The sequence below is a fragment of the Tamandua tetradactyla genome, chromosome 7, assembly GCF_023851605.1.
Source record: "Tamandua tetradactyla isolate mTamTet1 chromosome 7, mTamTet1.pri, whole genome shotgun sequence".
NCBI lineage: Eukaryota > Metazoa > Chordata > Mammalia > Pilosa > Myrmecophagidae > Tamandua > Tamandua tetradactyla.
In genome coordinates this window covers 136,563,180-136,707,358 of record NC_135333.1, presented here as the reverse complement: position 1 = coordinate 136,707,358, position 144,179 = coordinate 136,563,180, and the positions used below count along the sequence as shown (strand labels likewise).

Genomic DNA, 144,179 nt, shown 5'->3' with positions numbered 1-144,179 from the left:
GAATTCCAGCTCTGAATTGGGAGCCCCAAGCGTTCGTTTTCTTCTCTGTAAAATCAGGATAGTAATGTCTACTTCATAGGTTTGTGAAGAAGATGGAATGAAACCATGTTTGTGAAACGCCTAGGACATATATTATGTCTAGTCAATGCCAGGCTATCATAACATAACTAACTTTTCTGACAATTTTTTGAGGTCCTGTGAGGTTCTAAAGGGTGTTGGTAATATTAAAGAATGTTCAATATTAGGGTAATCATCACATTGAGAAATTGTAGAGATGGATGATAAATTAGAGGGCTTTCTAGTTCAATTACTTCATTTTATGTTTGTGGAAACTGAGACTCAAAGAGATTAAGGGAATTGTCTAAATCCACACAGCTAATTATTATCAGAGCGGGTATGAGAACCTAGCCTCTTAATTAATGATTCCTCTAATTTTTTTTAAAGTTGTAAATGAATGATCATACCACTTGAGCAATAAACAATGAAATACGAATATTTGTGAACAGAATTTAGGATTTTAATCAAATAATGCTATTATAAAGTTAGATATATATTTAATGATTACTGTGCTGCATGATGGTGAGGTGTAAATTGTAGGTAGCTCATATTAATAAACATCATTGTAATTATTTTGCACAGCCAAGCCAAGAGAGGGAAAATCGAATGAAGTAGAGCAGGAAACTGCTCTGAGAACCTCTATGAAAGCTCCTGACTCTTACTCAGTGGGCCTATGGGCCTATGTAAAACAAAATTGTGTTTCTCTGGCAAAACAGGGGTTGGGGCAGCTGAGAAGTGATTTTGGAGGGAGGAAGGACAAAAGTTGTTACCTCTCACATCCTCTCCTAAGAACAGAGGAGTCAGCCAGTATTCCTTTTCTCTTACCCTATCAGCTTCTTGCTTGGATCTAGAAGTTTCTGGGGGCAGAATCCAAATCTCAACAGACAATGCTGGAGGGAATACCCAGAGCAGATGGATGGAGTAGCATTGCTTTTAGCAAAACTGTCTGGACTCCATTATCACTGTGTTCTTATTCCCAACACTTTGTGGTCAGTGCAGTGATAAACTTGAGGTTATGGCCACCACAAACACCAGGTTATGGAGCAACCCCCACCCCAGCTGCTTGGAGATTCTTGGCAGGTTAACTAGCCTTGGCTGATTGTTCTTTGGAGAAAAATCTTATTTTTCGAATTCCTTTTTCTCTTTCTCCCAGCTGGACAGAGGCCTTCTTTTTTTATTTTTACTTCATCAGGACTGGTTCAACCAAGTGATTAAGAGAAATCCTCATTTCCTCAAGGACATTTTCTCCACGTGTTCACATGGCTGTTATCAGATTTTCTTCTGGAAGTTTCCCTGAAGCTTTATAATGTTCATTTATACTTGCTATCGATTATTTTAGTCAGATCACTTTTCCAATTCTTAAACTGAGGGAAAGGGATTTGATGAAGGTGGAGAGTGAGAAAAGAGAAGAATGAAGAGGCAAATGAGTTTGGGGGGATTTTAGGAGAGAGGAAGCCTTTATAAGGGATCCTGGAAGGAAACTTTGGTCAACCAGATAGCAGGGATGGAAGAGAAAATGTGCAAAGAGATGGGGGAGGCACACATACAGTGAAGGAGGTAAGATTTTAAAGGCAGACTTCATGCACTGTGAAAACTTTCTAGGACCTCCCCTCTTCTCATTTATGTCTTTCTGCCTCCCATGCCTGCTTATTTTAAATCTGATTAAGTTCTTGACACATCTCATTCCTGAAGGGCTGAAGTGGCAGGAGCTCTCTAAGAAGTGATGTGTATGAAGATCTTTCCAGAGATTGGCCCAGGACTACCTTTAGGCAGTGGGTGAGTACATTTCTTAAATGGTGTATGAGTATATTTAATGGTTCTATCTAGGTACAGTTTAACTGGAGCTCTGTCCTCTTATGACATTTTCCTAGTACCTTGTAACTTGGTTCTAATTGACATTTATGCCCATTGACAAGTCTACTTTCTTTATTTAGGTCACCCAGTCAGAGGGTGTGTGTCTGGGGGAGGCTGTGTAGGGAGTTGGAGGGCGTTGGTTGGCAGTCAACTGTGGCTTTGCATTACTCAGACCAACATGGTAGCTGTAGAATTCCCACAAGCATTGTTACTTTACCCGCTACCTTCTTGGTGCTTCTGTCATGCAGCCTGCCATTTTTATTGTTCTCGCTTTATTCCCCTTCTCCTGCCACCATCAGAAGTGTGGTCAGCACGAATGCTCTAGTTCCGCAGTACTGCTGTTGCTCAGAGGACCTTGGAATTAGAGGAAAGATTCGTCCTGGGATGGTGATAGCTCCTTCTCTCACCCAGTCTCAGATTTTGAGATAGACTACTAGGTTTAGGGATGGGGACTTCTGGTTTGAATTCTAGCTCTTTCTCTTAGTAACCCTGTGATCCTGGGCAAATAATTTAACATTTTAGGCTTGTTTCCTTTCTCCTAAGATGGGGACAATAATGCCTCTTTCATAGGGCTGTTATGAGAAACTGGGGGTCTTTTATGAAGGATTCCTGGCATATAGTAGGTGCTTAGTTGGTGGTGGCTGAGACATTATTTAGACATGGCCAACATGAGATGTATAGCCCAGAGTTCCTAAGGGTGGGCATGGAAATTACACATGTCTCATGACTCTGTTGTAGTTGTCGGTGATTTATAGATGGCTTCTAGGGTAATCTCTGTTCCCAGAGCTAAATTCAAGATCTTATTTTTAGACATTTTGGATTATGTGATTTCATGGAAGAGTTTTTTTCAACACTAATATTAGACCATTGAATCTTTTCTTAATAAATTCAGCGTGAGCCCAGAAATGGCTGGTCTTTTCAGAGCTGGGCTGGTGGCCATGGGAACCAAAGGCAGTGTGACTGTCTCCTGCTGGCCAGCCAGGAACTGGATATTATTGAAGGAGGGCTGTATTCTGAGTTTTGCATAGCCTTGTTGTCTGAACTCAAAGATAATGGTACCAGGCCTCTAGCCATGGTTACATGGTTACGTGTTACATAGCCCTGGAATTATTGATTTGAGACCCGTTTCTGACGTTGCCATAAATCCAAGGAAAGATGATGGACCCCAGTCCTCATCTGTTTTGGGGCATGTTAGGAAGGAATTCCCCAGAACAATAGCATCCTGAGGAGGGGCTTCTCATCTGGGTGTGCATTCCAGGATAGCATCATAGTATACTGATACCAATATTGATATCCAAACTAATATCAATAGCAATACTGTATTAATGCTAATACAAATGCTAACTACAATATTTTTAAATGCCAATGCTAATACTTTTATTTATGGCACGAACTACTATTTATTGAGATTCAGTATATGCCAGACTCTATGCAAAAACTTTGTAGGTAATAGCACATTTACTCCTCACAAGAATCGTTTAATGATAAAATACATGGTGCTTAATTGTGCCAGGAACTGTTCTAGGTATCTTACAGTTATTTACTTACTTCATTTTCATTACAATCCTAAGAGACAGGTAACATTATTATTCTCACAGATGGGATCAGATAGGTTAAGGAACCTGTCCAAGCTGACACAGTTAAATATGTGGCAGAGTAAAGATTTAAAAAGGTTTTTCTGACTCTTCATCTGGTGTCATGTGCATTTGAGAGTTCCAAGTGATGCCCTTTTGTATCTATAAGCTTTCTGTATGATTCTGTAACTACTAATGCAATTTCTGATAGTAAACTGTGTCGAGAGAATGTATCATTTTGGTTAAAAGACAATTTTACCCTCAAATTTTGCTCCACTTTAAAGTATCTTTTTAAATTCAGAAATGTTTTCTTTTGATTTTTCTTAATTTCAGTGAACTGACTTGAAGGTAGGCTTCAAACATGACTCCAAGATTAGTTTCTCATCCAGTGTTGTGAATAATACAGAGGCTGTCTTTTAAAAGCTTCTAGACTTTGAAAAAAATTCAGTGCGTATTCTTTGTGGTGACTTCCTCACCGTAATTTATTTGTGTATGTCTTTTTAATAGTGGACAAAGATACCAGAACCATTTCTTTAAATTGTTCTTGTCAAGCACCACTTTATTGTAGAAATTTCTTTCACAAATTGGATTTTAAGGAAAGCTTGGAGCTTAATGTTTATGGGGAATTTCCAGAAGAATTTGATTTTTATTCTTTTTCTTAGTTTCATATTCAATGTTAGTGTTCAGAAGGGCGTCCCAAATAAGGTCTTTGAGACTGAAGTCTTTCATCTGCAAGTTGGCCAAAACATAATCTATACAGAATAAATGCATAGCCAATTTTCCTGAATTTTCATCTGAAGAGATGACTCAAGGGGCTGGCAGAGAGTTCGTTTTTCCTTTAATCCATGCATTGGCCTGTAACTGCAATATGTCATTTGTCATTTGCAGCGGAGTTAACATTTTACAACTTAGACCTTTTTTGGATGACAGTGACTAGAATCTTACATTTCATACATTACAGCTTTCCCCAGGCTCCTGAGCTGTGAAAAGTGCTAAAATTCAGGACCAATCCTGTCAGGCATCTAATCATTTTACAAAACAGTCCATAACCTTGGCAGAGCTGTTGTGGAGTCTTTGATGGGAATGTAGGACTCACCAGGACTCTTTCATGGCTTAAAGCAGGACTTTCTAACCTGAAGTCCAGGGACTACCAAAGCATCTGTGCTTAGAATTCAGGGGCCCATGTACATGATGGGAAAAAAGTTACATCTTCATTTTCACTAATCCCTAGCTGAAATTTAGTACTTCCTTCCATTATGAATATAGGCTACAAACCACAATCATATTAACTGTATCTGTAATTTTGTCTCCGGTAGAAACCACAGGCATTTCTTTCATAGTAGAGTTGCTGCTGGTATCTCCAAATACCATTTATCCTCTTCTCTATTTTGAAAGTATGGTCATTATTGGACCGACTGCTATATATAAAGAAGCACATATAGAACTGTATCAAATTTCAAAAATATTTGACAGCTGTATTTAAATATAATTAGTTTGCAAGCCTATGTATATTATTTGATAGATTTTAAAACATTTTTCTGAAAGGGATCCACACCCGCTAAAGGGGTATGTGGCACAAAATAGGATAAGAACCTTTGGATAGTTGGGACAAAGGCAAAGGCATGTGGACCAAGGGAACAAGGGAACTCTGGTCAGGTGCTACTTCCAAGCCAAACTCTCTGTGCAGTGTCCTACAGAATCTTATGAAAGAGGAAGAGCGTTTAATTTGCCTTTCCAGCTTTTAGCAATGATGACTGACCCTCAATCTAACAGATTTAAGTCTGTTGAACATAAATAAAATGGGTCGGTCATTGCCAGGAATGTGAGCCAGTCCAAAGGGCTAATAGCCAACAGTACTTTTATCCACAATATATCAGGCATGAGCCAAGGTGGACTATGGAATTTCTATGGACTGTGCCAACCCATGTGATTTTTGTACAAGCTTTCCTATGTTGCTAAATGTTCTTGTACCAGTTTGAAGGGAATATGTAATATATAAAAGACACTGATGCAAGGCAGGTACTTATTCTTAAAGATGCACACAGAGACTCTAGCTTTGATTCTCCAAAATTTAGCATGAATCTAAGGGCACATCTCCATTCAGAGGTGGACTCTGTGACTTGGGACAGCTATTGTCTGAGATAAATATTTTACTCTGACTACTCATTGATGAAAGCATTTATTTGAAACAGCATTACCTTAAAATAGAAATAATTTGGGGAAATTATGCGTATCAGTTTGGATTAAGATCTGTTGCACGTAATTAGAAACCTAAAATCAAAGTATGATAAGAAGATAGTTATTTTCTCATATAAAAAAAAAGTCTAGAGGTAAGAAGTCCAAGTCTAGCATGGAAACTTGTTAAGTTTTCAGGGATTCAGGCTCCCTTTCTTTATCTGTTATTTCAACCTTAGCAAATGACATCTATCTCTAAATTGTCTCATGATCAATATGGCTAATTGAGTTCTAGCCATCACACCTGCATTCCAAATAACAAGAAGGAGGGAAGATAGATGGACAAAAGAGTTCTTGTCCTAACTGAGCCAGCTTTCTTTTAGCTGCTTTCTCAGTGAGTCCCATCCAACACTTCTGCTTTTACTTCATTGACCAGAATCTAATTGCATAAAGATTCCCATAAAGAATGGGAAATATGTTCTCTTTGTTAGATGTAGTGTTTTCTCCAATAAAATTGGGATTCTGTTTCTAAAAAAGAAAGGAAAATGGATGTTAGGTGTCAACCTACTGCCATATGACACTTATATATAGTGGCTTTTAATTAAGCATATGCATGCTTCAAAGAAGGATTCAAGAAAGAGTGCTATACTAGTAGACAGAAGTCCTGGGATGCTAGTCCTGCCTCTATCTTTTTTTTTTTAAGGAGTTTTATTGAGATATATTCACATACCATACAATCTATTCAAGCTGTACAATCAATGGCTTTTAGTATAATCATGGAGTTGTGCATTCATCACCACAATCAATTTTAGAACTTTTTCATTACTCAAAAAGAAAAACCTCACACCCCTTAGCAGTCACCTTTCAATTTGCCTCTATCTTTTATCTACCAAACTTAAGCAAATAACTTATTTCTCTGAAGTTTAGTTCTTTCATTTCAAAGAAAATGTGTCAATTAATTTCCTTTCTGCTTTCCAATTGTTGTGAACTTTAACTATGGTAATGTACATGAAAGCACTTTTAAAATGATAAAAAGCATTGCATAAACACAAGATATTTTGTGCCTTTGTGATGCATGAGAGCTGTAATCAGGGAGAAGAATGCTCAGCAGATCTCCCAGAAAACCAGTCACAACTAAAACCCTGGGCTAAGAAACAACCCCCACTTCTGTATTGGCATCAATTTCTGATAATATATTTTCTAAGTTTAGATGGAAATTAAGCTACTGTATCACCAGGCCAGTATATGATACCAGCTATATGTACCGTGACTGTGATATGGGTAAAGAAAGAAAATGTAGATGATAGTGTCATGTCTGATGACCAATGTCTTCATGGAAATCTTGGTCACTGTTGAGAGGACAGAATCAACTCCAGCTAAGGGAAGCAGAAAGGGACCTAGTGCAGGATTTAAAATGACTTATGGAATCACTGAGGGGGAGGAGCTGAAGACATAGCCCCTAGGCTGAGTTTCCTGGGACAACTCCCAAAGCCCCTGCAGAACTGCACTGCTGCTCTTGCCTTGATCGAGAAGCCATCTGTTAAATCACAAGTGTCATTTGAGCTCCTGACTCCATAGTCACTACCACAGTCTCATTCTCATACAGACTGGTTTACCCCAGCAAAATGATGTCTTCTGCCCAGTCTCTTGTTTCACTTAACTCCATTTATAAATCAAGACTCACATGATTGCATCCTGTTGGTGGAACCTCGATCAATCCAGAAGCCTTCAAAGGAGTATAAGAAATACAGCTTTTGTCTTTCCAGCCTCTGCTGGAAAGGGAAGCCCCTAGAAGCAGATTAGAACAGATATGGAATATCCTTAGTAAATGCTAGAGCGCATTTTAAATTGTACATACAAAATGGAAAGTGCTGAGGTACAAAAACACTGGCTATGTCTTAGAAATGAAATGATCTCAATGTGATATAATATAGTCAGAACAGAGGCTTCCTGGAATTTCATTCATCTCAAATAGGGATTAAAGGAAGAGGCAGAAAGCATAGGAAACATTCACATTCATATATCTGTAGCGTGTTATTCTTAAGTTAGATTCATTTGCCCCAGCATTAAACACAACTTAGACATATGAGGATGTTCCATCATGAATATCATTTCCTCATATATATCAATTCTTTAAATTTCCGTTTACTTCCATTGATTTAGAACCAGAATAACTCAGTCTAATGTCTCTACACATCATGACAAAACCACAATAATTAAAGTTCAATGTGTGCAGTAAAGATGATCTAATGACATTTTATTGACTGATAGGGTTCCCAATAATTATCTTTCTGCTTGAACAGCTTATCCAATAAAACATGAGGTATTCAAAAATAAGAATTGGTTGGAGAAATTGAAGAATGGCCACTATTCATAATGATTCTAAAAACAACTATGGAAAATAAAATGTATTCATCAGAGTGAGAAGGTATTTTTGTTGCTGCAGGTTAGCCCAGCTTCTGAGAAGGGCCAACTCCCAGATTTCCTCAGGCAATAGAACCAAGGCCTCTTACTGATTGGCATATTGGAGAAATTGGTGTTTTTGTGGTTGGTGTACTGGAAAAAGTAGGCAAATATGGCCAATAGGTGAAAGAATGAGTCTGATATCTCCAAAGAATGCTTCGGCAGGGTCTATCCAGAAGGAGTAGAGGAGGGAAGACTGGAAAGCAATGGGACAGAGAGAATATCCTTCTTTCTAAAGTATGTTTTGTTTTTCCCTAGGAAAATGGTTCTCAAACTTTTGGATCTCAGGTTCCTTTTAGATTCTTAAAAATTATTGAGGCCCTCCAAAGAGCTTTTGTTTATGAATGCCATATCTATCAATATTTACTATACTCTAAATTAAAACTCAGAAATTTAAAAACTGTTATTTATTTAAAATAATAATAAACCTATTACATATTAACATAAAGGTTGGTGCAAGCTGAACCCATATCGATAAACTTTGTCACTTTGTTACATTAAAATCCATTGGTCTAAGTTGGGCCATGGTGGCTCAGCAGACAGAGTTCTCGCCTGCCATGCCAGAGACCCGGGTTCAATTCCTGGTGCCTGCCCATGCAACAAATAAATAAATAAATAAATCCATTGGTCTATTTTATACTTTGAATGAATCTTTTATGATTTCTTGATTTTAAAAGATAATTTTAAAAAGTAATGAACATTATTCATTGGTCATTTGGAGAATATTAGTTGATTGAGGTATGCAAATATTCCAAAGGTTGACACATTATATTATACAACAAATATTACAAAACTGCATTTGCTAATGTCACTACTGAATTCATCAGAAATGTATTTAAGCATTGGGAAGCTGTCAAACTTAAGATGCTGAATACAAGTTCCCCCGAATTCTAACTTTCTAAATTTCTAATTTTCACTTGAATCTTAAATTCTGTTATTAGAACAAATGCTGTCAGGTGTTTTTCCTTAAAGTGACAGTCTTGCTTCATTCATTTTTTGAGAAAATGTCTGTGAAGTCTGAATCACCATAATTTTTGTCAGTTATTCTTTCAAGTAAAAATTATGTTGCCCAACAAGAAGTAGCTAGTTCAGCTTACAACTCAAACAAACTTACATAAGTGCTCTTTTTGGAGACACCCATTATACTTCAGTATACAGAAATGTTTTATGTGTACTTCAAATCTCATCACATAAAATATACCCAAGGGTTAAGATGTAAAAAAAAGTAATAATTTTTACTGCTTTATCAAGGATTTTTTTTTTATTTTTAACATGGGCAGGCACTGGGAATTGAACGTGGGTCCTCTGGCATGGCAAGCAAGCATTCTTGCCTGCTGAGCCACCGTGGCCTGCCCTCAAGGATGTTTTTAAGTGAAAGTGACATTGCCCCCACCCCCCTGTAAATGCATGGAGGTGAAGAACAAAATGACCACTAGTATAGTTAGTTCACTGCCTTTAACTATGCTAAGATGGTGTGCATGATCTGGGAATCGAACCCAGGTCTCTCTCACGGAAGGTGAGCATCCTACCACCGACCCACCCGTGCACCCTGATGTCAGTAGTTTTTTAAAAAAATATTTTTATTGACAAATCTTCACACAATACAGTTCATGCATAGTGTACAATAAATGGCTCACAATATCATCACATAGTTGTGTGTTCATCACCATGATCATTTTTAGAACATTGGCATCACTCCAGAAAAAAAAATAAAAAGAAAAAAGAAAAAAACTCATCCCATACCCCTTACCTCTCCCTTTCATTGACCACTAGTATTTCAAATTACCCAATTTATTTTACCCTTTGTCTCTCCTATTATTTATTTATTTTTATCCTTTTTTTTTTTTTTACTCATCTGTCCATACCCTGGATGAAAGGAGTATCAGACATAAGGTTTTCATAATCACACAGTCACATTGTAAAAATTATATCATTATACAATTGTCTTCAAGAATCAAGGCTACTGGAGCACAACTCAACAGTTTCAGGTACTTCACTCTAGCTACTCCAATATATCATAAACTAAAAAGGGTATCTATATATTGCATAAGAATAACCTATAGGATGACCTCTTAACTCTATTTGAAATCTCTTAGCCACTGAGACTTTATTTTCTCATTTTTCTCTTCTGCCTTTTTTTTTTTTTTTTTTTTTTACATGAACAGGCACTGGGAATCGAACCTGGGTCTTTGGTATTGCAGGCAAGAAATCTGCCTGCTGAGCCACTGTGGCTTACCCTGTCTTCTGCCTTTTGATGTCAGCAGTTTTGTCCACCATCACTTTTGCACCACCAGAACTAATATCAGCAGAGTGAAAAATCACAAATAATATCCTTATTTTGTATGAAAATAAATGTGATCTCATGGATCCTCTGAAATACTGTCGCAGTAGAAAATATTTGAATTGATGGTCCCTGGGGAGCTGGTCCCTTGGCAAGGATATTTGGGCTTGCAGCAAGGAAACCATGATCTTGTGCTAGCCCCAATATATGAAATATCGAAGCAATCTTAGATTACTACTTTTATATCATTTACATTAATCATCAATTGTTACCTGAGGAACAATGCTCCAATCAATACTCATTAGCATGAAGAAAACTTGATTTTGTTAGAGTTTTCCAGTTTCCCTTCTTGACCATCTTCTAATACTCTTTCTGGGCCATCTCAACTACGTCCATGGCTTTAGTGCCCGTTACTTTGTACACAGTCAATTCTTGGTCCTATACTTCCCACCAAGAGGGTCCTCTGTGCTCAAAGTTGGCATTTCCAACTATTTCTCTGGAACCTTCCACTGTATGTCTTATAGGCACCTCAGATTCAAACTGTCCCAAATTGAACACCTTTCTTCTTGAACCTGCTGCCTTTTTCTTGTTTCCACTGTAAGAAGCCCAATCCAGAATCCTGGAAGTCAATCCAAGGCTCTCCTTTTCTGTAACTTCAAAATGAATTGATCCTTAGGTCCTGTTGACTCTCTTTCCTAACTTGCTATCCTGCAATTCCATTGTGAGTCCCTGGATGAATGGTTTCCTCTAGTATCCTAATTGCTCTTCCTGCCTTAGATTTGCCTTACTTCAATCCATCCTTGCTTATAGATACTTGTAGTTCTTTTTCTTCAAGCCCAAAATGATTATACAACTCCTTGGCTGAAAGTCCTTTTATTGGCTCCCTGATGCCTTCAGACTCAAGAAAAAATTCCTCATCATGACATACAGGATCCACTTTTGTCTCTTTCCAGCCTTATTTTCCATTATGCCCTCTGTGTTCATGGCCACAATATTCTGTTTGCAATTCCTTCAAAGTGCCATACTCTTTCTCCCCTTGGTGCTTTTACTCACACAATTCTCTCTGCGTAGAAATCCTTTCCCTTTGTGTTTGCCTAGATGAATCACACTTATTCTTCAGTATTCACCTTAAATACTCAGTGGAAGCACATCCCAGCCCTTGAACCTGTGCCCTCCGATATATTTCCTACTCCTTGCACATATCTCTGTTGTAGCACTTATTATGCTGTATGGACATTATTGATTTAATTTGCTGTCTCTGCCAGGAGATTTAGTCTTTTCTCATAGAATCTGTCATGTAATGTTCATCTCTTTCCTCAGTGTCTAGCATGGTGTTGCACATATAAGAAATGTAAAAAAAAAAAATTACATATATATATATATATAGAACACATTGAATTGGGTAAAATAATTTTTTAAAAAAGATAAACATTATTTCATGTCTTTGCATTTTGGAGGTAGGGAAGCTGTTTATATGACTGCATCAACATAATTAAAGAATTATGATGGAATAATGATATATTTTTTTATTCAATATAATTTCACAGATCTTTTCCAGATTTGATTGGGTTTCAGTTGGTTTCACTCACCTACCTCCTTTATGGAATGTTTTCACTAACCTGCCTCCTTTATGAAATCAGCATGATGTAATCCATGTAGTGGAAAATATACAGCCCTTGAGTTGTGATGGGGTCTGCAAAAGACTCACTTGTCTTTGCTTAAATATTCCCCTTATTAGTGAGCATGGACCAAAGTACTCCTGTGCTGCAGTTTTCAGCTACCTGAGGCAGGTTGAGGTAGAGTGGGTCTTAGATGGGGCAAATTTACCATTAAACTGAATGCCAGGAATGGGAGAGAACCTAAAATGGTAAAGAGGGTCCTTTCCCTTCATGTATGTGGGAAAGCTTGTTGATAGCAGCCTTCTGGAGATTAAGGGACTCATGATTGCCAGCAAACTGGCTTTAGGATTATTTTCATCCTTTAGATTTTTCTCAATTATGTCTGCACTGTCAAGAGGCAGATTCAGGGGTTTCCACCTGGAAATGCGAGGAGAGCCACATTTAGAAAAGCTTCTTTGAGACTCACAAAATAAAGGGGATGTATGTCTGAAAGAATATCATTAGAAGGGTCTCATAATCTTACATTTTCTCCTATGAATTCTTAAAAATACGGAGAGATAATTTCATGAATGTGAAGAGTCTTTAATATTTCACAGCTCCAGTGGTTGGAATATATTAGCAAGTTAGATTTATCCATTGTAGATTCGTATTCGAAATTAAAGGCCATTCGTGAAGCAGAGGAGACTTTGGTTTTAACAATGTTTCTGAGTTATCACTGGGACTGCGCCTGTTGTGTTGACCATGGAGATCTTTTCATATTTCAGAAGGCTTCTTATCACAATCCCTTCTTTGGTCTATTTTCCTTCCTTCCTTTTTCCCTTTTCTGTTAATCTTGTTCTAGCTGGTCACTCCTTTCTTTATATTTGTGGCTGCAAGATGACTAACATGTTTTGCCCACATCTTTATTTAGTTGAATCCATGATCTTAGTCAAAGCTAGTTCCTTTCCACAGTAAATACTTAATTTTAGTCCAGACTTTTTGAAAGTAAAGTTTCTCTAAGTTGCAAGGATAATAAATTTAGTCTTTAATCATCTGGTTTATTATATATGTTCATTTCTTTTTAGGTCTAGGTGTGGTTAAACGCACATTAGTTTACACTTCTTATAGAGAATTTCTAATTGAGTCTTCATTCTATCAAATGTACTTCCTGTGGTTGGTATGATTGCTAAATAAAGAATAATTCCTCAGCTGCCATGTCTCAACATCATTTTTTTTTCAATCTACTAAATCTGTTCCCCCTATTATTTATTTATTTTAATCCATATGTTTTATTCATTTGTCCATACTGTAGATAAAAGGAGCCTCAGACACAAGGTCTTCACAATCACACAGTCACATTGTGAAAGCTATATCATTATACAATCATCTTTAAGAAATATGACTACTGGAACACAGCTCTACATTTTCAGGCAGTTCCTTCCAGCCTTTCCATCACACCTTAACTAAAAAGGTGATATCTATATAAGGCATAAGAATAACCTCTAGGATAACCTCTCAACTCTGTTTGAAATATCTCAGCCATTGACACTTTATTTTGTCTCATTTCTCTCTTCCCCGTTTTGGTAAAGAAGGTTTTTCTCAATCCCTTGATGCTGAGTCCCACCTCATTCTAGGATTTCTGCCCCATGTTGCCGGGAAGGTTTACACCCCTGGGAGTCATGTATCATGTAGAGAGGAGGATGGCAGTGAGTTTGCTTGTTGTTTTGGCTGAGACAGAGAGGCCACATCTGAGCGAAAAAAGAGGTTCTCTGGGGATGACTCTTGAGCCTAATTTTAACTAGGCTTAGCCTATCCTTTGCGGGGATAAGGTCCCAACATCATTTTTGTAATTTTATGAGACCCCTTATTTACTTTAATCTCTAAATATGGATTTTAATTCTCTACCACATTTCCTTTCCCATGCATATGTATCTCAATGTATATAGTCTCTGTATATTGTGTGGTTTAACGGTTAATAACTGTTAAAGTGATCACAGAGTGCCAAACAAGGTTGCAAGAGGGACATCACATAACTAGAGTCTTCCTGCATTGTATTATTGATTTACTGGTAATTTCATTAACTGTGTTACTTTCCAAAATATTCACAAACATTACTTCATCTTGCTAAACATCGAGACAGTCCTTTGGAAAGCAGTACAGATAATTTTGCAGAAGGATGCAGTCACTGCAAGGTATGTCTTAGCTAGAAGCTAAAACAAATGAAAGCTGATAGTGATGAATCGATAAAAAAGAAAAAGAAAGCATTTGCAAAATAAATCCTATGATACACTTAGGGAAGAGTGGTATAATGTTTCCTTCAGTTGTTATAATGGTGTGCTATTTGGTTGATCAGTTGGCTGGCCAGGCCCAAAGATTTTATATCCTGTTTCCAATTATAGGACTACGATTTAATGCATCATCAGTGTTGAGCAATGACATTTTGCATCATTTAACTAACTTCTTTGCACAGGTTACCCTCCTTTATCAACACTGTAAAAATGAAACTGATGGCAGTATTTATAGTCACTGCAAAGAGTAGCCTAATAAGCTGATGAGTCATGAACTCATTCTTTCCTGTTGCCCAGCATTTCTAGCAAAGCTGAAAGGTTGAAGGAAAATTAGCTGTACATTTTGTAAACAGACAAAGAAACAGTGATAGGTTAACTCTGACAATATTGAAACTAGGATAGGAAATTACTTGTTCACCATATTTTTAAATTAAGGAAACCACTACATCATAAGGAGCCTCAACTTTATCTAATAAGGTGTATTATGATATTCACCTGCTGGAAAATATACAGAAAATCATTTGGAACCCTAAAAATTTGTAAAAAATTTCCCCTCAGCAAATTGCCTTATGGACAGTTTATTTTAAGCCATGCTTGTATATTTCTTTAATAAACTAAGAAAAATTATCAGTTAGGTTTTTAAGTTAAATATTTCATGCCACTGCTACTATAGCATCAGATGAATGAATTGGTTCTGTGCTTTGCCATTGGTATGGCTAGCATGGCTAAAGGTCCCCCCTTTGTTTGAAAGGTTTAAATTGCTGGGTTGAACAGGATGGGAGAAATAATTGCATTCTTGATGAATTCTTTCTGATGGATGTTGCTTTCAAAGGAACTCAGATTTAAACTCCCTTTTTCTGAGATTTGAATGGTCAAAGAAGAATTGTAAAATCTAAATCTACCTTTTTCTTCTGCATGCTATAAGAAGGCACATTTTCAAATTTTTTAGCTAGTGAATAAAGTCCTATCATGGGGTGGGGGTGGGAGGGGCCCTCAGATTCACAAATGACATAACATTTTTATTTTTCATGTGTCAACTCCAAATGTGGTTCTACAGTGACAGGATGTATCTCACAACTTTAAATGTACATATTATTACAGGATAATATCACCATGAATTATATTGTAGAATAAATTCCACAATTATTTTGGGACTATTATGTTACATTGTGTGTGTATGGGGGAAAGCATTAAAAGCATTACTTTGCCAAGGGTTAATATTTGCATAATTTTTGTAACCCCATTCCCGCATTTCTTCATTTTTAAATAAACCCAGAGCCTGAAAAGATGGAAGTGGCTCTTTCTTGACTTCTGAGAGGCTTTGAGAATAAATACAAAAAAAAAAATGTGATAACCTAAATGATTTTTCCCTAGAAATAACTGCGTGTGTTTTTGGAGGAGTGAGGTAAGATTCAAGGAAAGAGAATTACCCAACAATTAGGGTGGAGCAGTTGGAACTAAAGAAAAAGAAATGACCCAAGATATCAAAGTGAATATAAACTAGCCATGATTTCGATTTCAAGAAGCTTTGTTCACCTTTTGGTTAGCCCAGCATTGGATAGGACATACCTACCTATTTTAAGCTTCTTAGTTTCTCTGGGATTGTCCTCTTTGAGCAAAGCCCAGTTGAAATTGTCTTTGGGCCCTAAACGGTGTTAATTTTCTCAAGCTGAACGCCAGGGAAACTACTTTCCTTCTGGTAAGCATCAAATTTGTAAATTGCAAATGGTAATACTTTTTCTCAGAAGTTCCTTCTATTCTTCTTTCAGTGTTTCTTTTTCTTTTCATGAAGCTGTTTCCTGTTTTGCTCTATGTCCACCCTAGTCATGGTTTCTTGCTGCGTTGGGTCCTGTGCCCTGCCCCATGCAAGCCAACTGCACCCTGGGCTTATATCCTTTCTCTCTCCCCATGGAACCTGTTTAAGTCAAATGTGGTGTCTTACCAGATTCGCTGAACTATTGTATGCTAAGTTCTCAAAGTGTGGTCTCTGGTAGTATTGGTAGTACCTGGGAAATCGTGAGAAAGGAAAATTCTGGGATTTTACCTTAGAAGAATTGGAAACTCTGGGCATGGGACCAGCAATCTGTGTTTCAATAGAGGAAAGCTCTCTAGGTTATTCTAATGCATGCTATGGCATTGTTCAATGATAATAAATGAACTGTATGTTTTATTAGGGGACAATAACTTCACCCAAAGAAATGCATTTTTTTTTTTTCCGCATGGGCAGGCACCAGGAGTCAAACCCCGTCTCTGGCATGGCACGTGAGAATTCTGCCGCTGAATCACCATCGCACCACCTGAAATGCATTTTTAATAGTAGAATTTCAGGTTAATAGCGACAAAAGGAAGTTATCCTCTAGTCTCTCAGACTGTACCTCTAAGCAACTCCACCTGTGCTTAAATAACAATGGATGATGTTTTGAGTCCAAATAAATAATTTGAAGTTGCAAATAAATCAGATGGCAGTCAATAAGAATGTATATAATTACAGAGAACTAGATTGGAGAAGGTTTGCTTTCAGTTTGTTAAAAATTAGATAGGGAAAAGATTGCAAGGAAATTTGCCATTTTATTGCAAACATGGGCAAGCTTTTTTCTTTTTCTCTCCTTTTGCATTTGACCTGGAGTGATTATGAGAATGGCTACAAAGCCTCTACAAATTAAAGGTCACCTTTCTACAAAGAAATTTTTATGCAGTAGCTTTAATGTTGACCTTAAATTGGTCTAGACTCCAGACTGTTAATAGCTTTCTTTGTGGTTTTATGTAAATGAATTGATTTTAACCCTCAATTTCTCTTTCAATTGTAGATATTTTCAGTTTTTGGGTAGAGTATGGGACTGGAGACTGTTAATGAAAACTATTGAGAAATGTTTTTATAATAACTTACTCTTTCTAAGATATGATTATCATTAGCAGTGTGTATATTATACTGATGTATTGAAAACATATTTTCCCTTTTGCGTTTTTACACAGATGCTTCTTATTAACGGAACTTAGACTGCCTAGGCAGCCCTGAGGAATTGCATGAATTATACCTTTCAAGTTTATCATTGCAGTCAAGAGTATTGGCATGATTTTCAGTTCCAGGTGTGTATTGTAATGGAATGCACATGACAATGCACAGCCTTGCCAATCAGAACAAAATGCAATGCCAATGTTTCGTGTCTAGCTGGCACACAGGAGGCTTATGAGTTGAATGATTGAATACTTTATAAAAAGCAAAATAAACAGGGAGGATTTAGTCCATTTTTAGTTAAGGATGAGTGACATTTGGTTCAGGCATGAACCTTATGTTCAGACATGTTAAGGGAGCAGAAATAAGGGTGACCCATGAGGATTTCACTTAGACTCTGCAGAGTCCAGTTGAAACTTACTTGATTGCATTTTTTTCCTGCTTCCAATAGGGTCTTCAAATTAAAAGGCAGCTTGAGGATGAGAAGAACACTGAGTTTCCCAGAAGCTAGCAAGGTGTTGACTCTGACTTTGTGACTGCCTCTAATGTCTCCCATGGGGTCCTAACCCAGCACCTTCACCAAGGGTTTAAAGCTGTGGAATGACTTAGAACAGCGGAACCAATCCAAGTTTCTGTCTGATCTATTTCATAGCACAATCATTCTTCCTCTTCTTTTTTAATCTAGCATTGCCCATCAAACTCTCTCAAAGCACTAAGTAAATTTCTATTAATCTTTCCAACATCTGATAAAAAAGACACAAAGACAAAAGTATTTTTCTTCATCACTGGTAGGTGGATAGATGTGCTAGAAGGGAATTTAATGCTCTCCTGCACTTCAAGTCCTCAGTTCTAACTAGGCTGTGATGCTATCTTGGGATAACATAGGCAGTGTGGGATGCGAGAAAAAGTGACTTTGATGGCAGAGAGATCTGGGTCTGCATCCCAGACCAACCATTTAATTAACGTTGTAGCAATGGACAAATTACTTAACATGGCAAGTTACTTAATCTTTCTTGACCTCAGTTTCTTCATCTGTGAAATGGACATGGTAATTGTAGCTTAATGTAAACATTACAAATGCTGTGCATAAAATCTCTGATCCCTGGCCAGCTTTTAACACTTAGTAACAGTTATAATAATTCATTTATCTTTCATTTTATGTATTATGTTAGGTGAAGAGGAAATGCCCACAAATTTTGCCCTGGGCCATTGGATATTTACTGCTTTCAGTAGAATTTCTCAACTATGCATAGATTGTAGTCCTGAATCCACTTTTGTAACTCCTATGACAAGGCATCCCAACGAAAACATAGTTCATATTTATCTAGGATGTATTTGTTAATCTGTGGTCAAGTGCTTAGCTAGATCCTTTTTTCTTTTCTGCATGTGCAGGCACTGGGAATTGAACCTGGGTCTCTGGCATGACAGGTCAGAACTCTGCCTGCTGAGTCACCATGGCCCACCCTTAGCTAGATCTTTTGGAGGATGCCTTTGAAAGTCCTGAAAGAAAGAATTCATGGGGTATTTACAATGGATTGCCTGATTTTATATAATTTTAGCCGAATTAAAAAAATCTCCTATAAGATTAAGGAACATTTAGAATTAAGCTCTGTTTTACACTTTATTGAAAAGAAAGTCAAAAGCCAACAGATGACTCCTGTTGGGAGTGGCACTTCCTGGTGTAACTCCATCCAGCCCAGGACCGAGGGCTCACTTCTCACAGTCTCCTCTGCTGAGACCAGCCCCGCTGACCTCTGCCGGGCTCCCTGGGGCCTGGTCACTGCTTGGCCCTTTCTTGCTCTCTTCTGGGCCATCCGCCCTGCCTTGTCCACTCCAGCTGCTTCCCATTCATTTCCTGGCTCCATAGCTGCAGAGGGTTTGGGAATTCCTCCTGAGCCAGGCAATGTTCAGCATTCTTAACAGCTGTCAGTTTTCCTGCCAAATGGGAGTCTTCCTCTTGCAGGACCCCCCACCTGTCTGAAGCTCTATGGCCTCTGGACTTCTCCATGGCAGCCAGAGCTCAGAGCATGCGTGACAAAATCTGAGCTGAAATGTTGCATTGAACTGTAGGGGAGCCCACCGACCACACCCCTCACTGGGAGCAACGGACCCCTGCCCATCTAAGGAGATTGCTATACATTCCTGTCCTGCCGTACTCCTGTATTCCCTAAGGAGAGCCCTAAGGAAGGTCAGCAGACTTTGGAACCAGCTAACCAGGATTAAATTATGGAAAACACAAGAGGTCCTGAGAGAAAGAGGAAAAAGAGAAATGAGACAAAATAAAGTCTCAGTGATTGAGAGATTTCAAACAGAGTGGAGAGGTTATCTTGGAGGTTAATCTTATGCATTATATAGATATCCCCGTCTTAGTTGATGGCGTATTGGAGTGGCTGGAGGGAAATACCTGAAGCTGCTGAGCTGTGTTCCTGTAGCCTTGATTTTTGAAGATGATTGTATAATGATATAACTTTTACAATGTGACTGTGAAAATCTTGTGTCTGATGCTCCTTTTACCCAGGGTATGGAGAGATGAGTAAAAAAATATAGATAGAAAATAAATAAATAACTGGGGAGACAAAGGGTAAAATAAATTGGGTAGACAGAAAAACTAGTGGTCAATGAGAGGGAGTGGTAAGGGATATGGTATGTATGAGTTTTTCTTTTCATATCTTTTTTTGGAGTGATGCAAATGTTCTAAAAAATGATTGTGGTAATGAATACACAACTATGTAATGATATTGTGAGCCACTGATTGCACACCATGTATGGAATGCATGTGTGTGAAAATTTATCAATAAAAATATTTAAAAAATAAAAAAGGTCCTGAGCAAGAGTTGCTCAGAGGGTTGACAAGAAAACAGAACAGTCTAAACATTCACCCCTGGGTGAATAAGTGGAACAGGCCACTGCCTGCTACAGATTTTACACCCCTTTGAGTGTCCTTCATTAGTTTCACACAGTGCCTGAAGTTCTAGTTCCCAGCCCAACTTCCTCTTTCCAGTAAAAGCTGGGTGTGGTGTGGCATTTTCCAGAGTGTTCTGGTGAACACCAGTCTCCTGAGATGCTCCTTGAGGAAAACTTTCCATGGTTGAATAACATTGTGCAAAGCTGCACACTGTAGCTCACGGAGGAGTTTCAGAGTACATTAATATATTCGAGGCTCTTAAGGCTCTGCTTTATCCAGAAGCTGCTGAAGTTACTGGAGCACAGAACACTTCTTTCAAGTAACACCTAATAACCCAACAGTGAAATTAATGTTCAGAGATCACGTTGTTCCTTGAACCCACCAATCACACACCACCTCAGAAATGTTGTCCTTCTGTTCCCTCTGCCGGGAACGCTCTTTCCATGGATATCCACATGACTCACTCCCTCACTTTATTCAGGTCTCTGCTCAGATGTCATCTCCTCAGAGATGTCTTCTCTGACCATCCAATCTAAAAGACAGTCCCCTTTTGCCTCCTTCCTGTCACTCTCTATTTATCCCCTTATGCTGCTTTATTATTAGTTTTTCATAGTACTTACAACTCTCTGACATTGTAATAATATTATTATGTAATACTTCATTTTTATTTATTTATTTATTTATTTTGGGGGCATGGTCCAGGAATCGAACCCCGGTCTCCCACATGGAAGGCGAGCAGTCTACCACTGAACCACTTCATTTGTTATTATTTTTATTTTTTTCAGTTTTTCTATTTCATTTATTTTTTATAAATCTATTGTACTGAACATGGAAGCTTCTTGAGGGTGCAGATATTGTTTTGTTCTCTGAGGTATCTTCAGCTCTGGAACTATGCCTGGCACAAAGTTGGCGTTCAAACAAACCAGTGAAAAATCGAACAAATCAATGAAAAGTGGAAAAGAACAAGGATTCTCAAGGCAAAGGATCTGTCATTAAGCTATGACTCTGCCTCTTTCTCTCTTGGGGTGACCATGGCAAATCCTTTCATCATTTGGACCCCGCGTTTCTTTCTGAAAAATGAGGAGAAATCAAACCTGCCCTGCCTATCTGATAGGAATACGAGGATAGCCCAATGAGAGCTCCACTGATTTCAACCTTTGGAAACTACCAGGAGCTAAACAAGTCTAGGTTGTTGTTATTAAAATAAAATGCCAAAATGAAGAAGGAGGTAACCCCTATGGCAGGCTTTAGATTAGCTGGGAGTATGAGGATTGGCCATTCTGATCCAAGGAAGGGACGCAATAGGAGAAACCTGGACAAAGCAAGGTGACCTGGAGAGGAAAGATGCTGTGATTTTGTCCTACAATCCCAGGGAACTGGAAGAAACACTTATGAGCAAGAAAGAAAGATACACAAAAAGGCTGGTGGAATTATCTGGCAGTTATTGATTTCAGAGTGTCTACCATGTTTCTGCAACTGCTTTTAAAAATATATATTTTTATTGAGAAATTGCTTCACACATTCTGTTCAACCATATTATACAATCAATGGCTCACAATCACCACATAGTTGTGCATCATTTTTAGAACATTTGCATCACTCCAGAAAAAGAAATGAAAATGAAAAAGAAAAAAAAAGAACTTATACATCCCATACCCCTTACCTCTCCCTCTCATTGACTTACAGAATTTCAATCTACCCAATTTTTACCCTTTGTCTCTTCCTATTATTAATTTATTTTTATCCTTATTATATTATTATTTTTTTACTCATCTTTCCACATCCTGTATAAAAGGAGCATCAGACACAAGGTTTCACAATCACACAGTCACATTGGAAAAGCTATATCATTATACAGTCATCTTCAAGAATCTAGGCTACTGGAACACAGCTCAACAGTTCAGGTACTTCTCTCCAGCCTCTCCAACACACCATAAACTAAAAAGGGATAGCTACATAATGCATAAGAATAACCTCCAGGATAGCCTCTCGATTCTGTTGGAAATCTCTTAGCCACTGAGGCTTTATTTTGTCTAATTTCTCTCTACCCCTTTTGGTCAAGAAGGCGTTCTCATTTTCATGATGCCGGCTCGTCCCCAGGAGTCAGGTCTCACATCTGCAACTGCTTTTTAAACAAACATCCCTTCACCTGTATGACAGTCCTAGGGGATACATACGATCCAGATCCACGTTTTATTTGTGAGTAATTTGAGATAAAGGGAGTATCAGTGAAGTGCCCCAGGCGCATGGGAAGTGAGAGCCCATATCTAAATGCAGGTCTCTCTGGGGCTGAGGTTGACAATGCCATCTCACTTCCCCTCAGCCAGGTCTGTCCTTCCTCTACTGGAGGTGGCACCTTAAGAGTAAGGGTCAGGTTGTCCAGGGAACATGACAGCCTTTTCCTTAGCTCTGTTTAAAAAAAGAAGAAGAAAGAAAGAAAGAAAAGAAAGAAAAATGAAAAGAGCTTGAACCATAAATCTTCAGTGGTGCCACACACACTGCTGATATGTAGAACCATTCCAGGGGGAGGGGGCAGGGAAGGAAGGAGGAAGGCACGGGAGTGGTTTTGACTATTATTTATCGAGGAAATCGTTGAGGCTGGGGTACAAAGAGATTGTGCTCTCCTTATTTACGTGTATTATTTTCTGTTGCCAGGGCTTATTTCTTCTTATAGCTTGTTCCTTTTAGTTTTTAATTATGTGTCAATGTTATGATTTGCATTAACTAAATATCTGCATGTTACCATCTCAGTCAGTGTAAAAATCATAAATGATTTCAGTAACAAATCTTGAAATTGAATCAGTTGAATGAGACCTAATATTCTTCTTTGTATTATCAATGTTTGCCTAATGAGGATTTAAATCAGTTTTGGAAAACTTAATTTGCTTGGCTATTAAATTCAATAAAGGCCTCCTACCAATACTGCGGTTAGTGTTAATGGGTGAAACTCACCCCCCACTGAAGACACTGGGAACTTTGCCCATAAAATAGAGGACCATGGTTGGAAAAGCTTGGCAATTTTAGAATACAGGATAGTTGAAATCTCTCAGATAAAATGTGCATAATATCATTTCTACTCCACGGAGCTGCTTTTCCTTGTATTGATTCAATCCCCAACAGGTGTATTTGGAAGTTCTCTGATTGTGTCTATTTTCTCAGTAAGACAATCAGATTCCAAACAGCTCAAAAAGAGGATGGGGAGAAGATGTTGGAAATTTGAACAGCAAGGATAAGATAAAAGAAAACCAGTCATTTAAAAGAGGAAAATGTGATGACTAGGGAAATCTTTAAGGATTCCCATTTATGTGATTTATTATGGCACTCCAAGTTTTTCAAAATTTCTCTCCTACCTCCCTCACCTCATCTACTCTCCACTCTCTGCCAGTCCCCGTGCACATTTCTATTTTAGCACATGATGGCTGGTGCAATAAAACAGAATCATAAAGGGTGGGAATACTGGCATTAGACTCTCAGAATTTGAATCCTGACATGACCACTTTTTTTCTTCTGGCCTTGGCACATTATTTAACTTCTCTCTGTCTGTATCAGTTTTCCCATCTGCAAAATGGGAAAAGTAACACCATGTACCTTTTGGGGTTGTCATGAAGATTACATAAGAGAATGTATGCAGAACATCTGACACATGATAAAAACTCAGTAAATACAGTCAGGGTTATTTTCACTGCTACCATTTTCTCCATCCTCAGTGATCATATAGTTTGTTTGAGGGAAGAACTATTTTATTCATCTTTGTGACCTTTATGAATCTTTGTACATGGTAGGAATGGAATCCATATTTTAATTTTAGTAATACTCCGTGCACTGCAGTTGACTCTCAGGTTCCTTGAAAATATGCTATTATAATCAGCATGTCCTTGCAGGTGTTGTCAGGTATCAGATTGAGCGTTTGAATGCGGTACCCCACTAAAAATAAATTCATGGTGTGTTTCTTGACAGCCTATCACACACAACCTAAATGGCACTTTATTTTTTTAATGGGCACTAGTTAAGTTGGTTCCCACTGCTTTGTGGTCTTCCCTGCTAGCTTGATTCTTTTTTGGAATCCATGGGAGTCCTGATGCACAAAGAGATTCACAGCTACGGAAAGCAAACGACGGAAGTTCTTAATAGTCTTGCTGAGAAAACAGTCATTCCTGTTTCTTCCGTGACACATTCTTGTCACCTGCTTTTCCATGAGATGGTCAATCAGAGGCAGAGAGAAAATCTCCAACGTTACCTTAGAAAGGCTTTGTAAATTAGACATTTGCTAAGGAGAACCACTTTGAAAAACACTACAATCATTCATTGTCTCTCTGGGACAAACAACTGTGGTACTAACTGCAGAAATCATTTAGGTCCTGCAAATCAAACTTCAGAAACAGCATTTCACTGCAGGGAGACAGCCAGAATTGACTTTCTTATTAAGGACTCAGAAGAAATTACCAAGCAGGAGTGGAGAAAGGGGGGTGGGGCAGGGCTTGATCATGAAAATACAGGCCTGGATGAATTAATTTCAAGGGTGTTTGTTTATAATAATTTGCATAAATGTTTGAATAATAATCACACCCCCAAATTATGTGCAAATTATACCCCTTTTAATTGCCTCAAACAGTTTACATGCCCGTTATCAACTGAGCCAAGGAACGTGTAATGGTGCGAATCTAAGCTCTCCATGAAATGTTTCTATAAAGTGACAGTCAGCTTTTCCTTTACTTGTATTTAGTTGTCAACTTAAAAGGAATCAGATTTCATTATGCCATATAAGTAAAATATCCCGAAGGCATTAGCTCCTGCTGTTTCCATACCTATCCTCTGTTGAGAAAATTTCTGTGGCTTTCAGATAAATTTCCTTTAGAAAAGCGAGTCTCAGTACCTAACTTAAGTGGATGGAGTAGTGGCTGTTTCTAATGAAAGTAAGGAATTCATGATGTCATCTCGTGTGTGGCAATCCCTCAATTTAGAGGGAAGGACTAGGAAAGCAAAACCCTATGGTTATACCGCGCCAGCTAGAAGAAATGTATCAAAAGCTCATTATGCAGGGTCACAGTTTGCAATAAAATACAATCCTTTAGAAAGTGAAAGGATCTGCTCTTTTATGGAACTTGGCCTTGGAACCCGTGATGACAAACCACACAGATCAATAGCCCCCCGCTTTGAGCAATATAGAAAACTACTCACTGGTTCCTCCTCTGTAAGCATCACTCCCTGTGGTTCTAACTTTCTTTTAAAAACTATTCTATTTTTGGTAAAAGTTAGGCTTCCCAAGCTCTAAAATATATGAAATCTCCTGTTGTCTGTTCTAACACTGGAAGCAGCTCTAATATAAAAATTGGTGCATCACGTGTAATAAGGTGGAGGAATGTAACTTTCTTAGCAGTATTCTTTTCAGGAAGGGAAAAGAATGGTAAGGAGAGTAGAAGAGAACCCCGGAGGGGCTTGGGTGTGGGCGGAATGTTTCTGAGACAAAGGGAGCAATTTGGCAGTAACTTCGCAGCACAAGTCAGGAGGGTTTAGAGGGCCGGAGCCAATGAGAGGCGGAAAGTTGCCTGCATGTCCTCCACGTGACTCTTCCTTTTCACCCACCCGCACAAATCTTCACTGAAATTACTAAGCGCACTAAATATTTGGTTCGAGTTCTTTTTTTTTTTTTTTTCTTTCCCGTTTAGTAGTCATTTGTGTGAGGACTGTGTTTTGTGTCTGGATCACATAGATCCAGAATAGATATATCTTGTGGGGACCTAAGAGTGTGGAGGCAGAGAAAAACCTCTTAGAATTCCTAAAATAAGCTTTCTAGAAATTTTAAGGAACTGTGGGGAGGCCTCTAATCCTCTCTCAGATCTAGGTGGGTTTACAGGAATATGTCAAGGGGCTAGAAAGCCCCTGATGCCATCTTGGTTCAACCAGCTACTTGATGTGTGGAATTATCTTGTAGCAGTGCTGTCATTAGTGGGAAACGCTGGTGGATAGTTTTTAAGCTGTTTCGTGGACAGGTACATGGAAATATGACCATAACCACCAGGCACCAATGCTAGTTGTTCTTGCAGTTCTTGAACTGGCCAGAATTCAAAATAAAGTTAATTTAAGAGGCTGGCTGATGGAAGAGTAGGCTTTCAACTATAAACTGGAAAACATTTTTTTTAGTAGAATAACAGAACTTTAAACGACCTAGCCTTATATTGCATAACACCCAACAGCACCAGTTTTTCAAAAATTTATTCAAAATATTTGAGAATGAGGGATAAGTTTGGAACCAAAATGGGATTTAATTCTTCATTAGCCAAGGTTGATAAGGGGCAAATGAAGGTGGGTCAGCATATTGAATTCTTAATGATGTCTATTCTAAGATCAAATTTAGGAAACCACAATGTAAACCAGTGGGCAAAAGAGGAAAAATATATTAGACCCTGGTCCACAGTGTTACTTAGGCTTTTGGGGTATAAAAATGATAATGGTCTATCACCTCAAGAAATGATTCAGTATGTATTGAATATTTCCCCCAACTAGAATGCTCTGACCCAAGGTTTCAGGTGTCCTGAGACACCTTCCCTGAAGAGCCTTTATCAAGTTTTCTCCTGCACTTCACCCTTTGAATTTTGTTCACAACACAAATTACTAATTGAGATGATCCTATTCATTTATTATTTTTGCTAGTTTATGGTCTGCCTGCCAACCATGGGAGTACAAGGAGCTTGCCTTGCTCACTCCTGCTTCTTTAGCTCTAGGACAATGCCTGGCACATAACTGGAGCTCAGTAAATGTTTGTTGACTCTTTGATGGATTTCATTCAGCATCTAATCTGCAGAGATTATCAAAATCCTCAAAGGCCACTGCAAGTATAATGTGGTTACTTTAATAAAGGAGACACAGACTGAGGGATTCTATGCCTGCTATTTTGATATAATTTCTTTTTATTAGTTCATCCTAATCTTGAATCATGTAAATGGTGATCACTTTGTACCCATTGTGTTTTGTAAGAAAAAGTTCGCAATTATAGTCTGTCTGTACTCAAAGTGAATCTACAGATTCAATTAAATGATGTAACAGGAGAGTCTAGTTTTTATTTGGAGGAACGTTTTGATGTTCAATTTTAATTTGGGTTAATGGCATTATTGGATTATATTTTTGGATCATTAGAAAGTTTGCTTTGCTTTTTTTTATTTAGAAAATTAAGAAAAATTCCATGGTGGAACTAGATAGTAATACCCACTTATGAGATTTAAGGTTATTATTTTCTTTAAAATTTATTTGTAAACAATTACAAATAGAGAATACATAAGAATATTTAAAATGAGGATAAATAAAAATGTTCTTTAGCTTCATATTATGGATAATTAAGATAAGAGATTTCAGAATTAATACAAATGTGTTCTTTTGGGAGAATGGAACTTTTTTTGGAAGAATGGAGCTTATTGCTTTGATTTTTGAGGGATGGTGCTATTTGTCTGTGATTTGTTGTCATAGAGACTCTGTTTTATAATGTAACTAGACTTGTTAGACAAATCTTTAACTTTTCTCTATGTATATAAAAGTTCCCCCACTCTCATATGATAAATTAGCAAAAGTACTTCTGCATTACTTAAATGTATTAAAATATATTATGCTGGGTAGGAATGTTTACCTGCGATGCCAGAGGACCCGGGTTCAATTCCTGGTGCCTGCCCATGTTAAAAAAAATAAAAATAAAAATAAAAAAATATATATATATATATTATGCTGAATACATAAAAGGGGGTTCCAGAAATTTTTCAAAATTCCCTTTCAGGAATTTGTGTGTGCATATTTATTACTGATGGAGCAAAGAGATAGTTTTGTTTTTGCTTCCAAAAAAGTACAGTAGGTATATTAGCTATATCTGCATCAAAATTATCCCTAAATTTAGTGATCTTAAAAAAATAATAGGGTGGTGCAACCGTGGCTCAGTGGCAGAATTCTTGCCTGCCATGCCAGAGAGCTGGGTTCAATTCCCAGAGTCTGCCCATGCCAATAAATAAATAAATAAATAAATATTTATTATCTTACTTTCTGTGAGAAATTAGGTTGGGGCTTAGCAGGGTAGTTCTGGCTGTGAGTCACCTGTGAAGTTTCATTAAAAATTTTGGCCAGAATTGCAGTCATCTGAAAGCTTCTTATGCGTGAGGGTCTGCTTCCAAGAGGATTCTCTCACACGGCTGGCAAATTGGTGCTGGTTTTTGGCAGGAGGCCTCAGCAACTTGTCATGCGTACCTCTCCATAGGGCTGCTCGAATTTTTTTTTTTGCAACATGATGGTTGAATTTTTCCAGAGCGAGTGATCCAGGTGAGCAATGTGAAATCATAATGTTTTTTATGACCTCATCTTGGAAACCATATATTATCACTTCCACCATGCTCTATTGATCGAACAAAGCAACCCTGATACAATGTGGGAAGGGACTACATGAAGGGATAGACCCCAGGAGGCAGGGACCATTGGGATCGTTTTGGAGACTGGCTTCACACAGTGAAAATATCGTGGTTATCTTAAAACTGACCACTGCTATCATTGGAATTGATCACCTATGTTCACTAAAACATGTTTTGTGAATTATGGGGAAGAGGAGTGGTGAACAAATGAAATGGCATTTAGCAAGAAGGCCTGATAAGTGTGTAAGTAACATTTTCTCCCATATGTTATGAAAAAAATACATATATACATATATATCACTTATTTTCTGGTTAAAGCAAATAATTTGGTAGATTGTCAAATCTGTTGCATGATATTATAAACATCCTCTGTGCTTTTGGTGGGGAATGAGATCAGATAATGGAAGAGGAAAGATAGAGAAAAGGGAAAGATTGGAAGAGAAAGTAATAGGGACCAGGGAAATGGAGAAGTAGTAGAAAAAGAGAAGTGGAAACGAAAAGGTGACAAAAGGGAAGAGAGAGGACAAATGGGAGAGAGATAATAGCAAAAGATGCAGAAGAGAAAAATGTGAAAATAAAAGGGAAAGGAAGTGTAGGACAAAAGAAACTGAACGAAAAAGGGAAGGAGGAAAAGGGAAAATCATGAGAAGAGAGGCGAGAAAGGTAAAAAGAAAAAAAAAGAAAGAGAGATGAGCTTTCTCGTTCCTTTCCTTTACCAGATTTTAGGTCCCCCATCACCCCAGAGGCTTGTGGCCTTTCTCCGTTTTCTCACTTTGTTTTCCTCACTTCTCTGGGAACTTCCCTTCAATGCCTAGTTCTCGGAACCCTGTTTTTCACATTGCTTCTCAGTCTGGGTTGGATAAGAATTTCTGAAAAGATGAAAGAAATGGCCATTTTGTTTACTATCCAACTTGTCCTTTCTGTGTATATGCTATCTTGATGGATAATATTTTTTAAAAAGTATTGAAAAATATGTAATTTCTCGGAAGGAAAAAAGACACAAGCAAATGATTTTCTGAGAGAATTTTGGTTCTGCAAAACACTATTACCATATTTGGGTTTGGTTCCTTTTGTATTTCTGCAGATCAGTACAATTCTTTTTGAGATTTTTAGTCAGGGTTCACTTCAGTTTAGGTTCCTGATTCAATTCATGTTTCTATTGTCAAAGCAAAATTCTGATTAAAAGAAGTACTCAGTTGGTGGTTTACTTGCCTGATATTTAATTTTTTTTTTTTACCTGAGAACATTACATAATTTTTGCTACAGTAATGTTTAATGTATAGATCTAAGGAAAATTGTGATAACCAATTTCCAAATATTTAAATATTAAATAAGTAAATTGGTGTCTGTTCTTTTTGTATGTTTTCAGTTTACTTTCTGTTGTATGATTTAACTCACAAAGGTACATTTAATCAAAACAACTCATACCATATGCAACCTTTTTTTATCAACCATCTCCTGATCCCCCTTCCCCAAACTTGTTTCTGTTTCAAAAAAATTTTAGATATTTTTTTCAAATAATTAATGCATTCATAAATTTCAAGATTCTTTCTGCTTGTAGTTCACTGGACTTCTGAATTTGTGTTTGGAATTCATCATCATTCGGGAAAATTCTTAGCAATTATCTCTTCAAATATTGTCCTGTTCTCACTTCTTTTTTCTTCTGAAACTCTGATTAGAGACTTGTTATTTTCTCAATCTATCCTCCATGCCTTTTGTCCTTTCTTTCATGTTTTACATCTGTGCCAGCTTGAAAGGATGTATGTACCCTAGAAAAGCCATGTTTTAATCCTAATCCCATTTTATAAAGGCAGCTGTTTCTTCTGAATGCTATTCAGTACTGTATGCGTGAGACTTCAATTAGATCATCTCTCTGGAGATGTGACTCAATCAAGAGTGGTTGTTAAACTGGATTAGGTGGAGATGTGTCTCCACCCATTCCAGGTAGGTATTGATTAGTTTACTGGAATCCTATAAAAGAGGAAACATTTTGGAGAAAGAAGGAGAGTCTGAGAGAGCAGAGAATGCCGCAGCATCATGAAGCAGAGAATCCACCAGCCAGTGACTTTTGCAGATGTAGGAAAACACCTCCTGGGGAGCTGGAGAGGAAGCTAGCAGATGACATGGTGTTCACCATGTGCCCTTCCAGCTGAGAGAGAAACCCTGACCGTGTTCGCCATGTGCCTTTCCACTTGAGAGAGAAACCCTGAACTTCATCGGCCTTCTTGAGTCGAGGAATCTTTCCCTAGATGTCTTAGATTGGACATTTCTATAGATTTGTTTTAATTGGGTCATTTCCATGGCCTTAAAACTATTCACTTGCAACTTTTAAAATTACCCTTTTTAAAAGCCATTCCATTTCTGGCGCATTGCGTTCTGGCAGCTAGCAAACCAGAACAACATCTCTTTGTCTTTCTGCTTCCTTCTGGACAATTCGTTCTGACCTAGCCCCCATTTCAATAATTTTTTCTTAAGCTGTGCCTAATGCTGTAAAACCCACCCATTTAATTATTATAGTTGTAAATTCTTGTGGTTTGATTTGGTTCTTTTGCAAATCTACCTGATAATTTTATATAGCTTATTATTTGGATGTTTTTTCAAGCTTGACTTTTAAAAATAGAGTAGTCATTAGTCATTTTGGAATCTGGGTCTGATAATTCTAGTATCAGAAGTTATGCAGTTCTTTGCAGAGGCCAAAAGCCTCTGCTTTCTGTTATTTCTGCTGGTTCTTGCTCAAGTACTTTGCTTCCTTGAAGATGGTGAACTGGTCATTTTCTCTGGAAGAGTGTTTATGAGCATTTTTCAAGGACTGGATGATAATGGGTTCTTCCACTGGTAATTTATGTTTGCTTCTGCTAGATGCTAGGGAACACCATTAGTTCTTGAATTTTTCTTGGATCACCCAGGTTGTGTCAATTTGGGCTGCATATTCCCACGAGGATTTGCTTGTCCTTATGATTTGTCAGGTGCCTTCCTGTCCTTTACTCCCCTTAGCACCTTTCCTTGCAGTTCCTTGAGGCAGGGACTTTGGGATCTAAGTATCCAAACACATTCCCCAAGAAGGCCCCGGACATTGTCTTCTGTTCCCCCACATCTCCTGAGATCACAGAAACCAAAATTGAGATTGGTCAGGTTTGGCCTTTAGTATCCTGCTCATTTCTGTGGGTTCCTATCTTCACTAAGATCTTGACCACTGAATCCTTCTTATCATTCCTTTGATGCTTTTAAGATATTAATATTTTATTTAGTATTTTTAACTAGAGGATTGTTTCACATATTCAACGGAAGTCTTGGTCCAAAATTCAACTGTTCTAAGTGCTTTTCAATTTTGAGCCACTCAGAAATCCCATCCCAACTCTATGAAGTAAGTACTATTGTGATTCTCATTTTGTAGGTGAGGAAACCAAAGCGCAGAGATGTTAAGTAACTTCTACAAAGATGTGCTTCTACTAAGTGGCAGAAATGGGATTTGAATCCTAATAGCTGGTTCTAGCATCTATTCTATTAACTACTGATCTACTTATAAAACAAGAGAGAAAAAATTATAGAGCAATCCACTTGAAAAATAGGTAAAAGATAAAAGGGTAGCTAGTCATTGAAGAAGAAATTTAGTGGCTTACAGAAGTATGAAAAGATGCAAAACTTCACAAAACTTCACTTGTCACAAAGGAAATACAAATTAAAACATGAAATGTCTCCTTTACTCTCCAGATTGGCAAAAAAAAAAAAATTAAAAAGATTCTAATAATAAGTGAGGATTTATGGATACTGGTGCTTTTATACTTTGTTGGTACGAAATAAATTGCTATGACATTTTACAGGGCTATTTGGATGCATTAATCAAAATTACAAGTTCATGTACTATTAGGTTAGTAATCTACTATATATTTTCAGAATATAGTTATCTGTACTCTCAGAAATATACATAGATGTAATATAGCTAAATAATTAAATGCAATTTAAACATTAGCAAATATATATATATATATCAGTATATATATATACTGATAGGAAAAATGTCCAAAGTAGAGCAATGGGCATAGTGTGATTACATTTGGGTTAAAAAATAGACATTTGGGTCAAGAACAAACCCCTCTGTGTACACTCTGGTGCCTGGTGCTTTTCTTAGAGTCTCTGTGGTGGCTTACTAGAGTGCCCCCATCATGTGTCGTATCTCCCATCTTCGTCCTTCCATGTGAGGGCTTCTTGTTGAGATTCTATTGGGTCTCCTGTACTTATGTTTCCTTTGGGCATAAGAGTCCTTTCTTAAACCCACATTAGTCTGTTTCATTGTCTAGCAGGGTCTTTGCTGTTGCCTGTACGTGCTTATCATTTGTCCTAGTTTCTATTGCTGATACAGGTTTGCTCATGTTTGTGAATTTTTATTTCATTGGTCATTTCAATGATATTATGGGAGAGGGGAAGCTGGAAACTCATGTTCGACCACAATATTACCTGTTGTAGTAGTAAGGTTCAGGTGTCAACTTGGCCACGGGTTAGTGCCCAGTTGTTCTGTTGCTGTGAATTTAAGTCATTAGCATGTGAATTTCATCTAAGGCTGAGTACATCTTCGATTGGCTAAGGGGAATGCCTTCCACAATGAGTGAGGCTTAAAAGGAGAGGTCAGAAGAGAGAGAAGTAACTCAGCCCAACTCAGCAGAGCTCAGCACTAGGCTGGCACAATTCAGTTCAGAGCTCAGAGCAGCTCAGATCCAGACATTTGGAGATACAGAAAGGAATTGCTGTGAGGAAAGCCATTTGACCCCAGAAGCCGGGGTGTAAGCCAGCAGACGTCACTGTGTGCCTTCCCATGTGACAGAGAAAGCCCAGGAACTATAAATTTGTAGGTAAATAACCCCCTTTTATAAAAGCCAGTCCATTTATGGTGTACTGCAGTCTGGTAGCATTAGCAAACTAAGACACTTGTAATAATTTTAATACCTTCCTTTTCTCCATATTTTCTAGAATTAGTTAAGGGTATTTTGGGAAGTTCTAATGCCAAATAATCAAACATTTGAAAGAGTACAGAATTGGGAATTTTTCCAGAACCAATTAAAAAACCAAGTTTTGATAACGAAATTGATAAAGTGTGGTAAAAATTCATGAAGATTTGTTTAAGAAACATGGTTTATTTCACATAGTTAGAATGGAGGAAGATCTTAATCATCTGTATGCTTAATACTGTGCAATTATTTTAATTGAGTGCAGATGTTTTACTGTACCTGAAGGCGGACAAAAAGGATCACACTGTGATAGCAGTGACTGAAATAGGCCTATTTCTTGCTGAGCATGTTATGTGCAGTGATATCATTCAATAAAGCCCATGGGAAGTAAAGAGGTTGAAATAGTCTCTGTGAAGACAAGAAGCTGTTTTTGCTCACTATTGGGTAGCCTGTTCATCGGTCTTGGCATTGGAGATAGTAAAAATAATAACAGGATGTGTGAATGGAGAGCCCCTGCATTAAAAAACGTAAATTCATATTTATATTTTTCCTTATAGTTTAAAATGTTCTTCCATGTATATCACCTCATGAGATCTTCACAACATTCCAGGTGAGGTGGGCATTGTATTATTATCCCTTTTGTGCAGATGAGGAAACTGCAAGTCAAAGTGGTTAAATGATTTAATTAAGGTCACATGTTTAGTTAGTAGACCGCCTCACGTATAAAAACTTTTACATCAGATTATTTTTTTGGCATGATGTATTCAATAAGTGTAGGGCAAATCAATGCACTGTGTTATTTTTGAATACTGCTAAGTTATTTTTTTTCACAAATGTGTATTAAGAAGTAAACTAATGTAGCTAGGACTTGACCTTTCATAATAATTTCAATATGAATCGATCAGCAGTTGGAAACACTGATAGTTCTCTGAAATTGGACATCAAGTCTGCCTTCCCTAAAAAGCTGGGAAACCTACTAAACTTTTTTCTTTTCCCCACCCTAAGAGAGACCAATAAAATAAAAAGGAAGAACAGGCGTATAGTCTAATTCTAAGTTTAGCATCTTCTCCTTCTCCTCTCCATTTTCCATTTGATTGATTTTCTTTGGGATGATCATTCACTGGGAATCTGTGAAGCTCAGTAAGTTAAGGAGCTTGTTAACAAGTACTTATTAGGCATCCACTATGTATAGAACACTTAACAAAACATCTGGGGTGATTGAAAAGAAGAAAAATATATGATTTCAGTTTATGGGAAACTTAGAATGTAAATGGGAAGAAATAAAGCTAATGAGAATGAACACAAAACAATAGAGAAGTACGAAATAATTTAGAACATATTAAATGCATCACTAATAGGAGAGTACAGCAGAAATGATCAAAGCGGAAGTGGGCCAATCTTAGAAAATTGTCTTCAGTTGGTGAATGTTGAACCAAAGTTTGCAATCCTTTTTAATCTAGAATTCACAGAGAGGAATGAGGCTGACCCGTGTGGGTGTTTGTGGGGTGTGTGGAATTATGGGAGCTAGAGGAAAAGTGGTGAGTACAAAGGGACAGGCAATACACGTAAACACACATCTTGAGTGACATGAATGTGGTATGAAGAAGCAAATCTGGAGAGAAAAATTTAAATACACAAATGCAACCTAACTTTTAAAAATGAATTGCCTTGGCCAAGATGGCAGCTTAGCGAGGTGTGGGATTTAGTTCTGTCCACCAGAGCAGCTAGTAAATAGCCAGGAACAGCGCAGAACAACTGCTGGGGCCACATCAGTGACCGGACACACAGCGTACCTCTGTCTGGACCAGCTGGACCAGCTGCGAGCCCCCCCAGAACCATGAGTCCCCCAAGCTGAGGTGCCGGCGCCCCTCCCCAACAGGCTGCTTCCCAGAGGGGAAAGGAAAGGGACTTGACCAGCAGCAAGAGCTGAACGCAGCAAAACTCCAATTGTGGAATTAATTAAATTCTGACTACTAAAAATAGGCCCCCAGCTCAGCTGAACCTGGAGTAAATGTAGAGGTCACTGGTTTTGCCCCGGCGCAGAGTGTGCAGGGCTGATGGAAAAAGCTAAAAAAAAAAAAAAAAAAAAGAAGAAGCAGAGGTGTTTTTTAGATTTGAAAAGGTCTGGGCCCTGAAGGAAAGGATGGGGCACATAGGACCTGGATGATGCACAGAACAATGTACCAACTTAAGCTCCTGATTGGCAAACCTGAGGAACCGGGTCTTGCTCTGAAAAGGAGTTTTCTCTTTTGTTCTGGTGGCTGTGTTTCTACAGCCTAATTGCTCTTTGGATACAATTCTGCCTATGTCTGGGGCAATGGAGCCCAAGAAGCCCTCTTGGGCTCCATTGCCCCAGATATAGGCAGAATTAAGCTTGTTTGAGTGTTTGTCTGGAGCCTGTGCCTTCCCCAGGAGAGGTGTGGGGCCCAGCTCAGGTGGAATCCCTCCCTCAAGGAGTTCAGACCCCAGGGTCTAGAAAGTGAAGCGATTAAAACCAGACTACCACCTCTCCTCTGTCTCCACCATACCCCCAGCAGGGAGATCTGCTGAAGTTAAAGGTACCACATTAACTTAGGCTAGTGGAACCTGCAGGCAGAAAAGCACCACATACTGGGCAGGATAGGAAAAATGGAGAGCCCAGAGGCTTCATAGAAAGCCTTTCAATCTGCTGCATCTCATCATCAGGGAAAACTGACAGAGGTGACTCTTTCCTCCTGAGGGGAGGCCAGTTTGGTCTGGGAAAATCTGGCTGGAGTCTATAATACCTAAGTAGACCCTCCTAAGGGGGGAAAAAGGCATATACAGGCAGGGCAAGAAACAAGCAGACAAGAACTGAACAATTCTGATCTGTTAAATAAAACCTAAGCTAGAAGTCCAGAATAAGCTGAACTGAATGTCAAAGAACAGACAGACAACAAAGTCATCCAGCAAGAAAATCCTAGGTTAAAAAAGTGAAAACCTCCAGAATAAACTAATTAAGGAAATTAAATGCCTAGACACCAGCAAAAAATGATGAATCATACCAGAAAAATTGAAGATATGGCCCAATCAAAGGAACAAACCAATAATTCAAAAGAGATACAGGAATTGAAACAATTAATTCAGAATGTTTGAACAGACATGGAAAACCTCATCAAAAATCAAATCAATTAATTGAGGGAGGATATAAAGAAGGCAAGGAATGAACAAAAGAAGAAATCAGAAGTCTGAAAAAACAAACAAAGAACCTATGGGAATGAAAGGCACAGTAGAGAGATGAAAAAAACCCCAAAACAATGGAAACCTACAATGCCAGACTTGAAGAGGCAGAAGAAGGGTTAGTGAGCTGGAGGATGGGACATCTGAAATTTGATGAGCAAAAGAAAATATAGGGAAAAGAATGGAAAAATATGAGCAGGGACTCAGGGAACTGAATGACAACATGAAGCGATGAATATACATGTTGTGGGTATCCCAGAAGGAGAAGAGAAGGGAAAAGGAGGAGAAAAATTACTGGAGGAAATTATCACTGAAAATTTCCCAACTCTTATAAAAACTTAAAATTACAGATCCAAGATGTACAGTGTAACCCAAACAGAATAGATCCAAATAGAGATTCTCCAAGACACTTACTAATCAGAATGTCAGAAGTCAAAGAGAAAGAGAGAATATTGAAAGCAGCAAGAGAAAAGCAATCTATCACATACAAGGGAAGCCCAATAAGACTATGCATAGATTTCTCAGTAGAAACCATGGAGGTGAGAAGACAGTGGGATGATATATTTAAATTACTAAGAAAACTGAGAAAAACTGCCATCCAAGAATTCTATATCCAGCAAAATTGTCCTTCAAAAATGAGGGGGAAATTAAAACAATTTCAGACAAAAATTCACTGAGATTATTTGTGACCATGAGATTGGCTCTGCAAGAAATACTAAAGGGAGCACTAGACACAGACATGAAAAGATAAGAGAGAGAGGTGTAGAGAAGAGTGTAGAAATAAAGACTATCAGTAAAGGTAAAAGAAGGAAAATTAGATATGACATATAAAATACAAAAGGCAAAATGGTAGAAGAAAGTACTGCCGTTACAGTGATAACATTAAATGTTAATGAATTAAACTCCCCAATCAAATGATATGGTCTGGCAGAATGGATTAAAAAACAGGACCCATCTATATGCTATCTATAGGAAATGCATCCTAGACCCAAGGATAAATATAGGTTGAAAGTGAAAGGTTGGGAAAAGACACTTCATGCAAACAAATTCAGAAAAAGAGCTAGCTATACTAATATCTAGCAAATTAGACTTCAAATGTAAAACAGTTAAAAGAGACAAAGGAGAACACTATGTATTAATAAAAGGAACAATTCAACAGGAAGACATAACAATCATAAATATTTATGCACTGAGCCAGGGTGCTCCAAAATACATGAGGCAAACATTGAAAAGTCTGAAAAGAAAAATAGACACATCTACCATAATAGATGGAGACTTCAATTCCCCACTCTCATCAATGGACAGAACATCTAGACAGAGGATCAATAAAGGAACAGAATTTGAATAATACAATAAATGAGCTAGACTTAACAGACATTTATAGAACATTACACCCAAAACAGCAGGATATGTCTTTTTCTCAAGTGCTCGTGGATCATTCTCAAGGATAGACCATATGCTGGGTCACAAAGCAAGTCTCAATAAATTTAAAAAGATTGAAATCATACAAAACACTTTCTCAGATCATAAAGGAATGAAGTTGGAAATCAATAATAGGCAGAGCGCCAGAAAATTCACAAATATATGGAGGCTCAACAACACACTCTTAAACAACCAGTGGGTCAAGGAAGAAATTACAAGAGAAATCAGTAAATATCTTGAGGCAAATGAAAGTGAAAACACAACATATCAAAATTTATGGGATGCAGCAAAGGCAGTGCTAAGAGGGAAATTTATTGCCCTAATGCCTATATCAAAAAAAAAGAAAGAGCCAAAATGGAAGAATTAACTGTCTGCTTGGAAGAATTAGAGAAAGAACAGCAAAACAACCCCAAAGCAAGCAAAAGGAAAGAAATAATGAAGATTAGGGCAGAAATAAAGGAAATTGAGAACATGAAAACAGTCGAGAAAATGAACAAAATGAGAAGTTGGTTCTATGAGGAAATCAATAAGATAGATAGACCCTTAGCAAGCTTGACAAAAAGAAGAAGAGAGAGGATGCAAATAAATAAAATTAGAAATGGAAGAGGAGACATAACCACCGATCCCACAGAAATAAAGGAAGTAATGAGAGGATACTATGAACAACTTCGTGCTAATGAACTAGACAATGTAGATGAAATGGACAACTTCCTAGATAGGCATGAACAACCAACATTGACTTGAGAGGAAATAGTTGACCTCAAAAAACAAATCACAAGTAAAGAAATTGAATCAGTCATCAAGAAGCTCCCCAAAAAGAAAAGCCCAGGACCAGATGGCTTCACATGTGAATTTGACCAAACATTCAAGAAAGAATTAGTGCCAATGCTGCTCAAACTCTTCAAAAAAATTGAAGAGGAGGGAAAGCTACCTAACTCATTCTACAAAGCCAACATCACCCTCATACCAAAGCGAGACAAAGATATTACAAAAAAAAGAAAACTACAGACCAATCTCTCTTATGAATATAGATGCAAAAATCCTCAACAAAATTCTTGCAAATGGAATCCAGCAGCATATTAAAAGAATTATGCACCATGACCAAGTAGAATTCATCCCAGGTATGCAAGGATTGTTCAACAGAAGAAAATCAATAATGTAATACACCATATCAACAAATCAAAGCAGAAGAACCACATGATTATCTCGATTGATGCAGAAAAGGCATTTGACAAAATTCAGCATCCTTTCTTGTTGAAAACACTTCAAAGGATAGGAATAGAAGGGAACTTCCTCAACATGATAAAGGGAATATATGAAAAACCCACAGCTAACATCATCTCAATGGGGAAAAACTGAAAACTTTCCCGCTAAGATCAGGAACAACACAAGGATGTCCACTATCACCATTGCTATTCAACATTGTATTGGAGGTTCTAGCCAGAGCAATGAGACAAGAAAATGAAATACAAGGCATCAAAGTTGGAAACAAACAAATAAAACTCTCACTGTTTGCAGATGATATGATACTGTATGTCAAACCCCCCCCAAAATCCATAACAAAACTACTAGAGCTAATATTGAGTACAGCAAAGTGGCAGGTTTCAAGAGCAACACTCAAAAATCTGTAGTGTTTCTATACACTAGTAATGAACAATCTGAGGGGGATATCAAGAACAAAATTCCACTTAAAATTGCAACCAAAAGAATAAAATATTTAGGAATAAACCTAACTAAAGAGACAAAATACCTCTACAGAGAAAATTGTAAGAAATTGTCAAAAGAAATCACAGAAGACCTAAATAAATGGAAGGGCATACTGTGTTCATGGATTGGAAGACTAAATATAGTTAAGATGTCAATTCTACCTAAATTGATTTACAGATTCAATACAATACCAATTAAAATCTCAAAAACTTACTTTTCAGAAATAGAAAAACAAATAACCAAATTTATCTGGAAGGGCAGGGTGCCCCGAATAGATAAAAATATTCTGAGAAAGAAAAATGAAGTCAGTGGTCTCATGCTACCTGACTTTAAGGCATATTACAAAATTACAGTGGTCAAAACAGCACGGTATTGGCATAAAGATTGATATACTCACCAAGGGACTCAAATAGATTGTTCAGATGCAGACCCTCTAATCTATGGACAATTGATCTTTGATAAGGCAGTCAAGCCAACTCACCTGGGACAGAACAGTCTCTTCAATAAATGGTGCCTAGAGAACTGGATATCCCATGCAAAAGAATGAAAGAGGATCCATATCTCACACGGTATACAAAAATTAACTCAAAATGGATCAAAGACCTAAACATTAGATTTAAGTCCATAAAAGTGTTAGAAGAAAATGTAGGGAAATATCTTATAAAGCTTATAATAGGAGGTGTTTGGGAGATAATTTTTGGAGATGATATATCAGATAAAGGTCTAGTATCCAGAATATATAAAGAGATTGTTCAACTCAACAACAAAAAGACAGACAACCCAATTACAAAATGGGCAAAGGACATCCACAGACACTTCTCAGAAGAGGAAATACAAATGGCCAAAAGGCACATGAAAAGATGCCCAACTCCCTGGCTATTAGGGAAATGCAAATCAAAACCACAATGAGATGTCATCTCACACCCACCAGAATGCCCATTATCAATAAAACAGAAAGAACAAGTGCTGGAGAAGATGTGGAGAAAGAGGCACACTTATCCAATATTGGTGGGAATGTCAAATGGTACAAGCACTGTGGAAGGCAGTTTGGTGGTTCCTCAGGAAGCTAAGTATAGAACTGCGATATGACTGGCAATACCATTGCTAGGTATCTACTCAGAGGACATGAGGGCAAGGACACAAATGGACATTTGCACACCAATGTTTATAGCAGCATTATTTACAATTGCCAAGAGATAGAAACAGCCCAAATGTCCATCAACAGATGAGTGGCTAAACAAGCTGTGGTATATACATACAATAGAATATTATACAGCTGTAAGACAGAAGAAAGTTATGAAGTATGTAAAAACATGGATGGACCTTGAAGACATTATGCTGAGTGAGATTAGCTAGAAACAAAATGACAAATACTGTATGGTCTCACTGATATGAACTAACATTAGTGAATGAACTTGGAGAATTTCACAAAGAAAAGAGACCATCAGGAGATAGAAATAGGGTAGATATTGGGGAATTGGAGCTGAAGGGTTACAGATTTGCGACAGGACCGATTGTAAAAATTCAGAAATGAATAGCACAATATTACCTAACTGTAATACAACAATGTCAGAACACTGAATGAAGCAGAATGTGAGAAAGATAGAGGGAGGAGGGCTGGGGGCACAAATAAAATCAGAAGGAAAGATATACGATAAAGACTGAGATGACATATTCTAGGAATGCCTAGAGTATATAATGACAGTTACTAAATGTACAAATTTAAAAATGTTTTACGTGAGGAAGAACAAGGGAATATCAATAAAACAGGGTAAAGCAAAAATGCTTGTCTGGAACAAAATTTATATTTTGACTAGTGCAGTTCCTAATATAACTTAGGTGGACAGCTTAACTGAACACCATAAGAACATGGAACCTTGCATAGGGCATGAGATTTTGTAGGTTTGTCCAGAGAGATGCCTCAATAAATCCCAGAAGTATTTGAACAGTGAATAAAAAAAGTATTTGCAAAGTCCCCTTGGGAAAATGGTGAGAAAAGGGGAAAATTCAACTTCCCCAAGTGGAGAATTCTTGATATTCTCATAAGCACTAAGGACAATCAAAGCAATAGGCTGAGCCCCCAATCTTGGGGTTTGTTCATATGAAACTTAACCCCACAAAGGATAGGCTAAGCCTACTTAAAATTAGTTGGTCTCTCTCAGCCAACACGACAAGCAAACTCACTGCCCTCCCCCTCTCTATGTGGGACATGACTCCCAGGGGTGTGGACCTTCCTGGCAACATGGGAGAGAAATCCTAGAATGGGCTGGGACTCAGCACCAAGGGATTGAGAAAACCTTCTCTACCAAAAGGGGGAAGAGAGACATGAGACAAAATAAAGTGTGTCAATGGCTGAGAGATTCTAAACAGAGTCAAGAGGTTATCCTGGAGGTTATTCTTATGCATTAAATAGATACCACCTTGCTAGTTAAGATGTAATGGAGAGGCTGGAGGGAATGCCTAAAAATGTAGAGCTGTGTTACAGTAATTATGTTTCTTGAAGATGATTGTATAATGATATAGCTTTTGCAATGTGACTGTGTGATTGTGAAAACCTGTGTCTGATGCTTCTTTTATCTATCTTATGGACAGAAGAGTAAAACATATGGATTAAAAATAAATAACTAATAGGGGGAACAAATGTTAAAATAAATTTAGTAGGTTGAAATGTTAGTGATCAATGAAAGGGAGGAGTAAGGGGTATGGTACGTATGGATTTTTTTCTGTTTTCCTTTTATTTCTTTTTCAAAATTGATGCAAATGTTCTAAGAAACAATCATGATGATGAATATACAACTATGTGATGAAAAAAATGTTCATATTGCATGTTGATTGGTTGTATTTAAAATTTTTTTAAAAATGAATTGCCTTGCATTTGAGAAGAATTGTGTATTTGTTCTGCGTGAAACAGTTTGAAGTTTACTTTGGTATTGATTATAATGGGTAGTATGAGCTTAACTAAATGCCAAGAAGTGGTAACAATATATAATTTTTATCTTATGTCTAGCAAATGAGTGCACATTATGAATGTCTCATTTCTCCATGATGACACATAATTGGAATGACATGGACATTTCTTTGACAATCAATGTTCATCATCCTCTATCTGTAAATCATATGTGACTTGGAATCAGTGGTCTTGATTCTAACACTTAATACTTCTACAACTTTGGGTAAGTTGCTTAAATGCACTCAAACACAATCTTAAAACAGGGTTCTGTGGGACTTCAATAAGATAATGTATGTGAAATTACCTGGTGTATGGTAAGTAACTCAATGTACTTTTCTTTCTTTATTATTTTCCCTAAAAAATGGTGGGTCTTAATGGAGAATGCTGTAAAGTCTGGTAGGAACACAATGAACAGGGAATGTATTTCAGTTCATCTCTGAAGTAAAGTGTTCAATTGCATCTGTCTTTTATATCCTTTTCATGGAAACATTCAGTGAGCTCTAGACCTCTGAACATCGCCTAGTTTTCTGGAAACAGTTCTAGATAGAAGTGGGGCCGCTTGGCAATCGCAAAGATCAACCTTTTACTGCACAGGGTAAACATTTACAGGACTGACTTCTTTTCCCCACAGAACTTTATTTAATGAAAAAAATTGGAAAATGAAGAATGTGAACAGCTTTGGTGCTCACTCTAGCCAGAGATGAATATTTTGGTGCTTTTCTTCCAGTCTTTTTTGTGTCACATACACCCAGATTGGGAACCACCATATATATCTTTTGTGTCCTGATTTTTTTCACTTAGTACTATACAGATATTCTTATGCCATTAAACATAAGAAGCTTTGAAAGCATGATTTTGAATGGCTATGTAGTATCCTGTTATATGTTCTACCAATGGTTTATTTAATTAGTCCCCTATTTTTCAGGCTGTTTAGAATATTTGCCATAATAAATATCACCATAATGATAATGAGAATATATGCATTATTGAGGTTTCTTTAAAGCAGATTTCTAGAAATGGAATTATTGCTTTGAAAAGTATAAACATCTTTAAAGCTCTAGGATCACACTGAAAAATTGTTCTATGGAAATGAAAGGGTATACCAGTTTTACTCTCCAGCTAGCAATGTATGAGCATCAGCATTTTCCAGTATCCTCAAAGCAAGCATTTCTATGAAGACTTCCTTCACTGGTGAGTGCCACACCCATCTATGTGGAATAATTTCTTGAATCCTTTGTTACCGGGCATTTAAAAACAGTCATTGCCATTGTACTTTAGGCTTTCTATTTCTCATTTGCCTTCATTATACTTTACGTGTTTCTTTTTAAAAGTCATTTTCTAAATAAAAAATAGGGGGAATAAATGCTAAAATAAATTGGGTAGAGGGAAATACTAGTGGTCAAAGAGAGGGAGAGATAGGGGGTATGGTATGTATTAGTTTCTTCTTTTTTCTTTTTCTGGAGTGATGCAAATGTTCTAAGAATTGATCACAGTGATGAATATATAACTATGTGATGATATTGTGAACCATTGATTTTACACAAGTATGGAATGTTCATATGTTAAGAATGTTCATTTTTGAATCAGCAAAACACAAAAAATCAACATTTTGTGTGTTGCTTGATTTTATCAGTAAAAAAATAAACAATGTCAATGCAAGGCAAAAATAAAAAGTTGTTTTCTAAAAAACAGCAAACAAAGTGTTCTAAAAAAACCAAAATTGAGACATAATTTCTTAGAAATTAAGACAAGTTGACAAACTCGGCCTAGTGGGAAGACTAGACGGACAGTTGCCTCGGAACTGTTTCATGAGTCATTGTTTTTAAAACCTTCAGAGCCAGGAAGAAGGGGCTGATTAGCTGGGATGGGTTATCATTCTCCACTTTCCCTTGTTTCTACAAATGGCACTGTTTTGTGCATATATTAAGTGGTCAAAAGTTAGTAAACAATGATCAAGCCAGGTGATGAGCTGCTTGCTCAGTTCACCCCTGAGCTGGCAGTGAATCTCCAGTAAGTAGAAGGAACAGCTCCTAGTCCCCCTTCAGCATTATTCCCTTTTTACGTTTAAATTTATCTGTGTATATGTCTGTCTCCCTCACAGCATAGCAGAGTTCCACGAAACAGGGACTGACTGTATTTCATTTGTGTTTTTTCAGTTAACACTGGAGGAAAAAACCACACAATATAATATAGGGGCACAATTATCTGATTGCTGGCTGAAAAAGGACTTTCTGACCAAAATAGCAGTGGAAGAAAATACAAAAGAAATTACTGAAAGATTTGAATATATAAAATTTAAAATGTCTCTGCATTATTAGCCGGTCCTCCAAAATCCCCAAGTTCGTAAACAAACTTAAATTATGAAACAAATGGGGAGAAGATATCTTTAAAAAATTGACAGCAAGAAATTAAATATCTTTAATATTTAAAGAACTATGGAAATGGATAAGAAAAATATCAAGCCCAATAGTTTTATTTTATTTTTTAATTAAAAAAATATAACAACAAACAAACTCAAACACCTTTTTTTTTTTTTTCACATGGGCAGGCACCAGGAAACGAACCCAGGTCCTCTGGCATGGCAGGTGAGCATTCTTGCCTGCTGAGCCACTGTGGCCCGCCCCAAACGCAAACATTCTTAACAAATGATCATTCCATTCTGCATATATAATCAGTAATTCACAATATCATCACATAGTTACATATTCATCATCATGATCATTACTTAGAACATTTGCATCAATTCAGAAAAAGAAATAAAAAGACAGCAGAAAAAAACTCATACATACCATACCCCTTACCCCTCCCTTTCACTGATTACTAGCATTTCAATCTACTAAATTTATTTTAACATTTGTTCCCCCAATTAGTTATTCATTTTTAATCCATATGTTTTACTCATCTGTCCATAAGATAGATAAAAGAAGCATCAGACACAGGTTTTCACAATCACACAGTCACATTGCAAAAGCTATATCATTATACAATCATCTTCAAGAAACATAGTTACTGTAACACAGCTCTACATTTTTAGGCATTCCCTCCAGCCTCTCCATTACATCTTAACTAGCAAGGTGGTATCTATTTAATGCATAAGAATAACCTCCAGGATAACCTCTTGACTCTGTTTAGAATCTCTCAGCCATTGACACACTTTATTTTGTCTCATGTCTCTCTTCCCCCTTTTGGTAGAGAAGGTTTTCTCAATCCCTTGGTGCTGAGTCCCAGCTCATTCTAGGATTTCTGTCCCATGTTGCCAGGAAGGTCCACACCCCTGGGAGTCATGTCCCACATGGACAGGGGAGGGTGGTGAGTTTGTTTGTTGTGTTGACTGGAGAGAGAGGCCACATCTGAGCAACAAAAGAGCTACTCTTGCGGGTGACACTTATGCCTAATTTTAAGTAGGCTTGACCTATTCTTTGTGGGGTCAAGCTTCATATGAACAAACCCCAAGATTGGGGACTAGGCCTATTGCCTTGGTTGTCCTTACTGCTTGTTGAAATATAATCAATTCTCCACTTGGGGAAGTTGAATTTTCCCCCTTTCTCATCATTCCTACACGGGGACTTTGCAAATACTTTTTTACTCACTGTTCAAATCACTCTGGAATTTATTGAGGCATCACTCCGGACAAACCTACAAAATCTTATACCCTACTCAAGGTTCCATGTACTTATGGTGTTCAGTTAAGCTGTCTACATAAGTTATATTAGGAACTGCACTAGTCAAAATATAAATTTTGTACCAAATAAACATTTTTGCTTTAGTCTCACACGTAAGTTAAACATTTTAAACATCAATTACCATCTATTTTCAACACCCTGCAGTGATGACATTCCCTTGTTCTTCCTCATACAAAAATATTTTAAAATTTGTACATTTAGTCACTATAATTATATACTCTAGGCATTCCTAGATTATACCATCTCAGTCTTTATCATGTATCTTTCTTTCTGATTTCATTTGTGGCCCCAGCCCTCCTCCCTCTATCATTCTCACATTCAGCTTCGTTCAGTGTACTAACATTATTGTACTACAGTTAGGTAGTGTTGTACTATCCATTTCTGAATTTTTACAATCGGTTCTGTTGCATGGTCTGTATCCCTTCAGCTCCAATTCCCCCAATATCTACCCTATTTCTATCTCCTGATGGTCTCTTTTCTTTGTGAAATTCTCCAAGTTCATTCACTAATGTTGGTTTATATCAGTGAGACCATACAGTATTTGTCCTTTAATTCCTGGCTAATCTCACTCAGCGTAATGTCCACAAGGTCCATCCATGTTTTTACATACTTCATAACTTTCTTCTGTCTTACAGCTGCATAATATTCCATTGTATGTATATACCACAGCTTGTTTAGCCACTCATCTGTTGATGGACATTTGGGCTGTTTCCATTTCTTGGCAATTGTAAATAATGCTGCTATAAACATTGGTGTGCAAATGTCCATTTGTGTCCTTGCCCTCATGTCCTCTGAGTAGATACCTAGCAATGGTATTGCCGGGTCATATCGCAGTTCTATACTTAGCTTCCTGAGGAACCACCAAACTGCCTTCCACAGTGGTTGTACCATTTGAAAATCCCACCAACAGTGGACATGTGCTTCTTTCTCCACATCTTCTCCAGCACTTGTTCTTTCTGTTTTGTTGATAATGGCCATTATCAATAATGGCCACAATGACATCTCATTGTGGTTTTGATTTGCGTTTTCCTAATAGCCAGGGAGTTGGGCATCTTTTCATGTGCCTTTTGGCCATTTGTATTTCCTCTTCTGAGAAGTGTCTGTTGATGTCCTTTGCCCATTTTGTAATTGGGTTGTCTGTCTTCTTGTTGTTGAGTTGAACAATCTCTTTATATATTCTGGATACTAGACCTTTACCTGATATATCGTCTCCAAAAATTATCTCCCTTTGTGTAGGCTGTCTTTTTACTTTCTTGACAAAGTTCTTTGATGAACTTGACAAGTGTTTAATTTTGAGGAGTTCCCATTTCCTTCTTTCTTTCTTCATTGCTTGTGCTTTGGGTATAAGATCTATGAAAACACCTCCTATTATAAACTTTATAAGATATTTCCCTACATTTTCTTCTAACAGTTTTATGGACTTAAATCTAATGTTTAGGTCTTTGATCCATTTTGGGTTAATTTTTGTATACTGTGTGAGATATGGATCCTCTTTCATTCTTTTGCATGTGGATATCCAGTTCTCTAGGCACCATTTATTGAAGAGACTGTTCTGTCCCAGGTGAGTTGGCTTGACTGCCTTATCAAAGATCAATTGTCCATAGATGAGAGGGTCTATATCTGAACACTCTATTCGATTCTTTTGGTCATTATACCTATCTTTGTGCCACTACCATGACATTTTGACCACTGTAGCTTCATAATATGCCTTAAAGTCAGGTAGCATGAGACCACTGACTTCATTTTTCTTTCTCAGGATGTTTTTACCTATTCGGGGAACCCTGCCCTTCCAGATAAATTTGGTCATTGGTTTTTCTATTTCTGAAAATTAAGTTTTTGAGATTTTAATTGGTATTGTATTGAATCTGTAAATCAATTTAGGTAGATTTGACACCTTAACTATATTTAATCTTCTATCCATGAACACAGTATGCCCTTCCATTTATTTATGTCTTCTGTGATTTCTTTTAGCAATTTCTTGTAGTTTCCTTTCTATAGTTCTTTTGTATCCTTAGTTAATGTATTCTTAAATATTTTATTCTTTTGGTTGCAATTGTAAATGAAAATTTTTCTTGATCTCCCCCCTCAGATTGTTCATTACTAGTGTATAGAAACACTACAGAATTTTGAGTGCTGATCTTGTAACTGCCACTTTGCTGCACTCATTTATTAGTTCTAGTATTTTAGCTGTGGATTTTTTGGTTTTTTTCACATATAGTATCATATCATCTGCAAATGGTGAGAGTTTGCTTCTTTGTTTCCAACTTTGATGCCTCGTATTTCTTTTTCTTGTCTCATTGCTCTGGCTAGAACTTCCAATACAATGTTGAATAGCAATGGTGATAGTGGACATCCTTGTGTTGTTCCTGATCTTAGCGGGAAGGTTTTCAGTTTTTCCCCATTGAGATGATGTTAGCTGTGGGTTTTTCATATATTCCCTTTTTCATGTTAAGGAAGTTCCCTTCTACTCCTGTCTTTTGAAGTGTTTTCAACAAGAAAAGATGTTGAAATTTGTCAAATGCCTTTTCTGCATTAATCGAGATGAGCATGTGGTTTTTCTGCTTTGATTTGTTGATATGGTGTATTACATTATTGATTTTCCTATGTTGAACCATCCTTGCATACCTGGGATGAATCTTGCTTGGTCATGGTGTATAATTCTTTTAATTATAAAAAATTCAATTTGCAAGAATTTTGTTGAGGATTTTTGCATCTGTAGTCATAAGAGAGATTGATCTGTATTTTTATTTTCTTGTAATATCTTTGTCTGGCTTTGGTCTGAGGGTGATGTTGGCTTCATAGGATGAGTTAGGTAGCCTTCCCTCCTCTTCAATTTTTTGGAAGAGTTTCAGCAGCATTCTCACTAATTCTTTCTTAAATGTTTGGTAGAATTCACATGTGTAGTTATCTGCTCCTGGACTTTTCTTTTTTGGGAACTTCTTATTGACTAATTCAATTTCTTTACTTGTGATTGGTTTGTTGAGATCATCTATTTCTTCTCGATTCAGTGTTGGTTGTTCATGCCTATCTAGGAAGTTGTCCATTTCATCTATATTGTCTAGTTTATTAACATGAAGTTGTTCATAGTATCCTCTCCTTACCTCCTTTATTTCTGTGGGGTCGGTGGTTATGTCTCCTCTTCCATTTCTAATTTTATTTATTTGCATCCTCGCTCATCTTCTTTTTGTCAGCTTCACTAAGGGTCCATCAATCTTATTGATTTTCTCATAGAACCAACTTCTGGTTTTGTTGATTTTCTCAACTGTTATCATGTGCTCAGTTTCATCTCTAGTCTTCATTATTTCTTTCCTTTTGGTTGCTTTGGGGTCATTTTGCTGTTCTTTCTCTAGTTCTTCCAAGTGAACAGTTAATTCTTACATTTTTGCTCTTTCTTCTTTTTTGGAATAGGCATTTAGGGCAATAAATTTCCCTCTTAGCACTGCCTTTGCTGCATCCCATAAATTTTGATATGTTGTGTTTTCACTTTCATTTGCCTCAAGATATTTACTGATTTCTCTTGTAATTTCTTCCTTGACCCACTGGTTGTTTAAGAGTGTGTTGTTGAGCCTCCATATATTTGTGAATTTTCTGGCGCTCTGCCTATTACTGATTTCCAACTTCATTCCTTTATGATCTGAGAAAGTGTTTTGTATGATTTCAATCTTTTTAAATTTATTGAGACTTGCTTTGTGACCCAGCATATGGTCTATCCTTGAGAATGATCCATGAGCACTTGAGAAAAAGGTGTATCCTGCTATTGTGGAGTACAGTGTTCTATAGATGTCTCTTAAGTCTAGCTCATTTATTGTATTATTCAAATTCTGTGTTACTTTATTGATCCTCTGTCTAGATATTCTGTCCATTGATGACAGTGGGGAATTGATGTCTCCAAGTATTATGGTAGATGTGTCTATTTCTGTTTTCAGTGTTTGCATCGTTTATTTTGGAGCACCCTGGCTTGGTGCATGATTATTTATGATTGTTATGTCTTCCTGTTGAATTGTTCCTTTTATTAATACATGGTGTCTGTTCTAGTTTGCTAGCTGCCAGAATGCAATACACCAGAAATGGAATGGCTTTTGACAAGGGGAATTTAATGAGTTGCTAGTTTACAGTTCTAAGGCTGAGAAAATGTCCCAATTAAAACAAGTCTATAGAAATGTCCAATCAAAGGCATCCAGGGAAAGATACCTTGGTTCAAAAGGCCGATGAAGTTCAGGGTTTCTCTCTGAAGTGAGAAGGCACATGGCGAACACAGTCAGGGCTTCTCTCTTGGCTGGAAGGGACATGGTGAGTACGGCATCATCTGCTAGCTTTCCTTCCTGTCTTCTGGTTTCATGAAGCTCCCCGGGAGGCATTTTCCTTCTTCATCTCCAGAGGTCACTGGCTGGTGGACTCTCTGCTTTGTGGTGCTGCAGCATTCTCTGCTCTCTCTGAGTCTCTCTTTCTCCAAAATGTTTCCTCTTTTATAGGACTCCAATAAACTAATAAAGACCCACCCAAATGGGTGGAGACATGTTGTCCCTTAATCCACTTTAACAACCACTCTTGACTAAATCACATCATCGAGGGAGATGATCTCATTACAGTTTCAAATACGCAGTATTGAATAGAGATTATTCTACCTTTATGAAATGGGATTTATATTAAAACATGGCTTTTCTTCAGGGGCATACTTCGTTTCAAACCGGCACAGTGTCCTTCTTTGTCTCTGTTAATTGTTTCACATTTGAAGTCCAATTTGTTGGCTATTAGTATAGCTACTACTGCTCTTTTCTGATTGTTGTTTGCTGAAATGTCTTTTCCCAACCATTCACTTTCAACCTGTGTTTATCTTTGGGTCTAAGATGCATCTCCTGTAGACAGCATATAGATGGGTCCTGTTTTTTAATCCATCCTACCAGTCTATGTCTTTTGATTGGGGAGTTTAATCCATTAACATTTAGTTTTATTACTGTAAGGTCAGTATTTTCTTCTACCATTTTTCCTTTTGTATTTTGTATGTCATTTCTAATTTTCTTCTTTTTACCTTTACCGATAGTCTTAATTTCTACACTCTTCTCTACACCTCTCTCTCCTGTCTTTCCCATCTGTCTCTAGTGCTCCCTTTAGTATTTCTTGCACAGCTAGTCTCTTAGTCACAAATTCTCTCAGTGATTTTTTTGTCTGAAAATGTTTTACTTTCCCACTCATTTCTGAAGGACAATTTTGCTGGATATAGAATTCTTGGTTGGCAGTTTTTCTCTTTTAGTATCCTAAATATATCATCCCACTGCCTTCTCACCTCCACAGTTTTTGCTGAGAAATCTAAGCATAGTCTTATTAGGCTCCCCTTTTATGTGATGGATTGTTTTTATCTTGCTGCTTTTAAGAGTCTCTCTTTCTCTTTGACATCTGACATTCTGATCAGTAAGTGTCTTGGAGTATTGCTATTTGGATCTATTCTGTTTGGGGTATGCTGCACTTCTTGGAACTGTAATTTTAAGTCTTTTATAAGAGTTGGGAAATTTTCACTGATAATTTCCTCTATTAGTTTTTCTCCTCCTTCTCCCTTCTTTCTCCTGCTGGGACACCCACAATGCATATATTTGTGCACTTCACATTGTCATTCAATTCCCTGAGTCCCTCCTCATATTTTTCCATTCTTTTCCCTATATTTTCTTTTGCTTGTCAGGTTTCAGATGTCCCATCCTCCAGTTCACTAATCCTATCATCTGCCTCTTAAAATCTGGCATTGTAGGTTTGTGTTTTTTTTTTTTTTCATCTCTCCTACTGTGCCTTTCCTTCCCAGAGGTTCTGTTTTTTTTTTTCAGACTTTAGATTTCTTCTTTTGTTCATTCCTTGCCTTCTTTATATCTTCCCTCAATTAATTGATTTGATTTTTAGTGAGGTTTTCCATGTCTGTTCAAACATTCAGAATTAATTGTTTCAACTCCTGTATCTCTTTTGAATTATTGGTTTGTTCCTTTGATTGGGCCATATCTTCAATTTTCCTAGTATGATTCATCATTTTTTGCTGGTGTCTAGGCATTTAATTTCCTTAATTAGTTTATTTTGGAGATTGTTTTCACTTTTTTTTACCTAGGATTTTCTTGCTGGATGACTTTGTTGTTTGTCTGTTCTTTGACATTCAGTTCAGCTTATTCTGGACTTCTAGCTTAGGTTTTATTTAACAGATCAGAATTTTTCAGTTCTGTTTTTCTTGTTTCTTGCCCTGCCTGTATGTGCCTTTTCTCCCCCTTAGGAGGGTCTACCTAACCAGATTTTCCCAGACCAAACTAGCCTCCCCTCAGGAGGAAAGAGTCACCTCTATCAGTTTTCCCTAAGGTGAGACCCAGCAGTTTGAAAGACTTCCCTATGAAGCCTCTGGATGCTGTGTTTTTTCTCTCTTGCCTGACATGTGGCACTTGTCTGCCTGTGGGTCCCACCAGCATAAGGTGTTGTGGTACCTTTAACTTCAGCAGACTCTCCCTATTGGGGGTATGGTTGAGGCAGAGGAGAGGTTGTAGTCTGGCCTTAATCACTTCAGTTTTCTAGATCCTGTGGTCTGAATTCTTTGAGGGAGGGATTCCACCTGAGCTGGGCCCCACCCCTCTCCTGCAGAAGGCACAGCCTCCAAACAAACTATCAAACAAGCTTAATTCTGCCCATGCCTGGGGCAGTTGGAGCCTGAGAAGCCCTGCAACTGTATCCAAAGAGCAGCCAAGCCATAGAAACACAGCCTCAAAAAATAAAAGAAAAGAAAAATCCTTTTTTGGAGCAAGATCCCCATTCCTCAGGTTTGCCAATCAAGAGCTTAAGTTGGTACGTTGCTCTCTGTATGTCCAGGTCTTGTGTGCCTCCTCCTTTCCTTCAGGGCCCAGACCGTTTCAAGTATTATGTGCTACCCAATTAAAAAAAAAACCTCTGTTTTTTTCTTCTTTTTCCATCAGCTTTGCCCCCTCTGCACAGGGGCAAAACCCAGCAACCTCCACTTTTACTCGAAGTTCAGCTGAGCTGGGGGCCTATTTTTAATAATCAGAGTTTGTTATTTAATTCCACAATTGGAACTTGGTTGTGCTCAGCCTCTGCTGTTGGTAAAGTCTCTTTCCTTTCCCCTCTGGGAAGCAGCCTGCAGGGAGGGTGCTGGTTCCATGGCTTGGGGAGCTCACAGTTCTGGTGGGGCATGCAGCCAGTCCAGCTTGTCCAGGCTGGGTACGCTGTGTGTCCGGTCATTAATGTGGCCCCAGCAGTTGTTCTGTACTGTTCCTGGCTATTTACTAGCTGCTCTGGAGGCTGAACTAAATCCCATACCTCACTAAACTGCCATCTTGCTGCTCAGCGCTATTTATTTTAACAAAATGCTGGAAAAATTAAGAAAGCCAAGAGTCAGGCAGGATTAAAATTTATTTGACATAGGCAGACAATAGATGATGTACAGATCCCTTAATGTGGTGTTAATGAACTTTAAAAAAGTAACATGGCAAATTATTCATGATATAATCTGAAGCAAAAAAGGATTTATAAAATAGACATCTATCCATGCATAATATTTGTATTCAAAAGATTCCAGAAAGAAATATTCTGATCTGTTGGCAAGAAATATCTTTGGGTGATGATGTTGTTGTTACAAGTAATTTATCCTTCATAAATCTATGAAGATTTTGAGCTTTATATCATGATAATGTATTGCTAATATAACTTGAAGTTTATATATATTTGAAATTTGTGTGTGTATATTTGAAAGAAACTTGGTTGTTAATGAAAAGAAAGGAATGGGTAACAGATGAATGGAGAAATGTGAGAAAGCTATATGCTGTGGGAAAGAGTTTGTGTAAAAAGAAAGATTAAAGGGACAGGTAGAGGCTCTTATTGGGGGCTGAGGTCCTGGGATACATATGTGAGGGGGCATCTCTTCCACTGGGATCTGAAGTGGGTAGTTGCAGACAAGTTTGTTGGTGTGGATAAGGATGTAGAGACATCCTTCCCTAATGAATGCTATTTTCTCTGAAGAAGTAGGAGGTGAGATTCTCTGCTGGGAGTATGTGGTGAAGCTTGAGAAAAGTATGAAGCTTTAAAATTGCCACTGAGCAGAAGGAAAGAGTTTACTTATTTTCCTTCCAAAGCCTGTTACTTGTTTTCACAATCAATGACTGGCATTTAGTGATCCAAGACAGGCATCTGGGCATTACCCTCTTTGCCCCCTACTGATCAATAAAGTTCTCATAGTTCAAACTCTTAATATCTCACAACTTAATCTGTTCTCCATCTTTGTCTTCTTCTTGCCCAAATCGCTGCAATACTTTCCTAATTGGTCTCTCTAGGCCCAACATTCCCTCCTATTCTCAATTCACCTATCAAACTGTTGCCAGAACAATCTTTCAAAAACCCAATCAGGATTTTGTCATGCCCCTTTTTAAAAATACTTCAAGGCCTCTAATTGCCTATAGGATAAAATCCAAACTCCTCTGCAGGATAGCCAATGCACTTCTAGATCTGGTTCTGGTACCTTTTCAACCTTGTTTTTCCTTATCATCTCTCTGTGTGTCCATCCACCCACCCACCCATCCATCCATCCATCCATCCATCCATCCATCCATCCATCCATCCATCCATTCATTCTTCCACTCACAAGTGCCTACAATACACTGGGAACTGTGAATGTTAGGTGCAGGGAAATAATAGAAATTGGTTCAGACAAGGTATCTATGTGAGAGCAACTTATAGTCTGGTGGGAGAAGTAGATAAATAAGTACATTAAACATTATGGGCATCAAAATATGAATACACAAATAAATGAATGTCATGTCTCTGGAGACAAGGGTTGGGCTTAAAGTTGGCGTCAGAAAAAAGTCTAATAGAGGATGCAACCAACCCTCATGCTGAATCTTGAAAATCTTGAAAAGTAAGTAGTTGGTTTATATTTATATTTGTTTTTCTTTTGAAAAAGATGGAGAAAGGTGTTTCAGGAAGAGGCATTAACATGATCAAAGGCACAGAAGTGTGGCACAACTAGGAGTATGTGTGGAACTGCAGGTCATTTGGTATGCTAATGGTACAGGTGCAGCACTGGAGAAGGAGGTAAAGGCTGGTTGGTGGAGTTTTAAGCTCACCCTGAAGACAAAAGAAGTAAGTAACAGGTTTTAGGTAGAGAAGTGATCTAAACTTGGAATTTGGAAAGATCTGGTTTGCTACAAACAGACAAGATACTGGAGGTGATGAGGTCATTTAGGAGGTTATTGCTCAGGTGAGAGAGGATGAGAACCTAAGGACCTGAACTAGAGAAAGAAAGTGGGATATGTTAGAGATACTAAGGAGGTATGCCCATCTATGGCAATGGTTCTTAAAGTATGGTTCGTGGACTCATGCGAGCCTGTGAATTGTTTGTTACTAATCTGCTATGAGATAAACACAGAAATTGTTTAGAAACTTTTGTAGCAATTTGAAGGAATAATTTTATATCTATTTGTGACAGTTCAAAACTGTTGGGTACCCCAAAAGAGCCATATTCTTTAATCCTTATTTAATATTGTAGGGTGTAATCTTTTTTATTAAGTTGTTGTCATGGATATGTGCCCCACCCAGTGGTGGATGGGGCCTTTTGCTTAGATGGTTTCCATGGAGACGTCTCCAACCATTCAAGGTGTGTCTTAATCCACTTGCTGAAGTCCTCTAAGAGGGAATCATTTTGGAAAAAGCTCAGAAGTGACATACATACAGACATTTGGAGATGTTTGGAGTGCCAAAGGAGATGCTTGGAATGCTGACATAGAGAGAGCAGATGCCTAGACCTGGACATTTGGATTTTCAGAGCCCAGCAGGCATTGTCATGTGCCTTCCCAAGAGATGTTAAACAAGCCAGAAGCTAGAAGGATCCACAGGGGCTGAGAGAGCTGTTTGAAACCAGAAGCTAAGAATAGATGCAGACACCAGCCACGTGCCTCCCATGTGATAGACATGGACTTTTCTTGAGTCAAGTTATCTTTCTCTGGATGCCTTAGTTTGGACATTTTCGTGACCTTAGAACTGTAAACTTGTAACTTAATAAATCCCCTTTATAAAAGTCATTCTATTTCTGGCATATTGCATTCCATCAGCATTAGCAAAGTAAAACACTATTGAATATAAGAATGAAAAAAATTGGGTTTGAATCTTGTAGGTTTCTGCTTTTAATTTCCTTTTCCTAGTAACTCATTTTTGTTGTATTTCATGCAAGTATTGGACCAAATGGATAAGAAATACAAACTGGTCCTTCGTGATAATTTGTTGAGAGGCACTCATCTACAGTTTTTTGGTGATTAAGTGAATATAGGTATGGTTGGAAGGAAGGAATCAAAGATGGTTCTCATTGTGTGTGGTAGTTAGATAAAGGAGAAGCAGACATTTATTTATTCTTTTAAAGATGGCAAATTCCACTCCTCTATTGTTTTGGCTATAGTTGACTTAAAAAGTACATTTGGAGAAACATGTCATCCTCTTTTATGCCTCTGGGCTTTTGCAGGCACCATTTTCTCTATTGGAAATGTTCCTTACCCATTCTTCTTTTGGCTCAGAATTAACATAAGGCAAAAAAAGAATAAGATAAAGGCGAATGCTTCTTAAAACATTTATGTAACAGCATTGTTCCATTCATTATTTCTGTCAGTTTGTTTTAATCATTGCAATAACTTTATGAAGAAGGTTCACATATTATAGATGAGAAAACCAATGATTGAAGAGATTAAGTAACTTGCTCAGTACCTCCCAGTAAATAAACTTGTACAGTTGGATTTCGAACTAAGAAATCTGACTCAAGAGTCTTAATTGCAATAGCATTTAAAAATCAAGACTCAGGTCAACAATCTCCTCTTCCAGGAAGACTTCCCTGTTGCTCTTACTTTTGGGTATCTCTCCTGCATTCCCACAAAGCATGTTTACATCTCTGTCATGGCACTTGCCATGCCCTGTTAGAAGTAGTTGTTCTACAGTTGTGAACTTGAGAGCAGAAAGGATTCTTCACATTGCAGATTCCTCAATCCAGAGGACAGTGTCTGGTGTTCACCAGGAGCTTGGGAAGCACTAGTTGAATCAATGGAGGCATGAAAAAATAGCACATTAAAAAATTTTTTTTTAATTTATTTTTTATTTATGATACATAACCACATACAAACACAAACATTCTTATCATATGATCATTCCATTCTTGTTATATAATCAATAACTCACACTATCATCAAATAGTTGTGTATTCATCATCATGATCATTTCTTAGAACATCTGCATCAATTCAGGAAAAGCAATAAAAAGAAAACAGAAAAAAATTCATACATACCATACCCCTTACCCCTCCCCTGCACTGATCACCAGCATTTTAATCTACTAAATTTATTTTAACATTTGTTCCCCCTATTATTTATTTAGAAAAAATAGCACATTTTGAAGGGATGTTAGATGGGACCAATATGGGCTAAACCTCAGGGGTAGACTGGGGTCAGATTGTAAAGATCTTCATATACTGGGCTTAGTTATAAAATCCTTCAAAATACTTCCACATCCATGGGCATTGTCGTTTTCAATGCTGTAACTTTGTACTGGGAGTTACTATTTGGTAGAGCGCTGGTAAAAGTTTAAAAGCTGCCTCCCAGTGTCCCCACCTTCCCCTCGCCCCGAAAAAGTCCCGATTTGTAGCATTTTTAATTTCAAGGTGTAAAAGCCGTCATCATGGCGATTTCAAGCTACCAGATGTGCTCTTACTGAGTAAAGAAGTGGAAGGATGTGCACAGCAGCATTTCATTATAAAGCATTCCCACCACACAGTTACACTGGAGAGAAATAACCACAAGGGCTCAGATGATAGTAAAATGTAATGAAACAATTAGGTAGTGATGAGTTTTGGATATTTATTACCTGTATTTTAAGTATGTCTCTCCTTATAGGTATATACAATTTAATTTTTAATAATGGCCTTTTTAAAAAGTAGTTGTCTCACAAAATTCCTCAACATTTCACCAGCTCTCATAAGACAGTATGAGCTGGCTCAAGCAAACCACCATTATTAACCCTTTTACCTATAGATTCATTCAAACCCAGCTCCTGGGATCAATTTTGTTCCTAAGCAAATGATTACAAGAAGTTCTAGGTCAGTAACTTCTGGAGGTGACATTAGCTCTCTTAATATCTGTTCCAATTTTTGTGATCTAGTTCCTTAATACTTGAGTTGCTGCCTTGTTTTTCAACAACTAATATTTCCTACAGATACCACCATCCCTACAGAGACTGTTTTTTTTATCCTGAATGCTAGCTTACTAGTTTTCAGTCAGGGTTGATTGAGTTGTACAAGTTCTGTCTGCATAGCAGGGCACCAGTCATATGTGGACTGCTTGCTTGGACCATCACAGGCCATTCTGCTGCTGATTGCTCACATGTCCCACTATGCTTGAATATGTGTCCTGTTGTTTGGACTTGCTTTGACCTGATAATTGACTCTTCCATTCTGCTTATCCTCTTAGTTTTGAATCTATTTTTAGACTTAAGCTTCTATATTATTTTTACTTCCACAACGGGCACCTGGCCTTATTCCATGATCTGATTGCTGGTTGCCTGGCTTCCTAGTTTTGGCTTAGCCAAACACCACTCAAATCCAAATGCTGATAAAGAACAACTTGAGGATATGTGCTGATTTAAACAAATATGACCATTTTGGTGTTATCAGTGTCTGCCGAATAGTTGCAAAGACTGTGGAGACCTTACTTTTAAACAATTTCTGGAGATTCAAGACCCTTGAGAGTTTTAAAGGCAACTTGGTTAAAATAATGGAGGACACAAATTAAATAAATGGCAGTCCCCCCTTAGCTGTCCGTTCAAGAGGGCTTAGAGAAGACTAAATGAACATGTGGGTCTTTATAGATTGTTTCTTTTTGCTGTAACTTCATAGGAAGGACATCTGGGATTAATCTAGGCTAAGCAGTATAAAATGGGTAGTCTATTTATTTGCTATCTGAACCTAACAAAATCAAGACTCTTCATTAAGAAAGTGGACTTGGCATTTCTCTTAATGTTCAATAGATGCTAAGACCAGTAACCCAATATTGATACAAAACTAATGCTAATAGATTTCAGCCTTGAGTATCCTTGAATGATCTAGGAATCAACTTGAGAAAAACCACAAGCATTAAAAAAAATTCTATTGGTTTCCTCAATAGGAGTGGAAAAACTGCAGTTGCTGGGTTAGAACTCTTGCTCTTGGTTGGAGGTAAAGAATTGCCTCTGGGCCTCAGGTTTTATTGATGCTTTGCTCTAGTTTCGAAGTGGCCAGAGTGATTCCCAATTCAGGAAAAGGCTTCTGTTCTTTTCACTGAGAAGTTTAGATCCTTATTAATGCAAAGATTATTTGATTTTACCATACTCCAGGAGAGTATTATATTCAATGATATAATAAAAATCTGCCCTGAAGCTGGAAGTTGTTTTCTGAGGAATATTCTGATTCCCACACTCTTTCCATAGTAAGAGAATTACCTTAAATCTTTTTCTGGACAAAGTAAGGTTAAAAATAAATACTCCAAGAAATAAATAAATAACTGAGTGAAGTTAGAGTACTCTCTGAGTCTTGATCTTCTCACCAAAGAAAATGTCAAGCATAGCTGGCTTCATGGGCTCTGCATGTAAAGGTGTCCCACACTTGGTTTAATGCTTTATTGTTGCCATCTTGAGATTTTAAATAGTTTTTGAATGAGAGGTCCTGCAATTTTTTTATAACAGAGAAGCTATGGGTTTACAGAAAGATCATGCAGAAAATATAGAGTTCCCATATATCCATTTCATTTTGCATTAGTGTGATATCTTTGTAACAATGGATAAGAGAATATTATTATAATTGTACTAATAATTATTGTTCATAGATAGCATTAAGGTTTGATATTTGTACAGTCCTAGTGGTGGTGGGAGTGGTGATTTTTTAAGATTTTTTTTCCAGCAATATATTACCTCCTCAAATTTCCCCTTTTAACCACATATATAATTCAATGACATTAATTACACTCACAATGGTGTGTTACATCATATATTATATTACATCATTATACAGTATACATTTTAAAAGTTTTCCATCACCCCAAACAGATTCTCTGCACCAATAAAGAATTAGCTCCCTATTCCCTAATCTCACCCTGGCTCCTGGTAAACTGTATTCTAGTTTCTGGCTCTATGAATTTACTTATTCTAACTATTTTCTATCAGTGAAATCATACAATATTTGTCCTCTTGTGTCTGGCTTATTTCATGCAACGTCATGTCTTTAAGGACTTTATGTTTTTATGGCCAAATAATATTCCATTCTCTATAAATAACACATTTTATTTATCCATTCATCTCTTGATTGACACTTGGGTTGCCTCCATCTTTTGGCAATTGTGAATAATGCTGCTATGAACATTGGTTTGCAAATATCTGAGTTCCTGCTTTCAATTCCTTTGGGTGTATATCTAGAAGTCCTGCGTTTTCATTCTCCACCGGGCCTCATAAATGATTCAGCTGGTTCTCATGCCAAGAGTGGTGGCAAAAGGGCTTCCATAAAAAAGATTTTCTCTGTAAGAATGCTGCAGAATAACACTAAAAATGTGCCTTGAAATAAAAGTTATAGTTTTTATTTGTTCAGCCGGACAAGAGTAAACTAAGAACAGTCACTGCAAGTGGTAACTTATAAACAACCAAGTGGGTAATAGTAATCATAATAATTAAAATTTATTTTGTGCTTACCATGTGCTAAGCACCAAGCGCTTTGCATGTATTAACACATTTAATCCTCATTATATCTCCATTTTATAGTTGATAGGAGACACAGAGAGAATAAAAAATTGTCAAAAGTCAACACTTGTGTGTGCATGTATGAATCAGAGCCTAGATTAAAAAAAGGCAGTGACTCCAAATGATTTTTTAAAATGTTTCTCCCTTCTAATAAATGGAACAATGACATTGGTTTGCTAAAAGATGCCTTGCAATATCTCTATTATAGTTATTACTTTTGGATTCAGGGAAATTGGTGAGCTAGGGCCTTTTGTATCTAGTCCTGTTGCACAGTCTGTATCCCTTCAGCTCCAATTGCCCATTATCTTACCCTGTTTCTAACTCCTGCTGGTCTCTGTTACCAATGACATATTCCAAGTTTATTCTCGAATGTCGGTTCACATCAGTGGGACCATGCAGTATTTGTCCTTTAGTTTTTGGCTAGACTCACTCAGCATAATGTTCTCTAGGTCCATCCATGTTATTACATGCTTCATAAGTTTATCCTGTCTTAAAGCTGCATAATATTCCATCATATGTATATACCACAGTTTGTTTAGCCACTCGTCTGTTGATGGACATTTTGGCTGTTTCCATCTCTTTGCAATTGTAAATAACGCTGCTATAAACATTGGTGTGCAAATGTCCATTTGTGTCTTTGCCCTTAAGTCCTTTGAGTAGATTCCCAGCAATGGTATTGCTGGGTCGTATTAGGTCTAAGACCATAAAACAGTTAGAGGAAAATGTAGGGAGATATCTTATGAAACTTACAATTGGAGGCAGTTTTATGGACCTTAAACCTAAAGCAAGAGCACTGAAGAAGGAAATAAATAAATGGGAGCTCCTCAAAATTAAACACTTTTGTGCATCAAAGAACTTCATCAAGAAAGTAGAAAGACAGCCTACACAATGGGAGACAATATTTGGAAATGACGTATCAGATAAAGGTCTAGTATCCAGAATTTATAAAGAGATTGTTCAACTCAACAACAAAAAGACAGCCAACCCAATTACAAAATGGGAAAAAGACTTGAACAGACACCTATCAGAAGAGGAAATACAAATGGCCAAAAGGCACATGAAGAGATGCTCAATGTCCCTGGCCATTAGAGAAATGCAAATCAAAACCACAATGAGATATCATCTCACACCCACCAGAATGGCCATTATCAACAAAACAGAAAATGACAAGTGCTGGAGAGGATGCGGAGAAAGAGGCACACTTATCCACTGTTGGTGGGAATGTCAAATGGAGCTAGGGCCTTTTAAAGGCCTTTTTAAAAGTCTGTGGGCACATGGAAGCTAGTTGTGAATTGCATCATAGAACAAATGCATTCTTTCCTATGTCAACCACTGACTATTTACTAACAGAGGAAAAGTATTAAACATATCACACTTTAGTGTCTCATGACTGGCATTCAATTTCAACTGAAAAGGTTTTTAACTACAGTCCTGAGCCTATACACTAGAGATGGCGATGCCCACCCTTGGAAATTCATGCTACACTTTTTCCTTTCATGGAAGTGGGAATTTGGTTCATATTTCTTGGAAATGTTACATGATCCTAGCTAGATATGTTACACAATCCTATAAAGCCATTTTCAAATTGATGTCTTCCTTTGCCTTCATTGTTTGAAATCTTTGCAGGCACCAGCGCATATTAATTGAAAAGATGGACACCAATATCCTATGGCTCATTTCTCTGGGCCTCCAATTTGCAGCCATAATAGGGACAATAAAAATAGTCACCTCCCATGGCTGCTGGGAGAGTAGGAAATACCTAGCACTTCCTAGAATACAGTAAACACTCAGAATATATGAGTAATTATCTGATTCATGAAAGTTGGTATAGAATAGTAAAGCAGGCAGATCTTGGAAAAGTAACTCCTCTGTGCCTCAGTTTCCTCATCAGAAAATTTAGTAAGACATCTCACAGGGTGTTTTAAAGGTTAAATAAGATAAAGTATAAGCAGCACTTAGCACAGGGCCTGGTATATAGTAAGATCTATTATAATTATTAAATGGTGATGACTATTATTCAGTTTGAATTTCCTGTGTGTAATGTAGGTAAAGGTAATTTAACAGCGAAATATTTGTGGCCCAATAGAAACCATTTTATTTTTAATCATGTTTTTATACTTTTTATTTTCTTTCGGTCATATTCTGTTAAGAGAATGAGATAAATATTAGTTTCTACTGTATATGATATTTTTCTATATTAATTATGCATTAAAAGTAAAGTTTGGATAGACAAGTTTGGTCTTTTTCCAATCGTCCTGTTATAAAAGGGCTATTTAAAAAATGCATAAGAGAAATAATGTTCATTCATTATTAAAACTTGGTAGCAGTGATTACATCAGCTCAGTCTGGCCATCGATCAGTCCTCAGGACTCTCACTTCAACAGAAATTCATGGTGCAGACAATAGCAAAGAGAAGGCAAAGAACAAACTTCTTCTTACATCCTCTAGATCTTGCTCCATCAATGATGCAGCCCTCCTTCTTCTTTATCTTCAGCTCTTTGTCTCCACTGTCCCTATTTCCATCTGCCTTCCAATATGTTCAGGTCTTTTCTCCCTTACGAACAAAAACCAAAACTCAAGCTACCTTTCCCTCATGCTTGCTGCTTCCTTGTGGAACTGTTTCATCTTTCCTTTTCTTTGACTTTTGCTAAAAAGTCACAAAGTCTTCACATCTTTAACACCTCCCACTCATTACCTCTTTGTACCCTGTCTTTCATCTTTATGACCTTCTGGAAACTGTTTTCTTGAAAACATTAAGAACCTCCTAATCATCAAGGCATCTGCCACTTTCTTAGTCTTCATTCTTCTTGACTTGTCTGAAACATGTGATAGTGTCTCTTAGCTTCTAGGACATTATTTATAGTTTTCTTAACCTTTTTGTCTTGATTTGCTCATAGAAAATGGCAGTGATGAATATTGTGAGGGTAAAACAAGGCATATCTTTAACATATTTAGCAATCAGTAAGGTCCACCTGACAATCTCATTTATCCACAAGACTGTAATTTTTACCCCATATGGATTACGCCTACATCTGTATTTTGTTTTGACTTTTCTCTAGCCATTACTTCTTCTTTTAAATAGTCTGCCGAACATCTATTTATACCTGGAAGAGTAAGATTGTGGATGGTTAGATGGGAAGAGCTCTTTGAGACCACTGTCAAGTCACAGTGAAGGAAATGCTGGTGTGGAAAATAAATTGATTTGGGTCAAGACTGCTGGGTCTGTAAAGATGGCTCTAAACAGAAACCCCAATGCAATTAGCTTAAATGTATAATATTCCATAACAAGATGTATAAGAGTAGGCATATCAAGGTTGGTTAATGTGGCAGATCAGTAGCGGCATCAAGGGTACACGTTCTATCTACTGACTCTGTCATCTTCAGCATATTAGTCTCTCCATAGGCCAGCTCCTCATGGTTACATGGCTGCAGCAGGCTCTGGTGTCTCATTCAGACCCAACAATTTCTAGTCAAAGAATAGTTCAGCTGTTCCTTTTAAAGAGTGAGCATACTCTACCCTGAAGCATAAAGCAGACTTTCCTTCATGTCTTATTTGGCCAGACTTGTGACATCCTCAGAAATGGGATACTGTGATTGACTTAGACCAATCAGAACTCATCCTGCCAGAATGATTCCAGACCCAGATGATGCTTATGACCCCACCAAGGTAGGTAGATGCAGAAATGAAATCTGACTTCTCTTAGAAAGGAGGGTGATGTAATAGATGTTGGGTGGGCTCCACCAGTGTCTGCCATGGTCCCATAGTGAGTTAGTGACAGCAGCAACTAGAACCCAGGTTTCTTGACCATTACCCAATCCTTTTTCAATAATTCTTATACACTCTTAATATCTGAATCAAACTCTATCATGTCCACCATCTATATATCACCTTTCTATCCACACTTGCCCCATATTATATTCTCCTGTGTACGGAACACTTTCTGATAAGTGTATGATGGTTAGGTTCTGGTGTCAGATTGGCCAAATGATTATGTCCAGTTTTCTGTTCAGGCAAGCACTGGCCTGGCCGTTGCTGCAAGGAATTTCATGGCTGATGGATTAAATCATCAGTCAGTTGATTGTATCTGTGGCTGATACATCTGTGATCAACGAAGGCACACCTCCCACAGTGAGATAATCTAATCAGTGAAAAGCTTTTAAGGAGGAAGAGAGACTCTTTTTCAGCCAGTGATCCTCTCCTGTGGAGTTCGTCCAGACCCTTCATCGGAGCTGCCAGCTTCACAGCCTGCCTTATGGATTTTTGACTCTTCTATTCCCACAGTTGCATGAGAAACCTTTATAGATCTCATATTTACAGATATCTTCTGTTGTTTTTGTTTTTTTAGAGAGCCCTGACTAAGACAAGTTTGTTGCTGTTTTCCCTACTAGTTAGCCATCTTTGACTCCTTTCTCTCCTTTGCTTTTAACAATTCACACTCCAAATATTATTTAACCTCTCCATAAATATCTATTATTTCGCCTTTTAATTTCCATTTTTACTCTCTTCTCTATTTCAGGCCTATATTATTTTTGAATTGGATTATTACAATAGTACTCTTCCTGACTCCAATCTCCTTCCAACTCTCATTTACTCTTCAAATCACTGGTATATTCATCTCTCTGAGACATTCTAAAACATTCCTCTCACTTCTGGTAAAATTTCTGTGGAGTGGTGCTCAGTGTGACTAAGCAGTAATTTTTTTTTCAAGAAGGATGAACTGCCATTTCAAAGCTGGCATAGTGTCCATTGCTAGTGTTGGAATTTATAAGCTTCCTTGGAGCAGATAGCATTTAAAAATTTTTTTTAGAGAAATTTTGAGTTTACAGAACAATCATTCATAAAATACAGGATTTCCATACACTTCCCTCCAACCAAGACTTTCGCTAGTGAGGAAAATTTGTTAGACTTGATGATAACACCTTATTTTATAATTCTATTTTTAACAATAATTATATTTGTTGCAATTGATGAAAGATTATTAAAGTAGTACTATTAACTATTGTCCATAATTTATGTAGGAATTTTCCCTCTTATTCCCAGCCTATTTTTTTCATGTAAGTCTTTTTTTTTCAGTCATCTACCCATATGCTGGATAAAAGGGGTGTCAGTCACAATTTTTTTACAATCACACCGTCACAAAGTGAAGGCTATATAGCTATACAATCATTATCAAAGGACAGGACTATTGGATTATAGCTCAACAATTCAGCTATTTCCTTCTGGCTATACTAATAATTAGAAACTAAAAAGAAATAACTATATAGCAGCAGTCAGTAGTCACAATCATTTGTTAAATCCTAACTTCTCAGTTACAGCTCTTCCCTCTCATTTGATCATTCTCTCAATCGTCACGGATATCTGGGCGATGACCATTCTAACTACTTCACACTTGACATTATGGGGTAGAGGAGTTTCTTGGAGAGACTAGTACCTCTGACTGTCAGAGCTCATTTGGTATAGAAGCCATCTGGAGGTCTTAAGTTTCTGGAAAAAAAACTTAGGTAAAACTTTTATAGACTCTTAGATAGAGTTCAGGATATTTTTTAGGGTTTTCAGGAATATTGTTGGTTGGGGCTTGGCATATTGTGGCAATTGGCAATATTTTGTTGAAGCTTGCACAAGAGTAACTTCGAGAATGACCCCTTGATTCTATTTGAAATCTCTTAGACACTACAACTTTACTTTGCTTCATTTCTCTTCATCCTTTTGGTCAAGAAGGCATTGTAAATCCTACGATGCCAGGGTCAGGCTCGTCTCTGGGAATCATGTCCCGTGTAGTACGGAGGGTAGTGAGTTTATTTGCAGAGTTTGATGTAGAGAGAGAGAGAGGCCACATCTGAGCAACAAAAGAGGTTCACTGGGGATGATTCTTAGGCAGAATTATACATACGCTTAGCTTCATAATTACAGAAATAAATTTCATAGGGTCAAGCCTCAAGATCAAGGGCTTGGCTTATTAAATTGAGAGTCCCTAATGCTTGAGAGAATATCAGGAATTCCCCAGGTGGGCAAGTTTAATAGTTCTACATTTTTTCCCCAGGCCCTCAAGGGACTTTGCAAATGCTTTTTAATTTTCTGCCCCAAATACTCTGGAATGTATTGGGATATTACAATAACCTCTATAGAATAACAAGATTTCATTCCTTATTGTAGGTTCCCTGTAATTAGGTTGTTTAAATAAACTGACAAGACAGGTTAAATCAGAGAGTGTGCTACACAAAATTTAAATTTTGGACAAATTAAAGATCTCTTTCTTTGGCCTCACATAGAAGTTGAAGTTTTAAAATACGAACAAAAGCATCCTTTACCCTGCATTCTGATTTACCTTACACCTAACTGGATCAGCTTCATTCATATCTCTAATTGAAGTATGATCTCTTTTTCAGCTTCTTGAGCAGCTGCTGTGTGAATTTCCACAGGCTGGTCTAACACTGAGGGAGCATTATTTCCACTTGCACTTGAATAACTCTTGCAGCCAAGTCAGTACCTCATGTTCTTGTGAAGACTCTTGTGAGTTTAAAGTCACAATTTTCTTGCAATAAGCAAAAAAAAAAAAAAAGATATAAAGGCATCCAGATTGGAAAGGAATATATAAAACTCTATTTATTCACAGACAACATGAACATTTATATAGAAGATACTATACAATCTACAAAAAATCTTCTAGAACTAATAAGTGACTTCAGCAATGATCTAAAAATAAATTGTATTTCCTTATACTAGCATTGGACAATCAAAAACTAAACTAAAAATGATGCCATTAATTAAAAAATGAAATATTTTGGGGATAAATTTGAGAAAGGGTGTGAAACACCTGGGCATGGAAAACTAAGAAATATTACTGAAGAAATTGAAGAACAGAAATAAATGGAGAGATATACCATGTTCACAGATTGGAAGACTCAGTATTGTTAAGATGTCAGTTGTTTCTAAATTAATATGTAGATTTAACAGAATCCCAATAAAAATCCTAGCAAGCTTCTTCTTTTATAGAAATTGACAATCTCATTCTGAAATTTATATGGATATGCAAAGGACCTAGAATAGCCCAAAGAATTTTGAAATACAACAACAAAATTGGGGGACTTACACTACCTCACTTCAAGGCTTATTATATAAAGATATAGATGGTGTGGTATTAGCATTCAGGTAAACAAATCAATCAATGCAACAGAACAATTCCAGAAACAGGTCTATATATATATATATGGTCAACTGATTTTTGACAAATATAGAGACAATTCCTTAAAGGAAGATTTTAACAAATGGTGCTGGAACAACAGGATATCCATAAACTAACAAAACAAAACAATAGTGAACTTCAATCTATACCTTGCACCGCATGCAAAAAAGCAACTCAAAATGGATCTTAGACCTAAATGTAAAACTAGAAAACTAGGAGGAAAAAAAGGAGAAAATCTTTGTGACCTTGAGTTAGGCAGAGATTCTTTAGATCAAAAAAATCAAAAAAATTAAAAAAAATAAATAAAAAGCACAATCCATAAAAAACTGGATAAATTAGACTTCGTCAAAGTTAAGAGCTTCAGCCCTTTGAAAAGCACTATTACACAAATGAAAAGACAAGCCACAGACTGGATGTTAATAATTGCAAATTATAAATCTGATAAAAGACATGTACCTAGAATATATAAAGAACTCTAACAACTCAACAACAACGATTTCTTTTAAAATGAGCAAAAGAGTTAAACCTTATGAAAGAAGCTATAGGAATGGCAAATAAGAACATGAAAAAATGTTCAATGTCATTAGTTATTGGGGAAGTGTAAATTAAAACCACAAAACGATATCACTTTACACATCTATTAGAAGCTCTAAAATGTAAGAAAACACTGACCAAACCAAGTGTTGTCAAGAATGTGGAGCAACTGCAACTCTTCATGCACTGCTGATGGGAATGCCAAGTTGTAAATCACTTTGGCAGTTGTTTAAAAAATATAACCTAAACCTATTATATGACCCAATATATGTACATACAAACACTTGTACGTGTATATTCACAGTAACTTTATTTGTACTAGTCTCAAACTGGAAACAATACAGATGTCCATAAAAAAGTGAATGGGTAAACAAATTATGGTACACGCATAAAATGGAGTTGCTCATTAATAAAAAGAAACTATTGGCACACCCAACAACATGGATGAGTTTCAAAACAATTATGATGAGTGAAAGAAACCAGACTAAAAAGAGTGCCTTTGTATGATTCCAACTACATAAAGTACTAGAAAATATAAATTAATTTATAGTGACAAAAATCAGGTCAGTGGTTCCTTGGGGAGGGAGCAGAGAGGAAGCAAATATAAAAGGGGTGTGAGGAAGCTTTAAAGGGTGATGGATACGCTCATTACTGTGACTGCAGTGATGGTTTCAGAGGTGCACACATATGTCAAAACATCAAATTGGATGTTTTAAACATTTGCTGTCAATTGTATGTCAATTATACCACAGTAACACTCTTAGGAAGAAAAAGATGAGATATTGTTTAATTTTGGACCCCAAATTGGTAAAATAGGAATATTGGTTATACTTAGTGATTCTGTATTTCTCCAACTAAATAACCTTCAAGACCTTGAGCGTGTCATTTACAGCTCTCTATGACCTGGTCTCAGTTTAACACCTTAGCTTTCTTGAGTTGCAGTTAAAGGGGTCTATTTCCTGAACAGGTGATATCTTTTCTCCTGCACTCCCTTAGCCTGGAATGACTTACTCACTATCTTCTGATCCCCTCACACAGAGGTGACTCCTCCCTCCCCCTCCCTCCCCCTCCCTCCCATAATGCTTTGTACTTTTCTTAAGGCACTCATCTCATGTGTCTTTAAGTTACAGCTTGTAAACACATTTCTTACCACCCCTACAAGACTGAAAGATTCTTGAAGGTAGTGACCCAGGTATTATTTATCCTTGTATCCTTAGTGGCATCTTAAAGAATGCCTTGTAAATAGTAATACTATATATACACAATAAATATCTGTTTAACTGAAGATTTCTACACTAGCTCAAGGATTGAACATTTTTTATTGTGTTTTAAAATATCTAAAACTTTCCCTAATTTGTGGCTCAATCTTAATTCATAGGACAGTGGAGAAATATTTCCTTTGTATGTAAGCCACTTGAGCTCTTAAATTGTAGTAAATACCTTTCATTTATGACGTCTAGAGACATTTCTTATTATCTATGTACCAGTAGCTACAGTCTGTAGCTGATGTGTAATTGTTAACAAATTTTATCATCTCATAAAGTGTACATTCATATTTGAGCAATAGTGATATTAAAATGCAATGATTCTATTGTAAGAAAAAAAGCGAACACCTATCTGTTTCTGGAACATTTCTTTGTATCTTGAAGAAGACCCATGAAGAAATAATGAAACGAAAGCTCTAAGAAATATGCCTGTGATAAAACCTAAAATAATTTTGTGGAGTTAAGGTGAACAAGGAACCAGGCTGAGAGGAGAGCTTTGTTTCAGTCTCAAATATCTGACAAAATTGGGAAATTGGATGAAAGGAGTTTAGGAAATTGTACTAGATGAAAATGTACTGATATAAAAGCATCTATTTCCCTCACACAGAGAGGGATATGTAATGGTCTCAAACCTAATGGAAGAGCTCATTTCCAGAGGTATTGTAGTTTTGAAATGGGTTTATTTGAGGATTCTGGGTCTAATTTCATATTATTAAACCCTGAAATTACAGAAGTCTTTCCAAAATAATACTTGAGCATCAGAATGGTTTCATGGTGTGCTGTGAGCTCATTGTGTACAAAGTCTGAAGGACTTGTTTGCAATACAATCCTCTCTTTCTATGACAACCAGCCCCCATCTTATGGTGTACTTTTCCCATGGACTCAATTTCTTCCTTTGCTCAGTGTAAGAGATCAGCCTGGGCTGGGAAATGGCAGCCACTGAAGGTTTCTAAAGCAGATAACGGGGCAATGGCTAAGAGCTTGGGGTTGGGAGCTGGATCTAGTTTTGAATCCTAATCCTGCTACTTTTTAAGTCTGTGGTCCCATCCAGTCATTGAACATCCTAAGCCTTGATTTCCTCATCTACTAAATGGGTACAATGAAAATTAATAGCTTAGCATGTCAACTGTCACAGAGAGAACACACCCAAAATGTACACATGTAGTATCGTTAACGAACAGGAACTATCTTAATTTTACATCAAGAAAATAGCCAGTCTCTTTTGGTTTTACTCACAAAATCTCTAACTGAGAATTTCTTATTCACATTGTCATTATAAAATATCCTCATTGTGCTAAGGATAATTTTTTTTAATTGATGGGTGTGGATGTGGATATTTTTCTTAGAAACATTTTCGGAGGATTTGCTGGTTGTGTATCTAGTGTTAAAAGGCCAGCCCAACCCTGCCCAAAAGATTCACTATATAAGTGCCTCCAAATAGATACACAGATGGTGTTATGGAGTCCCAGATATTGTCCACTCAATTCACTGTTGGCAGGAAGAGGATCTATTTTTAGGGTGAGGGAAAAAGACCATAACTTGTTAAAAATAGGACTTTCCTCCATCTCACTCTGCCACTTTCACCCCTCCTTCTTTCTATCTATTCCCATTTTTCCTGAAGTCCTCTTATCTACTCCGTTCATTTCCCCCTCCTCCTTTTCTGCTCTAAAAATGGTTCATTTTGTAAAAGGCAAAACACTTGACATAATCCCCAGAAAGTCAGCGTGGGGGGTTGGGATGGGTACGTGATGCATTTTAACACTTGCATTATTTTATTTGGCTTCCAGAATGAGGTTTCTTAATTATTCAAAAAGTCCTCTTATATTGGTGTTCACAAATGATTAAAAAGGTTAATAAATTTCAGTATCTGCTTGGTAATCCAAGGAGATAGAGCTCTGCAAACACAAAATTTTCTTTTTAGGTTGAATTTGACATTATGAAAAGCTACCCCTCTCTTCCCATATTCCTAATGTTTACCCAGGCTTTTAAAAACTGAATAGCAAGACAGTGGCAAGGGAGCTGGCATTCATCCTGAGTCTACTCTGCAACAGAAATCGCACACACATTATCTCATTTAATTTTCACAGCAGTCCCACAAGGAAAGCATCACAGTTCACATATTTCTTAGGTGACGACATGTGAGGGCCTCCCACGTGCCCCATCAGAGAAAAGCTCACTTTAGTACAGTTCCTCTAAGCATTGGTGATCTCTTGCAAGATTTAGCCATATTCTCCAGATGGCTGTCCCCTTGTGGGGGCATCAGGCTGCAGTCCTTTGATACCTCTGCCTCTTCGCTCACCAAGCAATCCCAATTATGGCAAGATGTAGCTCTCAATTCCAACTACCCTCTGGCCAGCCAACTCTTGGGACTGTGGCCAAGTATGGAATCCATTATTTTTTTCTGGGGGAGAGGCTGTAGAACTGCTGTCTTCTCTATCTCCCCAAATCCCTTTCCTCTGTTCTGTGTCTATAAGGGTAGGTCTGCAAGACCCTTTGCATTGGCTGGGATGGTGCCATTGGGTGGTAAGACCAGTTCTCTGAACTGGTACTTCTCAATAAACCCTGCAGAGCAGTGGCAGGGGTACTTGGCAACTTTGGTCCTCAGCTACAATTCTGGGTGAAGAAGAGCATCATTTTACACTGATTATACATCAAAATTAATCCTTGTAAAGCCTTATGAGGAAGGTACAGTTATGAACCCAATGTAGTATAGTGATTACAAACATGGGCATGGTTTTGAATCATGACCTTTATACTGTTGATGTGAATGTCAAGTAAGACCACTTATTATCTGTTTGACTTTCAACTCCCTTTGTCTCAGTTCCCTCTCTGTATAATAAGAACAGTAGAACCGATCTTATTCTGTTGTAAACATCACATGAGAACATTACATGGTAGTAAGTGTCCTGGTCATTATTGTTATCTCCATTTTCCAGAGGAGGAAACCAACACCCGGATGGGTTAGAGAACTTGTCCAAGGTTGCACAGCTACTAAGAAGCCTCAAAACCCTGACAGTGTCATTTTATCCTTGGCAGTGCTTCTTAACCTTTTTCATATCCTGGCACAAATGGAAAATATTACTCATATGGCATTGGGGAGAATGGGTGGGAAAGCCCAAGACTTGAGTTAACTTGCCTTGGGGGCTGTAGCTACCTGAGGCCTGTTCTGATAAACTGACAAACTGCTGTACTTGGGCAGAGGATAGGAGCTGGTTAGGCAGGCCAGGGGTGTCACGTCAATCTTTCTGGGGAAAATGATGTATGTCTTAGGTCCTAGGCTGAAGGATTAGTGAACTTCAATTGGTAAAATTTAGTAGGTAAAGGACAGCATAGTGAGAGAATGGGTAGGAGAGACTGCTTAGTTTCTCTTCTGGAAAAAGGAGATCAGAGTAAAATGTATTTCAGCGCACACTTGGGAAAATGAAATAAAGTAACATACATAGAAAGGGTTTTTAAAATGTGGTACTCATGTTAGTTGTTGCTATTCCTTAGGAAAATGGACAAAATATTTGGAATCATAAGTATGATCTAGGCATAGTGATTACAGAGATGGAACATTTCTACCAAACATTCACTTAGGGAAAGTTATAGCTTTAATAGGTCCTTATTCATTCGTTCATTCATTCATTTATTACCAAATCAAGATGGATATTAGCTTCCTCTGAGATTTGTTATGATGCTTAATCTATTTTTGTGCAATAACTGAAAAAATGAGGAATAAGAACAAGAATCTGATAATCCCAGCCAGGTATATCTCTGAAGTCCAGTTTGGCCTTGTTTAGGGGAATGATGTGCCATGCTGTCTTTATGTGATGGGCCCAGAGGATTCCTGGGTAAGGATTTGTCCTGAGGGGCAAGGCAACCAGGCACAACAAGCGGACCCTGAAACAGAGCTCCAGTCACTGGAGAGTACAGGAGTGGGCCTGTCACTCAAGTTGTTCTTGCTCAGAGCCTGATGTCTCAGTCCTTTGGAAAGGGGGGGATGGAAGATTGTGAGAGAAACTTGGAAGAGGTACTACACTGATAATGTCCATCCTTGGGGCTCAAGAACAACTGTCTTGATACTTCTTTCTAAGAGAGAGTAAGTCAAGAAGGGAAGAAAGGCTGTCTTAACTGCTGAACACAACACCACATAGCTTTGCACATCCTGAGGGCTCCAGGGCCAGCTGAGCAGGAGTTGGCAGTGCCTACTGGAAATAGCGGTGACAAAAGAACTGGATATAGAGGCCACCGAAGAAGGGAGATGAGTAGGTTTCACATGAATATTGATCAGATTTTTAGTCAACCTATGGAAGATGGTCATAGGAAGAGTGCTTGGAGGTAAAACATAGGGAAACATAGAACAAGGCAAAACTAGTTAAATCTAGGAACATTTCATCCAGTCCTCACTGCCATTTTGTTTCTTGGGTTTCTTGGGTTACTGACACTTGCTGATACTTCGAGATTCAGGAGAAGCTCTATAGACTAATTCATATAAAACTATTATCTATGTTAAGATTTTTTTTAAAGGGAATTCTTCAGTTAATATTTGTCTAACTTTGGCATTTTCTTTCCTAAGTTTGCAATAAAATTCAAGTCAAGTAACTTTCACAAATGCATCAATATTTTAAAGGCTACTAATCTCATACATGCAAAAAATGAAGGCTTACAATCTTTAATAATCTTTAATGTAACTCAATTCATTATTTATGAACTTTGAGAGACTCGTATTGTACAGAATCCTAAGTGCTACACAACGATGGCTTTGGGATAGTTAGAAACCATGTATGTGCTATGTAAAACCACCAATTGAATGGCTTTAGTAGATTAACTTGAAAGTCATCATGACTGGTATTTAATAACTTGGAACAGGCAAAAGGAGAGACTTTTCTCTGATGTTACATTCTTGTGGTCATTATTTTAATAAGATAGTCTTCTTGAAATTTTACTCAGATGCTGGAGTATACATCAATTATTGGAGAAGCTGACTTATCCTTTGTGAATGAACTCAAACGTCACCTCCTCTGGGAACTACTCTCCCACACTTTGAGCAAGATTAATTGGTAATACCTCTATTATGGCACCATTATCACATGGTATCTTAGCTATTTATGTGTTTATTATACCCAACAAACTATGAACTCCTCTGGGGAAGGGGTGCTTCTTGGCACAGGATGCACTTACTAAATGTTCGTGGAATTAAAGAGTATGTAGTATTGGTGAGTATTACTGTTAAAATATGGATCAGTTTGTATTCTTGTACAAACAATCCTAGAAACATTGTTCAAGGGGCTATTATCATCCTCTTGTAGAACTTAAAAAAAAAGAATTTGGGAAATTGCCATCTTAAAATTTCCTTCTAACTGGAGAGATTCAAGAAAGGACACTATTTTGAGGCAAATGACTAAATGAATGAAAGATTTTTTCTGTATCTAGTGTATGCTTGATTTGTAAACCCATATTTCAAACTTGAACCTAGGGGGCAAGGCGATGGGTTTGATATTTAGTGAGTGACTTCTTTGATTAGCTCTGAATTAGGAGGTTTCCATGACATTATCTCACTTTAGATACAACCACCTTGTTGGTTGGGTCCTATTAACTTGTACGTCAAATGGAGAAACTGAGTTTTAAAGGTTCAGTGGTGTGAACAAAGTCTTCATCTAGTAACTGGCTGAAACTGAATTTCAACCCAAGACTAAAAAAAGTTCTTAATCTGTGTGTATGTGTGGTGGAAGAAAGGAAAATTCAGCAGTTAAGGTAACTCTAATGTTTGAGACAGTATCAGGGGTTTCCCTGGTGGTAAAGCTTAATAGTTCCATATTTTTTATCCTGTCCCTCAAGGGACTTTGCCAGAACTTTTTAATCTGCTCAACATACTCTGGGATGTAGCCAGGTGTCATGGTCAGGTTCATGTGTCAAGTTGGCCAGGCAGTGGTACCTGTTTGTCTGGTTGGGCAAGTGCTGGCCTATCTTTCACTATGAGGACATTCATAGAATTAAATCATGATCAAGTTGGCTACACCCACAGCTGATTCCATTTGTTATCAGCCAAGGGGAGTGTCTTCTTTAATGAGTGATGCTTAATCTAGTCACTGGAAGCCTTTTAAGGAGGATTCAGAAGAGACAGGCTCTCTTCTTGCTTTGGCCAGCGAGCCTCTCCTGTGGAGTTCATCCAGACCCTCCATCGGAATTGTCAACTTCACCGCCTGCCCTGGACTTTATGTTCCCACAGTTATGTGAGACACTTTTATAAATTTTATATTTATGAATATTTCCTGTTGATTCTGTTTCTCTAGAAAGCCCTAACTAATAAACCAGGTATTATATTAAGCTATACAGAATTGCAGGCCCTCATTTCTATTCTGGGCTCCATGGGTTTGGGTTGTCTAAATTAGCTATCCAGATAGGTTGACATAGAATATGTGCTATAGAAAATTTAGGTTTTGGACAACCTAAACCTTTATTCCTTTATACCTAATACAGTAGGAAAGTTCTAAAATACCAAAAATGACTGGACTCACTTTTCTTATTGGTAGTATGGGGATCCAAATCACACCTATCTTACCGAATTCTTGCCAGGCTTACTTGAGAAAATATGTCCATTCATTTACTTAACAAATATTCATTGGCACCTACTATATTCCACTTATTACTAGTTGCTGGGGGTTTAGCAGCCAGTTCCTCACCCAAAGGATTCTATAGTTTAGTTGGAAATAGATCAGTTATCAGACAAGACCAGCCCCATTCTGATAAATGCTAAGATAAGGAACAAGTAGATGGGCACCAGACTTGGTCCAGTCAGGAGAGTCTTCTGAAGGGAAGGAAATCCAAATGGACACCTTAAAAGAAAAGGACCTTGTAAACAATGACATAGTAAACATTATATTATCATTTTAATAAAATAAGTATATATAATACTAATGGATATTTAAATTTAATTTATACATTTCCTGTTTTTATACTTTTTATTGTAGCAACAGATATACATATGAAATTTCCCATTTTTAACCACTTTCAAGTATACAATTCAGTTATATAAATTACTTTCACAATATGATATTATCCTAACTTTTTCATGACCCTAAACAGAAACTTTGCACCCATTAGAAAATAATTCCCTCTTCCTGCCCCCAGCCCCACCCTAACTCTGCCCCTGACAACCTATCATCTACTATGTCATTTTACTTTCTGATATAACCTTTGAATTTCATTCAGTTTTTAAGGACAGATATACTGTGATTTTTGGGGGGAGTGGGATGGGGTGGGGAGATCATTAATTATTTCTAAAACTTGTTCTACCATTTTCCTAGTGGAACATCAGTGTTTTTTTTCTTTATATGTCTTTAATCATTAGCTATGTAAATGTAATAAACAAAATAAATATAAATTGTGGAACTCCTTTTGGCTTTCATATGCAAAAGGATGAGTATGTGAACTGAGTGTGTGTGTGTTGTTTGTGTATTGTGAAAATAAATGTATACAATTTAGATTTGATCCTGAGTCATTCCCTGGGTGTAAATAAGACACTTTGAAAGACACACAAACTTTTTCAGATCACTAAGGTTTTCATTAGAATGCTGGACTATAAATAGCACCCCAGTGGTGTAATGGAAATGATGTTTCATTCCTTCTCCCTCAAAGGATTTAGCACAGGAGAGAACAACATTCATTTGCAAGTGCCTGGCTCATTGTGTACTGGTATTTGTTTAGAAGGTCAAATTTTGTGCTAACTTTTTGAGGTGAAAAAAAAAAAATCAGACAAGGACACCTTGGTGAATATTTTGTTTCTTAGGAAAATTATTTTACATAGATTTTACCTGGCGTACCACGTAAAAATCCTTAACACTGAATATCTAGCAGAGTTTAAATATTTATTTCACTTAAATTTTTTAAATGTCATCAAGTTAGGTACAAAATAAGAAATAGTTCATTTTGCAGATAATCTTGCCAGAGCTTGCCTGGTTTGGGCTCATATATAATGGCAGAGTTTATGTAGAAAAGGCTAATTGAGTAATTACCTGGTAAAGTCAAACAACAGAGCCAGCCACAGAAGATAATTAAGGCTAATGTCTTTGTTTTGTTGTATTTCAGAGCAAGATTATTTGTCTAAACAATACAGAAAATTACCTATACTATTTCCAATTTATTTTGTCTGAACTGTTTCTGTGAGAACCACTGACTAGAGCACGTTGGGATTAAGTGGATTTGTTAGGACAAATCCTAACAAAGTAAGATTGTGGCTAATCTTCCCAGGTTTTTACTAGACTAGAAGCTGCCTGAGGGCACAGACCATATCTTATTTATCTTTTAATCTCATCTATGTCTTAAACAAGGTAGTCATTCTCTGAAGAGTTATCAAATGTATTTAAATTCCTTTTGTTATGAAACTCATTTCTGGGCCTCCTAGGAATCAGTGTTTGAAAAATATATACCTCAATGCTCCTTTTTTTTTACATCTGGTTTAGTTTTCCATGCAGACCCATCTGTTTTATGGAAACATGGAATATATTTATGAAAGGAAAATGTATCATGACAAAGAAAGGAGCAAGAAAACTTGGGTAACATTTGGTAAATAGGGGTGGAACCAATGAAGATCTGTCTGACCTAATGTAATTCATATAGATGAAGAGTTTTGGAAAACTGTTTGCAAGGCTGTAGCAGATTATACAGTCTGTCTTTGTTTCTCTTTTTGACAATTTTATAATTAAGCAAATTGGAAAATTGAGTAAGGAGGTATTTCTGTGTGTGCGTGTGCATGTGTGCGTGAACAGGAGGCAAATGAAATGTCATGTTAATAAAATGAGTCTGCTTAGAATGATGGCAATGGCCATGTATTGGGTCTGTATGTCTGATCCTTTTTAAATATGCCAATGCATTTAATCCATAAATAACCCTATGAGGTAACCATTATTCTATGTTTTAAGGTTAATAAGCTGATATTCAGAGATATTTCATAGCTTGCCTAAGCTCACATGGTAAATGGCAGAGCTGGCAGGCAAACCCCAAAGTCCGTGACTAGTAAATTGGTATTCTTTCCCTTGTGTTGTACCGGAGGCGGGGGACACACCTACGCAGGGTGGCACGGAGCAGTGTCAAAACCTCTTTTTCTTTTGGGATGCCATTTGCCTCTAATTAATACATGTAGAACCTTTCTTTGAACCTTTAGGCCAGATTAAGGTTTTGTTTATGCAGAGCAATAAAACAGTCTAATCTCAGCTTCCACAACTGGCAAGAGTTCCCAGAAGTCAGTAACTGGGCAAGAGTGAATCACCTTGAATAAGAGAAAAAGAGTGAAGCAAGAGGACGTTTAATGCTTTGTCTTTTCTTAATGCAACTCATTAAGCAGTTTGAATTCTGGGTAGAAAGAAACAAATGAAAACATTATTTTGCTTTCCAAATCATGTTGAATAAATTTCCTAAAATTTTTACCTTCAGACAGTGATGAACAAGCACAGTGGCAGGCTGCAGGTGGAGGAGGGTGAGAAGGATTCTGCATTAGTAGTGATGTGAGAGCCAAGGTGGTATTTTGATTAGGGAGGAGAAAGATAGTGTAAAAGAAGCATTAGACAGTTTCTAGTCATTCTCCTTTCCTAGGCATACAGGATGATTATAAAGTTATAATGTCTTCTAAGTTTAATATCATGAATATAAAAATAATTGATCTGTTACCGGTGCCTGCCCATGCAACAACTATAACAAAAATTGATCTGACATTTCTGTTCATGTGCTGTCATACACTGGAGCAGATGATACAGTAGAAAGGGAAGTCTGGGTCCTCTGGAGATGGGTGTCACCAGCTCATCATCTGTGTTCCAGCCACCAGGATGTCTCTCAATTTCTTGAATGTGTCAGTCTCCTTCCCACTGGAGGATCTGTGCATTTCTTTTCTCTGTCTGCAATGTTCTGCCCTCTCCTCTTTGCCTAGCTAACTTTAACTCACCCTTTGGCATTTATCAATTTATACAACATGCCCTCAGAGCAGCCTGCCCTGAACTTGAGACTAGGTCACGCCCCCTGTTATGTGCTTTCCTGATATCTTGCATTACTCTTTTGCAACATTTATCCCAATATGGATTAAATAATTACTTTATTTTTGTTTTTATTATTTATTTATTTGCATGGGCAGGCATCAGGAATTGAATCTGGGTCTCTGGCATGGCAGACAAGAACTCTGTCTGCTGAGACACCACGGCCCACCCTAAATAATTAATTTTAAAAGTAGTTATATAATGCTGGATAATTCCAGTAGAATGGGAGCTTTGTTTGGTAGGGACTATGGCTCTCTCATTTGCTGATTAATTCCCAGGGCCTCACACAGTACCCTGTACATAATAGGTGCTTGATTAATAGTTATTGAAGGAATCAACAAATAAATGAGTGAGAGTTTTGGGGAAATTGGAGTGTGGTTTCTGATAGCCCCACGTCCCCTTATGGGCCCTCAGGGATCTGAAGGTCCTACACTGGGAATTACACTTCCTTTTCTGTTCCTGTTTAGCACTGTACATATTTGTGCAATGCAGGTGGTGCAGCTTGCTGGTCCCTGACACTATGAGTGCATTCTGAGAATACTGTCTGTAAATTGTCGCCTCTAAATTTCCACTGCCTGTGGGTCTGCAAAAGCCCTCTGTGAACAAAGGAGGGATGTAATGAATTTCTAAGGATTTCAGTGGGAAAATGTAATTATTTCTGAGTCGAATCTCCCCTTACCCCTAGGAGACCTTTCTTCTAGGCCTATTCCCAGTCTCCCACCATCCAATATCTCCTTCACCTTCAGATGAAAACTGGTCTCTTTGCTGCTTCACTGGAGTTTCACTGTTGAATAATTTCCTGTCCATTGTTGAGTAATTTCCATCCTCATGAGAGTCTACTGAAATTTCATTCCCAGTGTCATCAAGAGTAAATCTAAGCAAGTTGAACTCTAGAGAATGTACTTTAAATGCATAAGAACACAGCTAAGTAATAGCTAAGTAATAGCTGTGTTGATCAGAGGAGGAAATTAGTCATTATAAAACTCGTGCTGTAGGGCAACTCATTTTCAAGCAATATCATAAGGGGCTCGCCTAAATAGAATTAAACTTACAAGGATTTTTTAAAAAATGGAACCATTCATTCATCAGACTAAGAAAAACATTTTACTTAACTAAAAGCCAGAACTTTTTGATGTCCCAATTATATAGGAAACATGTTATGCACATGCTCATCAGAATTTAATGGACGGCTTTAGTTATGAAAAGTCCAGCCATGTTGAATTCCTGCTGAATGATCCCTAAAAGGAAACTTTTCTTGCTACCTACTCTGTAATCAGATGCTACTCTATCCACACAGTCCTTTCCAATGATTTCTGAAAAAGGAGAGGCCTTTAGTTTGGAAGTGCTATTTATTGCCTGGTGAAAGGGCAATTTGCAAATGAACTTGACCTTCTAGGAAGCAGAACTCTTTCATCCTCAGAAAAGAGTCATGATAATTCGACTTTACATATGTTTACTTTTTTGAGCTGCATGCCACAAAATTTGTTTACGACTATCTTTAGCATGAACAGGAAACTTATGATGAAACTTAAATTTCATCATAAGGGGATGATGAATAGATGATAACTCTATTCATCATGAGGGGAATAGAGCTAAAGTGTTATAAAATGCATGGGAAATATGTTCCAAATGATCCAGTGACTTTAAAAACATGAGACTGATGCAATGTTAGGTTATTATTTTTTTTTCAGTAGCAGGATGGGGCATTGCTGTGCCAACCACACTTTCTGGCCCAGCTGCTCATTATTTTTCAGATGGATAGTAGGGTGGGGTCATGGTTGCAATTTTCTCCTGTGGGAAGTGTTTGTTAAAAACTTACTAGTTTGTATTAAGGTCCAATGAGTAATGCTGACTCCTTAGCAGTATTCTAACCTAACCTTAACCTCAAAGCTAACTTTGGTTTTGATACAAGATAGTGAGTCATCTGAGGAGAGAGATAATGCTCAAGAGCATGTTCTCAAACATTCATATAACCCCTCAAGGAGGTTCTTAGCACTCTTCACCTCTCCCTTTTCCTCTAAGCCCACAACTAGGTGGTAAGGTATCTGTATCAGTTAGAATAGGCCAGGTTTTGTTTCTGTAACAAAAAAAGCCTAAAATCATGTGGTATTGATTTAGGAACTGCTTTGGGTGGAAGGAAACTGTTACTGGGAGCAGGAAGAATGCTTGTCTTTCCCTTTACCCTGGAGATGGACAACGTTCGAGGTGGGTGGCTGCTCCGCTAGCCTGGCTCCTGAAGCAAGAAGATAAACAACACAGTTCCAGATGATCTGCAATGGAAAAAAAAGCCAAAACCAAACAACTTTGTCCTTCTGAGTCATTAAGATGAAGCCACCTAACCTGATTTATCCTAATGCAGTATCTATAGATGAACAAACACATGCTCATAGAGATTAAATAGCTGGCTAGAGACTCTCATCAAGGGCCAGTGAAACCATGTATCGGTTTTATTTAGCCCATCAGGCTGATTTCTCATTTGTGCCTGCAAGAGCCACCAAAGACCATTGATCCTTCCACCAGCTGCTAAGAATTATCAGTCTAATGAGGTCATTCTAATCTGAAGGGTCTGTGGGCATGGACTCCGTCACTGTAGAGAGTAACATTAGAGAGCAACTGAATTTTTTTTTTGGTTTAGCATCGCAGTTAGGGTAACCAACCGTCCTGGTTTGCCTGGAACCGGGTATTTCCCAGGATATGGGACTTTCAGGGAAAACCAGGAAAGTCCTGGGTCAAGTGGGATGAGATGGGAACTCTGATTGCTGGGGTGATAGCTCCTAGCAACACTTAGGGATTGTGTAGTCTAGACTCCCACTCCACCTTGCAAGTCTTTCCATTGAAATGTTATAATATTTATCATATTGTGTTGTAGATGAGTCAGTGGTCAGTGTCTATCTGTCCACAAAACCCAGAACTCCTGAGACCCAAGACTCTTTCTTTTCCAGTTTGTATTCTCAGTGCTTATACAGTGTCTGCCACACATCAACAGAACCAATATATATATTGGTTATGTATATATAGAATGAATGAATGAACGCTTATGGTTTTCATTCCCAAAACAGGTCTGATATTTGAGGATCAGTTTTTCCTAGATATTACTTTAACTATATAAAAAGGTAGGAATCTTCCTTGATTGCAGCTTCAGGCTTGCATAAAGCTTTCCGTGTGACCCATAGTGTAACATTATATAAACCCAGCACTGCGTTTCAGTATCAACTGATTCCTTATTAGACTAACTGAATAATTGAGTCTCCTTGTTTGGCATTTGTTTAAAGACAGAGGTCATGGGATAAATGGTGGGTATTTGAGGCTGTGGAAACATATGTTATAAATTTGGTTTAGCTGTTTCTGGTAACCGAGATTATTGTGAGTTAAGTGCCAGGCTTCCCGAGTCTGCCCCTCATCCTTGGGAATGCACGACAGCATGCCCTCCAAAACCCAAGGCAGGAGGAGCACCTCCCTGAGCACGCACAGATGGGCTGCGCTCATGCCCAGTTAAGGTCAGCGCTCATGCCCAGTTAAGGTCAGCAGACAGTGGACCGAGAGACTTGCTGTGGTTCCGGAATCAGACCCGGGTCACATCCAGTTGAATATTTTTCATAACAGGCCAAAGGGGTGTGCCAAGAAACGGCTAGGAGCTTCTTGACCTCATCTAACAGAATACCTCCTCAGACCTCTTTTTTCCATTAATTCTCCACAGTGGATATCTAACATGTACTAAGCTTTCCTTAGCGATTGGGAGGTGATTTAAATTCTATGCAGGGGCCCTGTGACGTGGTGGTAAGATTGGTGAACTTGCATTAAGAGGACTTTAGAAAATCCCCATTCCCAACGTTCTCATCTGTAAAATGGGTTTAACAGTACCTGCTTCATTACCTCATGAAATAGCTTGTGAAGGGCAGAGGAGATTAAGAAAATAGTTTGAAGGTTAGAAAATACAGAATGAATGTAAGATAATTACATAAATAAGTTATTAACTATATTTTACACCTCACTTGCTTTACTTGATTCTTTCTGTCCTATAATCAGACTTATTTAAGCTTGCCTTCTGGTTTAGACTCCTTTTGTATATCTCAATATTTTCCTAATCTCAGGAAGGGAATAAATATTTGTTGTGTACCTTATATGTACTCTGTTCTCAACAGATCTGTGTTATAGGCACCATTCTTATAATTTTGCATACAAGTAATTAGTTTATAATGATTTGGCAGCTTGTCCAAAGTTAAGCAACCAGACTTTAGGTTTAAACTCAATTATGCCCGCCTCATAGCACATGCATTTTTCCACCACACCATAATGCCTTTTAAGTTTAAGTTCATTTTTTGTGTCTTGGATTTGTTGTACCAGTTCACCTTGGGCTTGATCACAAAATTATGATTTTCTAGATTTTTGTTGTTATCCTCTAATCTTTTGTTGCTCCAGATTGAAATGCCCTACTCTTTATTCTGCAGGTCCTCTCCATTTCTTAAATCTTTGTACCTGCCTTTATTTGGGCCTTTCTTGAGATATAATAGCCGAAGCTGCATGCAGTATTCCAGGTGCAGGCACTCCAGCACTGGATATCCGGGTTGGGTGTGTTTTTAGACGTATTGTCAATGCTCACCACGATGTCCAAGGAGTCACCAGCCGCTTTGGCCGAAGCAGGGCAATTCTAGAGGAACATACTTCAGCTATAGCCAACAACCATGGGGGAAGCTGCTACGGAGTTCAATATTTTGTGGTCTCTGAAATGCATTCATTTATTATTTATCAAGCATTTTTTTAAAAGTGCTGATTCTGTGCCAGTCTTTTCTTTTCTTTTTTATGTGCTGGGGATAGAGTAGAGAATAATTACCCCTAGTCCCTGATTTCATGGAGCATATGGAGTTGTGCAGAGAGACAGTTGATAAGTACAAAAAATGTCTAATATATCAGGCGGTAAGTGCCATGCAGAAAAACAAACCTGAGAAAGAGGAGTCAAGAAGACTTGCTTTTTAATATAGGATGGTCAAGACCTCTCTGATAAGGTGACAGTGAAACAAAAACATGAAGGAGGTAAAGGTTATCACAGGGAAGAACTTTTAAGATAAGGAGAACATCAAGTGCCAAGGTCATGGGGAAGCTCGTTGCCCTGTTTGAGGGATGTCAGTGCAGTTGACTCAAGGTGAGAGGTGAAAGAGACTGGGGGAGATGAGGTAAGAGATAGAATATCAAGGTCAAGGAGGGGAACATCCCGTATGGTTTTGTAAATTGTGATTGATGACCTTGGATTTTATTCTGTGTGAGATAGGAAGCCATTGAAGTACTAAGAACAGAGAATTGGCCTGATCGAACTTAAGATTTTCAGAACTCATGATAGCTGCTCTGTGGAGAAGAGACAGTAGAGGTGGTGAGGAAGGACCCAGGCAGGCCTGATAGACAGCTCTTGTCATCATCCATGTGATGGATGATGGCAGCTTGGGCCTGGGTGAAGGTGGAGGCCAGGGGAAAAGGTGGTTGGATTCTGGATATGGAGAGAAAGACAAGAGTCAATGATGACTCCAAGGCTTTAGGCTTGAGAAACTGGAGGATTTGGACAAATGGACTTACCTTTTAGTGAAATGAGGAATACTGTGGGCAGCATGTTTTGTACATGTGTGTGTGTGTGTGTGTGCGTGTGTATGTGTGGCAGTAAGTTCTATTTTGTGCATTTCAAGTTTGAGATACGTCCAAGTAAAGATATCAAATAGGCAGTTAGATGTGAGTTTAAAGTGTTCAGGGGAGAGATTGAGGCTGAAGTGATAAATGTAGGATCTTAAAAGCCTGGGGCTAAATGAGATCATCTAGATAGATAGGAAAAAAACTGTAAGAAAAGAGGTCACAGAACTGAACCTTGGAACACTCCAGCATTTAGAGTTCAGGGAGATAAATGGAACCGGTAAAGAAGAGCTGTCACTTAGTTGTTTGATGGGTGTGTAGCAGCAGCTTCTGTAATATGGGGGGCTATACATTGGAGGTTAGCTCCCAAAGAGGGGAACTACCAGGCATATTTATTCTTGTGCATGTGACCACTAAATTGGATCATTGTGCAAAAGCACCAAAATGACCCCTTTCTTATCATTAAAAATCCTACAGGTGTTTTGCCAGTCCCTGCAAGGTTGGGAAATTAGTTTGAATTAGTTTAGACTAGGGAAATTCACTTAACTGGGTAGAAAGCAATGGGATCCTATATTCCTGGTAAAATAAGCAAGTGATAAAAACAAGGTTCCAGAAACTCTTTAGATTGTGGATATGCAATGCACACGTATACACTCATAAGATCAGACTTATAATGCGTATTAACAAAACCATCTATAGATATGCACATAGATATGTATAAATATGAGCAACGAATGTCCATATAACAAATATACACTAAATATATAAATATACCTATAAATAAATTTTGGATTTGGGAACTTTTTTCCTCTCCGATTGTAATTGGTATTTCATTTTCTAGGTCATGCGATAGAAACCTTATTTAACCCATGATGCATCTCAGATGTGGATTTAATTTTTCAATTTTCAATTCTCAACATGTTAAGAGTTTTCTTCAATTGTAATTCTGGACATCTGCAACTACCTCATCTGATAGGCAACCAAAGCCATGTGTGCAAGGGTTGGGGGTGGTAAAATAGTATCAGATTTTTTTGTTTTTTACACATTCTGTTTTTATGCAGTGGACTCTTGCACAGCCCTCCCCCATTCCTAATTTGGCCAATTAGAGGTTGGTCTCTAGTTCCCAAGGGGAAGTGGAGTCAGAAAGCAAAAATACCAGCTCTTGGTTGAAGTGGAAAAGTCTTGACCTTTGCATAAGACAGAAATATTTAAAGCAACCACAGCAGAGAGAGAAGGTTTCTGAACGAGGTCAGAGGGGGCACCTTTGGAGAGGGAGCAGAAGGTTGAGACACTAGCGGGTGCTGAGAAGAAAACCTCCCTTGCACCCCAGCCTCATTATATCCAAAGATGTGAGTGGGGTAAAAATGTTGTGACATCTCCATATGTCATATATACCCAGGCTCTTACCTCTAAGTTCTGGAAGAAGTTCACTGTTTCCTCTAACTTGATTTCGGAAAAGGAGTTCTGGGTCATATTGTCAGCAATGGACCCACCAGGGACATTCACTTGGGTCCTGGTGCTGGGGAGGGAGTGAGGCCCTTGGTGAAAGAAACCCAGTGGTTTTGAGCCCTCCTTAGTGGAGCAATGTCTCGAGGATACCTGCTCTTCTCTCTCCCTTTCCATGTGACAGAGTATTAGCATTGCAGGAGCTGCCCCTGCTTGGGAGATGCTACTGCCCTAGGCATGCATAGTATTAAGGCCAGCTGGGCTGCTTTATGGATGTCTTCATCTTTTCCTACTTTGCTCTTGGGGAGCCTTCCTTGTACCCACAGATCTCAATTTAGTGCTTACTTCTTTGTGGCCCAATATTGTCCCCATTACAGCGTTTACTTTATCACACTATTTACTTGTCTGTCTCTCCTCTAGAGTAGAAGTCTCTTGAGGACACAGATCAAGTTACAATTGTTTTTATATTCTCCAATACATTGGATAGTGCCTCAGTCAGAGTAGGCAAAAAATATGTATTAATTGATAAAGGAAAAAACCTCACTCACTGTCTATGACATGAGCATCCTGTTATGTGTTGTGAGTAGCTGGAACAGGGAGAAGGCAGTGATTTGGCCTATGCAGCTTTCTTTTCAACAGATGTTAATAAGTGTGACCACCTGCAGTGTCCCCTCTTTGCTCAATGTCCTTTTCTTTAAATAACAGGTTGAGGCCTGTTTTCTCTAGAAAGCCTTTACTGATTATCTAGCTTCCAATTTGTTACTTTGCTTCTTCTTAAGACATTTTCTGTTATCATTGTGACAGCAGCTACAAGTACATGCTCCTAGATTTCAGAGTCAGCCACCTCTTGTTGCCACGTTGTGTTCTTAGAAATCACAAAATTGTGTCTTTCACAAGGTAGGAGATAGAGGAAAAAAGCTGCCTATACCCCTTCTTCTCCACTGCCTGCTCCCCAGTCTGAGGTAGCCCCAAGTAGGGGGAGCCTGAAGTTTTAACTTCAGGTGAATGAGACTGTTCTAGTGACTAAGGGACGTGGTACTACAAGTGATCTAGAGTTTATGGATCTTTTCATCCAGAGGGTAGGGAAAATAGAGTCCCCAGAATGGGATTCGAGCACTAGCAGAAAGAAAGAATAAAATTCTTACCCTCCCTGCTCCATACACACCAATCCATTTGGGGACCTCCTTGTGCACTGAACCACTTAACATGTGTTTATTGATGTGTTGCTCTCTTTTTTTTTTTTTTTTTTTTAAAGGAAAGACAGAGAGAAGGAAGGAAGGAAGGAAGAAAGGGAAACATCTTTAAACATTTTCTTGTTTTTATTGTATTCTGTTTCTCCGTTTTTGTTACATGGGCTGGGGCCGGGAATCGAACCGAGGTCCTCCGGCATAGCAGGCAAGCACTTTGCCCGCTGAGCCACCGCAGCCTGCCCTGATGTGTTGCTCTCTTTATACTGAGAGCTTCTTGGAAACAGAGACCATATATTACATTCATCTTTATAAACCTGATGAAGTAGTGCCTGCCACATTGTAAATATTTGTTGCATGGATAAATGAACAAATCAAAGAAAAAATGGGCCATGTAGAGTCACGGTCCCAACTCAGGCGTTGCCATTTCTTATTGTAAGTTCTTTGGCCAGTTACTTAACCATATAAACCTTAATTTACTTACCTTTAAAAATGGCAACAAGACAATACCTCATAGGATTTATTTGAGGATTAGATGATGAGATGTTGCATGCAACATGCCTCGCCCAGCAGCTGGTGCACAGCAAATGCTCAGTAAATGAGAATTTGAATGCCATAATTATTATTGCTGTTATTAAAAGTTTGAATTGTGTCAATTAGTATATGCCAATCCCTCTCCCACTCCAGTTGGGTCTGTTGTCCTTGATACCTGGGTCTCTTTGTTTCATTCTCCAAGAAGTGAAATTTTGGTTTTCTGTTTTCTCGGGTAGAGGAGGGTTCTGGCAGGAGAACAAGCTATTTTTATGTGCACACTCAACCAAACCTCCTGTTTTCATACCCCGTGCTTTTAGACCTTTTTCCTCCATCTTTCTGGGGTTCTACAACACAGTCTGCTTCTGAGCGTCTCCCAAAGCTGCTTCAGTGGTGACTCCCCTGCCTGCTTGCCAGTGTTTTGTTGCCAATCATTTGTTGTCTTGGCCTACTCTTTGTCCTTGTGTCTTTATGCCTTAAACAAAATCCTTTTCGCATCATTTGGACAGAGGGTGGGGGAAATTGGGAAAGTTGCATTTACCATGAGTGTTCAATCTGCCATGAAAATTTGAAGTATGTATAACTTTATAATAAGAAAAAATTATATCATATATAACATGTATTTTATCGTTATGATAGTAAAAAGAATTGACTTGGAAATATAAAATGTACTTTCACATATCTTTATACATATAAAATTAAAAATACAGAGCAAATATATGCCATTTTGCAAAATAAGCTATGTAGACAAAAAGTGCTTTAGTGTTTTGATAAAGTAGTGATCATCAGGGGTTGAGTTTGTCAGAGGAGGCTTCATGACAGAGGGGACAATTTTCCTGGGCTTTGAATTACAGGGAGAATTTGGATTTCTTTAAGATCAAAAGTGGTCTTTATTTAATTCATTTACTTATTAGCAATCGTGTAACTCATTACAGGATGTCATCTACTGTAATAGTTATTGCCTTGGGCTACTCAGCATGCTTTTTTCCTTATTATTCTCATTTGGTAAGGAACTGAGTCCTCACCAAGAAAGAAGGCAGCCAGCACAACAGAGGGAGGCAGAGCCTGGAGACAGGGAACTGATAACTGATGACAAGACTTGAGCTTGATTCAGCTAGATCTAAAGCCAGAACACCCCTGGACTGCCTAGTTACAAGAACCAATAAATTCCCTTCTATTGCCTAAGTGAATTTTAGTTGGGTTTCAGTCCCTGGCATCAGGAAGAGTCCTATCCAATATGACAGGGCAGTGAAACTATATTTAACTTTGGATGTTACAAAAGCTCCACAGTGGGCAGAGATAGACCTCAATTTATAGCCTAACTTGAAATTACAACTCGCAGGTTGTTTCTCATTATGTTTTTGGGTGGTAGATAATTCTTATCCTTTGGCATGCATACTGACGGCTATGTTTTCCCTTTGGAATTTTTATTTTTCTCATAACAGATGAATTATTTGTAAGCAAAAATTAAAGATAAAAATCAATTTCCATCAGCTTAAAAGATTGTGAGCATGTCCCTAGGCCTCTGAGACCTATAGAGTGCAGCTGGAAACCAGAGCCAACCCATTCCCCAGAACGCAGGGTTAAGGGAATTGATAGTTTTATGCTTGTAGATCAAAAGTCTTTGCTGTGGGCAAAGATAGCAAATCTTTAGGTAACCTGGCAGATCAGCTATTAGTAACAGGTAAGATTAATACTGTTATCATCATTCCTGTTTTCCAGATGAGGAAATGAAGGCACAAAGAGTTTACGATAACAAGCCTCCTATCACCTGGCTTAACAACGGTTAAGCCAAGCTAGGGACCAGGCAGCCTGATGCTAGAATGGCATGCTGTTAACCACGGTTCTACACTGCTCTAGGTTATTAGTCAATTTATGGAAGCACCCTTTTTGATATTCTATTGTTAAAAGTACCAGCAGAAGTGGGCAACAGAGAAATCTATCTGGATAATTAGGGAAAAAAATATTTCTGCCTGAAATACATTCCTCCATTTGCTTTAGTAATGGACAACTGGATTCTCTTGTAAGGTTTTAAATATTGTTACGGAAAAAAAAGAGGAGGGGCTCAATTACATAACATTTTCAAAGTTACCTACTGTTTGATATTGAGAGGGTTTCATTCATTTATCCAATTATTGAGACAGACTCTTTTCATCACTGATTTGCAATCTGGCCCCACCCTGTACCCCACCCTGAGCTCTTCTTTGATAATAATCTTGGTTAATCTGGTCTATATTCTGCCCTGGAGAACTGTTGGGTGAGGACCTGACATTTGAACTGCTGCAGCCCTCTTACCATTTGGGGCAGAGGCTAAGAGAATCATATCCCTGGCTCAGAGCTCTGTCTTTGCTGAACGATTAAACCTGCCCCAACGAAAATCTGTCTCCAGACTTCTTGTTTGTGAGAAAATTAAATCCTCCTTTTTAAAGCCCCCGTCAGTTATAAATGCTCTAACTTGCAACCAGAAGTATTCCCCAACAGATGCAATAATTTATTAATTCATTCATGCAAAAGTACAGTATGGCAGATATGAGGCCAAGGATATAATTGTGAAGAAGACATGGTCCCTGAAAGCAAGCAGATTATCCTCTAGCGGCGAAGGCTGACAAGGAAACATGTCAATCGGCAGAGTGGATCAGGGCTAGGGATCATTTATCCAGTTTAATCCATTAGGTCCTATGAGTATAGTGCCAATGTTTATGAGCTTTGCAAGGTCTAGAGTAATGTCTAAAGACTGGTAAAAATGAGGAAATGTTACATTTAATGTTACAGAGAGTATCATTGTTTGAACTGGTCAACTGTAACTCAATTCATGATGTGGCTATATATAAATTGTATTTCACATGGGATATAGGTGCTTTTCAGTATGCTTTATAATGAAATAGAAGGGGTCTTTCAAAGTCAGAATGTCTGAGGCGTACAAAGATTGTTGAATGTCACTCTCTTTGGAGAGATATTTGGGATTTTATTAGACATTAAAGGGCAGCTAATTCTCAGTTGGAGATTTAGAGGATGCTTCCTGGAAGAGGCCACAGTCAAGATGAAACTTGAAAGATAACGAGGAACTAACCAGGTAAATAAGAGGAAGGTGGGAGGAAGAGGTTCTAAGCAGAGGGAATAATATATTCCAATAATTAAAAACATATAGAGAATGTTGGCTGTGTGCCAGGCACAGGGCTGCTCTTTGGTATTTGAGGTAGTATTTGTGATAATCCTCTGAGAATGTTCTAGTATTATTCCAGTTTACAGATAAGGACGCTTTAGAGAGGTTTAGAGAGACTAAGTGAATTACCTTAAATCACCTTATAATAGACTGGTAGATTAAAACCAGTTTGACTGCACCTGTTATATACTAGACACTGGTCTAGGTCCTGGCAGTAATGAACAAAACAGACAATTCCTGCTCCCCTGGAACTAATGCTCTATCACAGCAATGAACCTGGGCAGGGAGACTTGGTGCATTTAGGGAATGTGAATCTTGGGGATTTGCCATCTATTGGGGGGAGGTGGGTTGGACTCTTGGAATGCCAAAGTTGGCTCCCCAAGTTCATTTTGAACTTTGGGGGCTTTTGTACCACACTACACAAACTCCAATCCTTTTTTTTCCTGCATGGGCAGGCACCAGGAATCGAACCCAGGTCTCTGGCATGGCAGGCAAGAACTCTGCCTGCTGAGCCACCATCGCACCGCCCCACAGTATACAAACTAATGAGAATTTATGTTTATTTAAAAATTTCTCTTACAAGAATTTCGTCTGTCATGAGAAAAATAGCAAGTTCCAAAGAGAAAAATTCACACATTGATGTACCCCATGTCCGAGAAAGCAAATCTGTTGCCAATCTATTTAAATTGGGTAGACAAGGGAGGCACCATTTAAAAACCTGGTTTTGTAAAAGTCACTGAAGGAGATGGAGACGATAGTAAATCAGAAATCTATCTTCCAGGAATTTTTAAAAATATGCTGGGTCTGTTTCAGAAGAAGAATTCAAAGAGACAAGAGCAGGAGTTAAGTATATTATAAAATGTTCTATAGATTTAATAACGTGGTTCTTTAAAATTTGTCACTCCTGCAAAGCAGGGAATAGAGTTTTATAATAGTGGATACACTTATTTTCAATTATTTTTGGTTCTTTAGGAATGTTGTCTAAATTATATTCTCTTTTCTAGCCAAGTTGCCAAAGTAATAATATATCAGATTAGTATATTTTATTTATATAATAATGATACCTTACAACTGCCAAGGTGATTGCACTTACATGCTACTTCATTAAATTGTCCCAACCCTGTGACATATAAATTATAATTGATATCACTAAGATATGAGGAAATTGTGGTTTAGGAATTTTGCATGATTCTCAAATTACAGACGCTACAGTTGGAAACTGAACTTCGGAATTCTGACTACAGATCTTGAGCTGACTTAAGAGAATGGGCTCTAGAGGATCTGGTGTTATACTCTATCCTTGCAAGTTATTTAGTCTTTTCAAGCCAGTTTCTACTTCTATAAAATGGAGATACTAATACCTATCTTACAGCTTTGTGATGATGATTAAATGAGATTATTACTGTTTATGAAGTGCTTCCTTGGTATATATACATGCTCAATGAATGGAAGTTAGCATTGTTGATAAAGAATAAAGGAGAAAATAATGACTCTATAATGCCTACTTATTTGGAAGGAAACAATACATTAAAACAACGTTTCTCAACCAGGGGCAATTTTGCCCTCCACGGGACATTTGGCAATGTCTGGAGACATTTCTGGTTGTCACAACTGGGGAGGTGCTATTGGTGTCTGGTGAGCAGAAGCTTGGGGTGCTGCTAAACATCCCATAATACACAGGACAGACCCCACAGCAAAGATTTCTCTGGTCCAATTGTCAATAAAGCTGAGGTTGAGAAATGCTGAATTAAAACAACAAAAATTAATCAAGTATACTTGTAATGAGCCATATAAATATCACTTCTCATTTTTTTAAACTCATTTTTTTGTGTGTGAAATATAACACATATACAAAAAAGCAATAAATTTCCAAGTACATTGTAACAAGTAGTTATAGGACAGATTTTAATGTTTGCTTTGGGTTACAGTTCCACGATTTTTTGTTTTTTCTTCTAGCTGCTCCAAGACACTGCAGACCAACAAAAATATCAATATCATGGTTCAGCAGTTGTACTCATTTGTTAACTCCTATCTTCTCTGTTATATGCCTCCTTCTATTCTCTTTTCTTTTTTGTGAAAAATAACATATATACAAAAGAGCAATGAATTTCAAACTACATCACAACAATTAGTTGTAGGACTGATTTCAGAGTTTGATATAGGTTACAATTCCACAATTTTAGGTTTTTATTTTTAGCTTCTCTAAGATCCTGGAGACTAAAAGAAATGTCAGTATAATGATTCAGCAATCATTCTCATTTGTTAAACCCTACCTTCTCTGTATAGCTCCACCATCACCTTTGATCTTTCTCCCAATCTTTAGGGGTATTTGGGCTATGCCTGTTCTAATTTTTTCATGTTGGAGGGTAAGCATCACTTCTCAAAGCACAGAAGAACTTAAAAATAGGAGACAATATATTATCTTTGCATGTGCAGAACACAAAAGTCAGTTTAAGGAAATGACACAGCTTATATTGGATATGTGAATAGAATGCGTATCTGGAATTTCTCACTATAAAGAAACTATCAGTTTAAGAAAAATTCTTTGTGGTTTAAGAAAAGTTCTTTGTGTTCTAGAGGGGACAGTTTTCAAAACCACCAACTTTTGTTTTCATTGTTTAAAAAATACATTTTCAAGTAATGAGACAGCTTAAATTCATCAGCAAATGGTCTTAGCTGACTTTTCATCATGCATTGAATATTTTTTCAACGGGGCTTTAGTAACACGAGTAAGACATGATTTAATGAAGAAAAATTCTAGAAATTTTTATCCAAGTGGGAAGTGAATATAACTTAGATTTATCAATATAAAGACTAAAATGCAGTATTCTCCTATTTAGAAATTAGGAATCCCAGCACCTTTCATGATGATCTTAGTCTCCTTAATTTGAGCATTTCGAAACTAATTATATTATGAAAATTGATTCTCAACATACCAAGTTGCTTAGATTGTATCGGTCATGATGAACTAATTTCTTTAGATTTATGATCTGAGTAATTCATTATCGTGCAACTCACCGAGCATTAGTGGTTTCTGCCAAGTAGTTCAGAAAAGCAACCTCTTGCCAACTCCTATTCATGTTTGAAGAAGAGTCTCCTGTATGTGTGTCAAAATCTGTCACCCCAGGGCCCAGAGATGCCAGGTTATATAACGTGACATGTAGAGAGCATTTATAAAGGGAGATTATGCTTTAATGGAATGTGTTAGAGAAAGATGCATTGTTGCAGTTAAAGTCAAAGCTTTACCACCATGGCTGATGACTGAACACTAATCGAGAAGAGACCTCAAAGGTGGTGCCCACAGGTCACCTTGGGGCAGGGGAAACTCTTCAACAGTCCTCTCAGGGCCAACTTGCCGCCGTGGTGGGCAGCAGGAGTGAGGTGTGGCATGAAAGGAGGGGAGTGGTGGTGGGGGCTGGGAGGAGGTGTCATGCATGCATGCGTCCATCCGTCCATCCAGTCAACATATATTTATAGACCTACTAATAGATGCCAGGCCCTGTGTTTGTGATGGAACAGTGAGAAAGGTAGAATAGAAAAAAAAGATAACAGCTTGTGAAGGAAACCCTGACTTCCCTCTGTTCTCAAAATACTTACAGGCTGTGGGGGGGAACTATTAAATAGATAATTAGACACAAAGTTTTTTACACTGGTTATCAGTACAACTACAAAAAAATATTGGATATTATAAGAAAGAATAACTGGAGGAACTAACCTAAGCTAGGGGGTCAGAGGAGGTAGCTGGTAGGTGTGGGCTTGCTCAGTGTAGGAAAAGAGAGGCAGGACACACTTGATAAGCAGTGCAATTCAGATATAAAATATTCCAAATTAAGCATGAGGTTCTAGGCCTTTAAACGACACAGACTCCTGTGACAGGTGGTGGTTATTTACTAATTATTAAGCTAATGGAACAAACCCAGAGTCATACAGGATATTAAAAAGTCCCAAATGACTTTCATTAGTTACTGAATAACTTCTGTGAAAGTTATAAGGAAGGATGAGGTTGGCGGGTGGGCAAAGAACCTGGAGCGATCTCCAGGTCTAGGAGAGAAGTTCTGAAGGAGTGAAGAGCGTGTAAGCGGGAAGCACAACGATGTGACTGGCTGTAGAGCGTGCAGGCCCCCGGGGAGAATGGGCGTTGAGGTCACAGGAAATGAAGAGGCAGCAGGAAGGGGAGCCCCGGGGTGGAGCTCCAGCCTAGGCCTCTAACCTGGACGGGAAGTGAAGGGCCTTGTCTGAGGAGCAGGAAGGGGATCATTTTTGTGTTGGTTGTAATGAAGAAAAAAAACATATCAGCTATATAAGCCTTGCTAAAGCTTTTGTCCCGTTTGGGGATTCAGGAAGCTTGGAGTTTCTCTAATAAAATAATCTGGCCTGCTGGGAGATATTGGTAAAGGAAAAGAATGGAGAGAAGTTTGGAGGATGGCATTCCTTGATGCCTCAGCTCCCTTCTGGGTGCCCTAAGGTGGCGGCCTTGAATCCAAATCAGAAGAGAAATAAGTGTCCCCTCCCCACCCCCTCACCCCGTGATGAAATGATCTATTATATGATTCTTGATAGAGATAAATCTTTGTATGATTTAATACCATCCTCAGAGTGGGAAATACTTAAGCTGTTTGTTGGAGATTATACTCATAATCCCCCTGTTTAGTACAAAGAAGGAAAATGATAAAAGAAGCCCCCCCAAACCCACCATGTGAGGGAGGGGAACATATGCGAAGTTCAAATGAAGACAGAATACTTGTGACTACAAATTGGTTTTTAACCAGCTGTAAACAAGTGGTATGAGGAAAGATGGTAAGAGGTACAAAAATAAACAGCACTAAGTTAAAGGGGATAATTTGAGAAGCCAAAATAAGAGATGGACGTTGCAAATGATCCAGCTAAGTTGAGAGACTTTAGAAGTTCCTGGGAACTTTTTTCTTTTTTCCTTTTCAGGAGACTGTGAGGTTTTAAGTCTTTTAGGATTTCACAAGATCCTAAACATATATGTCTTAAACATGCACAAACATGTTTATTATTTTTCCTATGGAGAGAGAGGAGAGATCAGGAAATACATTCTTGTCTGACATTTGGAGAATGGCTTTTAGTACACTTTATTTTGCCTTTAAAAGCTCTGGCAAACAGTTGGCAAATAGAAATTGGTCCACAGAAATAACATGGCTTCCTGGAAACTCAGGGGGAAGGAAATGGGTGGTTTCCTTAATTACCATAGTATTTGTTTTTGTGTGTTATAACTAAAGATAGAATTCTGGCTAATGTCCTCTGGAGGGAGGGTGAATTTGGAAATTAATGAATTCAGAAGCTGGCTATTTACAGATGTATTCAATATCCTGGCTATATCAGAAAGAGTGGACCGAGATTTGTTTTTTATTTGATGTAGAATCAGTTTTAAACCCAAGGGTATCTTGTTTACGTATGGAGGGCTAATGACTTTAACATAGGCAAGAAAGCTTATTTACCACAAAGATGTGATTGGGGGTGGCAAGAGGAGTGTCTACTTAGGGCCTTAATTCATTGATCTGCTAACTATTCTTTTCTACTGGGTGTTACAGTACTTTCACTAAGAGCAGCAAACACAAGAAGACTGCAAACAAGCTATTTCAATTCAGTAGTAGTAGCAGCAGCTTCCTGGCCACTTGAAGGAATTTTGGGGAACTTTTCTCTTATCCCCTTATATATATTTGCTCAATAAATTGATCTCTATGCTGAAATCATGGATTTCATACATACACAATTGAAGAACTGAATCTATAACTCTAAGCATATTTATTTATCACCTATGGATTTAGCCCAGGTCTGGGCTTAAAAGGCATTGAGTGAGACTAGAAATAAATGAGGTAAATAAGATAATAAGAAAAAATGCACTTATTTCTTTAGACTTCTTAAAGACACTGTCTAGTAATAGATGCACCCATGCTCACTGGGGTGGGAAACACCTGGAGAATGGCTAGAAGTTTCACTCATTTTGTTCCACTTTTCCGTAGGCTTGCATTTCTGGTGCATTCAAATGTCATGCCACTGAGGAATTTCAAAATCATCAGGAGATTCCGAGTCTGTAGGACAAAGGTAAACTCTTCTTACTTCAAAGGGCTCACCTCACATAACTTGCTGATTTGTCTCCTTCGCTGCATCCGGTTCAGGAATCGCTGACAGTTTCTTCCACGGGCGTGCTCAGTCCTGACACCAAGCTTGTGCTTATGCCGTGCCTCCTGCCTAGAAGGTTTTCTCTTCCCTGGGGTGGGGATGGCCAATATTTATTTAGTCTCTGTCATGCTTTAGGCCCTGTGCTGGGCAATTCACATGCATTGTTTAATAACATCCTCATTTTAGAACTGGGGGAAAGGACCCCTAACCAATGCTGGCGGGCTCACGACTAGTAAGTGGCACAAGGCCAGAGTATGAATCTAAGTCTTTTTTTTTTTTTGTCATTTCTGGACTTACTCTCATAGTGCCTTGAGTTATTCTTTAGCTATTTCATATGCTCAGGCTTTATTTCCCCACCCAGATTGTCAGTTGTTAGAAGACCAGGACCTTATGTGTATCTTTTAATCTGCACGGAACGGGCACTCAATAGTTGCAGCCTACTGTTGAAATGAAGAGTGAAATGTAAAACATTAAAGGATTTTATAAATATGCTAAGTATCATAAGAAAGAAACAAATCCCAAAAATGTAGGTTCTGAAAGCTATTCCATGAGCATCAAAAGATACTTTGTGGTTCTCGATCTGGGCTAGTACCACCCCAGGGGGGTCTGGCAATGCACGGGAGTCTTTTTAGGTTGCCAGGATGACTGGAGGTTACTGGCACTTAGTGGGAGTGGAGTGAACAGGGATGTTAAGCATCCTGCAGAATGTGGGACGGTCCCACAAAATTGCCGGGCCCTAAATGCCAATGATGCAATTGGTATAGTAGCCTCGTGATGGAAAATGTGGTGGGCCCTGGAGCCAGAATGTCTGAGATCCAGCCTAGCTCTACCATTTACTAGCTATGTAACTCTGCCCTCTCTACTCTGGGCATTTCATTAGTGATCAATAGTGTTAGTTCCTTCTAGCTTCTGGAAAATTGTCCCCAGTAGGAAGTGATGGTCTTTGAGGAGTGAAAGAATGTGTTATACAGTGTAAGAACCAAGCGCATTTAAAAATAGTGCTTCTCAGACCTTAGTGTGTTTACACATCCCCTGGGACTCTTGTTTAACTGCAGATTCTGATCAGAGAGTCTGAGGTGGGCCTGAGTCTGCACTTCTCATAAGCTCATGGATGATGTCTATTCTATCTGAATCATCACCCTCTCTCAGTGCCCTTTTGATTGTGCTTTTGTCGACTTTACATAAGCAGCATCTCTGGAAGCATGAATGAGGCCTCGGACCATACTTTGAGAAGCAAAGCTCTAAAGTCTCTTGGAGGAGAGATCTACTTAATAAATTAAACAATCGAGTATCCATTGTATGTCAATTACATTCTTAAAGGATAAGGACGTGGGTAATGGAGGTTGGATGCAAGAAGTATAGAACGCAGTGTCTTCACTGAGGGAGTTTCCATCTGCTTTGCCACCTTTATCTTCACCAGAGAAAGATAGGGAGAGAGGTTGATAGATTTTCCATGGCTAGCTATATTTCCCAGGGGAAAAAGGCAGGGAAAATATTTCTTACATGTATTTCCTCATTAAGAAGAAAAGGTCATTTGGGGTCCCCAAATAATTTTAGAGTAGAATTTGTGACTATATAATGGAAAAACTTGGCTGCTGTTCTTGGATGCTGGGTGAAAGCCTTGTATATCTCAAAACTAGCATGAGTTGTGTGTTTCAGTGTTTGTGTGTGTGTGTGTGTGTGTGTGTGTGTGTTGTTGTATATGTGTATATGTGAGCTGGAAAGCATAGGAAGTCATTGCTAGGCAATTGCTTTCTTAACTGTTGCTGGAGAAGGGGGATCTAATATTTTCCTTGTGAAGATTAATGCTCTGAGTTAAAGGGCAGGGGTTCCTAAGGCAGCCTTGATTAGGAGCTTTGCATATTTTAAGCAGTAGAAGTCATTTGAATATAGTCTTTGAGGGAAAAGACTACTCATTATCCACTTAAATTACTTCCTGGCTGCAGCCTGGCAGTTGTACAGAAGCCAAGGCAATTGGTTCTGCATTTGGCCAGCCAATTTAGCAAGAAATTTTGCAAATTACGCAGCCCTTACAGATGGTGCTGTTGGGTTTGTTAGAATGTTTTAAACACTGGCATACTTGACCATGAACTGAATTTCCAGCCTATTAGAGCGGACTCCAGCCAATCCTAGGCTATCTCCACCGGCAGCCGGAGACCAGGAACAGACCTTTCCTGAAAGCGCATGATAAGTGACTTCCTTTCTAAACCATTCTTATGAAAAAAAAAATAATAATAATAACTTGGCCAAGGGGAGCCTCTGGAAATTTGAGGGTATCCCTGCTTATCTCTGAGTAGCTTGACTCACAATTTTAATTGGTTCTTGATCGCTTTGACTGGAGGCCAAGAAGGAGCCAGTACCTCTAGGAGAGGTGCAGAGTATTCTCTGCCAGTGTGAAGTGTAAATGCTGCAAGGATGGTGCCTGAATGTGTAGGGAGAGAACAGCTGGAGGGCTGTGGCTTTTTCCAGGAAGAGGTTTCTAAATTTGCCTCTTAGAGACTATCAGAAAGTTCAAGGTAATGTGTCATCTTCATGGGCTGAGTTTTTGCTCAGATCTTTGCAACAGGGACTGGTACTGACTTTTGCCATTAACTGCTTGCTTGTTTTATTTTTTTTCACTTTCTATTTGAATCATCACCTTTTATCCCTCTCTCTCTCAGTGCCCTTTTCGTTGTGCTTCTGTTGGCTTTACGTAAGCAGCATCTCTGGAAGCATGAATGAGGCAGATAAAATTCCCCAGGGTTACTGATCTGCCCTTCATCTATTTTTAGCACTGCCAAGAATTACCATAGCCCACAGCAGAGTTCTATCACTCTAAGCCAGTGAGCAAATTCTGAGCATTTTTTATTTGTTTGTTTGTTTGGTTTTTAAGCTTTCTTTGAGGCATTTGGTACAGGCTAAGCTTCAAGGCACATGAGTCAATCATCGATTATTCAAGACACATCATACTTAGGCTTCTCTTATCACCAGATTGTCACTGTCAACTAGACATTCAGCTCTGGCTCCTGATTTTGTGCTGGAAGCTGCACAAAGTCTACTGCGGCCTGAGTGTGTGGCCCTGGCAATGCAGAAATGGCAACAACGGTTTATCTAGTATCCACTAAAGGATTGCTGACAGCCAATTTGCCCTCCCTCAGCCAAGGGATCTTTCCTAAGAGGACAGCATGACCTGTTTGACTTTTGTTTCTATTCTATACCTAAAGGTGGGGACTTTCCATGAGCATGAGGACAAAGTGTCTGATTTACCTCCAAATCCCAGAGTTTAGCATTGAGCCTTAATGAGTTTTTCTTAATAGATAGATTAGAGGGAGGTACCCATTTATTTGTTCAATGTTTGATGGATGCATTCAACAAACGTTCGTTGATCAACACCTACATTTCAGCTTGTTGCCAGGTTGGAACGGGGCTTCCCCACCTGTTTGTAAGAATATGCACTTATTCACCATTTTGACTCTAAGAGGTCCCCTACACCTCCTCTATCCTTGGGTTCATGACCCTCTAAAGTTATCAATTCTGTTCTATTGAGCTTTGCTCATTTCCTTTGCCTCTGCAGTGTCAGCACTACTTCTGCTAGCCAAGTGGTCCCTCCCATTTCTCAACATGACTGGTTTCTGTTACTAGTTATTTTCATTCAGGGTCAATTTGGAGGTAAGGAGACAGTTGTCCTATGATGCTACCTTTGATGTCTTTGCAATGTATTCAACTTGGCTAAGCTGAACCACATCGTCTGGAATTCCTGTCTAGTATGCTTCTGATTCAGGTGGGGTATATGGGAGATTATCTTGCAAAATTTGGAGAATGGAAGGGAAACACACACACATGTCTTCTCCCAGTCATACAATCAAACACCTATCTAAGTGTTGTTGTAACAGGATTTTGCAGATGTAATTAAAGTCCCTAATAAGTTGACTTCACATTAATAAAAAGGGAGATTTTCCTGGGTGGGCCTGACTTAATCAGCCAGATGCCTTTTAAAAGACAGCCTTGATCCTTCCTGTGGACAGTGATTCTGAGCAGCAGAGCAGAAGGAAAGCTGTGGAATCTTTTTATGTCCTGGAACAACTTTCTCACTTTGTTGTTGCTGATAGGCTGATTCCTCTCACTGGTGGGAAAGAGCACCTGGGTCTTTAATTACTTTTCTTTCCTGCTGGATCTTCCTTCACTTCTGCTGACTCTTGTGCCAAGTCTGTGTACTCAGTTCCATAACAATCAGCCCTGACTTCTGTAGGATACCCTCATCACCAAGTTTGTCTTTGTGGAATCCCGACCTGCTTGTGATTTATCCTTCCTGGCTACCTGCCCTGTGGATGTCAGACTTACTTAGCCAGCTCCCAAAATTGATTAAGATAACTCCCTATAATAAATAAATGAATAGATAGATAGAAAGAAATACCTCCTTCAAATGGCTCTGCTTTTTCTGATTGAACCCTGACTGATTCATGAACTAAAGAAGCAATCATTTGTCTTACATGTCATGAAGTTAGACAGTTGAAATCTAGATGGCCACCAGCCTTCATTCATTTATTCATAACTGTTCTAGGCCTGGCAGTCTATCAGTAAACAAGGCAGAGATAGGCCATGTCCTTAGAGAGCAGATGCTGTAGGTGGGAAGATAGATTCAACAATGTTCACAAGGATAATAATGTTAGTAGAGAGTTGCCAGAAGGTATAAATGGGAGAACCTGCATAATCTGAGGTGCCAGGGAAAGGCTGTGAGGGTCCAGATGATGGAGAGCACATGACATCAAATGACAGGAATTTAGGGTGACCTGTGTAGAGTTGTTCACTGTATTGGAAGAGATGAGACTGGAGAGGTAAACCAAAGAGGGCCCTCCAAGCCAAGAGAAGGATGTCTGACTTCATTCTGATGGACAAATACACTTTTATTAAAAAAAATCATCATGAGTGCATGGGTGGTTCAGTGGTAGAATGCTCTCCTTTCATGCCGGAGACCCAGGTTCGATTCCTGGACCATGTATCAAAACAAACAAACAAACAAACAAACCATCGTGTTTAGAACTCCATGTTTCCTTTTATTTTATGATGGTTTCGTTCTGAGCCTTCCCACATCCCATGGTGTTAATGTGTTTGCTCCTGCTCTTATTTCTTTTCAGCTGTTTTCTAGAGTCCTCTTGTATAACCTGTGACACTCTTTGATTGTGCAGGCGTCACTTGGCTATTGTCAAGCTATTTTTAACTCATTCTCCTGCCTTATGCTTTGACTTCTCATGGCACACCTGTTGAGGGAAAAAGGGAACAAAACCTGAACGCTTCACATTAATTTACCTGACAATATCCTTGTCTCAATGTTTATTTTCTGTTCTATTAGGACTCACAGAAAGGGCTTCTGTTACCACCTGAAGTGCAAGGAGCTCAGCCTTCCTTACGATATTAACCCTTCTTGCCTGCTGAGCCTCCTAATGCTCTTAAGGATTTTCTTAGTTAAGTGATTGAGCCACATGCCATCCTTGGAAAGTGGGCCAGTAAATACATTAATTCCATGGGCTAGAGAGATAGGAAAAATGGAAGTGGAGAAGCTAGGAGCTAAGTAATAAATCCAACCACAAATCTGAGTTAAGTTGAACAATGTGAGCTTAAATTCAGTTTTTTGTCTTCCTCCGCCTCTCCCCTCCCCTCCCTTTCTCCCTTTCGCTCCTTTCCTTTCCCTTCCTCTCTCATCTTCCCCCTTATCCTCCCTTCCCTTCCCCTCCTCTCCCTTCCCCTGTCTGGGTCTTGCTGGGAAAACAGCTAGATATTGAGAACTGAGCCAAATTTTATTTCCAGAATGACTTGGTTTGGAAGTCAAGTTATACCAATAGCTCATTTCTTCATCTGTAAAATGGGAATAATAAAACCTTCCTGTCAAATGACATGTGCAAAGCAACTAGCTTATGGCACATGGGCGGAGCTCAGTAAATATTGGGCATTAAGCATTACAAAGTTGAACAAGGTGGCTCTTCTAGAGGGAGATTTAACATCATAGCAGTTTACCTTTTTCTTTCGTACACATTTTCACACAAAGAATGAGAAGTACCATTAGCCTTAAGAATAGTACCTGACCTTTCCAGGTTCAAGCCAGGGGTAATGGTAGATGGATCAGCTCCATGGGTAGTGACGATACTGTAACTCCTCTGGACTCATTTAAAATGAATTGGAGACTCGGTCCTGTAACGAGTTGTTGAAGAGTCCTTTGAGAATGATTGCTATTTTCTTTCTTTGCTTTCTATATATGTTATATTATACAATTAAAAAAGTTTTTTAAAAAATGAACTGGAGAGTGGCCTCCTGGCTGCACCTGCCTAACTCCGCCTCCTGCTCCCAAATGTAGGCTAGCTCAGTAATAACTTGACCCATTTAAGAAGCGTAGAGGGACAAGGGTTCCTAACTGATTCCAGAATGTGAGTCATCAGTTCTACATCTAACCCTCTGACGTTGCAGATGACAGGACAGAGGCCCTGAAAATGTGACTTGCCCATGGCCACGCAGCACTCATATCTCCTGAGAGCCAGGCCACCACTGGGGGTGCTGAGCTGGGGTGACTCATCTGGCCTCTAGGGCAATCAGGCCCTCTGGGTGGTGAAATGAGGCCTCCTGCATCCTTTCTCCAGGTCCGTGATCCTTCTTTCTAAGGACCCAGTATGTAAAAGTGAACAACACAGGCCTAGGGCCCTGGGCTTCAGTTCTCTCCCCACTGAGCGATGGGGACAGTGGTGATGTCTGATGGCTCCTCCACTCGAGCAAGGCCACTTTGGTCCTGCAGTCTGAACTTCATCACCCATCCTCAAATCTGCCACTCTCATTCTTGCCTTAGGGTTTGCATGTGCTGTTCCCCCTGCCTTAAATACCCTTCTCCACTCACATAATTCCAGTTCATGCTTCAGATCTGAAGCGAAACATCACTTTTTCTAGAAAGCTTTCTGACCTCCCATCTATTGGCTCAGCCTGTCGTATGACTTCTGAGCATCCTGCATGTCTTTGTACCTCTCATCACACTTGTTCTTACTTGTATTCCGTCTGAGTTCCTTGACACGAATGAGGGTGGGTATTGGTCTGTCCCATCTGCCATTATTTTCCAAGAACCTAGCACAGGGCTTGGCACATTCTTCTTCATTCAAAAAACCTTTTTAAAATTAATTGATACTATATCCTAATGAGGGGAAGATTGAAGTGTATGCCAGAAGTGTGAAATGGTGATGTACCCTTACTTGTGTAACAGGCGAGAGTGGCTGGCATGGGGTTGGGGGAGGCAGACAACTGCCTTCAATCCACAGAGTCCAACTAGGCACCAGCTGATGTTCCTTTGAAATGTGTCGACGAGCAGGGTGGAGGGACTGAGATTCACGGTGTCTGCGTTGTGTGTATGTGAGAATAAAGGATGAAACGGCAGCAGAGGGGAATAGGTTTGGCTGAGATACTTTCTGGGGTGATATTAAGGACTGTTAAAAATGGATCAGAGTATAGAGGAAGGTTGTGGAAATACACTCCTTAGAGGCTTCAGAAAACGGGCCAGAGAGCCATTTCAGCCAGTTATTTTGGGCCTACCACAGGCAGCAGGGTAGACCAGACTTCCTGTTAGGGCGCGATCGTTCTAGTCTCTGACCCATAATAAATAGATCTAGAGGTGCAGTTGTAGACAAATACATAAGCACATGCAAAAGCTTCTAGCCATTCTTGAGGGTGGAAATGTTGCTAGTTCATTTCCTAACATGCTTTCTGAATTTACCTTTTGCTTAGAAAATTCCCTCAGTCTTTAAACACAGCCAAACTCTTTCTAAAAGGGACTTATTCTATATTTCAAAGTGAGCGCTGATGGACATACAAATTTAACTCTTGTATTGGCATTCACCTTAAAAAAAAAAAGTGAGGAATGCAGGCAAGGCAAGAGGATTATAAAAAATAACCTGCTACTCTACACATTTTCCCAGCATACAAAGAAATCGATCTGGACCTCATCTAATTTAATTAACTTTTATGACCATAGCTCCTTTGAAATAACCACTGGAGCCAATTAGAGTCCATTAAAATTCACTCATTTTCCCAAAGCTGCATTGAAGCACCCTGGTCTTCTCCAAGGAAAACAAAAGAAAAAAAGAGTGAAAAGATCTGATCAGAAACAACAACGGAAGAGTAAGTTGCTGCAGCTGCTTTGTTACTTGGTCTCAACAGAAGCCGCTTACACGGTCATTTGCTCCAGTTTGTCACCCTGGAGCGTGGCCCTGCACACAGCAGTAGAAAATAACTCCAGGTCAGTCATGTAACTGCTTACCCAGAGTTTATCATAAACTGCAGCTATGAAAAGTAAAGATAATGCTATTTTGTACTTCCCAGCGTACACTCAATCCCCATGAGGGTAAGGGAAGAATTGCCTTCACCTCAGGCGAGAGATGCAGAGGAACTTACCCCACTTACTCATTTGCAGCCCGGTTATGTAATATTCTTTCCTTTTTCTTCCCCCGATGGCAAATGTAATGCATGTTTATTGTAAAAAAGAAAAAAAGGAATGATCCAGAATGGCTGAAAGATGTAGCTCACATCTAGGGAGAACTTGCAAGGCTCTCTTCCCCAATTTTGTTCTCTTACTAATTAAACTTTTAGAACACTTTATGTATGTCTGGGGGTGGGGTGGGTAGTTTTTTGGGTGTGTGTGTGTGTGTGGGTAGATTATATGAGGATGTGGAGTGGAGTTTTCACATTCCAGTTCCTTCCTTGTCTTCTAAACCTCTACCCCACACTACTCACCTCTTTTGTTTCAAACACTGTGCAATTATATAGCTGCTGGTGAATCCAGGCCTCTGAACTATTCATTATCAATGGTGAGATAAATGTGTGGTGAGTCCATCAATTGTCTGATGCACCCTCAAAGTGTCTTCAGATGTGCTCAGCAAAGCGTGCAATTTGATTTCTGGGGGTGTCTTGACTGCTAGTTCTACAAATATTTCATGTCCATGTGACTATCTTATAACAATATTTTCCACATCTTCGTACAGGTGAGCTCTGTCTAAAACAATTATATTTTGAAGAGTGAGTCACAGTGCCTAACATTATGTGATTATGTAATTGTGCAGGCCATTAATTGGGAAGTAGAGGTAAAGTTGCTGGAGGAGGGTTTTTTGTTTTGTTTTGCTAGAGAAGTTGTAGGTTTACATTAAGGTTCACTGTTGGTGTTGTACAATTCTGTTTTTTTTCTAAATTTTTTATTCTGGTAACACATTTAGAACAGAAAATTTCTACTTTCAACCACATTCAAATATACAATTTAGTGCAGTTCACAATGTTGTGCTATTATCACCACCATCTCTTACCAAAACTTTTCCATCAACCCAATAAGAATCTGTTGTAGTTTGCTAGCTGCTGGAATGCAACACACCAGAGACAGACTGGCTTTCAATAAAATGGGATTTATTTAGCTAACGTATAGTTCTTCAGAGGAAAGGCAGCTGACTTTCAACTGAGGTTATTTCTTATGTGGGAAGGTACAAGATGATCCCTGCTGGCCTTCTCTCCAGGCCTCTGGGATCCAAAAACTTTCCCTGGGGTAATTGCTTTTTGCATCTCCAAAGGCCTGGGCTGAGCTGCGAGTGCTGAGATGAGGTATGCTGAGCTGCTTGGGCTGTGGTACATTGAGCTCTCTCATTTAAGCACCAGCCAATTAAGTGAAACATCATTCATTATAGCAGGCACACCTCTTAGCTGACTGCAGATGTAATGAGCAACAGATGAGGTTCACATACCATTGGCTCATGTCCACAGCAACAGAACTAGGTATCTTCACCTGGCCAAGAAACCACAGAAACTATATATGATTTCAGCGTTAATTCCCCATTCCTTACTCCCAATCCATCCCCTTGTAACCTGTACTATAGATTCTGCCTCTACGAAATTTTAAATTCTAGTTATTTCATATCAGTGAGAGCATATAATATTTGTCCCTTTTTGTTTGGTTTATTTCACTTAAAATGATGTCTTCAAGTTTCATCCATGTTGTTGAATACATTAGAAGTTCACTCCTTTCTGCAGCCAAATAATATTCCATTCTATGCATATACCAGGTTATGTTTATCCATTCATTGATTGATGGACATTTGGGTTGCTTCCATCACTTTTGCCATTATGAATAGTGCTGCTGTGAACATTGGTGTGCAAATAGCTGTTTAGATCCCTGCTTTCAATTTTTTTGGTATTGTTCTAGTTTGCTAACTGCTGGAATGTGATATACCAAAAATGGATTGGTTTTTAAAAAGGGGACTTTATTAAGTTGCAAGTTTACAGCTCTAAGCCTGTGAAAATGTCCACATTAAAGCAAAGCTATAAAAATGTCCAAATTAAGGCATCAATAAGAGGTTACCTTCACTCAAGAAAGGCCGATGACGTTCTGGGTTTCTCTCTTAACTGAAAAGGCACATGGAAAACATGGCGACGTCTGCTAGCTTTCTCTCCAGGCTTCTTTTTTCAGAAGTTCCCCTAGGGGAGCGTATTCCTTTTTCATCTCCAAAGGTCTCTGGCTGCGTGGGCTCTCATGGTTCTCCTGGCTCTCTCCAAAATGTTTCCTCTTTTAAAGGATTCCAGTGAACTAATCAAGACCCACCTGGAATGGGTGGGGTCACATCTCCAACTAATCAAAGGTTAATACCCACATGGGTGTGTCACATCTCTGTGGAGATAATCTAATCAAGTTCAGCCTCCAACAGATGGAATAAGTCACAGATGCTGCAGTCAACTGACTGATGATTTACTGCACCAGCCTTCCAGTTTATCAACCAGCCAGGAAATATCCTGCAGCAATGGTCAGTCCAGCGCTTGCCTGACCAGACAATTGGGCATAAACATTTGGCCAAATTGACACCAGAGCCTAACCATCACATTATTATTATTATTTTGTAATTTAAGCTTTAATTTTTCTAACTTTATAGTTTGAAATAATTTCAGATTTTAAAAATTTGTTAATATGGTACACATAATTCCATATTTTAAAATCCATCCTGCCAATCTGTATCTTTTAATTGGGGAGTTTAGTCCATTAACATTCAAAGTTATTACTATAAAAGCAGTTCTTGAATCTACCACTTTATCTTTGGTTTTTATTTGTCAGATACATGTATCTTTTCTCTCTTTATTTTTTTTATCCTGTAAGTTACCTTCTTCAATTCTGTGCCCTCCTTCCCACCTCTTTCTCCTTTTTTGTCAGCGAACAGAACTCCCTTTAATATTTCTGGCAGGGTAGGTCTCTTGTTAACAAATTCTCTCAGCATTTGTCTGTCTGTGAAAAAAATTCTTTAATGTATTAACTTTTTAATTTTTAAAAAATATAACAATAAACACAAACATTCTTAACATATGATTATTCCATTCTACATATATAATCAGTAATTCACCATATCATCACATAGTTGTATATTCATCATCATGATCATTTCTTAGAACATTTGCACCCATTCAGAAAAAGAAATAAAAAGAAAACAGAAAAAAATTCATATATACCATACCCCTTACCCCTCCCTTTCATTGATCACTAGCATTTCAATCTACTAAATTTATTTTAACATATGTTCCCCCTATTATTTATTTTTATTCCATGTGTTTTACTCATCTGTTGATAAGGTAAATAAAAGGAACATCAGACACAAGGTTTTCACAATCACACAGTCACATTGCAAAAGCTATATCATTATACAATCATGTTCAAGAAACATGGCTACTGGAACACAGCCCTACATTTTCAGGCAGTTCCCTCCAGCCTCTCCATTACATCTTAACTAACAAGGTGATATCTATTTAATGTGTAAGAATAACCTCCAGGATAACCTCTCGACTCTGTTTGGCACCTCTCAGCCATTGATACTTTATTTTGTCTCATTTCGCTCTTCCCCCTTTTGGTCGAGAAGGTTTTCTCAATCCCTTGATGCTGAGTCCCAGCTTATTCTAGGACTTCTGTCCCACGTTGCCAGGAAGGTCCACACCCCTTGGAGTCATGTCCCATGTAGAGAGGGGGAGGGCAGTGAGTTTGCTTGTTGTGTTGGCTGGGAGACAGAGGCCACATCTGAGCAATAAAAGAGGTTTTCTTGGGCTTAACCTATCCTTTACAGGGTTAAGTTTCATATGAACAAACCCCAGGATTGGGGGCTCAGCCTATTGCTTTGGTTGTCCCCACTGCTTGTGAGAACATAAAGAATTCTCCACTTGGAGAAGTTGAATTTTCCCCCTTTCTCACCACTCCCTCAAGGGGACTTTGCAAATACTTTTTTATTCACTCTTCAAATGTCTGTGAAAATTTTAATCTGTCCCTCACTTTTGAAGGATGATTTTGCTCGATAAAGAATTCTTGGCTGTCAATTTTTCTCTTTCCCAATCTTAAATATGTCATTCCACTGCCATATTGCCTCCATGGTGAGTGTTGAGTAGTCTGAACTTAGTCTTATGTGGCTTCCCTTGTATATGGTGAATCACTTTTCTCTTGCTGCTTTACAGACTTTCTGCTTCTCTTCAGCATTTGATAGTCTGATTAGTATTGTCTTGGAGTGGGTCTATTTGGATTTATTCTATTTGGGTTTCATTGAGCTTCTTTGATTTGCATAGTTTTGTCTTTTATAAAGGTTGGGAAGTTTTTCCCAATTATCTCCTCAAATAATCTTTTTTTTTTTTTTTTTTACATGGGCAGGTACCGGGAATAGAACCTGGGTCCTCTGGCATTGCAGGCAAGCATTCGTGCCTGCTGAGCCACACGGCCCACCGCCCTCAAATAATCTTCCTAGCTCTTTTCTCTTCTTCTGGAATATGCGTGGGTCTTTTATTTGTGCACTTCGTATTGTCCATCATTTACCTGAGATCCTATTTAAATTTTTCTATCGTTTCCACTGTTTGCTGGTTTGTGCATTTAAATTCAGTTGTCCTGTCCTCCAGTTTGCTTATTCTTTCTTCTGTCTCTTCAAATCTGCTGTTGTTGTCTCTGGTATATCTACTGTATCTTTCATTTCTGTAAGACATGTTATTTTTTATTTATTCTTTCAAATTCTTCTTAGTTGAGACTACAGGTCTCTGTGTATGCTGACAGCAGCCAACCCTTGGGGTGGGGGTGGGTACTGTGCACCTTGGCTGAGAATCCGCTTCTGGACACAGTGGTCTGGTGGTCCCCAGGCTCTTGCATGGGAGGACTTGGGCTGTGGGGTTGAGAATTTCAGCTCTTCCTGTGTGGCTCACTCTCTTATGGGCTTCTCTGACCTTGAACTCCATGAGTGCTTTGGGCCTCTGTGGAGAAAGGATAGAGTTAGTGGGACACAGAGAGTTTCTTTCACTGGCCAATTGTTAGATTGGCTCTGCTCTGTACTCTACCCTCCTCCCAAGGGGAGGGCCTCCTAGTCTCAGCCCAAACCAGATGCTTATAGAGGCCTGCCTCAGGGATGAGAGGTGGGCACCATGCACTGGCAGCAAGGTCTCTGTGTAAGCAAACCAAGACCCCTGGTTTTCAGGTTTCCCATGGGAGCTCCGGGTTGCATAGCTGAGAGGGAAGATCTCAAGCTGATACGGGGTGGGAGTGTGGGAGCACATTGCTCCTTCTGCACCTGTTCTCAGCGGTGCATTGAAGCCTGCCCCAGTTACCGATTGGACTGAGTCAACTCACTCCATCCTCTCACTTGTAGTTTCTTTGCCTTTTCATACATACCCTCCCTTTACAATATAAAAGACTGTTTTAGTTTGTTAAGCTGCCAGAATGTAATATACCAGAAATAGAAGGGCTTTTAAAAAGGGAATTTAGTAAGGTACAAGTTTACATTTCTAAGGAAGGAAAAGTGTCCAGATTAAGGCACTAACAAGAGGTTATCTTCACCCAAGAAAGGCTAATGGCTTTTCTGAGCACCTCTGTCAGCTGGGTAGTCATGTGGCTGGCGTCTGCTGGTCCCTTGCTCCTGGCCTCATTGCTTTCAGCTTCTGCTCCTGTGGGGTTCCTCACTTTGCTTCTCTGGGACTGACTTTCATCTCTTGGCTTCCCTTGGTTCTCCTCAGGTTCTTGCTTACTTAACATCTCATGGGAAGGCACACAGCAATGTCTACTGGACTCCAAACATCTCCAAACATCTGTGTCTCTGTTCTCCAAGTGTTGGCATCTGTGTGAGCTCTCTGTACTCTCCAAATGTTTTCTCTTCTAAAGGACTCCAATAAACTAATAAAGAACCACTTGGAATAGATGGAGTCACACCTCCATCTAATCAAAAGGTCATAACCACAATTGGACATGCTACATCGCTGTGGAGATAATTTAATCAAAAGTTTCCCCCTACAATGTTGGATCCAGATTAAAAGAAATGGCTTCCCCCCCCCCCCCCCCAAGGTAGGATCAGGATAAAAACATGGCTTTTCCCAGGAACATAAAACTTCAAACCAGTACAAAATCCCTCTGTGGTCATTTGTACCCTGAACCTGCTGTCCCAGTCATTTTTCTGTCCTTTCCCTAACTGATCCATGTTCACGGGTCAACTCAGCCTATCCAATTCCACCATCTTCTTGGAAGTCCCTAGTACCATGCTATTTTGATTACTGTGGTTTTTAAAAGTTTTAAGATTGGTCAGTGTGAGTCCTCCATCTTTGTTCTTTTTCAAGATGGCTTTGACTATTCAGAACCCTTACCTATCCAAATAAATTTGAATTTTGGCTTTTCCATTTCTTCAAAGAAAGCTTTTGGGATTTTGATTGGGATTACATTGACTCTGTAAATTGCTTTGAGTAGAATTGACATCTTAACATTATTTAGTCTTCCAATCCATGAACATGAAATGTCTTTCCATTTATTTAGGTCAATTTTGATTTATTTGGGTCTTCTTTGATTTATTTTAGTAATGTTTTATCATTTTCTCCATACAAGTCTTTTACATCCTTGGTTAGATTTATTCCTAGATATGTGATTATTTTAATTGCTATTGTAAATGGAATTTTTCCCCTTGATTTCTTCTTCTGATTGTTCCGTACCAGTGGTGCTAGTTTGAAAGGATGTATGTCCCTTAGAAAAGCCATGTTTTAATCAAAATCCCATTTCATAAAGGTAGAATAATCCCTATTCAATACTGTATGTTTGAAACTGTAATCAAATCCTCTCCTTGGATGATGTGATTTAGTCAAGAGTGGTTGTTAAACTGGATTAGGTGATGACATGTCTCCACCCATTTGAGTGGGTCTTGAGAAGTTTCTGGAGTCCTATAAAAGAGGAAACATTTTGGAGATTCAGAGAGAACAGAGCAGAATGACATAGTCACAAGAAGCCAAAGTCCACCAGCCAGTGACCTTAGGAGATGAAGAAGGGAAATGCCTCCCGGGGAGCTTCATGAAACAGGAAGCCAGGAGAAGAAGCTAACAGATGACGCCGTGTTCACCATGTGCCCTCCCAGATGAGAAAGGAACCCTGACTGTGTTTACTATGTGACTTTCCAGATGAGAGCAAAACTCTGACTGTGTTTGCCATGTGCCTTCTCACTTGAGAGAGAAACCCTGAACTTCACTGGCTTTCTTGAACCAAAGTATCTTGCCCTGGATACCTTAGATTGGACACTTCTATAGACTTGTTTTAACTGGGACATTTTCTTGGCCTTGGAACTGTAAACTAGCATCTGATTAAATTCCCCTATTTAAAAGCCATTCCAATTCTGGTATATTGCATTCTGGCAGCTAGCAAACTAGAACACCAGTATATAAAAAAATCTCTGATTTTTGGATGTTGATCTTTGTACTCTTTCATTTCACTGAATTCATTCATTAAGTCTAGGAGCATTGTTGCAGATTTTTCAGGATTTTCTGTATATAGGTATAGGATCATGCCATCTACAAAGAAGGAAAGTTTTACTTCTTCCTTTCTAGTTTGGATGCCTTTTATCTTATTGTCTTGCCTACCTGCTCTGACTGGAACAACAGTCAATTGTTATTCACTGGTGAATAATGGTGGTGACAAATGGGCATCCTTGTTGTGTTCTTAGTCCTAGAGGGCAAGCTTTCAGTCTTTCAATAGTAAGTATGATGTTAGTTTTGGGTTTTTCATGTAAGCCCTTTATCGTGTTGAGGAAGTTTTCTTTTATACCTATTTTTCTAAATGTTTTTTATGAAGAAGTGGTGCTGGATTTTGTCAAATGCCTTTACTGCACCAACTGAGATAATCATGTGTTTTTCCCCTGTGGTGTATTAGATTAGTTGATTTTCTTTTGTTGCACCACTCTTGCATAACTGGGATAAAGCCTGCTCAGTCATGTTGCATAACTCTTTTAATGTGCTATTGAATTCGGTTTGCTAGTATTTTGCTGAGGATTTTTATGTCTATATTCATAGGGATACTGTAATTTTTTTTTCTTGTAGTGTCCTTACCTGGCTTTGGTATAAGGGTGATGTTGGACCCATGGAATGAGTTAGGGAATGTTCCCTCCTCTTTAATATGTTAGTGGCTTTTGAATAGGATTGGTATTAATTCTTCTTGGAATGTTTTGTAAAATTCGCTTGTGAAGCTATCTGATCCTGGGCTTTTTTCTTGTGAAGTTTTGGATTACTAATTCAATATCCTTACTGGTTATTGATTTGTGGAGTTTTATTACTTCTTGAGTCAGTGTTTGTAGTTTGTTTCTAGGAATTTTTCATTCCAACTAGGTTGTCTAATTTGTTGGTGTACAGTTGTTCATAGAATCCTCTTATAGTCTTTTTTTATGGTGTTGGTAGTAGTGCTTCTTTTTTCATTTCTGATTTTAGTTATTTGTGTCGTTTTTTTTTCATTGACAGAAGAAAGTTTTTTAATCAAGTAGATTTAAGAACTCAGATTTTATATTCCCTTCATTTGGTTTTTAAAAATAAAGTGCTTGGGTGGTTCAAAGGCAGATTTCTCACCTGCCATGCCTGAGACCCGGGTTCGATTCCTGGTGTCTGCCCTTGCAAATAAATAAATAAATAAATAAATAAAATAAAGCACTTAAATTATAACAGTGGTACACAATTATAAAATAATTAGAAAGCAAAACAATGATAATACATGTAGAAAACAGATATAGACACTTCTGTGATGATAAGGGAAAGAAGGGGAAAATGTAATTACAAAACAATTAAAACCAAATATTTTTTCACCAGTAGTTTTGTCTCTCTTTTTTTTTTTTTTTCAAGCCCTTTAACATAACTTGGTCCCAAAATTATTCCCTCTGTCATGTCCTAGTTCAGGGTTGAATCATTTTGTGCCTGAATAATTGTAATTTCAACAGCTAAGATCTATCATGTGCTTAGAATATGCAGGGCACTGTTTAAAGCATCATGCTAAAGTAAATATCAGCTTATTTAACTCATATCAATATTGTGAAGTTGATCATGTCAGTTGGGGCAATTGAATATCCTGTATCCATTATATTCTTTTTTGTTTGCTAACAGAGCTCTGATTTTTCTTTGGGAAGGCCAATATTTGCAACTATATATGTAACTTCTCAACCTCCATTACTGGTAAGATGGCTCTGTTATATAGTTCTGACCAGTGAAATGTAAGCAGAAGTCTGCTGGGGCTGTTGGAAAGCTTTTTTGATGGCCTGATAAAATGAGACAGACATGGCTAGAGTGTAAATTCTCAACCTAAATTACCTCTATCTGGCTGAGATAAAAATGTGATGGCAGGAGCTGTAGTAATCATCCTATAAACATGAGACAATGAGCCCCAGTGCTAAGAGAGGTTGAGTTGGAAGGTAGAAAGTACTTGGAATCCTGATGGCATTGTTGAACAGTTGAACCAACCCTCACAAATGCTTATCTCTCTACTTCTTCATGTGAGTAAAATAAATTCTGTTTTAAGTTAATGTTAGGTGAGCATTCTATTACTTGCAGTTGAAAGTATTCCTAATCCATTTTTTTTAGATAGAAAGCTGAACGACGAAGTAACTTACTAAAATTATATAACCAAAGTGGTGATATGAGGCTCTAAACTCATATAGTCTAACTCTAGAATCTAAAACCTACTCTCTTAGACATATTCTATATCACATCCCCATTATGTTAGGTTGCAGATGATTTTCTCAGGAAACTTGAGCTTGATCTTGAGCCTTGTTCCGACTTCTTCGCAGACATGCCACTGATAGTAGCTTCTTACTTTTTTGCTTAAAACCTTCAACATTTTTTCTTCCTTTAAAGCAGAATGTGACCTCAGATGTTTTTAGAGTCAAATAAGTAATGTAACTGATCAAAACAAGTAGATCCTAATACATCAGTTGTGGATGCATATAGTTATCTACTGCTGTGTAACAAATTATCCCCAGACTTAGAAGCTTAAAAAAACCGAGCATTTATTTCTTATGCAGTTTTTGAGGTTTGGCTTGGCTGTGTGTTTCTGGCTCAGATGTTTCACAAAGCTGCAGTCAAGATGTTGGGAGCTTCAGTCATCTAAGACTTGATTGGAGGTGGAGGATCCATTTTCGAGAAGACGAATACTCATACGGCTGTTGGCGGAAGCCTTCAGTTCTTCACCATGAGGACCTTTTCTCACAAAAATGCTAGCTGATTTCCTCCAGAACAATTTGTCCAAGAGTGACAGAGGTCACCATGTCTTTTGTGATCTAGACTTGGAAGTGGCACAACATCATTTCTGCCATATTCTATCAGTCACACAAACTAAACCCGATACAGTGTAGGAGAGACAGCACAAGGGTGTGGATACCAGAAAGCTGAGATCATTGGGGCCATCTTGGAGGCTGACTAACACTGGCAGTTATGTGACAAAGTAGTGGCATTTACTATTCAGCCACAGTCAGTTGTTGCTATAGTGGAACACAAGTCTGGTATTGTTGGATTTTCCCATTTCTCAAATGAAGTCAGATATACTGATTTCTAAGCGAATTCTTGAGATAGTAAATGTTGGCTAAAAGTTCAGAAAAATCCTTGCATAGGACTATACAAATGCAATCTGGTTATCGGCTGTGTGCTGTCAGTTTGTGACTTCTGGGCCATAGCATGGAAAGCCTATGTAGTTCTGATTCCTGTCTTAAGTAGCTTCCTGGAGTGGTGTTTACAATAGGATTGTGAAACAAGTCTAGGCTTAACCAGGATTATGCACCATGACAATTTGGAAATGTCTGCCATGGATGAGCGAGGGGGAGATAATGACACAAGTGCCTCAGATTGACACACATGACCATATCATGTATTGCCCAAACTGCAACACTTTTGAGAATATAAGGGGATTCTATAATGGTTACATGAATATAGTTGTCATAAATTGGGACTGACCCTGGCAAGCCAGGACGTATGGTCACCATTTATATAGTCCTACATAGAGTTACCACAGTGCTCCTGTCACTGTGCCTCTTTGGTCATTCGGACCACACCAGACCATCACTTCCCTCAGAGCATATGGCACACTTGAAATCCACTTGCCTGCATACCTGCTGTTCTCTTCCTCTTGTCATCCCTTCCTCACTTCCCTGTTTCCTTGTGGGACTTTGGCTTCTTCAGCAGAAGTACTATCTTTCTTTCTGTTGCCTTCACCTCCTCCCCTTCTTTCTAGGTAGATTAATTGTTCTTTCACTCGGGTTTTGTAGCACTTTGTGCATACCCTCAATGCAGTGTTTATCACAGAAATCCCCACACAGGGCCCTAATCTTGCTTATTTAGGAAGTTGGTACCTGTCTCATTGCCTGGCACAAAGTAGCTATTTGATACACCTGTACTGATGTTTTGTTTTGCATCTCCCCTCCCCTCCTTTTTTTCTCTAACACCTGCTGTGGGAGAGGATTATGAAAATGCCAAGAAGGAGGTAATGTGGGAACAGAGAAAACCCACAAACTGGATAATTGGTTCTTAAATAATTGACCATGAACTGAAATAGCTCTCCAGTAATTTTGACTTCTTCTCTTCCTCTCCACTTCCAAATGAACAGAAGCTGTTCTCATTCAGAATGAGCTTCTACCTTGAGGTTTGAATGAGTACTATCACCCAGACTGTGGAGACTGGGAGTGCTTGGCTTACGCACGTGCTTTCTAAATGCTTTATTCCCCCAGAAGTTCATAACTAGGTAGTGGAAATCAATTCCAGGCAGGCCCAGGAGACGTAGGAAGATTTATCCTCTCGTGTACTCATCTAACACTTACTAATACTCATGGGCAGTGTCTATAAATCTCAGGGGGAAAAATAGAAAATGATGGAAAGCAGTGCTATCTATAAACTCTCATGAATGAAATGAATTAAGAGATGTTAAAGGGATATAATCCTGTGAAGCTGAGGTGGGTTTCTGTTGGAGGTGGGTAGAGTTGATGGTAAGACACCATTAGAATCCAGCACATCACTGTTATGCATTCTAAGCTGAAAGTCTGAGATGGGATGGAGCAAAGGGCAATCAGGTGATGCCTTCCTTTGGTGGACTTTTCTTCAGTTTCCTTCTGCTTTAAAGACCCAGAAAATCTGGATCCAGCTCTGCCTCCGGTCCTTCTTCGCAGTGGGACTTGGACTAAGTCACAACCGTTCCCTGAGCCATCTTCCTCTTTAACATGGGCTAGCCACAACACCTATTTCACAAGGTTAAAGGAAATAAAGTATGCAAAAGGACTTTGTGGGCTGTGATGAACTAAACAAATGGTAGTTATGACTATTATTAGGCTGACGAGCATGCAGGAGTGATGGAGAGCGTGGGCGGAGGAACAGAATGGAGAACCATACTTAAGCCGCCCCCAGGCCTCCTCTGACTGAAACCCTGGTTTATCCCATGAGAGCAAGGTTAATAATAAATCCCAGTAAAGCCTGAAGTATTTAGAAATTGGTCTGGGACAAGGTTGGGATTGCCAGGGAGGGCTGGTCCTGACATCCCATGCTTTACACCTGTGGTTGGCAGTCAGGCTCTGGCTCTATTATTTGTGCTGGAAAGGGCGAGTCTAAATTGGAATCCTCTTTCCTCTGTTTGAGCTGCTTCTGCTGAGTCCCATAGCGTTGATTATAGTTCTTACACTCTGCAACTGGCTGTTTCAGTCCTGACTCACCTCCAGACTCATAAATATCCTGCAGAAAACACAGAAGTTTTATAAGGTGCCTTTCAACCTTGTGCCTTACCATGGCCTGTGTAACAGCTGGGGCATATGCTTTCTTTCCTGCCCTATTGTCCCTAACCCTATCCAGGAACACAAACCTTGATCAAATAAATACCGCAGGTCTTTCATAAGAGAGGCAGAAAAACAGAGAGTTACTCAGCAGTTGTGTGACTTCTTGGACGATTTTCTCATCTTCAAAAAGCGGGATAATGATAAGGAACCTGCAAGGGGCTGTGAATATAAGGAAAACTGTAGGAAAGAGCACGTGGTAAATGGTAGCTGTCCAATAAAGTTAATTGCTGCTATTTTATTACTACCATTACTATTATTAACGATAATAACATTAGAAGCACACAGAACAAAACAACATTTGAAATGAGTCCTGGAAAGATTAATTTATCTTTATTCAAGAGACTGTCTATCATACGTCAATATTTTTCATGAGTGATTTAGTTCCTGCCCTAGAAGGAAAAGCAGCGTGTCAGCACACATGAATCTAAATAACAATATAATAGATGGAGGACATTTCGGTAGATTGGAGAAATATCGAACAAGATAGTTAAGCTGGACAGTGTGTATCACTGTGATATGTTTCAGTTGAGCAGATGCTCTGGGCTTTACTCCATGGTACTTTGCAAATAGCTTTTCTTTACACTGTATCATGACTATGGAGCATGACAGTGAGAGTGCATCTGAAGCAACCAGCCCCTTATGTGACAGCTGGCTTTTAGACCAGGAGACTGCAAATCTAGGGCCAGGAACTCTTTATGGTTGGCCAAATGCATACTATCCCGAGTCACTCACCAGTGCTGGAAACCCCACTCCTGGGAGTTCAAGTTCTTAGTTAAAGGCCTTGATCCTTATTAAAATGGTAACATCCTTGCTGTCATCAATCACTGATACATTCGTATGAATGACTTTGGGTTCTGTTTGAATAAGTTTTTCTGGAGAAGAAGTCTCCTAGAGAAGCTGGGAGAAGAGCTGCTTCCCATCTCTTTTCAGGGAGGGAGAGAGGAATGCTTAGGGGCTGGGGCAGAGGAGGGACAACTGATCTAAGTCTGTTTGTCTAGAGAAGCTCACTAGGCCATCTTGTATGCTCAAGCAACTGTACCTTCTGTGCCCCTTCTCCTGCAAGTTGCCACTGATTATACTTATGGAGACAGAACATGGATTTTCTCCCTTATTCTTCTATTTGTTCTAGGAACCTTATTAGCAAGGAAAGAGGGCTTCAAAAGTGGTGGGAAACTGCATTTATAGCTTATTTGTAAGTCCTTGATGGCATAAATTGTCTCCAGGGCTTTAAAAATATTGAATAAAATTGTAAAAAGGTAATAAAAAGGGCGGGCAATGGTGGCTCAATGGCAGAGTTTTTACCTGCCATGCTGGAGACCCAGGTTTGATTCCCAGAGCCTGCCCATGCGAAAAAAAAAGGTAATAAAGAAATTTTTAGTAGCCTAAGGTGTATAATTTAAATCTTCTCATGGAAAAATTATTATGTAATGTTACAAAAATCATCCTTCTTCATGAAGATTTTTTTAATGAGGCAGGAACTAATAAAGACTGAATTAAGAAAAAGTCTATTGTTTGAATAATACATGAGGGTTTCATAGGCCATTACAAGTGGTTCAAAGTACTATAGAGATAAAACTATATGAAAACCAAAAGTAGATTTATATTGAATTTTATTAATCACAGCCTGTAATTATTTTGTGTATTTGCTTACTTGTTTATTATCAACTTCCCAATAAAATAGAAACACAATGAGGGCAAGGACCACTTCTCTGTTCTCTCTTACTCTATATCTCCCAGCATGGCAACTGGCTTACATCTGTAGAATGACAAATTTATAATCCAGACTCCTCTCCTGGCTCCAAATCACCCTTTTCCTAAATTTATTTTATTGTAGGTACTAAAATGAGGTGCCTGAAGACTGCCAAAAAAATAAACAAACAAAACAACCCAATTCTGATGTGTAACTTTATGAAATAGAATGTATTTTCCTGCTGGTCACAGGTTAGTAAGACTCTATATTTCAGCATCTGTCATTTAAAAATAAATTACTCAACATTATTAGATTACTTATAAATGACATCAATCAATTAAGCTGCAGGGCTGATTCTTGGAGGACTTTTTCTAGAGTCTAGATTGGCAAACTTTTTAACTCATCATATTCCCTAGAAAGGGTAAAGCAATATGGCTCTCACAAAGCTCCCTCTCTTTTGTCCCTATTGAAGATTTAATCCATGTGCGTGTTATTTGATATGCTCATTCTGACACAGCTGGGCAGAGGCAGCGGTAATAGTTTGAACAAGAAGAATGAGACTGGGGCGGGCCGCGGTGGCTCAGCGGGCAAGAGTGCTTGCCTGCCATGCCGGAGGACCTCGGTTCGATTCCCGGCCCCAGCCCATGTAAAAAAAACAAACAAACAAAACAAAATATAATAAAAACAAGAAAATGTTTCCCTTTCTTCCTCCCTTCCTTCCTTCCTTCTCTCTGTCTTTCCTTCCCTTCCTTCCTCTCTCTTTAAAAAAAAAAAAAAAAAAAAGAAGAATGAGACTGAAGCAACTCTGCCACTCCAGCATTAAAAGAGTTAAATGTGACAAGTCCCTCTGTTGGAGGGCAGTGGTTCAGACTCTTCTGCTGCAGCTAAACACTGGCTTTTATACAGAAGTCCCTGCAAGGCCTTTACATATTGAAATGAATCATTATCTCCTATATCACTTTTGCTGTTCATTTGTTTGACATCTTTCATCTGCTTTTGGAGGTATGAAGAACCACTGTTTTAGTCGATTGTATTTATTGTCGCACTTATTTGTACTTTGGGTTCTCTGCAAACCTATAAAAAATTTAGTTGTTTAAAGACATTGAAGGGTAATTAGCATCCTGCATTGCCAAGGCGTTTGGTTCCACAGATACCTTTTTAAGTTTAAGAAGACAAAAGATTTGCTTTCTATTCCATCTGTAGATTACAGTGACCAGTTTATTCCGGTTTGCCAAGGGCTTTCCTGATTTTAAAACTGAGAGTCTCACATTCCTTGAACCTCCTTATGAGAATCTCTTGAAACCAGAACATTCAATTGATTTTGAGTCCAACTTTATACTTTAAAGGATGATAAATCTCCACTGTGGCAGAGAAATAAAAGTCAATAGGCAGTAAAAGTTTACATGTTTTAAGGAATTGCCTTGTGCAGAGTTCTTTGAAGGCCTACCCTTTGGAACTGGTGCAGGATTTAAACATGTGTGTCTCACCGCTTTTTGTTTCCTGGAACGCAGGGTCAAGTTATTCCGAAGTTGTAGGAATTTCGCTAGGCTAAACAAATTACACATCTGTTCAGAATTGATTACAAAAGTCCTGATGACGGTGTCCCCATTGAAGGTAGCAGTGATGCCTGTTGATAAAATGATTACTGCTGCCAAACAGTTTTATATCAGAACCAACTTTCTCTTCCATACCAATGTGATTGATCTGTGCATTGGAAAATGCCCCCTTTCAATCCTTTTGCAGTGCTTGAGATGTGAATGCTGAGAGGGGAAAGTCAGAAGCCAGGTTTGCTGGAGATTGAGGATATTGTATCCACGGTTTGAGAACCCTACTCTGCTATATGATTACTTGAACAATAATAAAGGACACTCTGAATATGTCAGTCTGCATTTTCAATCCCCTTTATTATGACTGATATCCAACTGATTTCCAGAGAGTGGAGGCAGCATGGCAGAGCAGAGAGAGCAAGGATTTGGGGTCTGGATAGACTGGGTTTAAACCCTGACTGTGGCCAGTACTAGCTATAAAATGTGCACCAGTCTCTTGACTTCTTTAGGTCTCAATTTTGTCATCTACAAAATGGGATTAATAATTCTTCTCATGATTTCTCTGAAGATTAAAAAGGATGATATAAGCATAAATGCTTAGTAGGCACTGAGGTTATACAAAAAGGACAAACAAACCCCAAACCGTGATGATATGTTTATTATCTTTGGGCACCCAACTGTCAATGGTGATCTTAAAATGCTGCTCGTTTGGTAAATATTGGGTATGATGTAGAGAAAGCCCTTCAAAGTAGGAGTCAGTGAGTGTGGGATCTACCCTGGGTTCCTCTCTAACCACTCTTGGGCTTTGTTTTTCAGTGCTCTGAAGTGTGGGAATTGCATCCAGGACTCCTAGAATCCCTCTTCTAAAATTTCCTGAAACTGTGAAGTCTGCAACTGTGACTCTGAGGCATGTCTGCTGAAGAGCAGCTACTGTCCTGTTGTCAAGTTATATTACACAGAAGACACCACTCTGCATCTTTGGGCTCTGTTGAAGGAAGGGTGGTCCTTGCAGCTGAATCTACCAGCCAATACAACCTCATCCACTCTTTTCCCACTTCCCAGCCATAGCTGTTTGAACTACAGATGGTAACTGAACACATGGTGGGGCCACTGGGGTCTCTTGCTGGACCTGAAAATGTCTATAGAAATGTCTAGTTAATAGACAATGATGCTGTATCTGGATAGCACCATGCAGGTATTTGGAGGCTGAGGGCACCATGTTATGGAAGTCATGATGGGTCCTGTGAAAGCAGAGTAGAGATAGGCAGTCTGGGGGTGGGTTTGATGAGAGAGAGGGAGAGAGAAATGAAATATGAGAGAAGCAGAGAATGAGCGATAACGTGGTGATGAGCAAAGTAACTTTGGTTTTGTTTTCTGTTCCAGTGCCCCCCAAGTCCTGGCTGGAAAGTTGAGTTCCACAGTTGAGTTCTATGAAATTTCCCTATATTCTCTTTTTACCTAAGCAAATGTTTGAGGATTTTCTGTTTCTTATCCTTGATCACATCTGAAAATAGATGGTGACGTAGACTGTGAATTGATAATGTGGACTGTGAATTTCCCAAAGGCAAGGGAGTTTTTCTTGTTCATTTCTGGAATCTTCAGTATTTCACTCAGCATTCTGCACAAAACAGGGGCTAAATGAGTTAATATTGAAATAACCTGAAAATCATCTATATATATATGAATAATGCTGTTGATGGCATGTATATAAAAAGGTTTGATGATGATAGATGATTATGTTTCAGGAAGCATTTTCTGCATCTTTTCAACTGGTCATCAAGTATTCATTGTACGCTATCTGTACCCTGTCTCCAGGATCTGTGCAGGACATAGCCTACTCTAGGCTTTCTTTTAAGATGTCTGTTGAACCGAATACTCCAGGATTGTTTTACATACTACGATGATAAAAAAAGAAATACAATTTGTGGTTGCTCTACAGTAGCAACTTGCAGTGTAGTTGGAAAGATGCAAGAAAAAAAATCAAACGTGATTTGCAAGGAATTCTAAACAGTTGAGAGAACAGAGGGTCAGTGAGGTCTATTATATTTAGAGAAGATTTGTGGAAGAACAGGAAGTTGAGTTAAACTTTGAGAGCTGGGCATGTTTGGGTAAGACAGAGATAGGTGGAGAGGAGGCGGAGGAGAGGGTAAGCAAAGACACGGAGGCAGTAATGAGAGTTTGTAGTGCACATAACTTGTAATTTAATGATTCACATTAAGAAATATGAGACAGAACATCACGTACGGGAGGCAATGGAGCAACGTAGCTGGCCTCTGGCTCTGGACTTATATTTTTGGAATTCAAATCCCAGCTTCTCCCTCACCCCTTATCAGCTTTATGACTGAACAATTTAATTTACTTGACCTTTCTGGGCATCAGTTTCCTCATCTGTAAAATTAGAGCTAATATAGAACTCAACTCAAGGGGATGGTATAAGAATTAGAAGGGATACTATGTATAAAGTTCTTAGATTACTGCCTTCCACTGAGTAAGCATGCTAGCTGTTATTCTCGGTTGCTTTAATGAAAATCTGGTGTTAAGACCCTATTAAAAGGAGTATCCTATTGATTTTGAATTGCCATATCAAATGAAAAATCTCTTGGTAATTAAGGAAGCTAGGTAATAACTGAGTTGCAGTTGAGTTTGTGGAAATGGTGGGGATTGGCTTATGGTAGGAAGGAATACTGAATGTGTAAAGCCAAGTGGAAGGCTTTGAGAGTTAGGGAGAGGAATTTGGAATTGGTGGACAACTGTACAGGCATAATCGTATTTTCCTGAGCTGGAGAGTGATCCGATGAAAGTCATAGGAGAGTCAGGGCCAGGAGGTCCAATGAGGACGAGTAAGAGGCTATTATTGTAATTCAGCTATTAGGTGGTGAAGGCCATGATAGGATTATGGCTGTGCGGATGAAATGAGGTGGGGAATCTGAGGGATTCTTTAAAGGAAAGGTGTCCACTGGCTCCACCTCTGCTGCCGCCACCCTGGTCCAAGTCACGTCATGTCTCACTTGGATTAGTGCAACCTCTTCCTGACCTCTCTCTATTTCTGGCTTGTCTTATCTCAAAACACCCACATTTGCTCACATCCTCTGTGTCATAAAGTACTACAGACTGGGTAGCTTAAAACAACGGGAATTTATTCTCTTCACCGTTCTGGAGGTTAGAAGTGTGGAACAGAGGTGTTGGCAGGGCTGTACTTCCTCTGAAACCTAGAGAGAACAATCATTTCTCTCCTCCCCTTAGCTTCTCTCTGCCTTGGGCATTCTTTGGCTTGTGGCAAACATTCCAGTCTCTGCTCCATCTTCACGTGGCTGTCTTCTCCCTGTGTGTCTCCACCTCGAAGTGGTTTTCTACTCTTTGTGTCTGTGTCCAATTTTCCCTCTTCTTATAAGGACCCAGTCATGTTGGCTTGAGTCCCACTCTATCTAAGATGGCCTCATTTTAACTAATTGCATCTGCAAAGGCCCTATTCCCAGATAAGGTCATATTCCCCAGTACCGCGGGTGAGGACTTTAACAAATCTGTTATGGGGGACACAGTTCAACCATAACTTCCTCTCACAGCTCCTGCCTCACTCGCGGGACCACCTGAAATCTTCCTTGGGACCTACAAGGACTAACTTTGGGGTGCAGTAACCTCTCTGGCTTTGTCTCCTACCATCCCTCCATTGGTTTTCTCTCCTCCACAGAGCTGTCATCCTTGCCGTTTCTCAAATGCATCAGACCTGTTTCCTCCCAGATAATTTTCTTATGCCCACTCTTCCTTTAAATTTCTGCATAGCTAATCCCTACCCCACTTCAAGTCTCTGCTCAAATGTCATCTTATTAGTGATAACCTATGAATCACCTTGACTACCCTTTTCAAAATAGCAACCCGTCTCCACCTCTGCACACGCTGTCTCCCTTACCTTGCACTTATCCCCACCTGATATATTTTGAATTTTCTGTTTGCTTTATTTGCTCATTGTCTAATTTTCCCCCTGTGCTGTTAGCTGTATGAGGGCAGGTATTTTTGAATGTCTTGTTCACAGATCTATCCCTAGGACCTAGAACAGTGGCTGGCATATAGTAAATGTCCATTAAATAGATGTTGAATGAAATGTATGAACAAAAAGCAATTAGACTTATTCTGTCAGCCATGGTGCCGGGTGACCCTTCAGAAGCTGTTAGAAGCTGATCCTTGAAGTAACCTTACCAGGCACGCTTTGTGCTCACTATTTTACAAATGACACAGCTGAGGGACAGAGAGCTGAGGTGGACGGGGACGTGTCGCCAGCATGTGACAGTCAGGAATTGTATCCAGTTGCTCTGACTCCAGCTTCTTGGTTATTGCCACCTTCCGAATAGTTGAGATGAGACAGGGTGGGAGGAGTCAATATGATGCCTAGATGCTAAGGTTTCTAGCCTCTGAGAAATGCAGGAGCATGACACCACTGATGGAGATGGGAAAGTGGGGAGAGAGGGTCAATGTTTCAGAAAAAGGAGTGAAAAGAGGAGACGCTGGACCAGGTAAACATTCAGTGGGAGATCCTGCTTTTAATTAGGATGACTAAGTAATATATTGTCCAAATGGGGACACATCTGAGAATGGAAGAGGGCACTGTTAATAATTAACCTGGGACAAAGGGCTTTAATTGGGACTGTCCCAGCAAGAGGGGATGGGTGGTCACCCTGGAGAAGGGATTGGGGTGTTGGGGAGAGGACATGGCTAGAGATTGGGGTGTTTCCCTTCATGCAGTACACAGGGATCCATGTCTCATCAGGTTGAGGGAAGAAGTGGCAAGGCCAGCTCTGGGACCTCCCACAGGTGGGAGTGGGAGGAGAAACAGGAGTCCCAAAAAGAGCAGAACCTGATGGGTGAAGAGGCCTGGAGACCAAGAGCAGCGCTGGATGGGAAAGAGGGGAAGTGGGTGGAAATCATACCTTGTAGGGCAACTTAAAAGTAGGTCAGCTGAAAACTTGGTAACAGAAAGGAGAGAGATTAGAGAATCACTAGCTTTTTGAGTTTGTAGCAAAATCTCCATCTGGCCTCCCCCTGGTCCCCCCACCCCCGCTTCAACAGAGTGCTAAAAGGCATTTATATTTAATTAAAGTAGATTACGATTAATTTTGATTTGACAAACTCTTTTCTGCTACGCTCCTCATTATACTTTGAGACTCTCTGGGGCGCCTTCAGAGGCTGGGTTAGGGACGGGGGTTTGGTACCCCTGCCTAGAAGTCATCTTCAGTCTCTGCATGACCGAAGTACTGAAAGCTCCTACATTTAGAGCATCAATTGACACAGATAAAATCTCAGCCCCTGTTGGGAGATGCAAAGGGAAAGGGGATAATTTTGTGATTTCTTTGGCGGTCAGAAGATTGTAAATTGAGTTTCTGGGCCAGCAGAGGTAATTGTTGCTTGAAATCTGGTTTTCTTTGGTAAACTAGAAATTTTGACAACTTTATTATCAACTTGAGTCAATATTTTCTTCCCTCTGCCTTTTACTTCAAGGAGGGTTTCAGCCCTCAGACTCCTACTTCATAGAAGGGAAGTTGGGGTGGGGAGCCCCAAACAAAACAAAACTAAACTAAAAGCAAGCAAAATAATCCCAGTTCAGAACATAATCGAAGCAACAATTTTTCTAAAAGCGGTGGTGAAGTCGGCCTACCAATAAAGGTGTTCCTCAGCAGGTTTCCTGTGTTGTGGTTGTCAGGAAGTGAAAGCTAGGTTGCTAAACCCATTTTTGTTTACCCAGACATGGCTGGTCCAGTTGGCTCTGGCCAGAAGGAGCCTTTTCCAGGTGGAGAATGCATGGTGAATAGCATGGTATAGGGTTCTCAGTTTACTGGACTCTCTTTCTCATCGCCTCTGAAAGCTAGTATTAATAGCTGTGTTGGGTAGCAGCATCAGGCAGAAGATAAGCTGCAGCCCTTTCTAGTCATTTCTTTTTATCAGAGCAAAAGTGTTACTGGGCTGAAATTACTGTGGTACATAACTCCTGGAAACCAAAGGAAGAAAGTCTCCCAGTAATTCAAAAGGAGCAAAATCATTAGCTTGAGCCTGAGCCCGCTGGCATACATCACAGAAATCAAATATAAATAGAGGGCTTCTCTGAGAGACAAAAATGAGTGAGTCCAGACTCCCGCAATCAGAAGCTAATATCAGGATCCGTGTACTGGGCTTCACAGAGCAGTCCATTCCAGCTGATGAGCATATGTTGCCAAGGCAGACCTTGAGCAGAATGAGAAAGCAGTTTGTTTTTGGCTAGCCATGCCCCTCTGCCCTTCTGTACGGGGCCCTGAAGACTGAGTCCTGTTAAAGAGCTTCGTGTGAGGTTTAACATTAAGATGATAATTTGTTAAAGGCATATGGTGTCATATCAACCATGCTCATTACTCCTCTCCTTTTCTCTTCTTCCCCCCACTTCCTCTCGTCCCCATCTGTTCTATTTCTGCTGCTTTTCTTTCTCCTTCTTCTCCCATCTCTGCCCCTTCTTCCCTTTCTTTCCTGGAAAATAAAAACAAGGAGAGAGAGGAGGCAGAGAAGGAGGGTTACCTGCTATCTGCAGATTGTAAATCTGTTAAGGTTTGTTGATCCCAGGGGTTTCTTTGTATTGCCAGTTTTGATTTCATTAGACGGTTCTCGGGAGAATTAAATGTGGAGTATTTAGTCCAGTGCCTGGCATGCAGTAATGTTTCGGTAAACGCTAGTTGTTAGTTAGTATTTCAAAGTTTAAGAGTTTGCCCTTGCAATAAACATCTTCAGATCTAGAGCATTCCATTGGGGTGGGAGTTCTCTTTAGGGTGATTGTATGTATAGAGGCGCACTTGTGCACGGGCTCCCTCTCCCCACCGCACCCTACCCCCTGCCCCCAAACAGAGTTTCTGACCTTGTTTTACAGAAGGGGTGCAGTGCAGAGAAAAGCCCATGCTTCAGCTTGGGCTAGTAAAGCAGCTTTCAAAAAATTGTGACTGTCACGGCTACACGGCTACTATCCTCACATGCATCTAATAAAACGGAAAACAGAGTTTTAAAAAACCATACTTAACGCCGCTCCTTGCACTACTGTGTTCTGCTCTAGTCTATTCTCTTTAATTAAAAAAAATCTGATGATCACATCCTAAGTGAATTTCGTGGTTCACCATGGGTTGTAGTTAGAAAATAGTGGTCCAGTAGGTCCCCGGGGCTTGTCAGGATTCCACTAGCAATGTTCGTACTCTGGGTCTTCAAGCCCCACCTTGACTCCACAGACCTGCCATCTTCTCAGCGCTTCCAAGTCCCCTTTTTGCCTTTCAAGAAATAGCAAATTAGGATGGCCTTTTCTATCTTTTTCTTCCCTTCCATATCTCCCTTTCTTTTCCTCCCGCCCACACTCCCTCTGCAATGTGCCATAGATTGTGGGCTATTAAGGTGGGAATAATTCCCCCATTCACTAGCAAGAAATGGTCATTGTTAATTGTGGCTTCCTGGATAATAATAATAATAAATAATAATAACAATAATAGTGATATAATGGGGCTCACAGTTATAATCACAATGATAGCTAACAGTCGTTTCATGCCTATTTTGTGCTAGGTACCCATTGAAGTGCTTTACAAATTTTAACTCATTTTGTACACATAGCACCCTATTCAGTATACTATACTATAATTACTCTGAAGGAAGCATTATTTGCCCTTTTCTCCCAACACCTTGTCAATGTCAGGAAAACTTGCCTATTATAGAATCTGGGCTAAATATTAATTAAAAAAGAAGTGACAGTACTACTATGGAACAAGCACCTTGCTTTCATAAATACCGATGTAGAAAGACTAGCTAAATATAGTGACCACAAACCTAGAATCAGTAAATCTGAGGCTTGGCATGTTGCTGTGCTTAGGTTGAAATTATTCATGATATACTGCAAATTTTAATATGATAACATATAAAAAATATGTAAGCATATGCCCAGAGAAAATTCCTGTAGCATTTATTGTTTGGTCCTTATTTGAATGACTTTAGTTAATTTTTAGACATTTAACAAGTAACATTGATTTTTCTCTAATTATAAAAGTAATATCAGGTTCACTGTTAAAACTCTGGAATGTGCAGTCAAACGTGAAAATGAAAATAAAAATGACCCCAAATTCCACCACCCAAAGATAACAGCTAGTCACGTTTTGGTGCAGTATGAGTGTGTTTAGGCCTTCAGAAATATTTTGTTTGGCCTACACAGTGCTTTAAAATGTTTTTTCACATAAAAACCTAAACTTCTGGCATCTCTTGAAAAAACATCAAGACCTGACAATGTCGGGTCCTCACTCTTTCAGGGCACCGGTGGAGCTGAGCAGCAGCTGCCCCTTTTAGCAGAGTAGGGCAGGGCTGATCATGCCCCTCAGTCCCCACTACTCCCATTTTTCTTATACCTAGTCAGCTTAATTCACGTGTTATTCTAATGCCCTGGTAAGCATTTGAGTTTTCTCTCTTTTGTTTTAAATTCTTTATCCAACATTTCAGGTCTAAAGCTATGCTTTCTGGGGGTGGTTGTGGCAAGAGTGACGGGCAGGTGGGGGTCCCTCTGGCCTCTTGGTGGAGTTGACGGGAGGCAGAGGTCCTTTACTCCTGGCTTCTGCTTTTTCTCCCTAGTATATCTGAAACTTAAACATGCTTTGTATCTAGAGGATTAATTTCCTTTAAGCCCTCACAAACCTATTCTGCATGTTGTTTCTACAACTTTGACCATATTTCTATGAATTAATAATACTGACTTGGTTATACCAAGAAAGTGCCTCTATCCTCCTCACTTTCACACATTGCCTGGCAGTGAAGAATACTGTGCCAGACCCAAATCACTTCTCAGTCCTTTGGTTTCTCCTCAGAACTAGGTCTTTCCATTTGACCCAATCACAATTACACTATAAGCATTTCCTCATGTCATTAAAGCTGATTTATAAAAATAAATTTTAACGGCTGCATAATTATATGGATATATCCATTTGCTTGACCTCTTTTTCTAATGAATGAGGGTACAGGTGTAGGGCCCATTAAGATGGCAGGTCCAGTGATGGGGGGAAGGCAGGCAAGGAGGCCTTGGATGCAGAGTACGAATAGCCAGATTCTAGAATTGGTTGCCTTAAGAGGCAAAAGTCTAAGATGAGCAAACAGTCCAAAAACTAGAACTCAGAAATCAACAGGTTAGAGGATATGGGGATCATGATACAATGTCAGAAATGTGCAAGGAGATTGGGGGAGAAGATGACCAAAGAATGAGGGAGGCAGTGGATCTGGAAAGTCAACCCACAGTAATTTCTGAGCTGGGATGCAGTCATATGCTGCAATTTTTTCTTAAGTGAAGTACCTATCTCTGCTATTTAAATAAATTTAAAATTGCTGAAGTAGTTTATATAACCTATTTATCCATTCCACTATTGTTGAAAATTTAGGTGTTTCCAATTTTCCACTATTATAAATAACCTTGCAATGAAAATTTTCGTGCATAAAGCTGTGTATATTTTAGATTAACTCTTTAGGATAGATTTGTATAAAATACACATTTTAGAATTATTGAGATAGATTACCAAAATGTTTCCAAAAAGGCTGCTCACATGTATACTCTCGTTAACAGTGTTTGTTTTGCTTGGGCACTTTTAAATGAACATAGTCACCCATTTAAATCTTCACGTAAAAAGCTGCCACTGGCATCTGTATTCCATATCTGGAAGTTTTTTAGGCCACTGACTTTCACATGTTTTTGTCTGTGACCCCACAGTGTGGAGTAAATTTTATATTGTGATTCAACGCATTTAAGTATATAATTGCAACAAATGTTTCAAAAACAATAACTTATTCTTCCTCTATGTGATGTACTTTAGTAAGTCCATTTTGCTCTGATTTAATTTTTAAAAAAGCTGTTCAAGGGGGTGCAAGGGTAGTTCAGTGGTAGAATTCTCGCCTGCCATGTGGGAGACTTGGGTTTGATTCCTGGCCCATGCACCTCCCCCAAACAAACAAACAAGCAAACAAAAGAAAGAAAAAGCAAACAAACAAAAGTTTAAAACACAGTGCTGCAATAACAGGATACTCACATGGGAAAAAGAATGAACTGTGCCCTCTGCCATGAAGCATACAAAAGGAAAAGAAGAGGAAAAAAAACAGCTGGTCAAGACCCATTAAATTGATTTAATAACTCTCTAGTGGGTCATCTATCTCAGTTGAAAAACATCACTCTAGGACAATTTCTAGGACAATTGTTCAACTTGACTATTCAGGACTTCAGCTTCTCTCTTTTCCCGCCCAATTAGCCCCCGGACTTCCATTCTTCAATAATTCCTTTGAACAGTTGGCTTGTTTGGATTTGCTCTCCTGAATTCGACCATCACCACCTTCTAAGACATGATTTCCAGACTCTATCCTCAGTTTTGGGTACCCAGTCCCCATTATACCCCATCTAACTTCCTAGGATCCTGTCCTGGGCTGGCATCATCATCTCTTCATGGTCTCTGCTTGACAGGGAGGTGGAAAGAAAGTTATAGGGAAAGAAAGTTATTGTCACATTGTACACAGCACTGCATACCATTATTAAAAAAAAAGATTGCTTAGACAACTCCTGCCCCAGATAGCCACCTGTGGGTGACTCCCTCATTTCCTTTAGTCTTTGCTCAAATGCTACCTCCTATTAGGTATTAAATCATGTCCTCCCCCCAAAATGTTCAGTTCCCAATCACTGGCCCTGCGGTGTGAATCATTTGTAAGTAGGACCTCTGAAGATGTTACCAGTTGAGGTGTGCCCAAACTTATGAACGAGTCCTTAATCCAATATGGCTGAGGTCTTTATAAGCATAGGAAATTGGACACAAGAGAAGCCATGGGAGAAGCAAGGAGCTGGAAGTCAAAGGAACCTGGGAGACCTCCTCAGAGAGGCTTCTCTTAACCAGCATCTGAAATAGAACCCCTACCAGTCTCTATCCCCTCATCTTGCTTTAGCTTTTCTTTTTTAGGTCTTATTTAGGGTCTGCCGATACCCTGCTTTGGGTCATAGAATGTTAGATCAAGGAGAGACCTAGAGGTCAGATCTGGTTCAAGTCCCTCATTTTATGCGGAGGAAATGCAAGCCTAGAGAGGTAAGTAAACAATTCAGGATGAACTAACTTACTCATGGCAAGGTGAATTAGAATTCAGATCCTTAAATACTTCTTGGTTTCTCACTGTTTTATATTCCTGTCCTTGTTCAAGCTGTGGCCTTTACACTGAGGTCTTTGGGGGTAATTTTGCCTAATTATCAGTTCTAGAATGCATTGTGTTAGACTGAATTATAATCAGTAGTTTATGGTGTGCAAAAATGTTCTGATGTATTTCTCATTGAAAGTATAAATTATTTAGACAGTTGAAAGGTCTTTATCTTCCTCAGTTAGCATTTCTAGCATCAGCACTAGTTCATGGGCCATGGCAGATCTTGAGGGATTGGAACTAGAAATTGGTCTGAGTTGGCAACCATAGTAGATTAGGTAATAAACTGGCAAGATGACACACTCAAGAGGGAGGTGGGAGGTGTGGAAAGAAGACAAGTATAGACTAAATTAATGGGCATTAAACGTGAATTCAAAGAGTGAGCTTAAGGTCAGTGATAAAGAAATATTAATCTTATTCTTCATTTTACATATAAGAAAACGGAGGCATTGAGAGGTAAGTAAACACAGATACCACCTTATGTCTGCCTGAACCCAAAGCCCATTCTCTATCAATCAAACTAAACTATAATATTAGAGGGAAAATGTTAGATACGACAATCTAGGAGGCTAACTGAGGTTGGCAGCCAGAAATTCCATACAAAGTGAGACTTCAGGTAGAGTCCACTGGTGCACAGAAGACGAATGGAACCAGAAGATGAAGATGGAGGATTTTGTCACAGGATTTGATAAAAGAGAGTATACATAGAGTACGGACTCTTGGTTCTAAACAGAACCTTCCAGAATAGGGAGAAGATAGGTTGGAGTTTAGAGCTTTGCTGGTAACTTTGGCACCTGCAGCAACAAAATCTTTTGGGAGTTCTAGACACTCTTCCTAGCAGTACTGTCACATCTCAAACATGCCATAGTTTCACAAAATGAAAAAATGTTGCTGGTTAGTGGAATTTTTAATTTTTTATTAGAGAAGTTGTGAGTTTGCATTAAAAATCATGCATAAAATACAGGGTTCCCATTATCACCCAATCATTAATTTTAATTTTTAAATTTTGGCAGTCCTGTATCTTTTCACTCTTTTTTGGTAATGACAATATTTTCCTTTTGTGAAACAGCTTCCCTCTCATTGGTTGCATTCTGGTGGAACTGTTAACTAAATTGCCCTGACAATCCCTAGCGAAGGGGAAGGTAAAAAACACAAACGCTATCCTAAAGTAGATGCTCCCCCTGGAACCTAAATCTCAATCAGTAGGACAAAAAGACTGAAGGCAGCTGGAGCTCATTTATTACATTGGCAAGACCCTGTTGTAGACCATTACAAAGTTCCTGCTACATAAACCTTGAAACAGCCTTACTTTTTGCCCAGCTCTCTGACATTCCCTTTGATTTTATGAACTTTCCCATACTCTTCTAGTAAATTCCCTCTTTGGCTTAAGTTAGCCAGAATAGATTCCTGCCACTGACAGCCATGGACCTTAATTAACACAATGGGCAACCTGACCTGAGAATCCCAACTACCTCTTCTAGTAAAGTGGTATGTCTTAATTTGCCAGGGCTGCCATGACAACTAGTACACAATGGGTTGACTTACACAACAGGAATTTATTGCCTCACAGTTTTGGAGGCTAGAAGTCCAGCATCAAGATTTTGGCAGGGCTTGCTCTTTCCCATAGCCAGTAGTGCCCAAACAATCCTTCATCACTTGGTGATCTCTCTCTCTCTTTGTGTCTGCCTCTCTGGTTTCCACTGAATTCTTGGGTTCTATTTCTGCATCCAATTTCCTTTGCTTATAAGGACCTCAGCCATATTGAATTAAGGCCCAGTCCACATTCAGTTTGGCTACACCTTTAATAATATCTTTAAAGGTCCTATTTACAAATGGATTCATACCCACAGGAACATGAATTAAGACTTGAACATGACTTTTGTTATGGGAGATATAATTCAATCCGCAACACTAAACTAAAGGGCATACCAATAAACATTTGTTGATCACTACAATGTGCTAGCTGGTATGCCAGGGGCTGGGATTTATGTAATCACATTTAACCCTCATAACAATACCACATGATGGATATTATTACTGCATTTTACATGGAAATACTGAGGGTAAGTAAACTGTTCAAGAGCATAAAGCTTGTCAATAGCAGAGTTGGGATTTGAACCCATATCCAGAAGTCTTTTAATAAGCTTGCTGCTCCTTTTCCTTTTCTCTAACTACAATACCTCTGCTAGGAATATTTTACAGCTGAAAAGTTAACTTTGTTATTTAGAAAATCTGTCAGCTATTGGGAAGATTTAGAAGCCAAAAAGTTTATTTTCAGTCGGTATCATAGAAAGCCTACTCCTGAGCATAGACTCCGAGAAGATTTATGGAGTTATAGTGCTGTCTGACGCTAGAGATTAATCGATTCAAATTTCTCATCATATAGATAAGAAAATGGAGACCAAAGGATTTCTGCATTGTGAACTTATTACTGCAATTACAATTTGCTGATAATGAGGTTTAGCTCTAAACCAATTTAGTTTAGTCACAAGACAGGTGGGACTGTGTAAATTTATATAGCTCAATTAAAATCATGCGGTTGAAAGGGACCTCAGGTTGCTTATAATAATGTATCCATCTGCCTCTATCATGGCGAGTTTAAACAATATCAGCAGGTTGTCTTTTCTTTACAGCCTATAAAGAAGGCAATTCGATCACCATCTTCGTAACGCATTAGTGTATCTTTCACACCTCTCAATCTAAGAAATTTTTACATATAAATTGAGGAGCACTTTATATCCTACTTAAAAACTAATATAATCTATTTAAAGGTGTTTAAAATTGCTAAGTTGTTTGAAAATTAGAAGCAGCTTTAAAAGTAAACTGAAGTATTACTAAGCAATGGAATGGGTTGTACTAAATAACCTTGAGAGCTTTCAGAATCGAAAACAACCTGAGCCCTATGTTTCAAAAGTAAATAACTAGGGTGAAAGATGGCCCGGTGAAGGGCATGTTTTTTTCCACCAACCTGGGAAAAGAACAATTAGAGTGGGTCTATACAATCTAGTCCACACTGGTTTTCTCTGACCTCGGAAAAGAACTGTTAGAGGGAGTTTAAACAATATGTCCAAACTGTGGTTAGACTCATTTGAGGAAAGGCTGCAGTTGAATTCAATGTAACAGATGTTTATTGAAAGCCTCTTGTGTGTGGGCCACTGAGCTAAGAACTTTGAGAATACAAAGACAACCAGATACAATTGAAAGATTGAAAAATAGTTAAGAAAGTAACATGGGAACACAAATTCCTTGAAAAGGTACCAAGTGGTGTCAAGTCCATGGAAATTCACTGTAGGCAAGTCAAAGCTACACTTGGCCAGAACTATCAGGGGAAGCTTTTGAGCTATGTTTTGAAATGTCTCTTTATTAACTCTTTGTTTTAGATCTTAAACATACTTTGCATGCTCCTCTTTGCAATCAATCCCTCCTCTTCATCTTTCCATCTATTAAAATCCTAATCACCTACTCACCTACCTATATAAAAATATAGAAAATGGTTCTGTTACAAGGGTGAGATTATTGGTAAATTTATTCTCTTTCCTGTTTCTCAGTTTTTGTTTGTGAATGTGAATTACAATACAGAGAAAATGTTGCTTGAAATATTGTACTTATTTCCCCAGGCCAGCTCAAATCCTTGCTCCTCAGAACTATTACTAACTCATAATGTTAAATTTGAACTGGAAATATCATTATGAACTCTTGATTTAAAGGTATGCATGCAAGTATTTAGAGAGAGGATCTTTCCACTGAAAGAGTTCAGAAGCAATAACACCTTAGTAGCAATGAATACTCCTAGTACACATGATTTGGTTTCTAAACATAATTTTCTACTAAAATGAACCAAGGCTTTTTGAAGAAATTCTGGGGTGGGAAACACAAGGTGAGCCTAGACCATCCTATTGGAGCCAGAAAGAAAATCTCCAGGACTGACAGGGACCTGTTAGAGAGTCAACTCCTTCTGGCCAAATTTGGGAAACTTTGGCCAATAAAAAGAATAATGACTCTAGTTGATTGTAACATTGAATAATAAAAATCTATAAGTCCATAGTGAAGAGAGAGAGAGAGAGAGAAGAAAGAGGAAGGGGAGGAGGAGGAGAACCAGCAGCTCACTACTCATTTGCCATCATTGATGGTGACTCTTACTTTGACAATTGACATATAAAGGAAAGGGAGCAAACAGTTACCCTGTCTTCTTAGGATAAACTATAGTTTGTCCCTGGGTGAGAAGGAACATATCCTTCCATCCGCCAAAAATGCTAGATAATAAATGTTTCAATTTGAACCATATGAAATTGCTGATATTCAACTATTTTTAATCTACAAACTTTCATACAGTCCAAGCAAATAAAAGGAAGGAAAGAATTAGGAAAATAGAAAAGTCAACATCTTGCAACCCCCAATGAAATAATCAATTCAAGCGAGACCTATCACTGGATGCTCGTTATGTGAAAAGCTGTTGGGGCACGTACATTCCCATATGCTTCCATGTCATCCCTTGGATCACTTGCTGATTGCAAAAGAAAAAAGCACCTTTACAGTGGTGAGGTCTGGCTTTCAGGAGAGTTGGGTGATTTTCAAACTGAGCTTTACTGATGGTGAAACAATCTGACTTAATGATTTTGCTGATGTGATGCAATATGAAATTCAAGGTATAACTATGAAGCATTCTATCCAAAAGTAAGGTGTGTGTTGGTTACCCCCATTTGTCCTTATACAAGCATCAGGTTCTCTTCTCTACCCCATCTGTACCCCTGGAGGCTTCCTTTTCTCTGCACTTTATCACCCAGCCTTTGCCCTTCAGCTGATTAGATTTTGCCAACAGGAACTGGGCAGAAATTTTGGGGGTGGGGAAAAGAGTTGTTGTGGGGTATTTATTCCCTGTCACTGCATTCTCTGCCTGGGTGCAGTTGGGGTGGCGGCTCTGCTCCTTTCTGGTGACAGCTCCCATTTCAGATTCCTCTTCCAAAGTTGTAGCTCTAGGAGTACTTCGATAACACCACTCCATTCCTGTCTGCTTCCAGCACGGGAGTGGTCATCCCAGAGTGCCTCACGGTCCCTGGTTGGTTTCTCCCCCTCCCACCCTCTGTGAATTGTCCATCTTTGAGTGTGCCATCTGCTTCCGGTCAGGACTCTGATGGTATAACCAAAACCTAATCAGAACTCTATTTTATCAGGACATCAAGGCAAGAGAAACATGTTAAATAATACCTTATATAACAGTCAGACAAATCCAGAATTTGGTACAGTTTACAAGACAGTTGGTCTGGTCTCTTAAAAATGCCAATATCATACCAAAAAAAAAGAGAAGCAGGGAACTCTTCTAGATTAAAATAGACTAAAGAGACATAACTACCAAATGCAATGTGTGAACATGGTTTGCAAAAACTACCTATAAATTTTGAAATGAACAATTGGGAAAGTTTTAATATTGACTGGAGAGCAGATAATATTAAGATTGCCAATATTTTTAGATATTGGCAATAATCAATATTATTAATATTATTAGGTATTGTGTTTTTTAGGCAAATGTTCTTTTTAAGGAGGTGCATGTTGAAGTAATTGAGGTTCAAGCCTTGATAATGACTGCGACTTTCTTCAAAATATATACTAAAATATTTAGATAAATAAGAATTGGAAAAATATGGTAGAATATTAACTTATTAAATCTAAGTCATGCGGATATGGGTGTTTGCTGTACTATCCTTTCAATTTTTCTGTATATTTGAAAATTTCCATATTCAAAAAGTGGAATACATTAATAAAGGGAAAAATTTATGATCATCTCCCAGGAGTAATTTCTCCTTTTCCCAAATGTCTATAGTTTTTTGAAAAAAAGAAAAATACATATTCTGCTTATTTGCTTCTTGTATGCGCTTCTCCAACCAGGTTGTCAGCTCTTGGAAGCTAAGAACAGAGTGCTGTATTTTTTTTTTAATTTTTACACAAGGCCTGCACAGCCTTGTGTAAAAATTGTATACACTTTAGCCTAAGTTTTCATGGCAAACATGGGGCATATATGGTTAGAAGGTTTCTATTTCTATTCTCATTAATGGAAGGGAAAAGGCACAAGAAACTGGATGGGATGCAAATAACAATACTTGAGACCCTTTCTGGAAATTATCAGAAAGTGCCTGTGAGCACCCTTCTTGGGTGCAATGAAAGTCAGTAAAGTATAGAGGGTGACACTTCACAATTCCCTAAAACATTCTGCAGCCTCCGACCAGCCTTTGGAGGGTCTGACTCTGAAAAATGATTGAGGACAATTCAAACTTACAGTCTACTCAAACCAAAGACAAAGCCAGGATTAGATTAATTTGAGTATACTATGAAACAGGGTATAAAGCCTGTAACTATTTTATTCCTGTTTTAATGTGCATGTCACCATGGTAAAATTAATGTATTTCTCTTCCTGGCTAATATTTAATCCCTTTTGAAGATGGATTTATTTATAGGAAAGTACTATTGAGTAGAAACATATGAACATTTTTATTTATTTGATAATGCTTAAAAGTGGCCAAGTCTTTTGAACAACTTGGGTGAACTGTAGGTCTAGGACTGTCATGGTCACGTTCATGTGCCAACTTGGCCAGGTGTACCTGTTAGTCTGGATGGACGAGTCTTCTACTATGAGGACATTTCATAGAATTAAATCACGATCACATCAGCTACATCCACAGCTGATTCCATTTGTAATCAGCCAAGGAGTGTATCTTCTGCAATGAGTGATGCTTAATCTAATCACGGGAAGCCTTTGAAGGAGGATTCAGAAGAGACAGGCTCTCTTCCTGCTTTGGCTGGTGAGCCTCTCCTGTGGAGTTTGTCCAAACCCTCCACTGGAATTGTCAGCTTCACAGCCTGCCCTACAGATTTTGGATACTATGTTCCCAAGGTTACATGAGACACTTTTATAAATTTTGTATTTACAAATATTTCCTGTTGATTCTGTTTTTCTAGAGAACCCTAACTAATACAAGGACGTAAGAAAAATTTGCCTCCCAGTAGATTCTCTTGCTGCCTTTTGCTGTTCTAGGGAGATGGCCTTGCCAGCATCTCAGCTATCATAACCCACATGCCCTTCAGACCTGTCGGGACCACTCGTGCCAGGGCAGGGAGAGAAGCACTGATTCAGGCTTCTGTGTGTATGTGACAAACTCTGCTGATTATCACCCAAAAGCCATCTCCAGCCTTGATTCCAGCTAAGATAATTCTGGATTTTTAGGAACCAGGTGCACATGTGCTTCAGGGGGTCATGACAACCTTGTCCATATGCCAATCTTTGGTTAAAACATGGGTATGCGACACAACTGGGCCAAGCAGAAACGAGGGATTGTCATGCATGAGGCTTCCAGAAAAAGTTTCTTTGCTCTCAAAAAAAAAAAAAAAAAAGATGTGTTTGGGAAAATGGATCCTTTCTGTCTTTAGACTGTATTATGTGAGAATGTGATCAGTTTTGTGTAGGTTAACTGATTATCCAAAAAACAAAAAGCCCTGATTTATAGTACTTGCTGATTTTTATTTGCAAGATGTAATTCTCCCACAATGGCCAATGGCAAACAACCAATCACTCAATAACTGACTGGCAAAATTCCTTTATATTTAGCAGTCAGCTCTCAGGAGTCTGTGGGAGCCGACCCCAGCACCTCACTGATAGCTGAGAGCTGCTGCATCCATTTTGTAAGAAAGAAGGTTACATGGTGGGGATGACAGAGCAGAAAGACAGAAATATTCTAGGGCCTTACTGACACCTGTGAGCCACGGAATTAACCAACCTGTAATCTTCTTATGAATAAATGTACTTATTGTTTGAACCAGTTGGAGGTGGTGTGTGTGTGTGTGTGTGTGTGTGTGTGTGTGTGTGTGTGAGGGAGAGAGAGAGATTGAGAAAGACTGATCCAGCTGGTACAGATATCCATGGGGTCCCATCTAGTGGAGGGACGGGAGCACAGCAGCCACACACAGTCCAGGCAGGGCAACTTGCACACTGGAAAATGGAAACACTACCATTGCATTGGCATCAGGAAAGGGGGGTGGGGGGTGTTGTTGGGGGAGGCAAGGATCTTCTGGGTGAAACAGGACTTTGGCCAGATGCTGAGAGGAACAGGATGGTGGCCAAAGGCCAGCTTGGCTATCGGTGTCTTTGCCAAGGAGGCTGAAGTTCAGGGCAACACTCCAGAGAGAGCAGGCCCTGGGGAGGGAGTCAGCAACTAAGTGGAAACCCAAGCTTAGGACAGGCTGCCCTGCCCGGTGCTCACAGTGCGGTGCTTTGGCAGGGGGGGGGGGGGGAGAGAAAGTGGGGCATGGGAGAAAGGAGGAAGGATGAGAGAGAGAGAGAAACAGCCATAAAATCCCAGAGCTCTAGACCATACTCATGGGACAGCTGGGGAAAAGGCTACCTGTGCAAGCCAGGCAGAGTCAGAATTCACCCAGACTCTGACTAGCTGAGTCTGAAGGTTGAGGGTTTTCAGTAACAGCCATGAATCAGGTTGAGAAATGCAGAAGGAACTAGAATCTTCTTCAAAGCTGCCTCAGCACATATTCTTGATGGTGACATAAAATTGAGGCTGACATTCCTTCTAAGACCTTAAACAGGGGCATCACTACTCCCCTTACCTTGTCCCCATATCTTCTCAATCTCTGGGGTCCTAAAACCCTACTTCTGAGACTGATGTTTAGCTTTCTGAGCAGTGCTCCATTCTTGCTTATGTAGTGAAATCTGTTTGCCTGCCTGTGGCAGAAGCAATTTCATTCCTGTTATGAAATACCCCTCAGTGTGATTTCTCCGGTTATTCATTTACTCTTTTCTTTATTATTTTATTTTTCTATTCACCTAATAAATAACACATCCCCAGTCCTATTCTTCTTCAGCCCAGTCCCATCCATTGAATAATAACCCTAGGAAGGACTTTTATCATTGAATTGTATGGAGGAAGTAGGTTCAGAAAGAATGAAAGCTGATGTGTCAACAACATTCTCTGGAGATTATCAGAGCATTATTTTCCTCTCTGACTTAGCTGGAAAGCCAAAGGGCAGGAAACTTGGCTTCCTTTGCACTCCATTTCTGCTGGAAGTCATGGTTTGTAATTGTTATTTTATTCAGTTGGGTGAGTTCTGTGACAATTCATTGCCCTGGAGTTATTAAGGATGGGATCAAGCAGGAGAGGAAACTTTCAGGACTGAAGTTCCCTCAAGATAATGCTGCTTTTCCACTTGTCTGGTAAAGTTTGCCTTGTTTAAAGAGTGCCTCCCAATCTAGTGGGATGCTTTAGAGAGTGAATAAAAGAAATACTCTTCAGGCAATGGTGGCTCAGTGGCCGAGTTCTCACCTGCCATGCCGGAGCTCTTCTACTGGGCCTAATCCATTTTAAGAAAAGTCAAAAGACAATCATAAAAAGGAAGTTTTTGCTACTCATTTCACACACAAGGGCTAATTTTCTTAACAAGTGAAAATATTCTCACAAATCAATAAGAAAAAGACCAATAGTACAATTAAAAAATGGATAAATAGAAAGTGCAGAGAAAAGGGAATACAAATGTTTCTTAAACATATTTAATGACAGTTGTCTTCATAATGAGAGAATTAGAAATTAAATTTACATAAAATTAAACAATTTCATCCATTAGATTGGCAATGATAAACAAAATAATGACATTGTGTTGGCAAAAGTGTGAGAAAACAGAAGAGAGGGTTGTGGTAAGATGGTGAATAAAGAGCTCTGGGACTCAGTCCTCCCAACAAAACAACTATTAAATCGGTGAAACTGCCCAAAACAACTATTTGGAAACTCTGTGGGCCATAAGAACACTGTACGACATCCAAGAAACAGTGGGAGGAAGAGGCTGATTTATTTCATTTCATGGCATTTTTTTTGATAAGTAAACTCTACTTTTTACTTCCTACAGGTGTTAAAATGCAAATGTATATAAATAATGATAAATTTATGGTTTTGGACATAAAATGTACAAATATGTAAGTGGTAATAATTACAAAAAAGGGGGGGTGGGGGCAGAAGGGTATTGGAAAAGTATTTGTGTATGCTACTGAAGTTGAGTTGGTATAAAATCAAATATGAATGCTATATATTTAGGGTGTTAAATTTTACCCCCATGGTAATCAAGGAAAATAGATGAAAAAATATATCCAGATAGAAAAGAGAAGGCACTCAATGCGGTACAACACAAAAAGCTGATTAAATATAAAAATAGGCATTAATAGAAGACAAAAAGTTTAAAAACATACAAAGACTAAATAGCAAAATGATAGAACACAGTCCTGCATTATCAGTAGTAACTTGAAATATAAATGGATTAAATTCTATAGTCAAAAGGTAGAGACTGGCAGAATGGATAACAAAACATGATCCAACCATCTGCTGTTTACAAGCGACTCACCTTAAATCCAAAGACACACGTAGATT

The 144,179-nt window shown here is 38.7% G+C and overlaps 2 long non-coding RNA genes across 2 annotated transcripts; one reads left to right on the top strand and one right to left on the bottom strand.

Annotated features, from left to right (window-relative positions):
- The first annotated feature begins 28,531 nt into the window (after window positions 1–28,531).
- On the top strand, window positions 28,532–123,890 carry LOC143690177 (uncharacterized). Its single transcript, XR_013179026.1, has 5 exons — window positions 28,532–28,772; window positions 42,807–42,972; window positions 98,110–98,191; window positions 121,181–121,287; window positions 123,400–123,890. It is a non-coding gene; the product is annotated as an uncharacterized LOC143690177 (long non-coding RNA).
- On the bottom strand, window positions 103,285–104,672 carry LOC143690178 (uncharacterized). Its single transcript, XR_013179027.1, has 3 exons — window positions 104,565–104,672; window positions 104,325–104,434; window positions 103,285–103,506 (listed from the first exon to the last, which is right to left on the bottom strand). It is a non-coding gene; the product is annotated as an uncharacterized LOC143690178 (long non-coding RNA).
- Window positions 123,891–144,179: the final 20,289 nt, after the last annotated feature.